At 38.0% G+C, this 129046-nt stretch overlaps 6 protein-coding genes and 4 long non-coding RNA genes across 21 annotated transcripts; 7 read left to right on the top strand and 3 right to left on the bottom strand.

Moving 5' to 3' along the window:
- The first annotated feature begins 8890 nt into the window (after window positions 1–8890).
- On the top strand, window positions 8891–9502 carry LOC133730536 (uncharacterized). Its single transcript, XM_062158110.1, has one exon. The coding sequence runs from the start codon at window positions 8891–8893 to the stop codon at window positions 9500–9502; it is 612 nt and encodes a 203-aa protein (XP_062014094.1).
- A 1193-nt stretch (window positions 9503–10695) lies between these two features.
- On the bottom strand, window positions 10696–16822 carry LOC133733926 (pentatricopeptide repeat-containing protein At2g28050). Of its 8 annotated transcripts, none has more exons than XM_062161577.1 (4): window positions 14837–16822; window positions 14606–14725; window positions 11633–11860; window positions 10697–10908 (listed from the first exon to the last, which is right to left on the bottom strand). In XM_062161577.1, the coding sequence occupies exon 1, from the start codon at window positions 16590–16592 to the stop codon at window positions 15255–15257; it is 1338 nt and encodes a 445-aa protein (XP_062017561.1). In that variant the 5' UTR covers window positions 16593–16822; the 3' UTR covers window positions 10697–10908; window positions 11633–11860; window positions 14606–14725; window positions 14837–15254. The 8 variants fall into 8 exon arrangements, with proteins under 8 accessions (XP_062017565.1, XP_062017564.1, XP_062017561.1 ...); XM_062161574.1 differs by having other exon boundaries at window positions 10702–10908; window positions 14606–14722; XM_062161581.1 differs by having other exon boundaries at window positions 10696–10908; window positions 11633–11700; window positions 14606–16822.
- A 16040-nt stretch (window positions 16823–32862) lies between these two features.
- Window positions 32863–36401, top strand: LOC133734066 (uncharacterized). The gene is made up of 2 exons (XR_009858031.1): window positions 32863–34230; window positions 35967–36401. It is a non-coding gene; the product is annotated as an uncharacterized LOC133734066 (long non-coding RNA).
- A 1615-nt stretch (window positions 36402–38016) lies between these two features.
- Window positions 38017–38520, top strand: LOC133730537 (uncharacterized). The gene has a single exon (XM_062158111.1). The coding sequence runs from the start codon at window positions 38017–38019 to the stop codon at window positions 38518–38520; it is 504 nt and encodes a 167-aa protein (XP_062014095.1).
- A 3380-nt stretch (window positions 38521–41900) lies between these two features.
- On the bottom strand, window positions 41901–42863 carry LOC133731264 (uncharacterized). The gene is made up of 3 exons (XR_009856680.1): window positions 42508–42863; window positions 42202–42267; window positions 41901–41941 (listed from the first exon to the last, which is right to left on the bottom strand). It is a non-coding gene; the product is annotated as an uncharacterized LOC133731264 (long non-coding RNA).
- A 19027-nt stretch (window positions 42864–61890) lies between these two features.
- Window positions 61891–68467, top strand: LOC133732206 (SNF1-related protein kinase regulatory subunit beta-3). Of its 4 annotated transcripts, none has more exons than XM_062159699.1 (5): window positions 61895–62373; window positions 63628–63742; window positions 64386–64517; window positions 67720–67807; window positions 67880–68467. In XM_062159699.1, the coding sequence occupies exons 4-5, from the start codon at window positions 67781–67783 to the stop codon at window positions 68204–68206; spliced, it is 354 nt and encodes a 117-aa protein (XP_062015683.1). In that variant the 5' UTR covers window positions 61895–62373; window positions 63628–63742; window positions 64386–64517; window positions 67720–67780; the 3' UTR covers window positions 68207–68467. The 4 variants fall into 4 exon arrangements, with proteins under 4 accessions (XP_062015685.1, XP_062015683.1, XP_062015682.1 ...); XM_062159698.1 differs by lacking the exon at window positions 63628–63742 and having other exon boundaries at window positions 61895–62145; window positions 62301–62373; XM_062159700.1 differs by lacking the exon at window positions 63628–63742 and having other exon boundaries at window positions 61900–61976; window positions 62301–62373.
- A 9281-nt stretch (window positions 68468–77748) lies between these two features.
- On the top strand, window positions 77749–80213 carry LOC133733962 (high affinity nitrate transporter 2.4-like). The gene is made up of 4 exons (XM_062161623.1): window positions 77749–78182; window positions 78531–79012; window positions 79116–79231; window positions 79371–80213. Exons 1-4 carry the CDS (start codon window positions 77855–77857, stop codon window positions 80035–80037), a joined length of 1593 nt encoding a protein of 530 aa, XP_062017607.1. The 5' UTR covers window positions 77749–77854; the 3' UTR covers window positions 80038–80213.
- Window positions 80214–91892: 11679 nt separating this feature from the next.
- Window positions 91893–93750, top strand: LOC133734440 (uncharacterized). 2 transcript variants are annotated; one of them, XR_009858292.1, is made up of 5 exons: window positions 91893–92030; window positions 92263–92407; window positions 92759–92848; window positions 93271–93473; window positions 93564–93750. It is a non-coding gene; the product is annotated as an uncharacterized LOC133734440 (long non-coding RNA). The 2 variants fall into 2 exon arrangements; XR_009858291.1 differs by having other exon boundaries at window positions 91917–92030; window positions 92240–92407.
- Window positions 93751–101852: 8102 nt separating this feature from the next.
- Window positions 101853–104720, top strand: LOC133733963 (high affinity nitrate transporter 2.4-like). The gene is made up of 4 exons (XM_062161624.1): window positions 101853–102279; window positions 103027–103508; window positions 103612–103727; window positions 103867–104720. The coding sequence occupies exons 1-4, from the start codon at window positions 101952–101954 to the stop codon at window positions 104531–104533; spliced, it is 1593 nt and encodes a 530-aa protein (XP_062017608.1). The 5' UTR covers window positions 101853–101951; the 3' UTR covers window positions 104534–104720.
- A 10389-nt stretch (window positions 104721–115109) lies between these two features.
- Window positions 115110–117114, bottom strand: LOC133731635 (uncharacterized). The gene is made up of 2 exons (XR_009856748.1): window positions 116967–117114; window positions 115110–115277 (listed from the first exon to the last, which is right to left on the bottom strand). It is a non-coding gene; the product is annotated as an uncharacterized LOC133731635 (long non-coding RNA).
- Between the last annotated feature and the right edge of the window lie 11932 nt (window positions 117115–129046).

The following is a 129046-nucleotide window of genomic DNA, read 5'->3' on the forward strand; positions in this document are numbered from 1 at the left end:
CCAGATCCTTAGAGAAGGAGGCCAAAAATTGCTACCTATTACAGCGTCAGAAATGTTGATTAAGGTCACGGTCGAAACGTCGTTGATCTACATGCAAAAACATGCCTAACGAAGATCCAATCCGTTGAGCCCAATGAGCCAATATGAAGGCCATGACACTCCCTGAACCTCAACCAAAATCAGTAACCGATTGAGTGGAATCGCTTGAATGTCGCCTACTCCATCATAATTGCCCAACACCACCGTCGCTGACTTGTGGATTGTGGAACCATGAACCTTTGTCAATGTACTCTCTACGTTTACCTGCTTTACATTGTCTCTATTTTTGTTATAAACTGATTCATCTTCAGTACTATCTTTTTATCATTATTCATTGGAGAATAGATTCTATGGATTCTATCAGTACACCGACATGAATAGTGATCTCATGAACATTGTGTAGCAACTACGTTCAAATAAACAGATTATACTACAGGGATAGTGTGAGATTTGTTGAGTCAATATGAAACCAAATAAAAACCACAAATAACCTAAATTATACCTGCCTTGATCGAGAAGTTCTATTAACACTATCGACTCACTGAAATTTCGTTTATGCTTTTTAACAGCATCAATTCTACTTAGAGGATCCAAATCCTTCTAACTTAAGAGGATCCAAATCCCCATTCTACTCTAAACTGGTGGTTATCACTTTATGGGAGCAGAGTTATTGCTAGTCTATACCATTTTATGAAACCCTTGCTACCTAATATCTAGGTCTCTTTACAGCAAAACCTAGATCTGATTTGCACTTATTTGAGAAATTGTTATTCACCAAATTCCAAATATGGAGTAACACCTAGATCTGATATGCAGTAACCAGGTGAAGTATCTCAAATCCAAAGTTCTTAAATTGAATTGAAGCCTAAAAAGTACATAGTCTGTGTTAGACTGAATGAGCAATTAATCCAAGATCAATTCACAATTGCATAAACACACTTAATGTTAATCAACACAACATGAACTAAGCAATATGGTAATTGAAACATACCTTCTTCATTGTTAGGTGCCATTGCTGCAAACAAGTTGACAGTAGCTAGTATTGATCTTCTCCTCGTCTCTGAATACAAGCTCCTTTCTATGGGGCAGGACTTAATGCTTTGTAACGGAGAGAGCAGGGACCAACACATCTATATATATTGGTTATGATCCTAAGAATCCTCCCATAAAGATGTTTCTTAGAATCCAAGTCACCAACAACAAGAAAACCTAATGCAACACTAAATCAAATTACAATGTAATCCAACTAATGGATTCCTAACCAATGAGCTGATATAATTGTCTCAATAGGTTTCTAGGTATTGTACTTAGCTTACAACTCCTATTAGTGGACAAATTCCAATCTAGTTTATAAACTGAATATAGATGATGATAGGTCCACATTTATTCTAACATTCTCCCACTTGGACCATCATTGTCTATTCACAAACTGAATTAAGAAAATTTCCAGAAATAGCTGAAGTGTGCACTGAGATGTAAGTGTACCTTAAATCCATTCAATTCTGTCAAAATGCATAACCATTGTAGAATCAAGAAATAGGCATGTTCAAATGAGCATACTCGTTCCAGACCACAAAGCAACAGTTTCTGCACTTCACATGAATCTAAACTTAATGTGATGCAATCAAATAACATTTTATATCAAACTGCAGTTGTTATTTGACAACAGTCCAACCTAAGTATTTTGAATATCAAAATCACAACGCAAACACAATTTCTTTACACACAGTGGATCAATGTTTGCTTCTAACTGTATATATGCATATATTACAATCCACCTGATGAACTGATAAAAGAACAACAACTTAAAAATTTAACTGAAGAAAAATAAAGCTGTCATAACTTGAACTGAAAATACCTCATCTCATTAAAACAAAACATGAAGTACAAAAATATCTGTTACATGATTAAAAACAGAAAATAAGAACTGTAACCAAATAAAACTAAACTGAAAACAATTTCCTCCAAAACATTTTGCTCCCACTGAACTTAAGCATCTTCAAAACTTGACAGAATTCCCATGTTCTTGGAATGCTCCTTAAAAGCTGCTACTGACAATGCTTTAGTAAATGGATCTGCCAGTTGGTCACTTGTCTTGACTCCAGAAATATCAACTTCACCATCTTTAACTCTCTTTCTGATACTATAGAATTTTAAATCTATGTGCTTAGAGTTATTTGATCTCTTACTATTCTTACTGAAAAACACTGCAGCCTCATTATCACAAAACACCTTTAAACTTCCAGTTACAAGATCATTCAACACTTTAGTCTCCAAAATAAAATTTCTGATCCACAATCCCTCACACACTCCTTCATATATAGCTATCAACTCTGCCTGCATAGTGGAAGTAGCTATCAATGACTGCTTCATTGTTTTCCAAGCTACTGCACCACCTGCTAGCAGATAAACATAGCCACAGGTCGACTTCATAGACGTAGGATAATTCCCAGCAAAATCAGAATCAGTAAAGCCAACTAATTCAAGCTTTTTCACACGTTTATACACAAGCATATGACCTTTGGTCCTTTGCAGGTACCTTAGAACCTTCTTACCAGCTGTCCAATGCTCATGTCCAGGATTTGACTGAAATCTGGATAGCATACCTACTGCAAAAGACAAGTCTGGTCTTGTGCAGACTTGTGCATACATCAAACTCCTTACTAGCCTAGCATATGGTATCGATTCCATCTCAGTTTTCTCAATATCAGTTTTAGGACATTGATTTTTAGTTAGTTTATCTCCCTTAGACATTGGAACTTCACCATTAGCACAGGTTTCCATTCCAAACCTTTTCAGAATTTTTGAAATATAATTTTGTTGAGATAATCCCAACAATCCCTGCTTCCTATCTCTCTTAATCTCAATTCCTAACACATATGATGCTTCTCCCAGATCCTTCATGTCAAAGTTACTTGACAAGAAAGCCTTAGTATCTTTCAGCAATTTTACATTACTGCTAGCTAGAAGAATGTCATCTACATATAGGATAAGAAAGATAAAATTGTTTCCAACCACTTTAAGATAAACACATTCATCAACAAGATTTTCAGAAAATCCAAAAGATGAAACCACTGAGTCAAATTTCTTATACCACTGCCTACTAGCTTGTTTGAGTCCATAAATGGATTTCTTAAGTCTACAGACCATATTTTCTTTTCCTGGTTCAATGAAACCCTCAGGTTGTGCCATGAAGATTTCCTCCTCCAGCTCCCCATTTAAGAAGGCTGTTTTTACATCCATTTGATGTAATTCCATGTCATAATGAGCTACTAGAGCCATTATAATTCTAAATGAATCTTTAGTTGAAACAGGTGAGAAAGTTTCTGTAAAATCTATCCCTTCCTTTTGTGTGAAACCTTTAGCAACTAGTCTAGCTTTATGTCTCTCTATATTTCCACTGGCATCTCTCTTGGTTTTGAAAACCCACTTGCAGCCAATTGGTTTGTGATTTTCTTTTGGCTTTACTAGCTCCCAAACTCCATTCTTATACATTGAGTCAAGCTCTGCAATCATAGCTGCAGTCCAAGCATCAGAATCTCTACTCTCAGTGGCTTGTTTAAAACTAGTGGGATCATTATCATCTGACAACGTAGACTCAACTTCATTTAGGTACACTTCATAAATGTCATCCTCCCCTCCAAACCTTGGTTTCCTCACTCTCTGTGATCTTCTAGGTTGCACAACTTGATTTTGTTGTGGCTCAGGTTGAGGTTGAGGTTCGGGTTCAGGCTCAGTTTGTGGTTCAGTTTGAGGTTCAGCTTGAGTTTCTTGTACTTGTTCCTGTTCTAAATTTTGTTCAGCCATTTCAGAATCATGGTCTTCAGCCTCTATAACATCATCTACTGCATTTTGACCTTCAACTAGATTTTGGGTTTGAACTAATCCTGAATTTAACAAACTATTTTGAATGTTTGGCAATACAGCTATGCTACCCTCGTTTTCTGCAATTTCTTCAAAATCTGAAGACAAGTCTTCAAAACTTGTATTGCAGATACTTTCACCTAAAAATTTAACTTGATGAGTTTCAAAAACTCTAGGTGAGTGATGAGGTGAATAAAGTTTATATCCTTTAGACTTCTCACAGTAGCCAATAAAATGACAAGTTACAGACTTTGGATCAAGCTTTCCTAAATTTGGATTATAAATCCTTGCTTCAGCTTTACATCCCCAGACATGACAATGGTGTAAACTTGGTTGCCTACCACACCATAATTCAAATGGTGTTTTATCTACAGCTTTGCTTGGGGATCTGTTGCAAAGATAATTTGCAGTTCTTAAAGCTTCTCCCCAAAACATCTTTGGCAATCCTGAAGTACACATCATACTTCTTACCATGTTTAATAGAGTTCTATTTTTCCTCTCGGCTACCCCATTTTGTTGGGGATTATATGGTGTTGTATACTGAGCCTTTATGCCTACACTTTGCAGATATAGGGCAAAAGGACCCTTTTGTTGTCCTTGCTCAGTATATTTGCCATAAAACTCTCCCCCCCCTATCAGACCTCACAACCTTAATTTTCAAGTCCAATTGATGTTCAACCTCAGTTTTGAAAATTTTAAAAGCCTCAAGTGATTGTGATTTTTCTGACAGTAAGTAGATGTAGCTATACCTGGAAAAATCGTCTATAAAGGTAATGAAGTAAATATTTCCACATATTGTCTTGTGTCTAAAAGGTCCACATATATCTGTATGGATTAATTCCAACAGTTTCTTACTTCTATTGGCATTTTTCTTTCTTAAGTTTGTCATTTTTCCTTTATAACATTCAATACAATTCTCAAGATCATCAAAGTCTAATTCTGGTAGTGTTTTATTTTTCACAAGTACCTTCAATCTTTCTTTTGATATATGGCCAAGTCTCCTGTGCCACAAATATGCAGATTTTTCATTGTGTAAGGTTCTTTTGACACCAGTAATGGTGTTTATGCTTGATGCGTTATTGTTATTTTCAACAAGTAAAGTTTCTTGTTGACCTAATGAACAATTCAATCTTAAATAATCATTCTCAATAATACCAGAACCAAAAATAGAATAATCTTTATGTAAGAAATCAAGAGAATCCTTGAAAATTTTTATTCCATTAGAACCAATGTAAAAGTTACATCCACTTTTAACCAAAAGACTAACTGAAAGCAAATTCCTCTTAATTGAGGGAATATAATAAACACTATCTAAAACCAGAAAATTTCCTAATCCCAAATCTAGTCTTAAAGCTCCTACTGCTTTGACTGCAACTCTCATTCCATTGCCAACGCAGATGTTAGCTTCATCACTTCTTGGCTTCCTCTTCCTTATGAATCCCTGCAATGAATTTGTAATGTGTAAGGGACTGCCAAAGTCTAACCAATAAGAATGAGGTTCTATGTTAACAAAATTAACTTCTAATGAAAAAGTTTCTAAATGATTAAATAAATTAATCTTACCCTTTTTCACAAGCCATGCCTTAAAACCTGTACAGTCCTTCTTCATGTGTCCTACTTTCTTACAAAAGTAGCACTTGAACTTAAATGGCTTGTTGACCTTAGCTGCTGCAGTACTTCCTGATGGCTTAGCAATGATTTTCTTAGGCTTGAATTTGTTCTGTTTCTTAGGCTTCTCAACTAGGTTGATAGAGGTGGAGGGCTGCTTATCCTTTTTCATCCTACTCTCCTCATCCACGCAGATGGCAATGAGCTCATTCAAGGTCCAGTTCTCCTTCTGTGCATTGTAACTGGTTCTCAGGGTGTTGAAACTAGGTGGCAGGGAGTCTAAGGCATTGTGAACAAGTTGGTCATCCTTAACCCCCATATCAAGGTCCCTGAGTCTAGCATTTAACTCAGTAAGCTTCAAAATGTGCTGCCTAACTCCTCCATTACCTGTATATTTTAATTCATTCATCTCCTTATTGAGTCTTGCGGCCTCAGCCTTATTGCTCTCCTTAAACTTCTCAGCTATGGCATCCATATAATCAACAGCTAGGGCTGGTTCATCTATGCTACCTCTCACAGTATCAGACATGGTGGTTCTCATCACATTCTTAGCTCTATAATTGGATCTATGCCAATCTCGATAATATTTCTTGTCTTCAGTTGAGCTGTTGGCATCTATACCATAGGGTTCTATATCAGTAAAACACAAGTCCATGTTCTCATGCATCATGAGATAAAACTCCACACCACTTTTCCAGGCCTTAAAATTTGATCCAGTAAGCATCTGGATATTATTCAGGTTCATGTAGGTGATTCCTAGGGAGCAAAACAAAAGAAAAATAAGTTTTAGTTTTCAACAGTTCACAGAAAACAAGTTTTGTCAAAAATATTCTGCATATATGTGTTAATTCTAAAGCAGTTCATGTAAACACACAAGCAAAAAACAAGACATCTAACAAAACAAACAATACCAAAGGTAGGTAATTTTAGCCCCAATTCTGTAGTCAATATCAAGTATCACTTTTATAGCAGAAAACATGATATTCAAAAATTTTCTCAATCATTATGCCACAACAATGAATTCAATTTATTCTGAAGGCAATCAACATCTTTATGACAGAAGAAAAGTCTCTAGAATCCCAAGCTGAATCCAAAATTATGCATAATGCTGCTTATCAAGTTAAACCATACAATTCACACTTCTTTGGAAGACAATATATGCACAGTTTAAAAGCAAGCACAAAATCAGGTCCTTTATCAACTCAATGAATTTTAACTGATGGATAGACAATTGCTTTGTGCAACATGTCTTCTTAATTCTTTAAATTCTCGGACCATGAAGAAGTTTCTTTCAAAAAATTTCTTTCTTAAAAAACAATGTACTGTCAGTCGAAAATTTTTGTTCAATCTGCAATTTTAACACAACAAGCATGTATTGAAAAATCACGAATCATCTTAGCATAGAAACTTCTTCTTCAGTGTGCAAAACAATCACATCGAAACATCAAGATATTCACACACATATTTCAAAATCATCATATCACAGAAACAATATATTGAAAATTAAGTTTCATCCGGTCACCATCTACGCTAGCCTAGGTGCACGCCGGGAATGCCTCTATTGTTCTTGCACAAAACAACGATAAAAAAAATATCCCAGATTTTAAAACCCAAAAATTTCCAGAAAACTCTAACCTTGTTCACACTTAATTTGCTGTAAATTTATCGCGGAAGCATGAATTTTCAACCCAAAACAGCAATCGATCAGTTCAGCCTCTTAATCCGCAGTGATTGGAATCTTGAATTCCATAGAGGATATAAACATCCTCTGCGCTTTCAATCCCAGACGAAGAACCCTAATCCCCAATTCGAATATGACCGTTGGAGCCTAACGGTCATCTGTAAAGAAAAGGGGTTCTGAATGGGTTAGATGATCCGGGTCAGCGCCTGCGGGTTTGGGCTGAAGGATCTTTTCAAAATTTTTCCCATTCGTGGCCTGTTTTCTTTAGCAAGGTTTAGGGTTTTTTTTTTGTTTAGAAAATAAAACCCTTAGTTCTTTCAAAATTGATTAACCAAAAACGATTTATGTTTGTGAAAACCTGAAGGCTCTGATACCATTTGTTAGACTGAATGAGCAATTAATCCAAGATCAATTCACAATTGCATAAACACACTTAATGTTAATCAACACAACATGAACTAAGCAATATGGTAATTGAAACATACCTTCTTCATTGTTAGGTGCCATTGCTGCAAACAAGTTGACAGTAGCTAGTATTGATCTTCTCCTCGTCTCTGAATACAAGCTCCTTTCTATGGGGCAGGACTTAATGCTTTGTAACGGAGAGAGCAGGGACCAACACATCTATATATATTGGTTATGGTCCTAAGAATCCTCCCATAAAGATGTTTCTTAGAATCCAAGTCACCAACAACAAGAAAACCTAATGCAACACTAAATCAAATTACAATGTAATCCAACTAATGGATTCCTAACCAATGAGCTGATATAATTGTCTCAATAGGTTTCTAGGTATTGTACTTAGCTTACAACTCCTATTAGTGGACAAATTCCAATCTAGTTTATAAACTGAATATAGATGATGATAGGTCCACATTTATTCTAACAGTCTGCCTCTTCTTTTCATCCATGTAAGGTCAAATTTCATAACCATATTTTTACTTCTTTTGTGTTGAAGGCGCAATTCTTCACAGGATTGTTTCATTGACAGAATTAATGTTCTCACTTTCAAAGCAGCCAGGTTAAAGGGAAAGCAAAAAATTCAATCAAATCAAAATTACATGAAAGAATAATATGTAGAATAAAAAAAGATTACTTGCAAAAGAGAAACATTTTTGTTACCGGAAGACAGAGGAAGAGAAAGAAAAGAGGAGAGAAAGACCAATAATATAAGGGATATGAGAAGTTCATCCATTCAGTTCGTCAAAAGAGGACTGGCTTGTTTTTTTCTTTTACCACATCTTAACGACGTTAACATTCAATTGAGAAAAAATAGTGTAGAAATGAATGTTAGCTTATGTGGCACAATAAAACCCATTAGATTAAAAGGAGGAGTAAGATTTTATGAAATTTATGTACATTCACGAAATCTAACTTTAGAGGATCCAAATCCCCGTTCTACTCTATACCAGTTATCTCTTTATGGGAGCAGAGTTATTGCTAGTCTATACCATTTTTTGGGAGCCGTACTTATTTTTATTAACCCTAGGTACCTAATATCTAGGTCTCTTTACAGCAAATCTATTTACTTGGCATAGAAGCCATTTGGTATAAGGAAAAGGATAGTTACTTGATCACTACTCTTTAATTATCCTTATCCCTTAAGGAAAAGGAAACCAAGCTGACCTCATTTTCGTATAAATAAGACAAAAAGAAACTAGAGCCCTCACTCACTTCACTCGCAAAACAATCATCACAATGGAAGAGGTAAAGTTGATATGTCTTGATGAGCGTTGGGTCTCCATTGCAATAGACAATCGAGACGATCTTGGGGATGTTGGGTCCCTCGACTTCAAGTTTCTGGAGCAGGTCTTACCACACTGCTCCAAAGACCAGTTGGTTCACATCGAGAAGAGCACCAAAGGTAAAGATCTGAGTCCCATCACCGATAAGCTGTGGAAGAAGTTCTTCGAGAGAGATTTCGGTGTTAAAGCCACAGATGAGGTGATCGAGAAGATGAAGATCAAGAAAGTGAGTTTCAAATGGTCGGAATTGTACCACGCCAAGTTGAAGAGAATGGAAGAGGCTGAGAAAGAAGCGGGTGAAAGGTTGAAGAATCTGTATCAGAAAGAAAGCGCCCGGAAACGAAGCCGGCAAGTTAGGGTTTTGGATAAGGTTCCACCTTCTTCTTCAAGCAATAAAAGAAGTGGATCCAACGCAGGGAGCAAACTGATGAAGAAAGTGAGGAAAGAGTATCTGAATTGTTTGGAGGTGAAAAATCTTGAAGCTGTGAAGATGAAGAGAACTGCCAAGTGTTCTGGTCTCATCAAAAAGCCAAGAACGACTCTTCAAGCTACTAACGTCTTTTGAATCATTGATCAATCTTGGAGGTGGCTTCAATCTTCCCACTTCCCACATAGCTAGTAATTAAAGAATATACGGAAAGATCAAGATTAATTGTTGTTGATTTCAAGAAAAAGAAACGAAGGAAACAAAGATATACATTTGTTATTGTTCATCTCTTTCCTTATGTAACTTAACTTGTGATTAATGAAATATAAAGTTCTTCTTTGATGATAATTTGGTGTTTTTGGTTATATATATGAATCTGTTCTATTTGTGATCTGATCTTGGTATGTTCTGACTCCACCTTGCCTTTTCCATTTTGCATCCACAATACAGAATATAATGAAAAAATGAATCTAAAAGAAACTGTCTATGGTATCGAAGGAGGGATAATATATGGGAGGACTAGTACTTCTTTTTATCGAAGTCCATAAAGTCTTGAAATGCTTTTCAGTTTCGTCCTTCAAATATTAATTGTTGAACTGAATTCTTTCGAGAAATAAAAGTTCCCAGGATTTCCTGAAAGTGTACTTACGGGTCATTGGAGTTGATTGCCCAGCTATCGTATGATTATGTAGAATGATAGGTGTATCTATGTTTTACGTACTATAATGAATGGTAGCCAATGGCTGAACGCCTGAACATGAAAGTTGGAACATGTTGAGAATTCTCTGATAGATGGGAAAGATGTCCTAATTGAATCAAATCAAGTAAGCTCTTGAAGACGGACAGTTACTGAGTTCTAACTACCAGATAGCTGTCTGAAGCCTCTTTCATGATAGAATCATCTTTTCTTGGATGTGTTTACTGGTCAAGCATTAACTTTTGGAATGTCATTTTCTGTAGTAGGAATATGGGGTGGGTATGTATATTCGGCTTTCTTATGTTCGAGTATGGGAAACGAACTACTGCGAAACCTACAGAAACAAAGGAGTCTATAGATTGTGTCTGATATGGAAAATGCAAACTATGTTTCATAATAAAATTTTAGATTGTTAAACACTATGCAAGCTCTATTTTAGTTAAGTACAATCTAGAAACTCCCTTGTAAACAGTAAACTCCTCAGAGCTTGTTTCAACACTAGTTAAGCTAAAATAGTAAAATTCATCAATTGCTTTCATGCATAAAACTAAAATAGAAACCCCTTCTGGAGCTATCAGGAGCTTATTTGTCATCACAAATGAGAACTCCTAATCCCAAAAAATAAAAATAAAACAAAAATAAAAACTGTCATCTATTGATGTAGCTGCAATATCATGACGCAAAGATGCAAAACTATCAACAGCAGATTTAGTTGCACAATAATTATGAATCAATTATTAACAAATTTTGGCTAAAAAATATTAGATGTTCTGAATGAATCTATGAAGAGATGAGCACATCCTGCACTCCATAAGTCAAAGCTGCTTGGTGCCTTGAGACTTTGCACCTGCAGATGAAAGAGAAAAGGCAAGCCAGTTAGCAACTTCATACATCTTCTGCAACGGCCTCACTTGCCTTACTAGTGAAGGAAGTAGAGGAACTAAAACATCTATTATGACTTAATACCCTTTATGTTAGACTTCCCCCCATATCATACCAACTTAGGTTGGTAACTAGAGAAGTAGAGACAAAGGTAGAGTTCTTTGTGTTACTTAACAAAGTGCGTTGGCTTTTGGAATTAGTCATTTTGTATAATCTCTCAATGTTATTGCAACAGTCTGCAACAAAATAAAAGAAACAAATAAACATACAAGCTTGTAGGACAGTCATGTTATGTCGAATCTCATCACGCTGGGTGTTATATGATCAAGCTTTTGAAAAGATAAAAGAAGAAAAAGAATAATTAAAAAAATGAGGTTTAGTGGGTGAGAACTGAAGCTTGAACTAAGACAAATTCAAGGCATCATATTTGCAGCCATGAAGCGGCTCTTATCGAGTAGAAGTTAATTTATATGGAGAGTAGGGGAAAACAAGAGCAAAATATATAAAACCCTAGTAACTCAAATTAGAGAGCAAAAGACATAAAACCCTAGTAACTCAAATTAGAGAGCAAAAGACATAAAACCCTAGTAACTCAAATTAGAGAGCAAAAGACAATTAACAATTGGATTTTACTATATATAAAAAATTAAAAATTAAAAAAGAATCAAACTGAATACTGAGAAGTGTACCTGAGAAATTTTTGTGACAGCGAATTTCTTTAAGACAGCTTGATATGTCTTGACCTCAAATGCCACTCCTTCCTTTGCCAACAAAAGCAATATAAGATCCAACTCCGAAAAGTTCCATCTCTTAGCACAAGCATGCACCATTATATTGAAGGTAAAGATATCTGATCTCCTCTGCCAACTGTCATCTCCTTCTAATCTCTCTACTCCAACACAGCTCATCAACCACAACTGTTAAAGAATAAAAAGCGACCTTATTTAACAATTTGACCAATAGAAACAAGAAATATAAACGCAATTGGCATCCACCACATATGCTAAGATCAAGCAAATGATGTATAGGTCCTCTTATCAATCGAAGAGCCACTAATGTTCATGAATTAAAAAGCCTCCAAACAATGCTTTGTGGAAATATTCAGTATCCTAATAAACTCTTAAGAATCAAATTGAACAGTTTGGCTTTAACTAAGAGAGAAAATTTCAACACCAGAGACGTAGTACTTCTCATCTACTGAGATAGATTTGAAGATTTCCTCAGCATCAAGTGTTCTTCCCTTGGACAAAGCTAATTGGAATTCCTTTTCCCTCACTTAAAACATGCACTTTTAGAAAAGGCTATCCACCATCATGTTTGACCAACATCAAGAGGGTTACAAGAATTTCAGCATGGCACTCGCTAGAGCTATCCTACTACTTATATTAGTTTACTTTCCAGTTTAATTTTCTAAAGGCTCCAACTCATCATTACAAAACAATTTTCCCTTCCTGCATTTGCTTCTAAAGGCCTTATCATGCTGCAGAGCAATCATTCAATTAGTGGTGTTCTCAGAGTTATTTTAATTTTTGCATCATGTTATCAATATGTTCTTCTATAGGAAAATTGAATGGGATGAGAAGTCAAAAACAAATATGTTCTTACAGTCATGAAGGATGCACTTTAAATGGCAAGGGAATCAAAAATTTATTACAATATAATAACAACAACCCTGATAATAACAAAAAACAGTTCAAAATAAAGTAGAGAGTAATGCGTAAGGCTCATTTAATCCTAGTTGATCATACAGTAGACTATGAGCATATCACTTAGCCGTTTAAACAAGACAACAGAACAAGAACCATAAGTCTCCATGCATATCCCACTTTAAGCCTCGGCTCACAGGTAGGGCCGTAGGGGATACTTATCAAATTCAATCTAATCCTATCTATTTAAGAAATCATATTAATATAACTTGTACTCAGGTATCACCAAAACCAACATGTCAGCATCTCCAATCTATTCTGCAGATTAGAATCCCCTCTAGCCTCGCATTGTATGTGCTACAGGCCTACAGTCACAGCCAATAAGACAACCTTATCATCAGCTCATAACTGCATAGCAGATAACACTAATATACTTTCAGTCCATAACCTAGCAAAGCACTCCTCTCTCTCTGTCCCAACTGTGGATTCGCCTTTATTATAGCTTCACGACTTATTAAGTTTGACACAAAAACCTATTACATTCCAAATTATGGATATCCAAGGGCAGGTTACCTCCTCCCCTACATTAACCATAATCATTGGAGACCAAGTTAATACTACAAGGACTAGATGACAACTGTAGAAACTACCGGTACAAATAAACCTTATGACAAAATCACAGAGAGGAAAAACAAGGAAAAAAAAAAAATGCATCTCCCATTGAAATTAAAGGTGAATAATGCCCCATGTGGAAGTAGTAGGGAGAAAGGCAATAAGACACATCTAAAAATTACGAATAGCATAGATCTGTACGACCATCATGAGGTTGTTTCCGATGTAAGAAAGATTTTCAGATGCCAATTATCATAAGAAAATAAATAAAGATGTGCAGACCCATATTTTCTGTTACATTTCTTGACAATTCACAATGTTATGTAATCTGTGGCTAAAGGTACCTAATCTGAGGAAAAACAGAAACTATTTGACATTGAAAGGAGACTTGACCTTTGGAGTCTATTACTTTTCATAGCTTTTTCTTATTTTCTTCCAGTTTTAGCTACACAAAAACCCAAAAAGAAAAAATTGCACTTCTAGTGCTAGCCCAACAATAGCTAAGGGCTTGTTTTCAGTTAGAGATAGAAGCAAAATACAGGAGAGAAGGGATTGAGGTAGTTTTTCTTTTTAAATTTTTTTTTTACATTCATCATTTCTCTCTCCTCTCTCCTTTTTCCCTCTATCTTTAGGTAAAAGATGAAAATTAAAGACCCAAGCAAAAGAGAAAAACTTCTTACGACACAGGACCTAAAAAATTGGAAGATGAAACTAACAGATTTCACCCTCACTCACTTGAATTGGAAATTAATATTTCCCAATCTGTTTCCATTGTTACATAACTAGCATAATAATGCCTACAACACTTATAGACAACCTTAAGCTGAGTGCCACGTCATGGAAAGAAAATAGCAGGGGAAAAAAAAATCCTTAATCTTAAGATAAAACAAAGTAATATACAAGAAGATGAATAGGGAGATAGTATGGGATCCTCATTAGTCAGTCAGTATGAGTTATCTAAATTCAGGTCATGTAAAGTTAAATACTAAATACACATATATTGAATGACTAATGATTTCATAATGAATAGTAAAATTCAGACTAATGATTTCATACAACTCCAATTCATGCATTACAGGTTGGTTTATTTCCATGAACTTCTTTTTGGGTATCAAAATTCAAATTAATAGTTGTACATCAATATATAACAGCAGCTGCAGAAAATCATATTCAACATATAGTAAGTCCTATGTAGCTTACGCCACAAACTTTTATGTCTGTTAAAAAAGAATGCCTTAACAAAGAGAAAACTATTCCATGAACACAGCTTGAGAAATGACGGAATGAAAATAAAGTTTTCAAAAATGGTTGGTTTCTTATTAAGTGAAAACAATACATTGCAATGGATAACAAGCTCAGAATTTAGCCACCTCAGATAAACCATCTGATGGTTAGCAAGCTTACCTCTCTAAATAGAAAAATGTCAAGCCAGCAATCATCTCTATCTCCCTCTGTGCTCAATGTTCAATTGGATGTGAATCACTTGCTCCCCAGCCATCAAAACATAGTAATCACATAAAACTGCTGAAGGAAAGGGACATATGCACTCAGCTGTACTTTTATAGTGGTACCTTTATTTCTAAATCATATTCATTTCTCAATCCATTACCAAAGGGAGATGCAAAGTATACTAACCAGAAGGAGATGCTCTTAAGAATTAATCTTCTTCGATGTTGTCACAGGCAGAGTAAACATACGGAATGGAGTCACATAGTGATGACCTCAACTAGTATATTTAATCTTTCTTTCCTTCCACAGCCTTGAGAGTTTTTTTTGCATATGCACTGCTATCCACACAAACCCATTTAGCATATTTCAAACTGGTTTACTATATATTCTGCTTTCCCTACCATAAATGTGTGATGACATCTAAGATTATGATCCAGCTCCAGCATGCAATTCTGATCCTCCATCCCAATTCTGATCGAGCTTCATTCTCCCATGATAGCCCCTCCCCCCTTTCTTTCAGTATAAAACAGCTTTTACAATTACAGGATTCTACCAAATTCCTTATTTCTTCATATATGACCAAAGTGACGCTCCCATACTGCTTTTAATTATTATGTACAGCTGGCTGCTTCCTCATAAAGTCATATCCATTTTTCTTCTGTTTAAACCCATTAGCTTTAGAACTTTTTTTCTCCATCAACGCCTGTAACTCAAAAAGCTCGTTGGTCATCCCTTTGCTGCGAAAACCATCAGCCAAGATGTTGCAGTCAAGATTGTCTAATTCAAATCCCTTGTTCTGCATCTCATTAACATATTGCATTGCCAGCCCCATCTCTCCAACCTTGCAAATACCATTTATTAGAAACCAGTATGTATCAGCATTCTGGAATATACTTCTCTCAGCCATCTTGGAAAACAAAGAAAGAGCACTTTCCAGAAAACCTTTTCTACAATAGCTATTTATTATCAAATTGTACACATGAGTTTTTACTTTCAATCCCTTGTCATGCATCTCCCCAACCAATCTTTCGGCTTCTTCTACCTTCCCGGAGCTCGTGAAGCCATCGATCAAGAATTCATATGTCTTGACATCAAACGCAACTCCTTCCTTTTCCATCAAAGGCAAAATCAAATCCAACTCCGAAAAGTTCCATCTCTTCGCACAAGCTTCCACCATTATATTGAATGTGATGATATTGGGTTTAATTCCTCTACTAGCCATTTCCTGCACCAACTCTCTACTCCTTCTAATCTCTCCATTCCTACACATCCCCTCCACCACAGCTGTCAAACAATACACAGAGACCCCAGTGCCCGAATATAACAATCTATACAAGAAATCTATACCCTTTTCCACCTCACCAGCTCTGTTCATAGCAACCGCAAAAAAATTATATGTCCTCTCATCTATCCGAATCCCAATACTCTTGATGTAATCAAAAGCCTCCAAACCTCCATCGAAATTTTTGATATCAGAGTAAACTTTAAGCATCAAATTGAACAACTTGGCTTCAACCACAGGTTCAAGACAACACATTTCAACACAAGAAGCAATGGCACGAAATGGGTACCTGGAATTTTGATCAACCGATATGGACTTGAAAACTTGCTCGGCATGTGCGATCTTTCTTGCCCTGATAAGCCTGCAAATGAGAGTCAAGTGGGCTTGGAGGTCAACTTTGAATGAGATAAAGGACTGGTTTTTGAGGAGGAAGTTGAAGAAGACAAGGCATTTGGAGGCGCTGAGTGTGGGTTCTGAGAGGATGAGGTGCAGAGAGTTGGGGTTGAGCTTGGAGAGGAGGGAAATGGTGGTGGGATTCAAGGGTTTTGGAGCAGCTGAGGGACTTGGGATTGCAGAGATTAGTTCAAAGAATTCTTGAAAGGGTACTTGGGTTCTTACTTTCACAGTTTTCAGGGTTCGGAGGACGTTGTGGATCGACATCTTTGATTTACCAGATAACTGATTTGTCTTCCTCTTCTAACTGTTATGCTCTTGGTTCGTCGGTTCGGCTTTGGACCTCTGTTTTGAGTGTCTGTTACTCTCTGCTTGTTCTCTGTACACTGCGGATATTTTAGGCCGCGTTTGGTTCGCGGAAAGGAAAGGAAAAGAAATCAATTCCTTGCTCTTTCTATGGGCATGGGAAATTACAATTCTCATCAATTTTCCTTTTCAGTGTTTGGGAAGACTACATTCCTAGTCAGAATACACCTTTTAGTAGGGGTGGGTTAGGTACGGTACCGGATCTTGAAGCCTAATACCACGTACCGTACCAAACTAAGTTGGTACACAAAAAAGCCTACCATTACCAGCCACAGAAGTCGGTATACCAACTTCTCGGTATACCGATATCTCGGTTCGGTTTCGGTTGGTTGGGCCTAGTACCGAGTTTGAAATTGGGCCAGATTTCAGCTAAGGCCCAACTAAAATTTTAAAAGCCCAAACTTGTCAACAAATGAAAAAAATGCAATCCTCACATCAATTTAAAGGGCCAACCTGGAAATGAACAAACTGGAAATGAAAAATAAGCTAAAAACTCTCATACATCAACTTCACTACTTGAGTTCATCACTTATTCACTTCAGTTCATCCCTTTCATGGCTTCATCACTTCATAGTTCATACGAATTTTAAGTCCATAATTCATAGTTCACAGTTCACACAAATGAATCAAAATATCAAATGATACAATAACTAAGTGCAATAGTTGAAAACAAAGTGTTCAAGGACTCAAAGTTCATCTCATCATCATTTCATCACTTCATATTTGGTTGCTGCCTCTGTGCTCCCTCAAATTCAGTTTCTGCAAAAATAGTTTCGGGAAATTCAGTTTATGCAAATTCACACTTCATATGATGTTTCTGCAAATTCAGTTTTGTTGAAAATGGTAAGCCATATTTTACCTTTGTGTGCCATATTTATGGAGGAGGCCACAAGGCTCAAATACAGTCTCTGGAGGAGGCAACCTAGCAAGTCTAGAGCCCTGCATATTTAAGATATAGTTTGTCACTTAACTTAGTTCACATCTTACCATACGCTAAATTTCATCAAGACCGTAACCAATAAACAATCAACCTACCTCACGACAATGGTAATTTGGACGAGGAAGGTGGGTGGAGTAGAATGTCAGGATTCGAAGAAACTGACAAGTCTGCAACAAACAGTAGCAACTATAAGAGAAATGATGTCTCGTTTTCTCTATTCCTAACAGAACTTAACATACACAAACACAAAACAATAACAACACTGCCCAACTTATATTCATCAGTTCAAAAAGATGAAGGTGAACAAGGTTTCACTAATGTAAGCTCTCTCTTCCCCAAGCTCCTGCAAACACCAAAAAAGTCAATACAACAAACCACACAAAATTGAATGTAAGACGACATTTCCAAACAAAGAGCTTAGCAGTCTCATGGACTGAATGCTACGCATCAGAAAAGTTTAGAAAACTAGAATCAGCTCCGAAATCCAAAACTCTCTGGTGGCCTTAACACTTAATCCATATGAATCAGATAAACCAATGAATGCCCAGACCTACAGATCGAATCTCACCAAATTCATATGCGATAAATTATATTTGATTTTCAGAAATCCGAGTCAAAATCATACAAACAAAGCAACAGAAGGAGCAGAAATCCAACGCTAAACTGAAATTGAAATTGGTAAAGAAAGAGAAACTGATGAATAACATTCGATTCATGACTCAATCAAGAATCCAAGTGCTTCTAGCTAAAATTAAACAAAGAGAAAACTCACCGCCATAGGACATGAATCGAACTTCAAAGGAGAGGTCCAGAGGCAGAGAGTTTTGGGTTTGACTCAGCAAAGAACTTCAAAGGAGAGGTCGAGAGGGCGGAGAGGCGGAGATTCTGGGTTTGAATCGAAACGAGTGGCAGAGAGAGGGCGGAGATTTCTGGGTTCGAGAATTCGAGGCCTCGAGGGAAAGAGCGGCTGAGGGAAAGAGTGGGAACTGGAATACTGGATTACATCTGTAGTCATATTATCCCTCTAGAGTTTGGAGAGTTCGAAGTCTAATCGACGGTTATAATAAGATTTGATTAATGATCAACGGTTCAGATCGATGGATATAAAATATATTTAAATAAATAAATAATATATATAATATACAGTACGGTACGGTATACCGTATTTTTCTGAAAATCAATACCAGTACCGTACCATTATCTGGAGTTTGGTTCGGTACTACCGTACCAATATCTCGGTAACCGACAAGTTAGTTACCAACATTGTTGGTTTCGGCTGGTAATCGATTGGTTGGTTTGGATCGGTAGAATTTGCCAGCCCTACCTTTTAGTTTCCATTGCAGTGTTTGGTTCTTGTAAGGAAAGGAAACAAATTCTATCAATTTTTCAATAATACCCTCATACTAATGAGAAAACTTAGAACATAATCAAAATTGAGATTCAAATTCATAATTTTACCTTCTTTTCTTTCTTTTATAAGTTTTATTTCATACTGGGGCTTTCAATTGGTCTTTTGTAGAGTATCTTTCAATAATGTCGTTCCTCAATAATATACATCATAATGTATATCATGACGACAAAATTAAGTAAATCCTTAATATTGTCCAGCATTAGAAGAATCTTCCATAATGTATATCATGACGACACATCTATGGAGTGATATCTAGGAACTGCCTATCTTGTTCAAGTTAAAAAAAAATGAAATCAATAACTAAAAGCAGATGAAATCAAAAACCAAACGCACACTGCATATTATATATAATATGTATATAATGTTGTAATAAATGCAGAAAATTGATAGGGAAAGTGGTTCCTGGGGTGGGTGGAGGGTAGACCTGTAAATGGACTGGATTTTGATCCGGACCCGCTCCAAATCCGTGGCTATTGGACGGGTTTGGATCGAAAATTTTGATCCGTTGATCCGTTAATGATCCAATTTTGATCCGTTGATCCGTTAATGATCCGAATCCGTTAACCCATTTATTTAACGGATCAAATACGGATTTAGGTCGATCCGATCCGTTAATGATCCGGCCCGTTTTTGTAATAATAAAATATTATTTTTTATTAATATATTATTATTTTTAAAAAATATAAAATAAAAAATATGAAGAATTTCTAATACAAATTTTTTGCAGAAATCTAAGGGACAGTCCATCACCCAAGATTCCAAGAAGCATTAAAAATTTTGATAATGTAATTCTACTTTTGGTGATACTTTTAATGTTATTTTAATATTTTATTAATATCTTATGAGGTATCATGATATAAATTTAATATTACTATTTAAAATTTTAAAATATTTGAAATTATAAACAGGTCGAATTAGCAGATCGGGTATCTGTTAATCCGGCGGATACGGATTTGGATCGAGCTATCAATGATCCGCCGGGTTAACGGAGCGGGTTTAGATCAAATTTTTTTTTAAGTAAACGGATTTGGATTTAGGTCGATCCGATCCAAATCCGGTCCATTTACAGGTCTAGTGGGGGGGAACCATTTTCCTCCTCTTTTTCCTTTCCTTTGAGAATCATTTTCCCTTCCTTTGCCATCCCAAACACAAGAAACTAAAAGAAAGGAATGACATTCCTTTCCCAATGCCCAAATTCTGTGAAACAAACATAGAAGGTACGCTGAGAGAGCTATGTTCGTGCGGCCACTACAAACCATTTTTAGATTTAATATCAAGAGAGAGTTGAGATTCCAAAACTGAATGTAAGAATGTTAAGTGTTTTAATCTTAACTATTAAAATTAAATTCAAATGTGGATGACTACAAAATTTTTTAATCACCTAGTGACCGTGTGATCATCACTGACATTCAGAACTATTCATGTCTAAAGAAGCAACGCTTGTAGATATTATGAGCTAATAAAGACTGATCTCTCATCACAATAATCGTCATTGTCAACAAGCTATTGCTTGTTTGCAAACTGACAATAAGAAAACACTAAAAATAAAACTGACAGTCCTTAGAAATAGTGTCATAATAATGGCTTAATTATTTTTAGTTTGATCTGTATCTACCTTAATTCTGCCCGGGCACATATTGTGGTTTTTGGCTTGTGTTTTTTGGCAGCTATCTGGTATAGGCGCTTATGACCTCTACCTCTATGCCCTGTGGTAATCATTCGAAATAAGTAAGTTTTACATGAAGAAGATTGGCTCAGAAACTTTCTCTCCTCTCTCTCTTTTTTTTTCTTGCTACCCATTTTTCTCTTCATTCTTCTATTTTTCAAGCTACAACTTTATTTTCCTTTCTTCTACTTTTTTTTTTTTTTGAGTAAATGAAGATTTCATTGATAATCACAGGCCAGAACAGCACTTACAAATTTTTTAGAGAATCGAAATCATGCACCATTCGCTTAAGACATTGAAGCTTACTTAAACAAGGAGCCTAACAAACTACAACATTACCCTACAAAGAGATAGTTTTGTGTGAAGTTTAAAGAGAAAACCTCATAATATGCAGGCTAAAAAAGTCAAACATAGATGTAGTTTGTTGAATGAAGCCACCGGGGTCCCAAATATGAAACCCTAAGGAACTAGAGCCCATGATTCTGGTCCACGAATGGGCCCAGATCCAAGCAACATTCTCAAAAACTGTGGACACCCCATTGGCCATCAGAATTGGTTTGGGCCTCAGAATTGATATGGGCTTCAGAGTCAGTTTGGGTACCCAATTAGAGTTAGTCCTCCCAACTGATATGGGCACCCAAACTGCCCCATCAGCAATGGCAGCCCTGTTCACCTCCATCAATCGGTGTTCCCCGCCTGTCACCGTCATCCCAGCAGATTGTAGCATGAAATCAATCATTGTTATGCGGCGAGCCCCGACAGCCGGAAAACCTCAACTCTGAGCGCCCCTCCGCCGCCTTCAACACCCATCCAAAATTGAATCAGCGGCACTCTTCTCTTCACTGCTCTCATTTCCATAAGCATACTAAAAGCATTGCGTTGCCTACAAGCCTCAGAGGCCGAGATCCAGTCCACCCCATTCCACGCCAAAGATCGGCGACACCAATTTTGATCTTCCTCCTTGAGTCTGTCACAGTCTTTCAGGGCCTTAAGATGCCCTCTTACTGTTTGCATCCTCCAACCAATTCCCACAAAATCCTCCTTGAACCCATCCCGACTAGAAGACATGCCAGTGGAGTGCAATTTTGCTTGGGTGTTTGTCACCCATAGTTGAAGTTGGAAGGCTACAAAGCAGCTTCGAGCTGTGGAGAGAAGAAATTCGCTTTACTTCGGCGAGGGACGCCGATAATGGAATCCCAAGCCATAGCGGCTAGGGTTCATAGCGGCTCCGTTGAATTTGGGTGTGTTAAGGTCTTATGAAGTCTTTTCATCATTGTGACCTTACCATCATTCCTTCTTTCTTTTACTTCTTATCAGTTTGAGAGGCTATTAACCTCCCCGCCTGCCTTTCTTATCCTCAAAAAACGAGTTTGATGGGAACTTGAACTCTAATTGATCTCAGACCCAAAATGACAAACCTGATTGTCAATTTCAATTTTTATTTTTTATTTTTTAGGATTGTCTACGCTAGTCTACTTGATGTACCATAGAATTTTTTTTTTTTTTTTTTTTTGAATGAATGATAACTTCATTCAAGAGAAAATCATGCCAAGAAGGTCATTACATACCCTCCCGCTACCTAGCAATAAACAGATCAAGGATTAATGATAGATACCATAGTGATACATAGGGATAGACCATCTATATCCGTACTTAGCGGTCAATTATTCAAAGCAAGTCTATAACTATAATACAAATCAAGCATAGTTCATAGGCATAGAAAATAAAAAACTGCATCTTCTCTTTGCCCTTCAAGCTAGGGCTAGAAGGTCTTCCTGAAAACAGCATACTCAGGACTTCTTTAGCAGGGACTTTCTTCGATTTAGCGATTTTTGTTTTTGGCAACCAGGGGCTAACCCCTTTTCTTCTTTGCAGTTGATAGATCACCATGCACAGTACAAGGCAACATGCCTTCCTCAGACACCAACTTACCTCTTGGTGCTTCAATGAATCCAAGGGATTTAGCCGTGAATTTAGATGTGAATTCTGGTATTTTCACTCTCTTTGTTAGAGAAACAGGGCTTGTTTTTTCCTTCCAACAAGTTAGACATAAGAAATTGAAGCTTTTTTTTAGATGGGAATGACCACTCTCTCTTTGATTGCGGTTAAGCATCAATGGGAACTGGGGCTAGCACATCATCAGAAACATATGGTTTTAGAGTTGTGCTCTTAATCACAACCAGTTTACGTACCTTTGCTTGTGGAGTGCTATCAAACAGAGCTCTGGTCACTGGTGGCAAAATAGGAGTTGCAAGACCATGGAAGTGAAACATGCTGTCTTTGAACTGATTCCCTTGTAGCCCGAAACTGTTTAGATTCGGTAATTCCAAACGACATGCTACAGAGGGTGGATCAGAGTAGTGGCTTGGGTGGGATCAGAGAAGCAAGACATACCTTATTAGGGTGGAAGACCAGGTTACAGTCCTTGCATTTACCAACCAGATTCTCAAAGAAGAAGTGAATTTCTCATTCAACGCCAGGAGTAAATTTGAAAGTTTTTTTTTTTTTTTTTCAGAAAAAAAGTTTATGACAAGTCATGTGAAACCCTAACCCTAATTTTACCAGCGGAGACAAAGAATTTTTGATCAATATCCAAGTACTTACCTGCAATTAAGGCGACATTCAGGATGGTCTCCTTCTTCTCAAAAGCCGGTGGCATGTGTGTTATACAAACCCAGAAGAACAGGTTGTTTAGTTTGATCCAGTGCAACGGTGAGATGCCATCATAGGGTTGCAAGACCACCAAAGCTCGATTAAAAATCCATGCCCCCCTCCCCCCAATTAAGACCACTATCCTTATGCAAGTCAAAGGAGAACATAAAACGATCTAGGACTTTTTGCTAGATATTAAACCTTTTATCTAGAACTCATATATGACGAAAATGCCATTTCAGGTCTGGACCTGTCACCTTCTTGGTCGTCAAAGGTCGAGCAAGGAGGTAGGATTGGAAGTTTTTTTTAGCACCACCACCAGGTATGCATGAAATATCAATCACTTCACTTCCTGCGATGGCCAGCGATGTTGCAAAGCTCTTGGTGATGGACTCAATGTTCGACATGGTGGAGAAGAGGGGTGCGAAAGCTGTGGCAATGGTTTAGGGCAGATTCGCGACACGAAGAGGTCGAGATGGAGGCTAGGTTTCTAGGGTTTTGGCGGGGCACAGAGCACTTAGGATTTTGTTAAGCGGAAACAAAACATCCAACATTTGTCAATTTCAGTTCTTGAAAGATAGTACCGACAAAATAAGAATATATCTGCACCCTTTGAAAAAGGTGAAGTACTAATCTTTTTCTACTTTTTTTTTATGTGTAACTGAATGCTTAAAATTATTTTCTTTTTTAAACGTGGTTTTATCTAGTAGCAAATTACTCGTAAGCATTTTTTCATACATTTTTTTTTAACCAAATTAATCAATTTCATTCATCTCAAGCCAGAATGACACGATACATACCTTCCCTTGCCAACTTCTGGGCAAGTTTAGGACGTGGTATGCTAGCACCACCCATTAGACAACCAGTGCTCACTTATTTAAAGCGAGCCTAAGAACTATGAAAATAACACATAGTAATTAGGCAAAGTTCAAAAAAATAAAGAAAACTTAAATTTTCTCCTTGCTCTTAACAGTTGGGCTAGGAGGTTTGGAGAGAAAGCCAAACAAAGTTCTTGTGTATCAGCAATCTTCTTTGACTTTAGGGGATCTGTTTTCTTGGATCCCAACACAGAGAATGTTATTACTCCTCCTGGGTCCCAAATACGAAACAGTAGGCAGCTAGAGCCCATCAAGTTGGTCCATGCAAAAGCCCAAGTCCAACAAACATTGCTACTCGTTTTGGACACCCTAAGCCCACGGATTTGGGCTTCCAGAAAGATTTGGGCACCCCACCATAGCTGGACACCCACTCTCCTACATTTAACCTTATCGGTGTCCCGACCTCTGTCGTGCCATGTACAAGAGATAATACCCTTCCCGCAGCCGTACCCTCAGACCGGAGTTCCTCTCTAGTGGGATTCTCATTCTTGTCTTTCATCACCACCCTCGAATCCAGCGTTCCCCCAAGAGATTGGTGTATAGCGAGTTGTTTCACACCATTCACGGATCAGACCGCCTCACATCGAGCCACGTTCGATCCGATCTGGGTCCAGATATTCCACCATCGATCAATCTGCCTTGCAGTCATTTCGGTATCCCAGATCAAGATCAAATTCCTCAGCCTCATCATCTTCATAATTCCATTCATCCACAACTCTATTTTGAGTCGCCCCCATGTAGGCCGCAAACTCTCAATTGCAACGATCATCCCATCATAGGTCACCTCCGCTCTCATTGTGCTCGCCGAGGCTAGATCGCTCTGGCGAAGATTATGTCCAACTTGTTGATTATGGGTGATCGTCACGAGATAGTGATGTTAGAGGGTTGCGCTCGGACAGCAGGGTGTGAAGGAGAAGCCTCCACTTAGAGGGAAGACAGGCACCGGTCTCCATGGTTGGAATGCCACACTCAGGCGGCTAGGGTTTAGCAGCTTTCGAAACATGACGTCTAATCAACCAAGTTTGTTAGCTTAGAACTTCATGGTTCTCTGTATGTTGGGTTAATGATTTGATTTTTGCATAAATGCATAATATGAAACCAACTGAAGTGGAACAAAGCATTTTTTTTAAGACTTAAGTTATAAATTAAGCCACCATATGTTTTTATTCATCATAAGGCCACTTTTTTTTTTTTTTTTTCATCATATGTCTTTTTTATGTGCAATCGAACGCTTAAAATTATTTTCTTATTTAAAACGTGGTTTTATCTAGTAGCAAATTACAAGTGAGTGTTTTTTTTTTTTTTATCAATAGAAAATTTATTTAAATAAGCTGCAATTACATCGCATTCAGAACACACAACAAGAGACTATAACCAAAGACAAATAACTCTAGCTTCACACTACATATCTGCACTCTAAAGAGGAGAGACTGACATGTCAATGGATCCAACGACGAAGGCCAAATTGAGCAGCTGATCGAGCTAAATTGACCAAAATAGGTAGCAATAACTGGAACAGGATCTGACCACAATAGAAAACTATTGGATGAATCATCTCATAATCTCTCGAAAATTTTAACACGGGTTGATAATGAAACGCACGACCTTAAGCCGGCAAAAGACTGGGCACATAAGTGTTTTCTAAGACTTACATTATCTAATAGCCACCTTATGTTTTTATTCATCATAAGGCCACTTCTTTTTTATTTATCATATGTTTTTTTTATATGCACCACTTAAAATTATTTTCTTTTTTAAACGTGATTTTATCTAGTAGCAAATTACTCGTAAGTATTTTTTAAAACTTACATTATCAATTAAGCCACCATATGTTTTTATTCATCATAAGGCCACTTATGTAATTAAATAAAAAAATAAAAAAGTGTCTCAAAGAAAGAGAGAGGAACACATCTTCATTGGTCTGTCGTCGAAAGGTGACCGCCGGATAGCTAATATCGGGTGGGGTTGGGTTTGGATTGACTGCTTGAGCCTTGAGGATAGGTTAGTAGCTTTTTGGTTCTCCAGTAGTAGTTTTTCGGTTGGTTGACATTAGCTTTTTGGTTCTTCATAAGTAGCTTTTCGGTTGGTCACAATAGGTTTTTGGTTTATTGACAATAACTTTTCAGTATATATACCAATAGTTTTTAAAAAATATATTGTGAATGATAGTAGTTTTTTTTGGAGAAAGACAGTAATTTTTTAGTTTGTCGACAATAACTTTTCGAAAGATAGTGGTGAATTTTCCAACTAATGATAATAATTTTTCTGAAGAATGATAATAGCTTTTCGGTTCGTCGAGAGTAGCTTTTTTGTTCATCTGCAGTAGCTTTTCAGTTAGTGACAATAGTTTTTTGGACGCAGTGGCATATTGACTTTTTGTAAATAATGAACATTAAAAATGCGGTGGTATTTTCGTAATTATTGATCTTTCTTATATTTTAGTGGCCTCATAAGAGAAAAGAAAAAAAATTATGTGGTTTGGAGAATAATGAAGTTACTAAAAGTGGCATTATATGTGTTTGACTCTTATCTAGGCGCTACTAAAAAAACAAATTTTATGATTAGGCTTCAATTTATTAAAACTGAAGATTACATATTATGTCGCACTAGTTTTAGAGCACACTAATAAGAGACATCACCTAAATAACTTTGAATACTCTCTAACGTACCTATATAGAAATCATAAATAAAAGGCTCATAAATTAAAAACTGACAATTTAAAACTTTAAACTCCGAGCTTAAAACTTTTTGTGTCATTTCACCGGTGGAGAAAAGGCTGCCCCAACTACTAGAACTAAACATAGAAGATAGAAGATAAACTAGAACATCCCATCTCCCCAAGATCTAAAGTCCGAGTGGATACAACATATTGCCCTCAAGAGTCCTAAGATTATACAATACGTACTTTGTCCAAAGATTAAAAAAAACCCGTGAGTTTGGCTCGAACACTTCGTCCAAAGATGGAAAGAAGTTGAGAACCTAGCTCATCTAGCAAGTCTCAAGTATTGGATCACCGTCCACAAAGACATGAGATGATCCATTAGAGACAACAAAAGATGACAAATAACCCTCGAACACCATTTGACAAATAACCCAAACCGAAGGCCCAACCACGGGACCACCCGAACCATCATTCGTAACCTATTTCAAAAATTACGCTTAGAGAAAGTCGCCCCCCTAGCCTAACCACTACCAAGACCAGCTCTAATTTTTTTGTTTCTTTCGAAGGCCAGGACCAACCCTAATCTTAAATGGCGAGAGTTTATCTATTTTTTATGTATAAATTTTTTTAAAGCTTAGACCCAAGAGGCACCCCCTATGACTAGTACGTAGATGAAGACGTGAAAATTGAAAACTTGCAATCATTAAATTAATTACTCTTATATGTTTTGGCACATTGGATCATTTGATGAAGTGGAAAAAAAAAAATTCAAATAGCGAAATTAACCCTCAAGTATGAATTTGACAGTTGCTTTATTTGACATTTCCAATATATGTAAATATGCGAATTTTGCCCTTCTCAGAAAACACTGCATGACATAACCCCAGTTCTGTGTTGCTTACATCACAGAGTATGCAACCAGTGGAAGATGGCCATCCACGCAAGTAACCAATCAGTCCCTCCTATATCCAAACTTCTGTGTCGCTTACATATTAGAATGAGCAACCAGTGGAAGATGGTCATCCACGCAAGTAATCAATCAGTCCCTCCTATATATACACACGCGCGCGCGCGCACATACTGACATACCCACCAATTATACAAAATACTTTTATGATAAAAAAATCATCTATAAAATGGTTAAGATATACTGATATAGAAGAAGTAAGTGATAAGAAAACTTTCCCGTTATTCTTTCTCTCATCGATAATACATGCATCGTACGGATATGAGGTTAGTTTATATAAATTAACAGGGTCCACGCTTATATATGTGTGAGGATATATGAAATAGTGAAAAGTTTCTTTCCTCCATAAAATATTTTTTTATTTATATTTATGTTCTATTTTATGTATTGACATTATTATTCTTGTTAATTAATTTTGTGTTAAAGTTTATTAACATTTCATGACTATAATCATAAAAAATTTCAATTATAGAGAGTAAACTCGCTTCTCTTAATAATAATTAATACTTAATAGTATAGATACGACAATATCTTGAACCATATCAATCTAGGCCACCCATTATTAATTGCATGTTAAAGATTTTTTTGTCTGAATTGATAGCCGCATTTAGAAATGATTGAAACTTCACTATTTGGAATCAATTGTTAGCTATCTTGGACCAACCAAAAATAAAAAAACGAAGGAGCTTTGATAAATGCTTGAGTAACGGATTCCACGATTTGGGAGTTTTGATCGATGCTTAAAAATGATTGAACCGAAATTATTGCTTGTTTATTGTTTGACTATTAATTTCTGTCGCAAATTGATTGATTGAATAGATTGATGTCTTGTGTTGAGTCTCACAGCTGTACAATCATCCTTCTACTATTAATAATAACGCAAATCTCTTTACAAAAAAAAAAAAAATGTCTCTTGCTACAACTCATGTAATTTTTTTTGGGAAAAGAAGTTAATTGCCTAAATGGCTAAATAGTAACACTATGATTGAATTCCAACAACAAAAGTTATTAGAGTGTGCCGGATCACCTTCCACAATAAAACAAAATCATTGTCATGCATCAATATGTGGGGAAGATGAGTTGCTTGTTAATCGATTGGCATTATTCTTGTACAAATCCAACCAAACCCCACCAAAATCACCTTATGTTATACGATAAATCCCTAGCTTACAAGTTCATAAAAACAAAAACCTCTTTTCTTTTTGGTCAATAATGAACAACCTCAAACTTAGAATTAAGAACAATATATACCGACAACATATAGGGCCATCTTCAATTGTATTCATATTTCCAAAAGGTCATGCCACGTGATTCCGTACAATCACCATGTGACGCCCCACGCCTCTTATCCCCACAAGTTCCTTTACCTATCTCTGTCACTACTCATTATCTCGTTTTTTTTTTTTTTTTTTTTGGGTCTGAATATCTCTATCACTATCGATATACCAACTTTCGTTTTCTTTAGTTGTGTACGTTGTCATATATGTGTTCGTTATTTCTACCTACCCTCCGATTTCTCTTGATGCACTTTTTCCCCTCTATTTTGGGACATAAATTTCAAAAAAATCTAAAAAAATAAAAGGCACAAATAAAAATAACAAATAGTTAAAATTTATAGATCATTAATCAAAGTCATCATCAGCTTTCACATTGACAGAATTGCATTAGCTAGGATTATTATAGTTGTAGAATAATGGGTCAATGACCGAGGCCTACAGCTATAAAGGTGTCATCATGAGTTGTTGTCGTAGTCGAGTTTGTAGCTTTTTCTCATAGTTGGATTGTAGATCGATAGATCACTTTTAAAAATTTTCTTTTAAATTGCTAAATGTAAGATATCGAACTAGATCAAATCAATGGATGAACAAAACCTATCAAACATGAACCGTTCCTGTTCATAACTGATAAATCATGAATATAAATGTCCTAACGATTTTCAATTTAGTTGAAAAATTGCATAAATGATCTACACACACACACACACACACACACACACATATATATATATATATCTAAATATCTAACGGTTGATTTGCAGAAATATGATTTAAAAGTGGATATAACACAAAAATCCTCAATTAGTTCTTATTTTAGTGGTCCTCATTAAAAGGGCTCCCCATTTACATAATAGCAAAAATTACATAAAATTACAATTGGTCTATAATGAAATAAAGAATGAAAATCTTATATACGTCTAAGTGCTTCCAGAAGTCTATTTAAGCAACATCTTGATTTATTTCCTTATTAGAAAAAGGGGCTAGTACACCCTTATGTAAGTGAGATTGAAATACAATTAACAATGACATAAACAAGGCCGGTCCTAAAATTTCAGAGGTTTGGAGCAAAAATTGTAACGAGGTCTTATTAAGTGTGGTATCTATCAAAACATTAAGACAATTGTCCAGTACCATTTGGTCTAGTGGCATAGTATCCCCTTCGTAAGTGGGAGGTTGTGATTTCGACTCACGAAAGATTAGTTGTAACATTTGAGTTGTTTATCTGATAAAAAAAACATTAAGACAATTTCAATACATATATTAAAATAAGTTTTATAACTTAATAAATGATTGTAAATTATTGGATATATTTGTTGAGTTTCAGTTTTTCTTTGTTTGTTGTAAGATTTTTTTTTTTTTTTTTTTTTTTTTTTTTAAAACCCCACCCCATTCCCACCTTTGATGGAGCTCGAACTCCTGACCTCTTATATATGAGACCAAAGCCTTACCACCCCACCAAACACACACACCCCGTTTGTTGTAAGATCTATGCCCTCAAGTTTGGTATTCCAAAAAAAATAGCAGCAGAAGAAGAAGGAAAGTAAATAAAATTGATTGGAGAATGGCGGAAAAAAAAAAAAAAAAAACAATTCATGATGAGATGATATAGATCCCATGTTGAAACTTTGGTGATACAATATGTACATTTCACATTAGAAGTTTAACTTAAGTCACAATGCTTTGTAAATTTGTACATTACACATTTAGTAAATTGCTTTGTTTGTGAGGCCACGACTCATATGACTAATTTTTCTTGTATACGTTATTTAATGATCATCCATAAAATGGGCTTTTAGAGCATCTCCAACAGACTAGCTAAATTCAATTTTTAGCTATATATAACTATTTTTAGAGCAAAAATCAACTCCAACAGACTAGTTATACCCAAGTTAAATTTAGCTTTACCTAAAATGGCTAGCTATATTTAGCTAGAGAATCTTATATAGCTAAAGCAAAAGTTCTATTTCTCTCTCCTCTTTTATCCACATGTCAGTTTATGATTCGATAAAATTTAGTATATTATTTACAAGGGAGAGGATCCTCTCCTAATCTTCTATTTTGCCTAACCTACCCAAGCTTTGAAGAAGATTAAGACACGTGGCGGTATCGAATCCAATGGCCTACAACTAACTCATGCTTTGTTTTTTCCTTTCACTGCCTATCTTTCTTTTGTCTCTCTCTCCTTCGTAGTGATCACTCTTTGATTCCTCTATATTGAAAACTATGAGTGATTGACCCAGAAAAAAGCAAAATCCAAAATGCATATCCCAAAATTCGAGGGATGAACCAATGAAGAACAAGCCCAGATAAAGATGATATAATCAAGTAAAATTAATCAAACAAATGAAGGAGCTCAAATCTTGAACTGGAAATCGCCCAAAACCAATCGAAGAAGCAGCGCCAACAGATAGATGATCATGTATCAGCGTGAGCCATGGAGACTCTGATACCATGCTATCAAACCCAGAAGAAACATAATTCACTCAGCACCCTTAACAATACTCTTAAGTTGGTTTCGATGGGTTTGATGGGAGCTTTTGATTTTCTGAAATTTTCATAGAGTTTTAGGGAAGAAGAAATGGTGATTATGTTCATTTTGAGATTCTATTTTGATGTTGTGGTAATTGATTTCATTGATATGGTATGTAATACTCAGATTCATACATAGACCCAAGTCCTCAATTTAAGAAGAGTGCACAGGGGCGGTGATAGGAGTATGAAATTTTGGGTCTGGTTAATTAGGATAGAAAGAACAGAAAGAAAGAGAGAGAAAGAGAGAGAGAATGGAAGTGAGAAGATAAAGTACAGAAGAAACAAGGTTGGGAAAAGACAAAATAAAAGTTAAAAATAAGAGAGAAAAATCATGTGAGTTTGTTGTAGACCATTGGATCTCATAAAAGTTATGTGTCATCACCTCCTTCAAAGCTTAGGTAGCTTAGATAGATTGTTGGGTTAGGAGAGGATCCGGATCCTATTTACAAATAGCTACTACTGCTGGAGCAACATTGTTAAATCAATAGCTATATTTCACATCTTTAGCTAAATTTAACTAAAAAGTAATTTCTACTGTTGGAGATGCTCTTATGCTCTGACAACTTAAGAAATACCCACTTCTTTTCCGCTTTTTATCGTTTAATTGAGAAGACAATTTTTTTTTCTTTTCCATTTCACTCATCTTATGATGCCAATGAGAGTTAACATTGTGACCTCCATAATGCCGGTTATTTCAAATAACCAACATATTACAACTCACTGGCAACTCATTAATGCAGACTTCAGATCTGAATTAACAATTTTCACATCCGTTTTGAACACTTTCTTTCGTTTTGAAACTTTGGAGACGTCCACAAGTCCGTTGCCAATCTGTTTTGATCACTTTCTTCCATTGTGAAATTTTTGGAGAGAAAACCGAAATGATGTTCCACGAATGTCGCATCAAATTCAAAGGCAACATTACAACCACTTGTTCGTATGTAATTTTCTAATAATGGACGAAAAAAAGTAGAGCGATAAAACTACATTTCTTTCGTCTTAATTGCTTGCAGGTGTTGGGGTGTACTCTCCTATAAATTGAATGGACGATGATAACAACAATAATAAATATATAGTGTGGGTGGCTTCCATATATAATAACGAGAAGAGGATGTGCCCTCACATTACCAAGACCCCGGTATGAAGTCTAGGGTTTAGTGAAGATGGCGATGTATAAGCGGCCACATTGGCGCGTTACTGTACAGCTAAGCATCAACCAATCAAGACGCAAAGATAGTAAAACTCGAACAACCAATGAGATTTAGCCTCACGCCCTCTTTGTGTGTGTGTATATATATGTATATTATATACTTCTCTTCCCCAAACAAACCCTACCTCTCCCGCTCTCCGCTGTTACAATCCTTGTGAGCTTCCTAACTTTTCCTCTCGATCTTTCGCACACACATAAAAAGGGAATAGGCCCTAGAGTTAGATCTCATGCCTGTGATATTCTTCTTTTTCTGGGTTCAATCTTGATCGATCTGTGCTCTCTCTCTTAATCCTAAGCATTTCTTGGTTCTGATCATTTTCCTTCATCTAATACCATATTTTATCTACTAATCTTGTGTTTTTCTTTTTAAAAAGTGGAATACCAGACTGGGTTTTTCCTCCTGAGTATATCTGTGGGAATCTGATATGGGTTCCATACTTGGTCTTTCTTTTGTCGGGATCGATCCTATCTTACAAACCTGATGACCTGCAACATCAAAATCTGTGATTTCTGAACAGAATATATATTTTAATTTTTCTCAAATTATTATTCTCTCTGCGACAATTTTTGAGAGAATAAAATGGGGTACCCTAAAAAAACAGGGGGTCTTTTTTTGTTTTGTTTTGTGTAGTTCAACCTGTTGGATTCTTCTTGGGGTGCCCCTCTCGCGTAATCACTTTACGTTTTAGCCACTGGTAGAAGGCCACGTAAGCTGATTGCTCGTGGACATGATGCTATTTAATTTCTGTACATGAACCTAAAGTTCTTACTCTACATTTCTTTCAATTTTCTCATCTTTCTTATTTCTCTCGAAATATACTGATCGGTCTCACATAGATCAAGTACTTTCATGGTGCTAAAGACGACAGTCGTTGTTTGCGGGTGTAGCATCATCAAGATTCACACATGCAATTGATGCAACTCAAAACTCCCTCTTTCGTCCGAAGTTGTTTGAAAGTACTGAGAATCTTGATGATGCTGCATCGGCAATAAACCACTATACAGAAGAGGGTTAGATGATTTAGACAAAAAGAGGTGCGCTTTTTCTCTTTCTATTTTTAGCAAATTTTTATTGATGCATAGCCTGCCATTGTTAGAATACTGTTTGTATGTATGTTCTATGCCACCTCAAGAGCCGTAGGATAGGATCTTATGTAGTACTGTTGAACTGAGGAATTAGCTTTGCTGCTTAGCACTTGTACTTCTGGCAGATCCGTGATTGTTCTTGTGTGAGAAACATTTCTTTGGATTACAAGAGTATGTATATCTGATCAGTTTAATCCAGCAAAAGAGGTTTTCATCGATGATGCTCCAAATGAAGGCTTCAAAGCATGCATTAAAACGGTCCGTTTCTTCAAATCATTTATCTAGCTCTTCATCTATTTTGAGTGGTGACTTTAATTTCCAGTCAGATCCATCCATTGACCTGCAGATCTTTGACTTTCCATCATGATATATTGATATCTTTGATTTTGTTTTAAGATGTAATTGGTGTTTCTGAGGCTTGTAGCTCCAACCGGGCATTGGGTATTTACTCCCACATTTAAACTCACAGATTGATTCTCTTCCCACTTCGACCTTCTTTGTTATTACCAAGAATATGTTTGGTTTAAACTTCCATAAGATTTGCTTATCAGAAGCTGAGAAAAACATGTGTGGTTTTGAGTACTTTCACTTGTTTTTCTTTTTCCTCTTATTTTTTTTTCCCTCTCTCCTTTTCGGAGGGATAGAGGTGTTTTGATTCAAAATTTTAATAATTGTTTTATCAACTATATTCTGCCAAATGGTTTCTGCTGTGGAATTAGTAGATCATTGAAAATTGGAACTGGGAAGTTTGGGAACTTCGATATGCAAAATCACGGTGGGAACTTGTCACATTGTCACTGCCATTCTTGTCTTTGCCTTTACACCCTTGTTTGTGGACCAACCATGAGAGTCATCGTCTTCCAACTTGAATATTACTTGGATCCTTTTAATTCATGCAATGTACATGAAACCTCTCTCTCTCTCTCTCTCTCTCTCTCTCTCTCTCTCTCTCTCTCTCTCTCTCTCTCTCTCTCTCTCTCTAGTTATATGCCCTTCTCCTACAGACGTACATAATGTTCACTGTCAACTATTTTTCACCTCTTCAATAATAGTATCAAAAAGTTTTTCAAGAAGATCTAAAAATATTCGATGCCTATCCATTATTGATCATGAAAGTGATTTATAATTCATTCATTTTTTGTCATGGAGATCTGTGTGCCTGGATCACTATCCATGCCTTGATTATTTCATACATTTTTGGGTCTAATTCTAGTAAATGTATCCATGCCTTGATTATTTCACATATTTTTGTTTTAAATAAATGTAAGGAACAATATATAAAAATCACCATAACTCACTCGACCATTGATTAAAAATCTCCAAATTTTTTAGACATATGTCTAATCATTCTCGAACTACATTATTGATCAATTTGAGTTTCTTTCATCCAGTGAAGGATGCGTTGGTTCAAACCTAAAATGTCGGATAATATTAAGCCTAGGACCACCTTTATGTCCTTCTAAGTCAGTGAAATGAAAAATACTCACAGGACCACTTATTTCCAAATCATTTCTGTTGGGTTAGGAGAATTGAGAGAGATCTAGTTAATTTGGAAAGAATTAACCAAAGAATAGAACTAGAGCTTTGCTTCGATATTGTTCCTTCTTTTAGAGATCAATACCATCATTCTTTTAAAATAGCAGTCTATATAGATATCAAACACATTGTACTCATCTTACTCTACATATTCATTCTTAAACTGTTCAATCATTTTCTCATTAAGCTATCACAAATTTGGTTTTGGGTTCAAATTAATCAAATATTATGATTGATATTTTCTATTATTGGTCTTCTCCTTATGCTTGCTTATTTTAGCAGGATGGTTTGAAAATTAAACTTCCATTGTTTATTTAAGTTTCTTCTCCAGCTTGAGAGAGATATTATTGCGGAGATCATATGACTTGAGCATATTTTACTATAGCTAGTTTGTTCATGACTTCGTTTCTTGCTTCATTTGGTAGCTTATTTGACTATAGCTTGTATTTATACTCCAGCTATAAGAAGGTTCTATTCAGAAGCCCCCACATGTTCCTATATCAGATGGTTCCTTCAAAGGGTTGTTTGCCTAGCCTTCTGAAACCTTTCTGGAAATCAGATGAGGATCCAACTAATTGCAGAAAACTTCGGTTTCGCTTACAAGAACAAAAATACAAGCCTAGGGTATAATATCTAAGAGATCATGTCATGTTGAATGGCTGACTCGATCATTAAATATCGAGCACGTATAAAACAGGCAGTTTCATGATTTTCTCCTTATTTATGCTGGTTAATAATTATTTGTGAGGTATAATATCCATATTCTGCATTTAATTAGTTGAGTTCTATTGGGAACACTTCCTTGTTGTAATGTTTCTTGCTTCTTTCCATCATTATGAGTTATAGTACAATTTGTTGAAGAAAGTATTTGCTAAGAATTTCATGTTTCTTTCTGTTGCCGTTAATCGCAAACGATCTTACATCTGAGAGATTATCTTGAATTGATACTCCAGACCTATATGACAATAGGGAAGCCGCACTTTGTTCCTTCTTTAGAAAGAAATCTGTAGTTTTTATAACGAAATACATTGATAGTAGATTACACCATTGAAGTGTTAGACCAACCCTACCTACTAGTCTATCTTTACATGGGATGGTCATTAATATATCTGTACAAAATTTACAGTCAAAAACCATGACATGTAATGTCTCCTGAATATTGTTTGAAGTCTTCGGCCTTAAAATTGCAATAATACTGTTCTCAACCTATTCACCAGGATTGATTACGATTTGCCTATATGGTTATCATGTGGGTTTTTTTCGTCAATAAGAACTTTTGTATATACAGCTTAGAGGAAATACTGTTGTATAGATAAACACCCTAATTGGTTAAGAAAGCAGATCTAGCTAGGACGATCACTAAGATTCTCAGACCGAAACTTGTTGTTTTGGGCCGGGTGGAGGGTTTTGCAGTCTGCTGGTACTTGTTTCAGAGGAGGGAAGAACCCAAAAGCAGTAGTTGAGTGGTCTCCATGTCGGACAAGGTGGTCCAAGTGATGCCACCCAGTAGGTGTACATGCATACATGCAAGTGGAGGACCGTGCACTGCTAGATCTCGTTGAAACGACAGCAAAATCCAACTCTATATATTTTGGTTATTTTCCCATGGCAGTAAAAGTTGTGTACTTATGTTGCCCTACCCATACATAAGCGGAAATGCTCATACACCCCTAAAATATCAATTATCAAAGTACTTCCAATACACCTTACTAACTTATTTTTTTCTCCTTCCACACAATTTTTTCCTTTTCCTTCCTAACTACCCAATTCATCTATTATTATACCATTAGGTTTTTTCCAACTTAAAGGGCTAAAAATAGCCCTAGGGCTAAATTTTAGTCCTGAATTATTTACTATTTATCGATGTGACATTAACTGTTTCTAACTCGTCAAGGCTAAATTATAACCCTAAAATATATTTTAAAATTTTGAATATATATATATATATATATATATATATATGTATGTTCTGATTTTTTATCAGATTCTTACTTATAGTAATTGAAATCATTTTTATGATAAAAAATATTTTTCCGGTTGTACTTTTCAAATTCCATGTGTTGCTTCACAAGCAATGTTGTAGATTTCTTATACGATTTTATATATGTGGCATAGGTTATCTTGATGAAATATTTTTAAATTCTCATATATGACTTTGAGGCCACGTGTTTCGTTTGTGAAATTTCGAAATGGATTTAAAACAATTTTTGGCATGGTCGCATCTTATCAAACTTTCGGATATGATTTCGAAATGGAATAAAGCAGTTTTCAGCTTGATCGAATCTTATCAAATTTTTGGATAAGATTCTTGAATGACATGTGTTTCGTCTTCATTAGATTGTCAAATTTTGGAGTGGATTTGATGTCTACGTGGCACTCGATATCTTCAGCAAATATATCTTTATAAACTGAGTGCTTGAACTAGCATAACTCACAAAATTATCTACTTTTCTCTACTCACCTTCATCAGCTTCATAATTTTTTCTTTTTTATTTAAACACTTATGCAATGAGTTCTAATTGGTTCGATAAGTGGCAGGAAAGATTATGCGCAGAAGAGGAAGAGGATGAAGAAGATGAAGAGATGGAAATGCATGCAGCACAAGTTATGACGACGGCAACCAGTTGGTTGGCAAATGAACAACTCCGTCCACAACCGCAATGGGGTGGGTCAGTTCCCAGGCGCAAATACATCTCTCGATTTCATTCGCATGGGATCGACGATCTACTGGAAAAGTATTTTGTCGAAAATCCGGTCTACCCACCAGAAATATTCAGACGCCGCTATCGAATGAGGCGTGAAGTTGTCCTTCGCCTACTAGACGATGTCCAGTCAACTAACCCCTGCTTTAGGCAAAAACGTGACAATAAAGGGCAACTCGGCTTTTCACCTCATGTGAAATTGACTTGCGCACTCCGAATGATGGCTTACGGACAAGTGGCAGACTCTCTTGATGAAAACTTCATGATGGCTGAATCTACTGCTATAGAAAACTTCAGTTTTGTCGTATGATCGTCACCATCTACCAGTAATGATATCTTTAAGCACCAAATAGAGATGATCTGGAAAGGCTCTTACAGAGATCCCAAAGACGAGGTTTTCCTGGAATGATAGGATCACTCGACTGCATGCATTGACAGTGGAAGAACTGTCCAACTGGATAACAAGGAAGCTTTAGTGGCAAATCAAGAAAGCCAACCATCTTTCTCGAAACCGTGGCGGATTTTGGTACATGGATCTGGCATGTCTTTTTTGGAATTCCTGGTACACGAAATGACATTACAATCCTCGGGCGTTCACTATTGTTTGATGCGCTCACTGAAGGTCAGTCACCACAATTAGACTACCACATCAATAATCATCGTTATAACATGGATTACTATCTCGCTGATGGCATCTACTCTAAGTGGGCAAAGCTTGTCCAATCATTCAGACACCCTCAAAATGAAGCTAAAGCATATTTCACCACCAAACAAGAGACTTACCACAAAGACGTTGAAAGGGCATTTTGTGTTCTCTAGGCAAGATGGGCAATCATTAGACTACCTGCAAGAGGGTGGAGTTTGGAAAATTTGTCCAATATCATGATGGCATGCATTATCCTTCATAATATAATTGTTGAGGATGAACGTGCCGATTACTACAATGGCGAGTCTGATGATAACGAACCGGATCCAAATAGGTCTAGAAGAGCTCGAGCCCTCATCTCAGGGCCGGCCTTGAGACTAGGCGAAGTAGGCCCAAGCCTAGGGCCTCAAATTTTAGGGGCCTAAAAAAATATATATATATATGTAGGCCTGCAGATATATTTTAGGGGCCTCAAATTCCAAAGGTCTTATGTGCCATGTTGGCAATCTGCGTGACCTTGCTCTTAACCAATCAACGCACAGCATTGGGTCCTATACATTAGAACCCCACTGCTTTACTAATTCCATCACAGAGCAACTCCCAACCCACACTCTCTCTCAAATCAGGTCTTTGTCCAGGTCAAGCAAAGCTGGGCTTCAATTTCCGGTAGGTAGGATCGCCCGTTTTCTTAAGTCCGGCCAGTACGCCGAGCGTGTCTGCGCCGGAGCTCCGGTGTATCTTTCTGTTGTCCTTGAATACCTGGCTGCCGAGGTGAGTTTTAATTTTTCTTAATTTGCTCAATACTTGTTCAATTGAGAAATTAGAGTTTCGGGAATTAGGGATCTGGATTTTAGGGATTTTGTATTTGTTTTGAATTAATTGGTTTTCAAATTGGGAGTTTGGGTTTTACATTTCTGAGTTTAATTTGGATATTTGTAGCTAAAGACTGGAAATTTGATTTTGGGTTTAAGGTTTGTTGAAGGGTGGAATGATGTTGATTTGGTTTTGTTAGCTTTATATTTTGATGGGTTTTGGATTAGCTGCTTAAAGTTTTGATCTTTAGGTTTGTGCTGATTTGGTTTATGAATTTGGGAATTTAGGTTTTGGAGCTTGCTGGCAACGCAGCTAGGGACAACAAGAAGAACCGTATTGTACCGAGGTGTACAATCTCAAATCAGCTATGGTTTCTTGTAGAACCACCCCTTCGTACTATATACTCACAGATGTAATATGTATACAAAGGCTATGTTGGCCTTTTCTATCTAAATTATGCATCATAAAATATCAGAATTTGCCCTTTTCTGTTCTCAACATTACGAGTTTTGCTTTGTTCTCTGATGAACTTGCCATTGCCCAAGGCATGTAGCAGTAGAGTTTTGGGGCCTCGAATTTTTTCTCGCCTTGAGCCTCCAAACTCATAGGGCCGGCCCTGCCTCATCTTAGACGAAGCGAGAGAAAATTTAGAAAGGGATCCAAGATCCGGAAGAATTACAATGTCAGAATATATATCTCGATACAGAATGATATGTTCTCCTGTTGGCAACCGATTTTTACAAGATGATTTTGTCCAACACCTTTGGAGTCTGTGAGGTCAAGCACCATAAATTTGATCTTTGCTATGTGATTGAGTTTTCAAAGCTTTGAATTTGTGATTTTAATAATTGTCAGGGTTGTCACTGACAAGTGTTTGCATTTTCTTACTTTGTTTTGTTCATTTTTAAATGCTTTTGTCATGAATAAAATAAATATTGAAAATATGACACATGGTTTATTGCTTTTATCAAACATTTATTTCATAATAACTTAAAGTTACAAGGAAAATTTATTCAAAAAAAAAAAAGTTACAGGGAAAATTGAATAGATTATAACAATAACAAATTACATATAAGTTATTAACAAAAGATGACTTAACTAATACATCCTCTAAAGATTGAATTAAACATATAAGGACTAAATCTTACAAATAAGGACAATGCGCTCTCCACTTGCCACATGTCATGAGTTAATTTACTTTTTTACCCTTAACTACTTCTTTTGATTTCTAATCCCTTTATAAGGATCAAATTTTACAAATAAGGACAATCTGCTCTCCACTTGCCACATGTCATGAGTTAATTTACTTTTTTACTCTTAACTACTTTTTTTGACTTCTAATCCCCTTATGTTACTTTTTTTTTTCCCTTGAGAATAATCTTTTTATGTTACTTCACAAAACCTCACTCTCCTACTACTCTAATCTCATCATCTAATCCTGCTACTGCACTCGTCCAATCCTGCTACTGCACTCATACTTGTCTAGTTCTGCTACTGCACTCGTCATTGCCTAATCCTGCTACTGCACTAGTCCAATCCTGCTACTGCACTCATACTTATCAAGTTCTGCTATTGCACTCATACTCTTCCTTTTACACGTTGCTTAGAGAGAGAATCTCAGATCTCTTCGTCAAACTTCTTTTTCTTCTTCGTTGCTAAATGTGTCCTTGGTTCAGTAGAAGCTCCATTTGCACTAGCAGTAGCAGTAGCAGTGGCAGTAGCAGGAGCAGGAGTAGCAGAAGTAGTATTAGCAGGAGGAGTAGGAGTAGAAGGAGCAATAACAGTAGTTGTAGCTGTAGCATGAGCCAGGAGCAATAGCAGTAGCAGGAGCAATTAGATCTATCAATCCATGAATGAAATTGAAGCCTCTGGTTGAATCTCGGGTTACTAAAATTTCTTTTTGTATCACCAACTTGCTCACATACCGTCAAAACAGCCACCAAAATCCTGCAACTCGAGAAGAAAAGAAGATTAAAAGATACATTAATTAGGAACCATCAAAGACTATTTCAGACAAAAGTAGCAATTCATATAACTATACCAATACTGACACCAAAAGCGAAGTTGTTCAATCTCTGGCTTGTTCTTTTCAACAGTTCTATAGCACTCATAGGCTGGATAAGCATAGCAAGGATCATCCTGCAAATGTTTCAATATGGGGCATTAAATATCTTAAGATAGTCACATGTTCGTTTCAAGCAATTAGATAGGGAGGGTCATTTGATGACATACATAAGTCCTCTGGTAAGAAATGATCTATCATCTTGTATACCTAACAATGGAGAAAGAAAATAAGTTAATTAGCCACCGAGTCAAATCAACAATCTGAAAAAGTACACAATACAAAAGAACAAAACAGCTCACATCCATACCAAGCAACTGCACATTTTTATTCTTATAATCATATAAAACTTAATCCACACTCCTAAAAAATTAGTAGCAGAGACACAAAATTTTCGGTTTAATACATATGGAAATGAACTCAATAAAAGCATCTTAACAACAAAATACACCAAAAATTGTATACATTACCTCAAGAACTGCCTTCAATACCCACAAAAACGCTAGCAGTAGCACCCCACTAACAGACAACCCCACCTACATCAACAATTCAGCTATAGAAATCCACTCGAAAACTCATAGTTAATTAATGTTATAGAATCCACTTGAAAACTCAATAGAATACAGTAGTGTTCTTAGACCATTAAGTTTAATTAAGCTAATTTGATCTGAAATGTTAGCCTATAATCCAGATAAGCCTTGGAATTTGATCAAATAAAATGCCCAAATTGAAATGAGACTCATAATTCAAACAGAGCAATACATAAAGAATATTACTTGAATATATCAAAGCAGTCGCGAGCAAAGCTAAGGCGAGCATCCTTCAACGGATTCACGTCAGTATAAACACGGTCAGTCTCGCCATCCTCCGCAGGTGGCGGCGGTTTGATGAAGTAGCCCTTGGTCTTCAACCCGTCGACGAAGACCACCTACTCCGGTCATGGGTGGTGCACAGGGGCTTCGGTGCTACTGGCAGTGACGGTATCGACCGAGGAGACTGCGGCGGCGGAGGAGCAGTGGCGGGAGAAGAGGAGAGACTGTGAGGCAGCGAAGGGTTTGAGAGAGAGGAAGGAGTTCGAGGGGAGAGAGTTGGTCTGGGAGATGGAAGAGTGCGATGCGAAAGCGAATGAACTTGGAAGCAGAAGACATGGTGGAGTCTGGGGTGTGGATAATGGCGTGTTTTGGGGTGTTGGTATTGGGTCAGTGGCATACGTGTAAATATCTCATCAAACTGAGCATTTTGGTCATGTTTCATTAAAATAGGAAGTCAAGTTTGCATTATTTGGCTTTTGAGCCTGGGCTCATATCCTTATTTGTATAAATTTTTTTGAAAGTGGGTTTTTTGTGTTTACATATTTGGTCATGTGCTACTATGTAATTTTCTATTATAACAATTTATTTAGGCAACATCAATTACTCATCCGAGTCATTGAATGGCATTTCCGGGCGGTACTCATTCGATGTCGAACCGGATAACCGAAACAACTCACGGCGCTGAATTTTCTCTATTATTTCCTTTTTCTTTCCATCAAAAGAGTAAAATTGATGGTTTGCATTGCTAAAATAGTTTCTTCCTTATCACGCTCTCTTCTCTCTTCTCTCTTCCTTGAGTTGATCTCTTCTTGCCTTTTCCTCCTTTGATTTCTTGAGATCTTCTCTTAGTTGATTTAGGTGTGCCACCACTTCTTCTCCAATGACACTTTCGGCTTCTTTTCTCTTGGTAAGTCTTCTTCTTGCTGCATTTCGCCCAATTGGCCTAGGATTTTCGGTTAGAGTAGTTGTTGGACTTGAAGAATTGGTGGAACTTATGATGACAGGTTCAACATTATCATCTAATGAGAATGAGGAATTTTGTTGTGTTGTTGGTGTGTTGTAAATAACTTGTGTTGTATCTTCAAATGTCGCCCAATTTACATTCTTTAGCCAATTTGTAACAATTGAGAAAATTAAATTTTTTTCCTTTGTTGTCGTCCCGAAAATAACCTTCGGTTTGGCGTTGCTATAAAATGTATAATTCAAATTATGAGCACAAATTAAATATATTCTACATAACAATATGATACATAATAAAAAAAATCACATTGTATTTTAAAATAATTTTTTCTTTGAAAAAATACTCACTTGATCTTGAAGATTGCCTCCACTTTGGTTCCTCCTCTCGGCACATTTGATGCAAGAGTGCCATTTGTTCATTTGAGGAAAAATAAAACTTTGCCACCGAGATTTGCAACTCTCCCACGTCCTTTGTACCAAAATAATATCTGGGATCTCCATGAATTTTTGTTGGACTTAGCTCCGAAGACCATCTTCCTATTGACTTGTACCATTGACGGAATTTTGGGATACTTTCATGAAAGCAACGGTGAGTGCTTCATCTTCCAACGGTGACCAATTCACACTTCTTTTCGAAGAACTAGCAATTTTCGATAAAAAAATAAAAAAATAAGAGCTTAGAATAGGGAAAAAAATGAAAGATTGAAAATAGAGAGATATATATATGAGGAAGTAGAAGGAAGATGTGAAAGATAAGGTCAAGGTGATATGTATTTATAGTGTAAAAAATTAAATAAATAAAAAACCAACCGCTAGATGACGTCAGCAACTAGCCGTTGCTGGCGTTATGCATTGGTCATAGCTGACCCCAAACGTGGGCCTCCCTACTTTCTAAAGGTTATTCCAAAGGTTATTTTTACCCCTTTGGGTTACACTTTGGCCCTCATATTTGGCCCTTTAGCCCTTAGGCCATCTCCAACCCAAAGGGCTAAAAATGGCCATGGGGCTAAATTTTAGCCCTAAATTCTGTACTATTCATTGATCTGACATCAACCGTCTCCAACCCGTCAAGGCTAAATTATAGCCTTAAAATATATTTTAACATTTTGGATTGGTTATATATATATATATATATATGTGTGTGTGTGTGTGTGTGTGTGCTTATTTTTTAAAGTCAATTGACTTATAGTAATTGAAATAAATTATATGATAAAAAATATTTTTTCGGTTGTATTTTTTTTTAAAGATAATTAAAAATAACTTTAGCTAATTTTGAAATGAAATAAAACTGGAATCATATTTTTCATATTTTTAGATAATTAAAAATATCTTTAGCTAATTAAAAATAGTATTTTGGATCTCCATGAATTTTTGTTGGACTTGGACCCAAAGACCATCTTCTGATTGACTTGTACCATTGACGGAATTTTGGGATACTTTCACGAAAGCAACGGTGAGTGCTTCATCTTCCAACGGTGAGTGCTTCATCTTCCAACGGTGACCAATTCACACTTCTTTTCGACGAACTAGCCATTTTCGATAAAAATAAAATAAATGAGAGATTAAGAATAGGGAGAAAATAAAAGATTTAGAATAGAGAGATATATATGAGGAAGTAGAAGGAAGATGTGAAAAAGAATGTTGAAGTCATATGTATTTATAGTGTAAAAGTTATAAAAAAAAAAAAAAACCAACAGCTAGCTGACGTCAGCAACTAGCCGTTGCTGACGTCATGCATATGTCACGCAGCACTACACGGGTGGGCCTCCCATTTCTGATCCATTTGGCCCTAAGGGCTAAAGGGCTATCTTCAAGGCTATATTTGCCTCTTTGTTTGGCCTTTTGGCCCTAAATTTTAGCATTTTAGCCCTCACTTGTTTGGGTTGGAGACCAAAAAGGCTAAAATAAAGCCATTTACCCCTTTAGCCCAAGGGGTTGGAGAAGGCCTTAGACTCATGGGTTGGACATGATTTGGGTTAAATTATAGCCTTTTAACCGTTTACACCCATGGGTTGGAGAATGCCTTAGTACCCTTTTGGTCTTTCACCTTCTTCTCTTTTAAACTCTATTACCGTTTCACTATTATTTTGAACAATATTTTTAATTTCTAATTTTTATGACGGAGCATGGTGGGCCCATATCTTGAAGCTATTTGTTTAAATATCATTTACAGTTAAAATTCATCCTCTATATTCAAAGGTAAATAGTTAATTTTTAAATCCAAAATTTCAACCCTTTCCTGACTAGATTTATTTGCTATTTTCAGCAGAACTAGTAAAGAATTAGCAGAAGAAAGAGAAAAATCGATAAAGTTAAAATATTTTAGATCAAGCCTCAGAAGAGAAACTCCATATTATTGGGATATTATCTTCATAGTATAAAAAAGAATTTATAGAGTTGAGAAGAATATTAAAGAAATCAAAGAAACCCTTGAAGGGGAACAAAAACCTCTTTATTATTTGAGCATTAGTTAGATTCACAAATCACTGGTATTAGAGCTTGCAGAAAAAGCTCAAAAAGAATCCCCAATGGGGACAATGCCTGAATTAATTATAGAGAAGTTGAACTCTCTATTAAAATCTTCTAATGAGAAACATCAGAATCTGATAAAAGAATTATCAAAATGTCAAGATCATCTAGAAAGATTACCAGATATAATCTTCAAATTAGAAAAAGCTTAGCTAACATGCAAAAGCAGCAACAAACTGAACTGTTCAGTTCTTAAATACTCCACCAATTTCTCCTTTTGTTAATTGCGGCAGATAAGCACCATCAATATGTGATCTGCTACTGCTGGAGGGAAAAGTGTATGGATTGTTGCTGGGATCCAAGTGCGTGCAGAAACATCTATCAAGTCCACAACTCGTCAAAAACTGTGTATGTCGGTCTTTGAATCATAAACCGTTGACAATTAGAAATCCATTTATCTGCTCATATATTCACTTGTGTCCCATCACCAATTCTCCACCTTACACCGGCCTCCAAAACAAGTCTGCCATCCATAATACTTCTCCATGAGAAGGATGGAGAGTCACCAACTTCCACTTCCCAAAACGAGCAATTAGAAAAATACTTTGCTTTGTGTAATCTTGAAATGAGTGAATAAAGATTTGAAACGATTCTCTACCCTTGTTTGGCTAACATAGCCAAGTTATATGCATAGAAGTTCTTAAAACCCATTCCACTTTCATTTTTTGTAAGACACATCTTTTCCCATCTCTCCTCCAATGTATTTTCTTTTCTCATATGTATCTACCCAAAAAGAAGAAGCACATAACTGATCAATATCATCACACATTCGTTTAGTTAAAAGATAACAATTCATAGCATACAAAGGCATCATTTGAGAAACTGCTTTAATAAGAATTTCTTTACCTGCAGAACTTAGGATTTTTGACTTCCAGCTGATCAATTTCTTGGTTAGCTTCTCCTTTATGTATTCAAATATAGTTGTTTTGGACTTGTCAACTTGCAATCGTAAACCAAGATACCTATCATGCTCATTAACACATTTCACTTCCAAAATGGAGGTCATTCTTGCTTGATTTTCAGCTTTCACATTTCTGCTGAACACTACATGTACTGCTCTTTTGAAAGTTTATATTTTGACCAGATGCTCTCTCATAGATGTTGAAAATTTATCTATATTTGTAGCATGCCACATTTGTAGCTGCTACAAAAACAAAGCAATAAAAAATAAGTGGTGAAGGGTAGGTGCTTGAGGACACAATTTGAGACCTATAGAGTTTCAACTGCCTTTGAAATTAATGAAGAAAGACCTTCTGCATATAGTATGAACAAATAAGGTAAAAGTGGGTCACCTTGTCTAATCCCCTTTGTAGGAATTATTTTTTCAGTTTCTCCCTATTCACAAGAATAACATATATGATCCTACATAGTTCATAATCATACTGATCCAGTTTGGATTAAAACCCATTTTTGTTAACATTGAATACCTGAAATACCATTCAAGGTAGTCATAAGCCTTACTAATGTCAAGTTTCATAGAGAAAAAATTTTCTTCCTAATGTAGTAGTTGATGCATAAAATGTGCTGCTTCAGTAACAAAAAGTGTATTGTCTGAAATCAAACGCTTGGTACATACTACTCTGCAAGGGAGATATTATATCAGGTAACCATTTTTTCAATTTGTTTGCCTCCACCTTTTAACTGATACTGTATATGACAGTAAACAAGGCTATATGCCGAAAATGAGTAGTATCTTTAGGGTCTTTTATATTTGGAATGAGACATAGATGAGTCAAATTGGACTCTTCCCAAATCTCACTAGATTCTGAAAAATTTCTTATTGGAATACAAACATCCATACTCACTACCTGCCATTATTTTTAATTGGAATAAGAATGGAGCCATGCCATCAGGTCCGGGGCTTTTGGAATGATGCATTTGAAACAACGCTACTTTAATTTCTTCATCTGTATATGGCTTAATTAAATCATCATTCATATCCTTGGTAACGCTTGTTTGTACTGTATTCAAAACTTCTATAATAGCTTCAACATCAGTACTTTCTGCAGTGTAAATCTTTTTGTAACAATCCACAAGAAGCTATTGTATCATTTGTGGTTTTGTACTTTTGTATACTATAAAGCTGCTTCATCATTTAAACCCCTGATATTATTTTTGCTCTTTCTGTTGCTAGCCGTACAGTGGAAAAAGGCTGAATTTTTGTCTCAGTCTTTGAGTCACACTGCTTCTCTAGTAATTCTTTTGTTGTGCAAGTAACTAGTTGTGCTTGACATAGAGTAATCTATGTTCTTCATACTGCTCAGGTAAGGCTGTCTCATTATACCATTTAATTTTTCCTGTAGAACTTGTATTTCTACTTTTTGCTTATTGAACTCAGTAGTATGACATTCTAAGAGGTGTTGCCATGTTCTGCTAATCTTCTGCCCTAACTGTTGCAAAGCATTTCCAGTTAAAGGTGTTGGTGCCAATTTCGGCATCAACGAGTCAACGGAAGTTCCGTTGAAATCCAAGTGTAAAGTGGTGGGGTTGTTTTCTTCAAGTGGGCCTATCTTTTCCTTCGATTAGTTTGACTACGTGAGTAGCCCTGGTCGTCCACTTGTGACTGAAGGTATGCCCTGGTGGTCCTGTGCCTAGCCTTGGTCGTTCACCTCTTGTGACTGAAGGTATGGCCTCGGGCTTCCTTCACTTGATGCTGGGCCTCCAAGCTACCTTGTTTGGTGAAACTGATAGTCTCGTCACAGACTTCCTTCACCTGATGTTGGGCTTCCTCCACCTGATGTTGGGCTTCCAAGCTCCTTTCTTGGGTGGAACTGATGGCCTCACGTCGGGCTTCCTCCACCTGATGTTGGGCTTCCAACACCTCGAGTTGGCGGAGCTCTATGGAAAGGACTATGCATTTTGGCATAGCTTTAGGAGAGAAGAGAAAGTTGAAGTCCCCCCCTCAGCCTTGTGAAGGCTGGGTATTTATAGGAGAAGAGAGTTGACGTGGCAAGGGAAAGGCATGGCTCAATCCCATAAAATCGAGGTGTCAGCCTCCCACTCTCTGCCTACTGACACTCCGGGATGGGCTGACAGAGTTGGTACGTGACAGATGTCACCATCATGTGGTCCGATATGGTTGGTGAAGGGTCAGGGACATGTGTCGCCTATCCAAGCTTCCCTTTTTCCTGGAATCACTCTTAGGCCATGCCTTATGTCGGAACTTGACACGTGGCATGGTTGGTGAGATTTTGCTTTGATTGGTGCCCCATGTCTCATCATGACGATTACATGTGCGTGAGCTTGGAGGTCGAGGCTTTAGCCTTGGAGCTCGTGGTCATGATCCTTAGAGGTCGAGGCTTCTAAGCTTGGGGGTCGAACTCTTGGTCTTGGGGGTTGAGACTCTTGGTTCCTTTGGACTGTGCTATTCTAGTAGTGAGGTCGTGATATGCTTTTACCTTGCCATCCAAGATGGTGAGTCAATCACATGGTGACCGTCCAAGACTTAAGAGGTGGAGATCCAAGGTTGAAGACTTGGAGTACCAAAGTGAGGCATCTCACTAGTCATGATTATTTCCATCTTAGGGTTATCTTTTCTTTCTCGATGAAAGGTTTAAGTGCATTGAAAGGTCAGAGTCCTACGTGGACTCTTTGACATTTCAACGCGTACCACGTGGAATGGGTTGAAAAGTCAAAAGTATTTGTCGAACCAAATTATGACATCAACAAAAGGCATCGGCCATTCCCTTTGTATAATGGCTGAACACTGCTCATTATCATTTCCTCAAACTGAAAGCGCCCTGATGTTCTCTTATGCTGAAGCCTTTCTACTTGCATTTCAACCATGAGGGGACTATGATCAGACTCTGTCGGATTTAAGGTTATAACCCTACTGTAAGGGTATAAACTTCTCCAGTGCACTGTTCGAAAATCATATCTAGTCACTCCTTTGTATACTTATTCAACTAGGTGAATCTACTCCCTACAAGCCCCAAATCAATCAACCCACAATCTGCCATGGTTTTTCTGAACTTCTCCATTGGAGCAGTTAATCGTGGTAAACCCCCACACTTGTCAGCATCGCAAATAATTTCATTGATATCTATCACCTGCCATTAGACAGGGAAGACAGTAGACTTCAGATGCTAGAGTTTTGATCAAGTCCCATGTCCTATCTCGGGCATCACACTCAACAACGCCGAAAATTCGAGTAAACCACCATATTCCAAGCAAGCCTGGATGGTCAATGTCCGCATCAATGTGGTGAGGAGAATATGTGCTCAAACTGGCATGAGTTTCTGCATTCCAAATTAGGGCTACACCTTGAGATTCTTTCTGGTGAGGGAAGCAAATGTTTCCTTGAAACCCTAGATAGGTTGTAAGTGAGTCAACAGCCTTTTGCGTCACTAGAGTTTCTGACATAAAAATCAAAGAAGATCGCTTTGCTTGAACTAGATTGATAAACACTCTCTATGTTTCAGACGAGTATATTGCCTTGCAACATGGTTGTAAAGATAGGCGTTGTTACTACTGCTTTACGGCGTTGCAACATTAACCACGACGCTTAGGGTTCGTCGTGCCTAGCAATGACTCTTACTTATTAATTTGGATTAGTTAGATTTGGTTGAATAAATGAAACCTATTTGTCAAACTCAAGTTGCCGTTATAATACAATTTGGTTCTTCTGTCAAACAAAACATATAAACCGATCATACTTTGGGTATGGAATTTCTTTTTCAAACCTAGAAGTTATTATGATTGACTGTGCTTCTAATGAAGAATGTATACGAGATCATATCTTGATATGCCACGGATATTTCTGGAAAAATCCAAAACCAAACAAATTGAGCCAAACTTCAAAGGAAGTAAACTAAATCAAATGAGTTTAGTTTGGTTTCGGTATATCCAAAATTGAACCAAACTTAATAGATTTGAACAAAACATCTATAACCAAAAAATGTCATTGTGACCTAAAACTATAACATGCTATGCCTTGATTGACTTAGTTTAGTTAATTACTAACCCACAAAGGCAGTTAATATTTTCCCAAACCCCCAATGAAAAAGATAAACATAATTAGGTAGTTTTATTTGCCGAAATCTACCATAATGACACTCTTATATCTCCCATTACACACTCTTTTCCTTATAATCCGATAGTATACTCTTCTGTCTTTGACCCTGTCTTACCTATAAGCTAGTGAGACTTTTAAAGACTGACATAGATCAAACAAGAGCTACATCAATAGTACCATATTTTTTCTTTTCCTTGCTTAACGCTCTATATTGAAGAGGCTGAATGGAAGGAGTTTGTGCTCACTTTGACATGTGACAAGGTTTAAGTTATGAAATAAGCCCATATCTACAGCGGTTGCAAGTCTCTCAAATCCCATGCCATAGTTGGTTTCTTTTACAAACTAAATCTAATTTGACAAAAAGAACATGAAAACTGAAAGTAATGAACTGATTCGGTAATTCACTTTTGCACTTAATTTGAAAAGGGGTAAAACTAATAGAAAAGGGAATCAAGTTTGGTTTGCTTCTCGATAACATCTGAAAATTGAGTAGCGTTAAGAACGAACTCACAAAAGTACCGGTCATGAAAGTGAGTTTTGAACTAGTGCTGAATCATCTGACTCGCATCTCTGTGCCTATGACTGAGGAGTATCCCCCCTGATAGGTAGCACTTTCAAGAAAATCAACGATAAAGCTACCCTCCGGTCAACGGGACACCTCATATGTGTAAATGCTCTCTCTAGTCTAGTAATCCATTCCTCGGTTGCTAATGACTCAGTGGCAACAGAGAAGGTGTAGGCTCCATATGTTTGGCTCGCTGCAAGCTGAAGTATGAACTAGAACCAGGAAGTACTGCAGCAAAACGCTCAAAAAGACGTTGAACAACCAGTGAATCCCTAGCTGAACCATCATTCGCATCTTCCTCAACAGATGGATAATCCTTTGTGACATGAGGTCGACGTCCACGAGGCATAGTCACTGAGAGAAGACCAAAGTTAAACAACTGTAGAAACTGATACTCAGACAAATACCTTATACTTGATGACTACACCAGCACAGTCAACACCGAGAAGTATATGATGGTGATCTGCCGGGGTTGTGCCAGCATTCGAGAGGCATTGAGTATCATCAAACATATATGATAACAAGAATGAAACAAGGTCTACATAATCTGGCAACCTATAGCTCTGATACAAATTGATAGAACCTACCCTAAATTTTACCTTAAAATCAAAAAAGGCCATGTAGGGGACACCTTAGGAGAAACTCTACAGAAATTTCAGCAGAATTGCTGCTAAAAATAGACTACCTAAAACTCTACAAATATAAATCCTACAATTAAAGAGGAAGTGACAAAAACGGCTATGCCTTTACCCCCATACGCCTGCCTTCAAATAATTTGCAACCTGGGTAATGTAAAGCAGAAGGGCCTAGTGAAAAGCATTTGAAAAACGTTTAAATGAGTGGACAAAAACAAATGCGTTAAAAGAAAAAAGAAGTGGAGTCTTAATTCTTTCCCAAAATGTTCTATTATTAAAACCGATGCATGCAATTCACTTTAGCAGAAAATATTTTAATAAATAATTGGAAAAATGTCCAAGTACCCAAATTTGAGCTACACTAACCCCATTTACCCAAACAGCTTATTAGATTACCTATTTAGCCAACACATTACATATTTTTTTCCCTTAGGGTAAAGCTATGGTATGTTAACATTTCTCATACATCAACTATTTTTACCCCTGTAAGGACTCATGTTATCACTTTGAGGACTAATATTACTATTTTCAGGACTCATATGGTAAACTAAGAAAATTTACCACTTTAAGGACTCATGTTACCACTTTGAGGACTAATATTACTATTTTGAGGACTCATGTGGTAACTAAGAAAATTTACCACTTTAAGGACTCATGTTACTACTTTGAGGACTAATATTACTATTTTGAGGACTCATTTTACCACTTTTAATGCAATTGTATGCATGTCATACGTTAACACATTGTAGAATTTTCCTTTCCCTTATACCCAATTAAGTTATTTTTTTATGGATTAAATACTTGTTACTCCCTGTACTTTGCTGCTAAAAACAGTTCAGTCCCTCACCTTTTAAATTAAACAGCTTAGTCCTTATTCTCTCTAATTCTCACACAATAGGTCCAAAATGACTATTATGCCCCTCACTTCCTTTTTTTTATTATTTTTTTTTTCTCACTTTTTAGTTTTTTTATTTTTCTGTATATATTTTTTTTTCTGCTTCTCTCTCTCAGCTCTCTCTCTCTTTCGGGATTGGGACTTCTCGGCCATGGCCTCCATGACAGGACCACAAATGCTTCGGTGAATCTGCAGCTCCCCGCTCTAGTTCCCCAACCCCAATTCCAGCTCCGACCAGCCAGCTTCAATCCCATTTCCAACCAACCTGCCTCCACTGATCTCTACTCCTAACCCACCACTCAAACCCCCAATCTCTCACCCTCCTCTGCCTCTTCTGCTCCACTGAATCCCAACCAGAAATCCTAACACCCAAATCGGATCCGCATCTAACGCCCCACTCGATCCCCAAAATGGATCCGCCACCCCGACGACACCACCACCCCAAACGCTAAGACCCAGGAAGCTATGTCGGCTTCAGAGCCCAGAAAAGCTGAAGAACATTATCAGTAGACTAATCCGAGTCCAAATTCCGATACCCTATTACGGAAGTAGTTGCTCGACGCTCCGTGAAATTCAAATTCTGGTGCTCTATTACCGACTCCATCTCTGGTCTCCTCTCTCTCTCTCTCTCTCAATTTTTCCTCGTTGTTTTTGTGATTGATGGGAAAGTTTTGGGCTTTTTGTTAGAGTTTTGGGTTTTTGCAGAGGAGACTTCGTGTTTGCTCTCGATGGTCAAGACATTCGATTCTGTGCTCTTTGCCTATGAAGGTTTCTGTAGCTTGAAGCAGGTCAGTGACTTCAATTTTGTGTCTTTGTATATTGTGAATTGGTCAATTGGATGGTTAAACAAGTACGTGAGTAGTCAATTAGTTTCAATTTTGGGTCTTTGGGGATTGAGATTTGAGAGCGTGTGAATTGTAGGCAGGTTGATATGAAGCTAAAGGTGTGTAGAGACAATCCGATCAGAAAAGTTTTAGTAAGGGAAGCGAAGGCATTTCATGCTGATACTCTAATTGTTGGGACTTCCAAAACCCACCATAGAATTCGATCATCCGTTTCTGTTGCCAAGTACTGTGCCTGGAAATTGCCCAAAAGTTTCTCTGTTTTCGCTGTTGATAATGGCAAGGTTGTGTTCAAGAAGGAAGAAGCTGATAGCTGTGCACATCACTTGTTTGCATTTGCATCTTCTGGGTTTGGATGATTTTAGTTCAGTGTTTGACTATTTGTTTTACCGACTCAGAAGCGTTAACTTCGCCCCACTCTGGCAGCCGCTTTCTTCACCATCTTTCCTCCATAACTCAATCGAGGCCTCACTGTGAGCATTAGGTTTCTGAAATGAGTAAAGAATCGGAGAGATCTGGTTCGCCGTCGGCGAGATAGTTTCGACCGGAGCTTCTTAGTCTTCTGGTGAGGCGGCACCGTTTCGAGTCTTTGCATCGTTCAGATTGATCAGAATTTCATTTTGTAACCGAAATTTGATTTTTGAAGTTTTGAATTTTCTGAGAGAAGAGTGTGAAAAGCTTTAAGGTTCTTTCGGTTTAGAGAGAGAGAAGCAAAAACAAAAAAAGAGAGAGAGAGATTAAAAAAAGAAAGAAAAAAAAAAAAAAAAGATGAAGTAAGGGTATGATAGTCATTTTGGACCTGTTGTGGACCTATTGTATGAGAATTAGAGAGAATAAGGACTAACCTGTTTAATTTAAAAGGTGAAGGACTGAACTGTTTTTAGCAGCAAAGTACAGGGAGTAACAAGTATTTAATCCTTTTTTTATTATTAATTTTTGTTTATTTTTGGGACAATTTTGCCCTCTCTCCCTTTGTCACTTAGAGAGAAAGAGATTTCATCGGACTCCGGTCGCCGGATTCTGTTTTATTGCCCCCAATAAACTTTTTACCCCCAATGTTACCCAATAAACTTTATTGCCCCCTAATAAACTTTTTATTGCCCCCTAATAAAAATTTATTAGGGGTTAATAAAAGTCTCCGGCGACCTCTTTGCGAACTTCCGGTAACCTACGGACCGGTGACCGGAGTTCAGCGTCCTATTTTATTGCCCCCAATAATACCCAATAAAAATTTGATTGCCCCCCAATAAACTTTATAAAAATTTATTAGAGGGTAATAAAAGTCTCTGGCGACCTCTTTGGAAACCTCCGGCTACTGGTGATAGGATTCCGGCGGCCAGTCACCCGTGACCGGATTCCAGCGACCGGTGACGGGAGTCCAGCGACATGTGACTGAATTCCGGCGACGGGTGACATGATTCAGGCGACCGGCGACCAGTGACCGGATTCCTGCAAGGTCTTCGATGACTTTTTAATTATTTAAAGGGCAAACTTGTCATTTTACATTTAAATTGGGTAAGTGGGCACACAAATCTTTTAGTGGAGTAAGTAGACATTTATTGGGCCCAAATTGGGTAAATGGTCAAGAGCCCTAAATAATTTACGAAAAAAATTTATCTGAAATTAGTAATCAATAAGATAAGTCAAACGACTAGTACTTCACCCATCGCTCTCACCAGGCGGCTATTGTGTTAACATCACCCTAACACTCACTTGGCCGTCATGGGATCAACTAGTAGGTTAACATCACCAATAACACTCATTAGTGCCTCTGAGACTTACCAATAGCACTTGTCGGCAACCAATAGGTTTAAAGTAAAGACTCACACAAAAATATGTAAACGTCTAATCATCAACAAATAAAACTAGGCCACCAGTATATCCTCTTTCTCCTTGTGTCTCAAGGACAATCATGGCTACCAATTTATCCCATCTCTTCTAGTGCCTCAAACACAATCATGATTACCAGCTCATCCCCTCTCTCCTGGTACAAATACTAGAGACCACTAGTCCACCCCCTCTCTCCTAGTGTCTCCAATAATAGTCATGGCTACTAGTACATCCCCTTTCTTCTGGTGCCAATTCTTTGAGATCACTAGTCTATCCCCTCTCTCCTAGGGCTTCTAGTAATATAAAAATCATAACTAAACAATTACTAGAAATGGGTCCTTGACCCAAAGCACCAAAATGAGGGAAAATTATCCCACTTACCCCAGCAAGAGATTTTTATTCCCATTAACACAATTTAAAGAGAAATGACAAATATGCCTTTCGCTTAATTAATAAACTACAACACTGCCATGCGATTCTCTATCCTTTCTCTCTCCAGTCACGATGCACAACTCTCTCTCTCCCCCTCCATCCCTCTCCCTCCCCCCCCCCAGATTTCGAACCCGACGTCTCCTACCCCGGCTCGCTCCATGATTGACGGAGGCTCCAGTGAGCTCGCGACGGCGCTGCAAGTCGTCGTTCGTCTGGGCTGAGCGAGGCGGAGCTCCGAAGCACTGGCGACCTGATCTTAGAAGACGAAGGCTCGTTGACAGGAGGTTTGATGGAGGATATGGATCTTCTCTGACACAGTTTAGCCAGAAACTGGTTCTTGAGCTGGAGAAAATCCTCCTTGTCCATCAGGAGGTGGAGGTCCTCGATTTCCGCGAGAAGCTTCCAGATGCTCAACATTCTGTGGTGGCTTTTTCGACTCAACGTGGCGGTTCAAGCGCCTAAGAATCTAGTGGGTGCCCAGAGCATTTTTTTTTTGGGTAAACTGTGGGTAAAAGAAGGAAAGAAAAAAAAGAAAAAAATGGAGAGTCGTGGCTGGGCTTGGAGTCGAGTGGTCGGAAGATCTCGACGATGAGCTCCTCAGGGAGACACATTGATTCGATCATGGCCTCCGCCTCATCTCCTCTCTTCTCTTTTCTCTGTTTTTTTTTTTTGGGTAAAATGGGGGCAGAAGGCCTATAAGGAAAGGAAAAAGAAATGTTCTATTCAATAAAGGGTTATTGGGGGGCAATAGACGTCTGTTAAAGGTTTATTAGAGGCAATACACATCTATTGGGGGGTAATAAATGCTTTGAATTGATATAATCTTCTCGTTTTTTTCCTTAATCAAAGTTTTATTTGTCTAATTTTAGGGAGATTAGTTCCCATTCTAGCAACTGAAAGTTTTATTGGGAGGCAATATACGTCTATTGGGGGGCCCCGCAATAGACGTTTTGAATTGATGTAATCTTCTCATTTTTTTTCTTTTAATCAAAATTGATTTGTCTAAATTTTGGGAGATTAGTTCCCATCCGGCGAATGAAAGTTCTATTGGGGGGCAATAAACCTTTTCGGCGATCTATGAGATCTCCGATGACCTCTTTGGGGATCTTCGATAAAGTTTTTAGAGAAGTCCGGTGAGTGAGGCCGATGACCGGAACCCCGCAGCCGATGATCGAAATCATGCGATTGTTGGCCGAATTATGACGGCCGGTGACTGGAATCCGACTATTGTTGGCCAAATTCCGGTGAATTCTACTATAGTTTCTCTCTCTCTCTCTCTCTCTCTCTCTATATATATATATATATATATAACAAAGGGGTGATGGTAAAATAGTCTCAAAAATAAACAAAAAAACAAAAACTTAATGGGGTATTAGGGAAGATCTCATTAAAATGTTTTGGGTAAGGGGGAATTAAAAAAACTTAATGGGATAAGTGGGAAAAAAATCCCTAGAATTGGGGTAAATGGACAAAAACCTTTACCAGAATTCATATTCTCAATCAATCACATACATTAAGTAAACTCAATCTCAAGTATTCATCATAAATATCACTCTTCTCAAGAACACATATGAAAACCGAAACTCAAACTATTTAATCAAAATCACAATTAAAAAAATCCAATATGAAGCATATATCGTAAATCATAAATCATCAGCGAAACTTTAATCAAAAACTCTTATTGGAAATTAGATAATTCTTGCGAAAAATAAATATTTCTTAAATCACGTTTACTCAAAACATGAATTTCCACCTAAACAAATATCAAACTAAAATCACAAATCAAATATTCCAATCGGAAATTTAATATGAGAATAATTATTTTGGAAAAAATAGAATTGCATACGATTAACTTAAAATAAACGTCCACTCACTAGAATATGGCTAAGTCAGTCGTCGGTAGGGATTCTCATTGAGCGATGGCTCTACAAGTTGTCCTCGAAACTTTTGGGAGCCGAAACTTTCACGTTTGATTCCAGTAGTGTTTGGTTGAATTGGAAGGTGAGGTTGGTGGTGTTGAGGCAGCAAGGGAGAGGTCTTCCAAGCCTAGGTGGTGGCGCAACTAGAGATGGCCGGAAAACCGAGAATCGATCGGGTCAAGTAAATGGATTTGCTACCACCAAATTTCTTTGATTTGCTTCTGTCAATGGTAGTTAAAGGAGAACGAGGTCGGGCAGCTTACAGGCTTGAAGAGGCGCTTCGAACGTGACCGGTGCAACAGTATCGGGGAGGCTTGTTGGCGGAGAACCTGTCTAGTCACGGGTTTGGGTCGAAGGAGAAAAACGGGTCAAGAAATTCGATCAGTTGGCATCGGTTTCCAAATTGAAAGGGAATTTTTTTTTTTTTAGGAAGCAATATTTAGGGAAATTTCTTGAAATAGTAACCTATTTTCCTTAGATCATAACTTGCTCGTACGAACTTCAATTTTGATGTTCTTCACGTCAATGGGCTCGATTTAACATAATATAAAACTTTGATGAAGGAACCTTTTTTCATTAAAAAACAAAAAAAAAACTATCAACTGGTATATGAAGAATTTTATATATTTAATATAAAACGATCAGTATACACACATATTGAACCCGTGGACATCAATTCTATTAATACATGTAAGATAGATAACATGAACGCGTGATATTCAATTTGATCGCGATTATTGGTCTAATTAATCAATATACTTGATTAATATCCAAAATTCCACTAGTGAAACAAAACTTTTCTGTTCCACATATGCACACTACCATGCTTTTGTCACGTAAAGTGAGGTACTCTACAGCCCGATACTCTGGTTAGCTATTTTCAATGACAGTAGCAATTGGTCTGATAACTTCTGAAAATTTTAACCATGTCCTCGTTAACGGCGGTGGATTGAGATCAGATAGAGGTGTCATCGATTATTCTCCAAATGTCATCGAGTTGGACTTGATACAGTCGATTGCTTTTCTACTCTTACTGGTGCCCTCCTCGATGGATAGTGTGAAATTATATGTCGGGCGTGGACTAATCTAGCTTGGGTTTCGCTTTGACCTGGTGGTTTAGGTTCGTTGCGGGGTTTCGCTTTGATCATGGTAGGAATATGTGTTGTGGTGTTCTACCCTAACCGGTTATTCCAATTCGTTGTAATCTTTTCGTTTATTAATCTTATTCTCAGTATATCTTATTCTCAATCTTTTCGTTGTAATCTAGCTTGGGTTTCGCTTTGACCTGGTGGTTTAGGTTCGTTGCGGGGCCTAATTATATATATATATATATATATATATATATATATATATATATATATAAATTAGGCCCCGCAACGAACCTAAACCACCAGGTCAAAGCGAAACCCAAGCTAGATTACAACGAAAAGATTGAGAATAATATATATATATAAATTAGGCCCCGCAACGAACCTAAACCACCAGGTCAAAGCGAAACCCAAGCTAGATTACAACGAAAAGATTGAGAATAAGATATACTGAGAATAAGATTAATAAACGAAAAGATTACAACGAATTGGAATAACCGGTTAGGGTAGAACACCACAACACACATATATATATATATATATATATATATAAATTAGGCCCCGCAACGAACCTAAACCACCAGGTCAAAGCGAAACCCAAGCTAGATTACAACGAAAAGATTGAGAATAAGATATACTGAGAATAAGATTAATAAACGAAAAGATTACAACGAATTGGAATAACCGGTTAGGGTAGAACACCACAACACATATTCCTACCATGATCACTAGCTACGGGTCCGTCCCCATCTATGAGCCGAAAGAGCCCAACCTCTAAGTAAGTTTTACGCTCATAACTGCGGGCTACAATAAAAATTAACCAATTCTGAGTATCACGATACGACCTCCCCACTAACATCAAGACGAACCGTTTCACCCTCTTCAACATCGTGTCCCAAAACAGCCAGACCACGTGTAAGGGCAATTCACCATCACGTTGATAACCAGAAAGCACTGACAATTTAACGAATAGTCCCCGGGAAGAACACCATAGAAATGGCACAATAAGAACAAGATTCCCAAACCCTAGCTCAAATGAGTAGGGACTTATTACTACACCTAAAAAACCAACAAAGAAAATCCTAAAAAGAACCAAAAAGAAACTAAAGCAACCAACTTTCCTTCCCATTGAAGCCACCAACAACATCCCAGAAATTCTTGCCGCGGGACAAATGCAAACAACTACAGCATCCATTCCACCAGTTCTGACACGTACCACCATCCCACCACTCACCCAGCAATCCAAGCCTTGCCAACCGCCCAATGACGCTCGACCTTGAGTCATAAACCACCAACCAAGATCGGCCCCGAACCACCTCTACCACCAACCTGCTCTACCTGCAAACCGCCACCCAATCACCACCCAAGACCCATCAGAGGATGCCGCAAACCACCTGCATAGCCACCGTAGAGAAATCCAGCCACGATTGAATGCTACCACAGTCCATCCCATGGTTCTTGTTCCAATTGGATTTGCTGCCGCTGCCATCCAAAAAGAAGAAAAAAGAAGAAGAAGAAAGATTGATCTTTATATCCTTACCTACACGGTCTACACCTACCATAACAAATTAGAGAACAACCCATACTCGTCCGGCAATAGCCACCCTACCACGCCAAAGCCAAAGGCCCGCATAGGCACGAGGATGCCACCGGACGAGCAACCCAGCAAACCCTAAATGCACCAAGTTTTCTCTCTGATATTTGTGGGGCAGTTTTTTTGCGAACCTCTGGTAGTTTATTTATTCTCTGTGTTATTCTATTTCAGTTTGCCAAAAAAAATCTCTTATGCTTCTAGACCATAACCAAAAAAGTTTGACAGTGTAGAAACGGTAAGGGTAAATTTCATTTTACATCTCTGATATTTACACTCTAAATCATTTAAGCCCCTGCACTTTTCATTTCATCACGGATGCCCTTGCACTTACCAATTTCAATCAATCTTGTCTAACCCTTGACTTTATTGTCAACTATTTTGTGATGTATTTTAAAGTAGTCACATACAATATAATTTTGCATGTCACTTTAGTGAATCATCATCATCATACATGAGAGTCTATTAGATCCGCATTTTCAATTTACAAAATACTTGACAAAAGAATTAATGATTGGACATGATTGATTAAATTGGAGAGCAGAGGGGTACATGTGATGAAATTAAGGGCTAGTTTGGGATTGCTGTGACTTTTAAAAAAAACTGCTGCTGCTGTGTTGTAAGAATAATCAGCCGTGAATTAAAACAGTTTCGTGTTTGGTAAATAATATTTTTAAAAGAGTGCTGTCAGTACATAAAATAACTGCAGAGTGTGTTTTGATTCACGTCAGCTTCTAAAAGCAACCTCTATGCTGCTTTTAAAATCTGCTGCGAGTGTCCTATAACTTTCAATTAAAACTGTTATTTATTTATTTACCAAACACAATCAAATCTAAAATTTTGTACAAAAACTGATTTTTTTAAAAAGCGAAGCAAATCCCAAATGAGGCCTAAAAGTGCATGGCCACAATTAATTTAACGTGTAAAGATTAGAGAAATAAAATGAAATGAGCTCAAACAGTAACTTAATATGTGATATATTTTGCCAGCTACGCCACGCATCGGGTTCCTTTTTACCCTCCACACAATGCAGATCTACAAAAGAAAATAGTGTATCAAAAAAACATTATAGTTGGGATTAATTCGAATCTGGTTTCGTAAAGAAGAATTTTACTGTTGTTGCGGAAAAACAAGTAATAGTTTCCCTTGCTTGCTTTGTATTTTGAAAATTGAGTTGTTGCGAACCAGCCTGGTGGGTGTCTCTCTTGGCGGATTCTCCAAGAACCAACTCCCTTTCGGGCTGGATTTTCCCATAACCGTCTCCTTTTCAGCCTTTTTTTTTCATATATTTGCAATGCCCAGGTCAACACTCTTCAATCCCATTATGGGTTTCAATTCGATTCCTTGAGCTTATTCCTACTCTGGGTCTCGCTTCAAATTTCGTGGGTAGTTTTCTTTTGATGAAATATCGTTTGGGTGACTCTTGATTCTTTTTGGGTTTGCTTGGTTTCTCTCAGATAAGCTCTGAAGGGGTGGAGCTGAGAAGCTGGTGATTGGTATTGAGGGTTGAGGAGATACAGTCTCTGTCAGGTAAGTCTGTTGTTTAGAATGTATGCTGGAGCTTGTTGGGTTTTTTAGTGACCATTTGATGGGCTTTGAATTGATGGTTTTCCCCTGTAATTGCAGGGCAGACATGTTTTAGAGATAGTTTTTTTTTTTTTGAGGATGCTTAGGCTAGTTTAGTTTATGTGTGTGTGCATTGTGTGGTTTGCGGTTGCATGTTGTACTCTGAATTCGTATATGAGTTAGAAGGGTTTGCATGTTGTAGTATTTAATTTTACCCTAGATTCTCGAATTCAATTTGGATGCCTTTTGAGCTTATGGAAGATTTATTTCATGGTTATCTGTCAGTTAACGCAATCACTTATGCAAATAAATGTCGGTTATCATTTTGTTTTTTGTTTGGATAGGAAAAAATCATTTGTAAAACTCTGTCCTATTCAAATCATGTTTCAGTCATATTTACGTTACTTGTGATATGGTGGTTTGCAGAATTCAGTTAGTTAGTTAGATTGCATTGTAGTAAATAGGACTGAAACAATGCAACCCTGCAAAACAACCTTATCACAAGCAATGTAAATAATAGGACGTAAATGGTCGTGTTTCAGTACCATTTATGTCACATTACACTTCTAGAATTTATGGAGCTACTGCTTCAGTCCTATTTAGTTACATTGCAGAATTCATTTTGTTAGTTACATTGCCGCACAATCTTGCAATGGGACCACTATGAAAAGGAGACAGTCTGTATAATTGAGGAAAAAGGTTATAGATAGCTGTTTTCCCCAACAATCTTCCCAAACGTCATTCTTTTCTCGTTGCTCCTGTGGAATTGACAAACTGAAGCAGAAGTTAAGGCCTTGAGAGAGCCTTGCAAGGGCTAAGATATTTTTGTCCTATGCTTTCCGCATTCCCACAGGAACCATGTCATGAGACTTTCAATCAATATTGACTCCAGATGCCTTTCCATCACACAACTAATTTATCCTTTTCATAGCCTACATAGGAGATTTTTAATTGACCATACTCTATACATTATGATTTACTGAGTTTTCATTGACCATACTCTTGCCACTAGCTGTAGTATCAAAAGCTGCAATTGCAGCCTTCAAAAATTTTTAGAGGAAGATATATGGTTATTTTTAAATACTCAAGACTTGATTTGTGTTAAGTCTCAAGATTTGGGCCCTGGAGCCTTTTTTGACAGTTTTATGTTGATTTTAGTTAAACAGACTCTTGGACGGGATATGTTGGACCTTATCTTGCATCTGGCTGTGTTGTCAGGTCCTTATATTTGATCTTGCATACATCAAAAAGTTTTGGTTAAATAACCCCCCCCACAGATGGATTGTTCATGGGTCTCACTCTCAATATCATTGATCCCACATTATTTAAGAATGTAAGTAAACTAGTCAGTACTTATAATATCATCAAGTACTAGTTACTGTGATTGAATTCCCAAAAAAAAGAAAAGAAAAACAGAAACATGAATGGAAAGGTACTCCCATGACTAGCATATGGATTGAATTTGATATATTTTTGACAAGGTAGGTTAACAATCTATAGATAATTTCTTTAATGATTCTGGAAAAACATGATAGAATGCGCATAATATCTAGTGGAATTAATACCGCAATGATTCATTTGGTTACATTAGCGACATTGAACCCCGACCTATCCTAATCTTAACCCATTTCTAAGACCTAGGAAAATTGAATTCACCGTTTCAGATGTATCAAAGTTACTCCATGTATTGAAGTTTCAGTGTCTGCTTTGTTACCAGGAAAGACTTAGTTTTTCCTTCCCTGAGATTTTTCTTCATTTCCTTTTACCTTCAAATCCCATTGTGGCCTTCTTAAATGGGACTAAATTGAAGTAGGCGGACTTATTGCTAGTGTGTTTGATTGCTTTTATTGTTTTACCATTTATCTTTAGAATTTGGCATGAAAATGATTGCACTTAGATTTTTGGGTAGTTTAGTTTTTGTAGAATATCCTATGGATAGCTCTTGATTCTATGGATTTTCCTTTAATTTCTTTCAGGTAAGCACTGGGTCTGCGGAAGTTCATATGTATACTTAAAAAGTGTTAGTTGCGTATGTTGGTTTGAAGAATAAGGTGGGCACTAAGAAGTCCTTCATTGGTAATTGAAGGGTTGGAGCCTCAGTCAATCTAGTAAGTCTATTCCTTAAAATGTAAGCTCGAGGATATTGATCTTGGGTGAGCTCTTTTTGATAAAGCAAATTTTTGCATCAGATGTACTTTTGAGTTAACTAATATTATTCATTTCCCCCTGTATTGGTATTGGCCACATCTTTTAAAGGAGGATATTTTCTTGGAGATGTTAACTATCCGATGTTCTTTTTTTTTTTTTTTTTTTTTTTTTTGTGTTATTACTCTGTGTTCTTTTGAATTCAATGTGTCGGTCCAGTTCTAAATTTGTTTAAGGGTTTGCCTTGTGGTTTTAGGAATTTGGAAATTGAGTATTTAGGTTTTCCCAAAACTCTAAATTCATATAGGATGCTTTTTGGTTATGCATATACCATGATGATCATTAGTTACCAAAAATTTTGAGTAGGAAAACCATATCTAATGGGTCATCCTTGCTAGTAATGGATTGAGCGTACTACTGTAATAAAAGGTGAAGGCAAAATGCCATATGCTATCCTCGCTAGTAATGGGTCATCGCATTGTATTGTTCATGCTTTAATATGACTATTCTATCTGGATATTTAATAGTGTACTGCTTGTGATATTATTAAACTGAAGTCTTTCTTAGCACTATTAGTAATCCTTTCAATAAGCCACATAAGAGATTTCTAATTGAACTGAAGCCACCTGAATCCTGAAACAATAACTCTCTGGACTTAATTTGTACATGGATATGTGGTGTCTAACAATGAACATTAGGGCAATGCCTACCGGGCATGAATGAGTTTATGCATGTAAGAAACATGAATGAATGCTTTTTATGTAGGTGATATTAGAAGTTAACGATGGTTTATTTTATCACTTATTGTGTGACCAAAGAGAAAAAAGTTTTTTCAGTTGGCTGTCATGTTTATTTATCGTTTGATATGAAACACTGCATCAGAAAAAGTCAACTGTAACATGTATACCTGGAGATAGGTACAAGAAGGTGACATCTGTGCTCCTCAAATCCTTGAGAAAAATTATGAAACTTAAAGTAAATAGCTTTATTATTCTTTAGTAAAGCCACAGAGGCTATTCGTGACTGGATTATTATTCTAAAAAATTTCCATTGAGGTTGCTTCAGTTGGATCAAAAGCTGCGCAATCTGTAGAAGACCAATGATGATTATGTAATGAGGTTTCAGTTTTGTACCCTCCACTTCAGTAGCAGCACTTTTAGTAATGATTAGTTAAGGTTCTCCACTCCTGATGATTGTCATTGACTTCACCCATTGTAGACTTTTAGATGATGAAAATGGTTATGTTAAACTTTCAATACTTTTGTGTTATGTGTGATCATCATGGTCTTTTACTGGAACCCTGTTTGACAATTATATGCTGGTTTGGGTCTAGATTATTATTCCTTTTAGTTTGGAATTCTTTCCGTCAAGATTTGCTATCCTTTTTTCTTGTTGTTTTTCTTCCCACCCCTTCCCCCAAATTTTTAGCATGCATTGGTTGACTTCTCTTTGTATATGGGATTTTCTTGGATTAGATTTGCTCAACTTTTAAATTCTAATTACTGTTGCAACTTGGGAAGTCCGCAACAAGGTTGTCAACAGCCTGCTGGTCTCAAGAAAAGCTAGTCTTTTCGGGCATAATTTGCCTCTTGCTGAGGTTGGTTTAGCTAAGTAGACAATAGGTGTGATTGAGAAGGTTCATTTGTATGTTTTTCTAATGCTCCTCGTCTTAATTTTATCTTTGATGTGTCTGATAAGTACAAGTCACACAATTCACTTTTTGTAATTTGGCAACTTTTCGCCCATTTTTTGTTAATCAGACCCTATACCTAAAGCCATTATATCTATGAATCTTTAACCTATTTCCCAAAATGTAATTTTCTATGCCTTAACTGTTGATAAATTTTCGGCACAAATCACCATGTGTGTTTATAAAGACTTGTCTGAGCAGCGCTTCCCAGGGAGGAGTAGATTGTGATTTGTGATTGGAAAAAGACGCATCTTAAAGTGATCTGTCAAAAGGTGATGGCCTTCTTCCAGAAGGTCTATTTCAAACACCCTGAGCCAAAACAATTTTGACCCAGAAGCGTATGTTTTCTTAGGTTCTCGTCTGTTTTTTATGTTTTTTGGCCAAAAGAAAAGTGATGTATGCCAAATGGGTAAGTGCTGATTAAGCAAGAAAAATAATTCTTGTTTTAGTGGGTTTGTTTCATTTCAGCTGTTATTTCTTTACTTTGTTATCTCTGGTACCTGCTGGTTTATTCTTTTATTTATTGTCTCAATGCACTAAGAATCAAAGAAGAGCTTCCTGCTTATTATTATGCTTGAATAGTGGTATAAAATTCCTAAAAGTCTTACGCCTCGCCTCATGGATTGTAAACCACCTTGCATTATGCCTATACCTTTAAATGAACTCATCATAAATGTAGCTAATATTTATCACCAATTTTAAATTTTCATAATGCTTAAGTTAAAAAGATACCGAGTGAGGAACTGTGTTATGTGTATAATTGGCTAAGTTGGATCAACAAATGGAAGTAGGACAATGGGTGCATCATCACTCCAAAAGCTTGGAAAGCTCCTAAACATTTTCTGTTCATTTGGTTAATCCTCATCAATTCTAACGTGTAACGCTGTTCATTTGGTTAATCCTCATCAATTCTAACGTGTAACGGAGGCTTCTTGGTGTCATCTCTATGATGTTAGTGGTTTGTTTTCAGCTTTTTGTCCTTTTGCAAGTGGATATCTTAGAACTAGAGAGAATTTGTTTATGATTCTGGTAGACTAGTAGTACTGCAGAGAAATTCTCTTCTGCTATTATGATGTCTGTGGGACACAGTTTGTGCTGATCCCCATATAAAGTAAAGATAGTTGAGAGATTAACACTGTCTTGTAGGAAAATTAAAGCTGAAAGGATTGATCAATCTCAAGGTTGGCATTTGTTTATGCGGAGTTTGAGCTCTAGTGGTTAAAAGCATTTACTCCCATATCTGGGGTTCCTGATTCGAATCCGATCTCCTCCAATAATGCGACTTGCATGTTAAAAAATAGAGGAACTTTGTCTAATTAGGATTTCCTAAACATGTGTATAGTTGAACTTTTTGGGTAGCTTCGTGGATAAATGTAATGTAATTTACATCAATAACTCAGTAAGGAATCTAGTTCTGTATATGCAAAAGAATGTTGATTCAGTAAGCTGATGGAGGATAACCACTGGTCTTTCAGGTTCATCAGTGTTATAATCTTCTCCAGTTGATGATATAGTGCTGCTAGTTCCTATTTCAACATGAACAACTCATATGATGAAGATTATGTAAGCCCTCGAAATCTTCATGGTTTTGTTGTCTACTATTAAATGGGTCTTAACATAAACTTTTCTGTGCAGGATGAAGCAACTGTTGCGGGATTTGAAGTTTTAAGATCACCTGATTCAAGTTACAACAATATGTATCCTGGGAATGAAGATGAGTCACGGGATCCACCAATTGTCCCTCCACACCTGCAACAGACCTTACTTAGTTACCCAGCAAGTAGAGACACTGCTGGAACTCTTCCTTCGCCCCCAAACGTGACCCTCAACCACCTTTACATTGAGAATCGGGAGAGCCCCCGGTCTGTGGTCGCACTTGGGTTCACTCATCGCTTTCGTTCAAAATTTGTTACAGTTGTGCTTTATAAACCAGTTCAAAGAAGGGGGGCTAGCAGCACTTAGAACATGCATATTAGGATACACCTATATTAGAGTTGGTTATGTCTAGTCCTTATATTATGATCCAATTAGTGGTATAAACCCAAATGAAAAACTAGTGGTGAAAGGTATTTATCGCCTTACAGAAACTCATGAATTTAGGCCTGTTCAACTTCTTTGTAGACTTGAAATGGATAATATAGTCTGCAGGGTAGATTTGCTATATTATGAAGAACATTTAAGTATTCTTTCCAACTATTATACGAAATGGGGTTGGCTGAGCCACTACATAGCGATCAAAATTGCTTATTTCAAATCCTCGAAGCTTGCATTTGTGACTTGTGAATATTAAATGCCTGCTTTGTACAGATCATTGTCTTATCCCTATGAATATTTGGTATGGATAATTCGGTTTGAATGTTCAACAATTCTAGCAGCAAAATGCGTTCAATTATTTGTCACAAGTCCCCAATTCATGTGTTTGACTTGGAAGCTTATCTCCCGGTGGAGTTTCATTGATGGTGTACATGTCCCAAGCATATCTGATCTATTTGATATATTTTGTGCTTCAATCATTCAGCTAATCTTTCAATAGCCAGCTCGTACGGTCAGTACTTATCCTCCTTCCCATATGGTGGTGGTAAGAGAATTAAAGTACTATGCATTATTGATGGGTTTGGTATTGGTAGTAGTCGATACAAAGGAGTTGATAAGTTTATAGGCTTATCACGTAGCTCAATACTGATCTTATACGACAGAAGTTGGAAGGCAAAGAGATGTCATTGAGTTATGTTTGTGATATCATAATTTATAGAACTGTGGAATCCTGTAACTACATAGGCTGGAAGTTTTGATACCTTTAAGTACAATCCTTCTCTAAGATGTAAATGGTTGAGTTGCAGTGGTGCATAAAGAATTGGAGATACATTCACCTTCTGATGCATAGCTCACCTGCCCATATATAATCTAATTCTCAAGAAAAAGATCGATATCTGTTAAGGACCTTAGCACAAAAATAATAGCTCATTATTAGGATTTCTCGTCAAAGAGGAAGCCAATTGAGAAGGATGCACATTGACATTGAAGTTTAAAGTCAACTCATTGTGAGAGCTTAGTAGGACATACCACATTCTTAGCTTAAGGCTGACATTTTTGTTGGAGCAATCCAAATACTGAGTCATGTTTAGGTAGTCATTTGATTTGTTATACTCAATTGTCTTTGGATCTAAATCCAAGTCTCCAGAGGCAAATAAACTAACTACAACTGACTCATTGTTTCTTAATAATTTGTGCAAGTTGTGCTCAACTGTTAACCCACTACTAAATCATGAAGCCTTTACCAAAGGATAGGTCTAGAGGCCGCTGCTCTAGGCCTCCAAACCACAATAGACATCTTAAGCGGAGACAAGTGCAATAGAATCGTGTTGCGGCCCTTCAGACTTGTATATCCTCCGCGTCTTGATTCAAGGTTTGCGCTGCAAAGCCTAGTTGCATGTCATAGTCGCAAGGCACAGCTGCCTGCCTAGAGTCGACCACCCTCCCTCTATATTTAGAGAAACATTTGATTCGCACAGCGATCAACTAGATCTAACAGCCAATGAATCAAAATCCTCACTATAATCGACTTAGGAGCACCGTCAAATGCCCTATGCCCTAACATCAAGATGATGTGCACCTCGCAGCGAAGTTGAAGACTTGCCCTGCTCGACAAGAAGGATGCAAGTGAGTGTCCACCCAAGAGTTGGGAAAGACGAGAGAAGAGTAATCATATCCAGGATAAATGTGAAAATTAAACACCAACTTTTTAGTAGTAGCAACTGACAAAATTGTGTGGTAATTAAGCAAATCACAAACTGAAGTATGATTATATGTAGACATATATTGTTCACACCTTATTTATATAAATTAACATAAACAAAAAATAAGAAAAACAATCCACATGAAGTGACTTTTAAGGGTACCCTTTTATGCAACTACTCTCGAATTCTCTTTTCATGCCCTCTCATCACTCTTGCATAAAAAGTATGACCGTACAAGAGTCTATTTGATGAATACAATTAAGAGTTGCAGATTTTAATTAAATTATCTGTGAATTGGACACACACAACACATACATATTATTATCTGCCAACATTCTTATCTATTTGTCCTTAGCAAGCGAAGCCGATCCAGTTTGGATTGACGTGATACATAATCGACCTCATTTTCTTATTAAAATTGAAAAGGTCTCATTAGATGTCAGCAAACACACTTTGTTTTGATAGCTCTTACGTACTCTTATTCTGACGAATAATTAAACGCCGGAATTACAGTTCCCTTCCAATGCATTCCCGACAGAGACCAAGTCATGCATGTTGTCCAAATATGTCCCCTCTCGGAAACAATATAAACACAAAAAGGGTCTCTATGAGTAACTGAAAGGTTGCTTGTAATTATATATCATTTAGTATATGACAATGTATGATTGAGATTCTTAATTATATGAGGAGATAGATATCATCCATCTCATTGGCCATTGATCGATTGACTTGCAAGTTGTAGGGTTTGATTTTTGCTAAATATATCTGCAGCTTAGCCAGTTGGTTGATTAATGCAGCAGAGCTGAAATAATTTATTGGTTACACATGTCTCATAATTAAGGCTAGGGCCATGGTTTCGAATTTAGTTAACCTTTTTATTTTCTTCTTTTTTCTGCAAAGAAGATGTTTATGTCGAGACAATTAAAATGAACGGCCAAGTTGCTTATGCAAAAGCATACGAAACTATATACATCTAATAACCCAACACATCAATGTTTGAAATGTGCACTGTATCCATTAAGCTAAAGAATAGAAAGATGATTTGATGTGTCAAAATTAGCCCACAATTGCAAGGTGGATGAAGAAAACACGAGTATACTTCCTAGCTGCTTGAACCGTACAGCTCATAAATTACTGTTCTGTATAACAGCCAACGGTGCCTATTATCCATCCGTCAAGACGTCATTGACTTGGGTCGATCAGGTTGATATAGGCAATAATATATATATAGCAAGTTGCTTGTACTTATAGACCAAAGTAAACACATTCATTAAGAATTAGCATGAATGTAAACATATATATAAAAAGGTTGGGCGGTGATCGATGGAAACTTGCATGGTGGTGACGGGTAGGCTTTTGATTCTTTACCCTAGTCCGAAGGGTAATCACCTAATTAAAGAGAAATGACCCCAATCCAACAAGTATAGGGCTTGATTATCTTGCAAGCTAATGGTATACATAATTGCAGGGACGATAGAATTTGTAGAATATTCTGTAAATATTTACTTTCTTTGTAGATGTAGATTACGCTTTCTGTATAATTGTAGGAGATGTTTTCCTATTAGGACTACTCTTGTAACTCTTTATATACCTCCTGTTTTGGAGATGGTTATTATTGAAGCATAACAAACAAACACCGAATTCTTATTTTCTACTTGGTATCAGAGCAGGTTCAATACCTGCACTGTATTCCTCTGAAACCCAAAACCCGAAACCCGAATTTCGAATAGCTTTACGAACAGCCTCATCAAAATCAACTTTTTTTTCAAAGCTGCTACAGTTTCTCTTGTCATCTGCAGAAATTCGTAGCACAGCAGCGTGGGTTGCTGACAAGCATCACGTGGGTAGCTGACAGGTCGACTAGACTTTCTGCCCAAGCTGAATTCCTGCTTCAGCCGACAAGCCTTGCCACCGAAAACTCCTGCTGCAGCCGACAAGCCCCGCTACCGAGCCATCAAGCCATCTAGCCTTCAAGCCGGCTACACTACTGCACTTTCTTTCTTTTATTTCTCACGAACAGGCCTTTATATCTGCTAAATGGAGGACGACGCTGCCACCCTTGCACTCCACAACATGCCCCCTATTATCAACCATTATCATACAACTGCTCAAGATAACTCAGCGTTTCCAACTGGCGTTGCCTTGAATGAATCTAACTACACCATATGGGCACCTCTTATGAAGATGCGGATGGGAGCACGAGGAAAGGTTGGCTACCTCACTGGAGCTAGGGCTGCACCGAATGTAGAGTCTACTGAATTTGAAGTTTGGACCACAGAGAATGAAAGAGTGAAGAGTTGGTTAATTGATTCCATGGAGCCATCACTCATGAATCGGTATATTCGACTCCCAACAGCCAAAGACGTGTGGGAAGCTATTGAGAAAACTTTTTATGATGATTCTGATGAAACCAGGATTTTTGAATTAAACAAAAAGTGCTTTGGAGCAAAACAGAATGGTCGGACTCTTCCTACTTACTACAATTAACTGGTGGGAATGTTTCAGGAAATTGATCAGCGTATGGCATCTTAGAATAACACAGTAGCTGCAGTGGTTCAAGAGACCACTGCCATGGCACGAATGCGAGTTCACATGTTCCTTAGTGGACTCGATTCAGAGTATGATCAAGTCCGTGGTGAGATTCTGCGCAAATACCCAAAATTCGACTTGGAGCAAAGCTATGCATATGTTCGAAAGGTGCATTCTGAAAGGCAAGCAATGGGACACGCCTCTGAATCCTCTGCTATGGCTGTCCAACGCAAACAGGGGCCCTCCTTGGGCTTCCCAACTCCCTCACAACGTCGCCCTCTGAGTAAAACAAATCCATATACAAATACAAAGTGCCCAGTGTGTGGAGAGTTGGGTCATAGCAAGCAACGGTGTTATGAAGTGATTGGCTACCCTGATTGGTGGGATTTCACCAAGAAACCGCGCAAGAACCTTGGAAAAGCTGCCGTGGCTACTACAGAGGAAACGCAGTCATCTGATGCCTCCGCTAATGTAGCACAGTCAGGTATGAAGGGTAAGCTATCTATGAATAGTTCTTGGATAATTGATACAGGTGCATCTGACCATATGACTAATGATCCTAATCTGTTAGAAAAGATGAAACCCTCCTCTCAAAATATTGTTTCTACTGCTGATGGTACTCCAACTCCGGTTACCGGAGAAGGTTCTGTTGTTCTCTCTAATACATTAACTCTTGATTCTGTGTTAGTTGTTCCTTCATTGGCATATAATCTCCTATCTGTTGGCCAAATTATTCTAGCACTAGCATGTATTGTGACCTTTTATCCCTCTTTCTGTGTGTTTCAGGACATTCTGACTCGGCGGATTCTTGGTTATGGTGTTAGAAGGGGGAAACTCTACTACTTGGATCTGACAGAGAGTGGCGAACAACAGTTGTTAGGACAAGTGAATCAGGTCAATGGAGTAGAGAGTGCTAAGGAAACGGTGTGGCTATGGCATCGTCGTTTGGGTCATCTATCTTTTAGTTATCTCAAGAAACTACAACCTCATTTGTTTTCGGTTGTCAGTGATTCAGATTTTCGTTGTGATGTATGTGAATTGGCTAAGAGCCATAGAATTTCGTATTCACCTAGTCTTAATAAAAGTCACATTCCATTTATGAAGATTCATTCTGATGTCTGGGGTCCTGCAAAGATCCCTTCCCTTTCTGGAGCTCGATATTATGTGACCTTTATTGATGATTGCACTCGTATGACTTGGGTATCTCTCTTAAAGAACAAGAGTGATGTATTTTCCATGTTCCAAGATTTTCATAAAATGGTGTCCACGCAATACCAACAGTCTATTCGTATTTTTCAGTCCGACAATGGTGGTGAATATATTAATGGCCCTATGCAGGAGTTTATGCAATCTCATGGAATTCGACATCAGACTTCAAACTCCTATACTCCTCAACAGAATGGATTGGCAGAAAGGAAGAATCGACAATTACTTGAAGTTGTCCGTGCTTCTTTGTTTGGCATGCATGTACCTCGTGAATATTGGGGAGAAGCTGTGAAGTCTGCCGCCTATCTCATTAATCGTACTCCTTCTCGGGTCATTGAATTTCAAAATCCTCAGCAGAAACTTCAGAAACTCCTGTCACTTCAGTCGCTACCAAACCTTGAACCTCGCGTGTTTGGATGCGTAGCCTATGTTCATATTCCCAAGCCTCAACGCAGCAAGCTTGATCCCCGTGCCCGTAAGTGTATATTTGTTGGTTATGCGGAATTTCAAAAGGGTTATCGCTGTTATGATCCTCTTACTGGCACTATGCATGTTTCTCTTGATGTTGCGTTTCGCGAATCTGAGCCTTATTATTCAGGGGGAGTCTCCGAGTCTTCCCTTCAGGGGGAGAGAGATTGTGAAGGAAGTCCTCATTGTGAAGGAAATCCTCGGGATTTATTTGCATTTGAAGAATTCGAGGAATTAGAGGCGTTAGAAACAAAATTTGGAGTTGGGAACGGTGGAACAGGAAACGAAACTGGAGCTGGAAACGAAGACATAACAAGAACCGGAAAAGAAGTTGGAAAATTAGGGGATGGTGAACTGACTGTGGGACCCTCGGATGGAGATAGTGAACGGCCCGTGGGACCACTGATGGACAATAGAGGTGTAGAAGGTGGACTGATGGACAATAGACAAGTTAGTGGATCCGTGGGGCCCTTGGATGGACTTGTTCATGACCAACGGCTTGGCTCCAGCCGCTTTCTTGGCTCCAGCCGACCGACTAGCAGATTGAAAAATGCTGATGACGCAAGCCACCTTTATGATTTGTCTGAAGGAATAGATGCAGCACGCCAACATATTAATGTGCAGCCCCAAAGTGACACTGACTTGTCAAACAGAGAACCTACGCGCCAGGAGACTGACACGCATTCTGAAACATATAGAACATCACAAAATAAAGAAGTACTCATTGACCAGCCCGACTGTGATGCACCCAATGAACAGAATATTCAGGGCCCTCATCTGTCAGAGTTATTCCCCCTCTCTACATCGTTAATTGAAGAATCCGCTGCGAGTGTTCCTTCTCAGGTACCTCTAATTTCGAACAAATCATCTGGGGTAGGTAATATTGAGTCTAGGAAATCACAGAGGACTACCAAGGGTATTCCTAAGAAACAATATGAACCAGATATCAAAACCAAAGCTAAGTATCCTATAGCTAATTACATGTCTAACCATAGGTTGTCTGGGTCACATGCACTTATTGTTGATCAATTATCCACTGCATCTATTCCTAGTAGTGTGCAGGATGCTTTGGCGGATCCTAAGTGGACTCAAGCGATGAATGAAGAACTAGAGGCGTTACAGAAAAACCTGACTTGGGACATTGTGACTATGCCTGCTGGAAAGAAAACTGTTGGATGCCGGTGGGTGTTTACAGTAAAACTTAAAGCTGATGGGAGTATTGACAGGTACAAAGCCAGATTAATTGCCAAAGGTTACACTCAGCGCTATGGAATTGATTATGAAGAAACGTTTGCCCCTGTGGCAAAAATAAATACCGTTCGAATCTTGATTTCACTTGCAGCAACTAAAGATTGGCCTCTGCATCAGTTTGATGTGAAGAATGCTTTCCTCAATGGTAACTTGGAGGAAGAAGTGTATATGGACATGCCGCCAGGAGTAAAAAATTTGCCATATGATACTGGCAAGGTTTGTAAATTGAAAAAGTCCCTTTATGGTTTGAAGCAGTCTCCGAGAGCATGGTTTGGAAGATTTTCCAAATCCATGAGGGCATTTGGATATAAACAAAGCAACTCGGATCATACTTTGTTCATCAAGCGTAGTCAGGGTAAGGTTACCGCTCTGATTGTATATGTTGATGATATGATTGTCACAGGGGATGACTTAAAAGAGATGGAGGCTCTACAGAAGTATCTTTCTAAGGAGTTTGAGATGAAGGATCTTGGGCAATTAAAGTACTTTCTGGGAATTGAGGTTGCAAGGTCTAAGAAGGGGATTTCACTGTCCCAACGTAAGTATGTGCTCGACTTGTTAGCTGAAACCGGGATGCTTGACTGTAATCCTATTGAGACACCGATCGAGATGAACCACAGTCTTGCCATCTATCCAGATCAAGTTCCAACTGATAAAGGAAGGTACCAGCGTCTAGTAGGAAGACTTATTTATCTCTCTCATACTAGGCCTGATATTGCTTATGCTGTGAGTGTGGTTAGTCAGTTTATGCATTGTCCCAGTGAAGAGCATATGGATGCAGTATATCGTATTTTGAGATACCTTAAGATGGCACCTGGAAGAGGTTTGTTGTTTGAAAAAAAGGGTGAGTTGGAAATTGTGGGATACACGGATGCAGACTGGGCTGGTGATAAGACAGACAGACGATCCACATCTGGGTATTTTACATTTGTTGGAGGAAACCTAGTGACTTGGCGCAGCAAGAAACAGAAGGTTGTTGCTAGGTCAAGTGCTGAAGCTGAGTTTCGAGGTATGGCACATGGAGTTTGTGAGATGTTGTGGATTCGTAATGTGTTGAAAGATTTGGGTTTTAAGCTCAAAAAGCCTATGGATTTGCATTGTGATAGCAAGTCTGCTATTGAAATCGCTCATAATCCTGTTCAGCATGACCGGACTAAGCATGTGGAAGTAGATCGGCATTTCATTAAGGAAAACCTGGATAGGAAGATCATCCGTTTCCCGTTTGTGTATACAGAAGATCAATTAGCAGATGTTCTTACGAAAGGAGTGTCAAGGAAAGTGTTTGACAACTCGATTGACAAGTTGGGCATGATTGACATCTATGCACCAACTTGAGGGGGAGTGTAGAATATTCTGTAAATATTTACTTTCCTTGTAGATGTAGATTACACTTTCTGTATAATTGTAGGAGATGTTTCCTTATTAGGACTACTCTTGTAACTCTTTATATACCTCCTGTTTTGGAGATGGTTATTATTGAAGCATAACAAACAAACACCGAATTCTTATTTTCTACTGAATTAATATACGAACAATATTCCAATCGGTTTGAGTTGAGAATTGAGATTGAGTACTTACAGAAAGAGATGGCCAAAAATGTTTTGCTTGATTAAATTGATAAAATGCAAGTGAAGTATCTGGGTTTTCTTGTAAGAATTTATGTGAAAACCCTACTAATTAACATAAATTGGATACCGCAGGAAATTATACAAAAATTTTAGCTAAAATTTATAGAATAAACTAAAATTTTACTATGATAAAGCGGAATGATATTGCATCTAATATTAGTCCTCGTAAAAAAAACAGATTTTTTAAAGAAATATCGAAGAAATTAAGGAAAATTTAGATCCACCTGCTCATAACGCTGCTTGCATGCAAAGATTTGATTACAAGAGCTAGAGTACAGAGGAAAATTAATATCTCTGTATGTCTGTATGAATTATCCCTAAAGAGTAAAGACAATATCTCTGTATGTCATAATCTATGCAACCATTACCGTAAATAGTATTTGTATACTGCGCATGGATAACAATGTGTACAAACCTGAGCTAAGATTTCCGAATAATTAGGATATTATTGAATTAACAAATAAGATTAGGGTATATAGTATGCAGTTTAATTACTAGGCAATTAAACAGCTGTTGGCTTATTAGACAGGTTATGTGATCCTTTGGGATATACGATGAGACCTTTTCCTGTTCATTTCATATGCGGCGAAGTGAAGCACAAACTCTTTGGAATCTTTCTTGCCTCTTCATAGCTATTTATAATGTCAACGCCAAAGCCCTATATAAATGCCTCACTCCCCTCTTAACTTCCTCACACACAACTTCACATCTCCACATTTAATTAACTACGAGTTTCTACCTCCCTTTTCTCCTTACTCAATACTTGAGATCCCCAAAACTCGAAACCCTAAATGGCAGAAGCTGAGGGCGAACCAGGAAGCTCCATGCATGGAGTCACAGGAAGAGAGCAAACATTTGCATTCTCGGTGGCTTCACCTATTGTCCCGACTGATAACACAGCAAAATTTGACCTGCCAGTTGATTCTGAGCACAAGGCTAAAGTCTTCAAGATTTTCTCTTTGGCCAATCCTCATATGAGAACCTTCCACCTATCTTGGATCTCCTTCTTCACTTGCTTTGTATCGACTTTCGCTGCTGCTCCCCTCGTCCCTATCATCCGTGACAACCTCAACCTCACCAAGCAAGACATCGGAAATGCTGGAGTTGCTTCTGTTTCAGGTCAGAAATTTCAATGATTTCCTTCATCAATTTCCTAAACATTCCTCTGCTGATTAGTTGTCTTTGGAAGCTGCTATTAACATATCGATGTCAGTTCATTATCATTTTCAAACTCAATATTTTCTTTGACACACCAGAAGAGGTCTGGTAAATAGCAATAGCATAATGTACTTCTGTTCAAAATGATATGTCAAAAGTTTTTCTGACACTTTATATAGTACCTTTTAACCAAAAATTTTATGCAAGTGTTTCCATAACAATATTTTGTTGACACCTTAGTATTTTCAAACTCTCTCTCGATATTTCCGTTAACACTCTATTGAATCGATCCATTTGTTTGTTTCACAGGGAGTATATTCTCTAGGCTTGTAATGGGCGCAGTATGCGACTTACTTGGACCAAGATATGGGTGTGCATTTCTCGTAATGCTTAGCGCACCCACAGTGTTTTGCATGTCATTTGTAGCAGATGCTGGGGGTTACTTAGCCGTGAGGTTCATGATTGGTTTCTCTCTGGCTACATTTGTTTCTTGCCAGTACTGGATGAGCACCATGTTCAACAGCAAGATCATAGGTTTAGTCAATGGAACAGCAGCAGGGTGGGGTAACATGGGTGGTGGCGCCACTCAGCTCTTGATGCCTCTGGTGTTTGATATTATCGGCAGAGCCGGAGCAACTCCTTTCACTGCTTGGAGAATTGCCTTCTTCATTCCTGGTTGGCTTCATATCATTATGGGCATAATGGTCTTGACTCTTGGCCAAGACTTGCCCGATGGGAATCTTGGTGCCCTACAAAAGAAGGGTGAAGTTGCGAAAGATGAATTTAAAAAGGTCAGTTTAATTAGGATATTTGTTTCGCTTTCTTATTCTTATGGTTAAAAGATCCAAGAAGATTCAATTAAAGGATACTGATTCTGCAGTTTGATTTGAACAGGTGTTGTGGTACGCTATCACAAACTACAGGACGTGGGTCTTTGTCCTTCTCTATGGCTACTCCATGGGCGTTGAGTTGTCAACTGATAATGTCATTGCAGAATATTTCTATGACAGGTTTGTTGCTTTCCACAATAATTTACTTATTTAAGAGTTGAATCTGAATCTTATTTATCTCTATTGAATCTAAATGTTATTAACAATTAATTACAAAGGCTAGCGAAACCTGACCAAAGATTAAATCATCTGACTGTAGATTCAACCTCAAGCTTCACACTGCCGGGCTCATTGCCGCCACATTCGGCATGGCCAACTTCATAGCTCGACCCTTTGGTGGGTATGCTTCCGATCTAGCAGCCAGGTATTTTGGCATGAGGGGTAGGCTGTGGACCCTCTGGATCCTCCAAAGCCTAGGAGGAGTCTTCTGCATCTGGCTCGGCCGAGCCAGCACGCTCCCCATCGCCGTCACGGCCATGATCCTCTTCTCCGTAGGCGCTCAGGCCGCCTGTGGCGCAACTTTTGGAATCATCCCATTCATTTCACGACGATCCCTAGGGATCATATCCGGTCTCACCGGTGCTGGCGGGAACTTTGGCTCCGGACTAACCCAACTCGTGTTTTTCTCATCCTCAGCCTTCTCCACAGGCACTGGTCTATCCTGGATGGGGGTTATGATCGTGTGCTGCACTTTGCCAGTGACTTTGGTTCATTTTCCACAGTGGGGAAGCATGTTCCTCCCAGCTTCTCAACACGTTGAGAAATCTACTGAAGAGTTTTATTATGGGTCTGAGTGGACAGAGGAAGAGAAGCAAAAGGGTTTGCACCAGCAGAGTATCAAGTTTGCAGAGAATAGTAGGTCTGAGCGTGGTAGGCGCGTGGCCTCTGCTCCGACTCCACCCATCACCACACCTTCCCATGTTTAGTAAACCAGAGAAGATTAACATCAAGGTGCAAGTTGATCCAAGTGTGGAACCGACTATTAAGGAGAGGAGAAATGGAAGTCGTAATGGTGGTATACTAGCGTGTGCCTCTATCAATGTATTTCATTATATTTACACATATTTTTACCTGTTATATATAAAAATATCTTTAGTTCAAACGTCAGCAATCGTCATATCACAATACGGTCGGAGTAAACACGAAGGCCTACTTCTAAGAAAAATCAATGACCTCTAAACTTGGCATCTTAGTAAGAACATTTTTGGAATTGTATGCTCATTGAAAACCTCAGGCAAGCTTCTTAAAATTTAAAAACCAAAGTAATCTGTTAAACATAATATCCAATGTGGGATTATAGGTAGTTCGAACTGATGTAAATCCCAATGACGAGTATCAACAATTAGGATAATGGTCATAATAAGATGACGACATTGTTAAACTGGCGAAATATGGGATAATTTAATGAAGTTGGCTTGGAGGCATCAAAGTTCAATATCTAATCCTTGCACTAACCTTAATTTACTGAAATGATTGATGATAAATTTTATATAAAATCGAATATTATAAACTTATATGATCCAAAATTGAAATTGATCAAGCTCCCATTTTGTTGGAGATTCCATCTACGTACCCATTCTTCAAAGTCAGCGCAGGAGTCGCTTTCGTATATCAAACAATTTCCAATCAAACATACTGCAAATAGGAACTCTACGGGCAACTGAAAGGTTAACTTGTTAATATATATCATGTAGTATATATAAGTCTCTCACTCATTACTCTATCATAGTGATTCTTAATTAATTATGTGATGTTTATATTGTTATGGAATTGAAGAAAAAGAGAGAGCTAGATCATCCATCTCATTGTCTCATTGGCCCTTCATTGACTTGCAAATTGTAGGGATTGAATGTTGCTAACTATCGATCAGACTTGATATTTTATTTAAAAACCATTATGTGAAACTATATATCTAAACATCTATTCACCAAATATATATATATATATATATATATATATATATATATATATATATATATATATATAAACATCTAAATGATTATGATCAATCAAAGCGTTTCGATTTTTTATTTTTTATTTTTTTGTAATTAAGGATAATTGTGTCCAGACTTTAAATTATTGATGCAGATCATTGAAAAATTTTGAAGTGTAAGGTCTATGTACAATCCTTCATATGTTACTCCAATTTTAACGATATAACATACTCCAAATGCTAAATTATCTAACATGTGAAAATTTCAAAAGTTTTAAATATTATATATGTTTATTTTTTATATATATTTTTTCCAAATAAGGGTCAGTGCGGCTGTCCTTAAGACTTGATTAATAAAACCGCAGAATGTAAGATCAAATATGGACATAACACATATCATCATAAAGTAATTGATGATTAGCTTAATATCAATCCTAGTTTAACATGGATACAAACAGTAAATCAATACTAGTGACTTAATGAAGTAGTGTGTATCAATTCATTAAGGATAGTAATCCATTGCTTAGTCTACAAGAAAGGCTACAAGTTGTGATACATTACGAATCTAACAGTGAAACCTAAACCGACAAGGAATGCTTTAATGGGAAGCTTCTTGAGGTTTAAGTCTCATATATATATACAGATGAATTGGTCCCTGATTACTACCACGACTATTGCATAAGTTCTGTCCATTGAGAAGCAAGTTGGTAAGTAACAGAAGACCACATTCAGTGATCGAGTTAAGCAGTTGCATAAGATGGAATCCATGACAGTAATTGCAGAAGGTAAGCCTTGATCCTTTTATGATTGTTGTGCATATGTTGTGAGCATGTAATTATGGTTTTATAATTGGTATCAGAGCATAGGCTCACAAATATGAAAAAATCGTTTTAGGGTTTTGCAAAACAAACATAAATTTTTTTAAGGGTTTTTGCTTTACGGGTCAAGTAACTGATCAGGTTACTGACCAAGTCACTGGTCATGTAACTGATCAGGTACCTAACCAAGTAAGTAACTGACCAGGTAACTGACCAAGTAACTGGTCAGGTACCTGATCAAGGTAAGTTACTTAAGTCGACTGCTGAATCTGGTTAATTATAAAATTCACGCTTTTGCTATGATTTTTTAGCAGCAAATTGGGGAAAAAGCAAAAACAGGTTTTTCTGTGAAATTGATTTCGATTCATAGCATGATAATTGAGTTTTTTATTGTGCTCAAAAACCCTAGTTGCATTCCCAGCGTGCGTTAGGCTAGAGTAGATGGTGACCGGATGAAATTTACAATTTCTTGATTGTTCTGTGGTTTCTTGGAATCGAATCAATTTTGGTTATGCTTGAATATGCACGTTGAATTGATTGATGATATGGTATTGTATCTGTGATTGTGTAAAATTGTATGAAGAACAAAAATCTCCCAGATTTTGTTTACACGTTGTTTAAGTTGACAGATACAAGAGCTTAATTTTCTTACAAGGATGAATCTGGATAGAATGTAAAGTAAAAGAGCTCATATGTTTTGTGGTTTTCTGTTGGCATAAGTGATTATGATGCACAAAGCATCCTTCATTGATGTTGGCAGAAAACATTGATCAGGTACGTGTAACTGGTCAAGTAACTGACCAAGTAACTGTACCTGATCGAGTAACAAAACTGAAATTGTGTTTTGTGTTTTAAAACTATGCTTCAGTTTTATCTTCCAAAGAAGTGGTCAAGTATGGTTCTAGAATACAAAACAGCAGTATGCATGCTTGATGAAAATAAATACGGATACTTAGAAAATTTTCTTCTGTCTAAAGATGTGGATAAATTTCTTTGGATAACTTGTTTTCATTGAACATGGCATATTGATAAAGAACTCCAGGATGTTATGCTTCTGCTCAAAAGTGTTGCTTAACATTGTTTTTTGTTATGGACTGACATGAATGCAAGTATGGTTTGTTTAGGTTTTCTGTATGTTCTTGTTTTGATTGCTTAAAGCTAAATAAAACACAGAAAACTTAAAGTTATTTTCTTTACAAAATTAAGAACTCACATGAATTTTGTTTTGCTCCTTAGGTAACTCTTACATGAACTTGAACAGTGTCTTGATGTTAACTAGAACAAATTATAGAGCTTGGCTAGACTCCGTAGAAAACTACATGGGAATGCATGAAACATAGACAATTGCTTCACTGAGGACAAACCTGAAGAGTTAACTGAAAAGAGCACTAAGAAGGAAACTGATCTTTACAAGAAGTGGCATAGATCCAATAGAATGGCTAAGAACCTCATTCGAACCTCTATGTCTAAGACTGTCAGGGGAAGTATTGAAGAGCCTGAGCTAGCTAGCATCAGATTTTCTGGAACACATAGGTGCTAAGTTTAAAGAAAGTGAAAAAGCAGAAGCAGCTAGGCTGACTAAAGAGTTTCATGATTTGAAGTACATGGGTTCAGAGGGAGTTAGAGAGCATATTATGAAGATGATCAATATAAATGGCAGACTTAGGGAACTCTTGATGGGGGTTAGGGATGAGCAGGTAGTGCATTATGCACTACATTCCTTGCCGAACAGTTTTAGTCATCTTAGGACCAGTTACAACTCTCAAAAGGGAAACTGGACTCTAGATGAACTTATATCCATCTGTGTGGATAAGGAATCTAGGATCAAGGAAGAAAAGAAACCTGCTACGACCATTAACCTTATTGAGAAGCCTAAAAGGAAAAAGCCCCAGAATAAGCTCAAGCCTATCAAAGCCATAACTAAGAGTTCAACAGCTGTAGTGGCCAAGGAAAACAGGTCATTTAGGTTCAAGTGCTACTTTTGCAAAAGAGTAGGACACATGAAAAAGGACTGCACTGGCTATAAAAATTGGTTAGGCAAAAAGGGTAAGATTTTTTCTAATACAGTTTTTTCCTTTGAAATTAATCTTATAAATGTTGAACCACAGTCTTGGTGGATAGATTCAGGCTCACCTATTCATATTACTAATTCTTTGCAAGGATTCATAAGGAGGAGAATCCCAAAAAGTGATGAAGTGAACCTGTGTGTAGGCAATGGCATGAGAGTGGCAGTCAAGGCTATTGGAACCTTAAAGCTCGATTTAGGATTAGGAAAATTATTAGTTATGGACAATGTTTTTTATGTACCTTCCATGAGAAGGAATTTGGTTTCAGTTTCTCTTTTAGTAAAATCTGGTTGTAGACTTGTTATGGATAGTAATGGAATTCTTATTTCTAAAAATTCTGTTCAAATTGGTTCTGGTGTTATTATGAATGATTATTTACAGTTAAATTGTTCAATGGCTCAACAAGAAATTTTACTTGTTGAAAATAACACCAACAGTACTAGCACTTTAACAGGTGTTAAAAGAACCAAAAAAAATGAAAAGTTTGCATTTTTATGGCATAGAAGACTCGGCCATGTTTCAAAAGAGAGACTGAAAATTTTGGTGAAAAACAACATCCTAAATGAACTTGATTTTTCTGATCTAACAGACTGTGTTGAATGCTTTAAGGGGAAAATAACTAATACTAGAAAGAAGACTGCATATAGAAGCCAAAATTTATTAGAACTCATACACACTGATATATGTGGACCATTTAGGCATCAAACTATCTGTGGGAATGTGTATTTTATCACATTCATTGATGATTTTTCTAGATACAGTTATGTTTATCTACTTTCAGAAAAGGCACAAGCATTGAAAGCTTTTCAAATCTTTAAGTCTGAAGTAGAAAATCAACTAGAAAAGAAAATCAAAACAGTACGTAAGATCAGATAGAGGAGGTGAGTTCTATGGCAAGTACACTGAATCCGGCCAACAAAAGGGTCCATTTGCCTTGTTTTTGCAAGACAATCGAATTAAAGCTCAATATACAACACCCTATAACCCACAACAGAATGGTGTTGCAGAAAGAAAGAATAGGACTCTTTTGAACATGGTTAGATGTATGATGTGTACAACAGGTTTGCCTAAATTTCTGTGGGGTGAGGCTTTAAATACTGCAAATTATATTTGCAACAGAACACCTAGCAAAGCCATAGAAAATACTGCTTTTGAGCTTTGGTGTGGCAGGAAACCTAGTCTTCATCACTGCCATGTTTGGGGATGCCATGTAGAAGCTAGGATTTATAATCCAAGCTTGAATAAACTTGATCCTAAGACAGTTAGTTGCTATTTTATAGGTTATCCAGATAAATCTAAATGCTATAAATTATATTCTGCTTATCATTCACCTAGAATTTTTGAAACACATCAAGTAAAGTTTCTAAGTGAAAAGTTCACAATACAAACCTTGAGGATTTATCCTCAGATTTTGAGGAAATTGTGTTGGATGAGAATATAAGTGTAACATTGCCTTTAGAACAAGAAGTAATTGATCAAGTCACTGGTCGAGTAACTGACCAAGTAACTGATCACGTACCTATAACTAGTCAAGCAACTGACCATGTCACTGACCAAGTAACTGTCACTGGACAAGTCACTGATCGAGTACATGTAGACCATGTAACTGGTCAAGTACCTGTAACTAGTCATGTCACTGACCAAGTAACTGGTCAAGTACCTGTCACTGGTCATGTCACTAACCAAGTAACTGTCACTGGTCAAGTAACTGACCACGTAACTGACAATCCTCAGCCTAGAAGATCACAGAGAGCAAGAAAACTAACTTATGGGGGGGGGGGGGGAGATAGTGACTACATTGTTTATCTGCAAGAAGCAGAAATTGAAATGGACTGTGTAGAGGACAATGATCAAACTACTTTTAACCAGGCCATTGAAAGTAGTGAATCTCATCGATGGCAGCTAGCAATGGAAGCAGAAATTAATTCCATGAGTCAAAATGCGGTTTGGGAATTAGTTGAACCTGATCCCAACCAGAAGCCTATAGGTTGTAAATGGGTTTTCAAAACCAAAAGAGATGCAAATGGCAATGTAGAGAGACATAAAGCAAGATTAGTTGCCAAGGGTTTTACACAGAAGGAGGGCATTGACTTTACTGAGACTTTTTCTCCAGTTTCTACAAAAGACTCGTTTAGAATAATCATGGCTTTAGTTGCTCACTTTGATATGGAGCTACACCAAATGGATGTTAAGACAGCCTTTTTGAATGGTGAACTAGATGAAGTGATTTATATGAAGCAGCCAGAAGGTTTTGTGCAAGCTGGAAGTGAAAACTTAGTATGCAGGTTAAGAAAATCAATTTATGGCCTAAAACAAGCTTCTAGACAGTGGTACAAGAAATTTGATTTTGTGATTTCTACTTTTGGATTTACAGAAAATCTTGTTGATGAGTGTGTTTACTTGAAGACAGTTGGGAACAATTTTATTTTCCTAGTACTCTATGTCGATGATATACTTTTGGCTAGCAGTAACATTAAACTGCTTAAAGACACCAAGAGCTTTCTATCAAAGAATTTTGACATGAAATACTTAGGAGAAGCATCCTATGTACTAGGCATTGAGATTAAAAGAGATAGGGCACGTAGACTACTTGGTTTGTCTCAATATAATTATATTATTAAAGTTTTAAAGAGGTTTGGTATGGAGAAGTGTGCAGCTGGAGAAGTCCCCATGTCCAAATGAGATAAACTAACCAAGAAGCAAAGTTCCAAAAGTGATGTTGAGAAAGAAAATATGGAGTCAAAGCCTTATGCCAGACTTGTAGGAAGTCTCATGTATGCACAAGTCTGCACTAGGCCAGACTTGTCTTTTACAGTAGGGATTTTATCAAGATTTCAATCCAATCCAGGCCATGAGCATTGGGTAGCTGGTAAGAAAATTTTAAGGTACCTGCAGAGAACCAAGAATTACATGCTAGTTTATAGGCAAGTGGAGGATCTGAAACTTGTTGGATTTTCATATTCTGATTTCGCAGGAAATTATCCAGACTCCAAGAAGTCAACTTGTGGATATGTGTACATGCTAGCAGGAGGTGCAGTTGCTTGGAAAACCATGAAGCAAACTCTAGTTTCAACCTCCACCATGCAAGCTGAATTTATTGAAATATATGAGACTGTGTGTGAAGGACTTTGGATCAGAAATTTCTTGATGCAAACCAAAGTATTGAGTCACATTGTGGCTGGCACACTTGTGATTTATTGTGACAATGAGGCTGCAGTTTTCTTTAGCAAGAACAGTAAAAGATCAAATAATTCTAAGCATATTGATCTAAAATATTATAGTGTTAGAGAAAGAGTAAAGCATGGTGAAATAGCTGTTTTGAGCATTGACACGAATTCACAGCTAGCAGACCCCTTCACCAAGGCCTTGTCAGTAGCAGCATTCTAGAAGCATACAGCAAGCATTGGAGTTTTAGCTAATTTAGATGCTTAGGTTCAGTAGAGAGTTAGTCCAGTTGGAGCAATTAAAATTCTAAGGTTTCTGAGTTCTTGTGCTTTTCAGTTGTGATCTTTTGTTTTATTTATCACAACTCATTTGTAATTACAGTTTATTGTTATCAATTGAATTTGAGGTACTTTTCAGATTTTGGTTATTGCTGCAGTTTTATGTTGAATGTTCTGAAAATTGTCGATTTTGTATTTTAAAGTTATACTTGCTATCAGATGGCTTAAATCATGTGAAGCATGATTTTAAGGTTCAAGCAATATTTTTAAGCCATCAGTGTTCAGTGAATTTGCTTGAGTTTATGGTTTTAGAAACATAAAGTAGGACCTAATATATGTTTACTTGTTGATACACATTAACATATATTGTATCACTTCTGGTTGAACATATGTGGATTGCATAAGCTTGTGTTAGTGGTTTTTGTTAAAATGTATACTGTTTCTTGCTCTGCATAAGTAACTGTGATATGACCATGTTGGAATGGATTTTCGATTTGAGTTTGTTATCTGGTGCGCACTTCAGTAAGTTAAGTAGGTTTTGATGTTCTCTGGTGCAAATCATCGAGCATGATATGTGTGAGTCCAAGGGGGGGATTGTAAGATCAAATATGGACATAACACATATCATCATAAAGTAATTGATGATTAGCTTAATATCAATCCTAGTTTAACATGGATACAAACAGTAAATCAATACTAGTGACTTAATGAAGTAGTGTATCAATTCATTAAGGATAGTAATCCATTGCTTAGTCTACAAGAAAGGCTACAAGTTGTGATACATTAGGAATCTAACAGTGAAACCTAAACCGATAAGGAATGCTTTAATGGGAAGCTTCTTGAGGTTTAAGTCTCATATATATACAGATGAATGGGTCCCTGATTACTACCACGACTATTGCATAAGTTCTGTCCATTGAGAAGCAAGTTGGTCAGTAACAGAAGACCACATTCAGTGATCGAGTTAAGCAGTTGCATAAGATGGAATCCATGACAGTAATTGCAGAAGGTAAGCCTTGATCCTTTTATGATTGTTGTGCATATGTTGTGAGCATGTAATTATGGTTTTACATAGAATACATGGGGAACATGGAACCTATACCCCAGATTATAATACGCATCAAGAGAACTTCCTGAGATAATAAGAGGGGTCTCAACTAAAACAATGTATTCTAACAAGCACCAACTAACGAAGAGTGTTTTACTGGCTACTCCATTCGCTTCACAATTGTGATGACATACCGGAAATATAACTCTATTCCAAACAAGCATCATTCCAAATAGCACAGCTTTCCTACTATGTTACCATTAGAATATAAATCCGGTAACACTTAGTTTCACCCTGCCACTAGAAGGCTGCGACCATTTGACAAAGCAAGGAACTATCCTTCTACCTAAAGCAAACACATTACTGCCATTTGCCCATGCAAGGAACTCTCCAACAACCTAAAGCGGACAAATACACAGACCGGGACCAAGCTCACCGCGATCTACCAGGAAATTGTAGCGATTTATTAATGGTAGAAAACCATGAAAACTAAAAGGGACAAAGCAAACTAAAACTAAAAAAATAAAAAAAACAAAAACACAAGCAAAGCCCAAATAGGTCCAAGGCTAAGGTCAAGTCAACGGAAGGTGTCAGAAGCCTACTAGCCATAGCCCAGGCCTGCCAAGCATCACCAGGCCTGCAACACCCCTACTGAAGCACCATTGGTTTGATCCACTCCCGTTTCGCCCCTCCTGTCATGGTATCTAGTAAACCACCGTCACTCCACTCTCGTTGCTCCGCCAAACCAGACCTCCTCCTAGCGTCGAACACCAACGACGGGCCGGCCACTCTATTGTCTCTGAAACCGAGCTACTCCATCACGGCCAATGGAGGGGCATAGGAGGGACCCGATCTCGCAGACCGGTTTCCACATCCTCAGACCACCCTCCATTTTGATCGTATCGATCTTGTCAGCCACCACTGCTTCAATCCGCCCTTAAAACCCCACCCCTTACTAATCACCTCACGCTCTTCTTCGACCAACCTTGCCTTGAAACTCTGAGCCAAGAAGGCCACTAAGAACCCCATTTGCGTTGCCGATGAACAACATATCAAGACAGCCTGTCTGATGACAATGTCACTCAGACGCGCCGCAGGACGGAGTAAGAAAAAAATCGTGAAAACATCTGGCGCGTGAGGCGCGTTCTCTCAATTCTGACTTAAATGTTATATCATTTTTTAAGCCGAATATTAACACAAAAGCTATATATAAGGACCAATCCCTCAAGGGAGTAATAAAAAAGTTATTATCTAAGGCCAATGACAAATAAGACAACTTTTAATAACTTTATTACTCACTAGGCCACCTAATTTTTTTTTTCCCTCATAAAGCCACCAAAAATATATGAAATATTGTAAAAGTAAAATGGAATTGGAATTGGTCTGCTCATTTCATTTCATGGTCCCTTTATATAGGGAGAGAATTACAACGGAAATATCAATTACAATGATGACAGTAAATGCTTATTGATCAGTAATCCTTGCTGATTGATGGTAATCGCTAATTTCTTGATTCCCTCTCCGTCAGTCACTTTGACGAAGGCACATAATGTGTTTTTCCTTTAACACTCCCTCTTGTGCCAAGTCAAAGATGAAATGGTGCATGAGTTGTTGCCTCAGTAAAAACCTTGCCAAGTAACAATAAAAAAACCCTGTGGGACAAAAAAATACACCTTGGTCGAAGGAATAGAGCACAACGCACCTTTTACATTTGAGGATGACATGTGTGTGTTAGACTCCCCCTGATCCTTATATTAATCAAGGGAGCTTGGAAAGTCTTCGCATTCCTATGCTTTTCACATGTTTCTCAAATATGGCCTTAGGCAATGATTTGGTGAAAAAATCTGCCACATTCTCCTCAGACCTTACTTGATTCACTTGAATCTTGAGGAGGGCCTGTTGTTGCTGATTGTAGAAAAACTTTGGCAATATGTGTTTTGTATTATCACCCTTAATTGATATATCCTAGCTTCAATTGTTCGATGCAAGCTGCATTATCTTCATAAATGCAAGTAGGTTCTTCAGTGGTAGAACTCAAACCATTAGTCCATCGAATATGTGTAATGATAGCTCTTAACCATACACACTCACGAACCGCCTCATGTAGAGCAATGATCTCTGAGTGGTTCGAGGAGGTAGCCACAAGGGTTTGCTTGGTTGATCTCCAAGATATCGCCTTGTTCCCAATGATAAATACATAACCAGTTTGGGAACGACCTTTATGTGGGTCAGAGAGGTACCCAGCATCAGTAAAACCAACCAAAACGTCATTTGGCATTTCGGTGTAGTGAGTGACGCTTTTGCCATCAACATTTCCTTTAGGGATTGCAGTTCCATCTGCGGTCCCTCTTGTCTCTCTGTAGGGAAAGAATAGTCCCAAGTCAATGGTTCCCTTTTAGGTATCGGAAAATGTGACGCTGCGTTGGCGCTGAGCTAAATCTAGCTAACAAGTTCACTGAGAATGCAATGTCTGGTCGAGTACATTGGGCTAAGTACAATAATGCGCCTATTTCACTTAGATAGGGAATTTCAGCTCCCAACACCTCTTCGTCATCTTCCTTTGGACGAAATGGATCTTTCCTTGCATCCAAACTTCGACTGATCATGGGAGTGCTAGTAGGATGCACTTTGTCCATGTTAAATTGCCTGAGCATCTTTTGGACATACGCAGACTGGTGGATCAGTATTCCACAAATTCGGTGTTCTAGTTCAAGGCCTAGACATAATCGAGTTTTCCCAAGATCCTTCATCTCAAATTCGGATTTCAAGTAGCTCGCGGTTTCTCTTATTTCATCAAGAGTACCTATTATGTTCATATCATCGACATATACAGCTACAATTGCAAATCCGGGACTTGTTTTCTTTATAAATACGCAGGGGCACAATTCATCGTTCTTATATCCCTTCCCAATCAAGTAGTCACTTAGACGGGTATACCACATCCGTCCGGATTGTTTCAATTCGTAAAGTGAGCGTTTCAACCTAATTGCAAACGCACTCCGTGGTTTAGAGTCACTTGACTTGGGTAATGTAAGGTCATCAGGCACTTTCATATATATCTCTGAATCAAGATCCTCATAGAGATATGCAGTAACCACATCCATGAGCTGCATTTCCAGTCATTCGGAAACTACCAAGCTAACTAAGTAGCGGAACATTATAACGTCCCTTACGGGAGAGTATGTCTCCTCGTAATCAATTCCAGGGCGTTGTGAGAAACCTTACGCCACAAGGCGAGCCTTGTACCTTAAGACTTCATTCTTCTTATTACGCTTTCTGACAAAGACCCATTTATGTCCTACAGGCTTTACACTTGGTGCACTACAACAAAAGTGTGTATTGATAGCATTTAGTGATAGCGTTTTTTCTCAAAATGCTATTAACTTAAGTAATAATAGCTGTTGCTTTTGTAAACGCTATGAAAGAGATTAGAAATAAGTAAATGAGGGAAGAGCGGGCTTTTAAAAGACTAAGAGCGGGGTTCCAAAATAAAAGAGCGCCACATCTCCCTCCTTTGTAAAATTAAAACTATTTTTAAGTTCGGAAAAGCCCGTCAGTCTCTCATATCTTCTATCACTCTCTTTTCTTTCGTTCTGTCATGGAACACAATGGTAAGTCATCGATCTTCCTCTTCCTTTCTCGTTTTTCTTGTTCGCTCTATGTAATAGGTGACTTGGATTTAGGTTCTTGAACATTCTTGATCTCATTAAAAGTTAGGATAGTAATTTGGGATTAATTTGTCAGGGTACGAGAATGTGAAATTGGGGGTTAAGGTTTCTGTTTCTCAATTTGAATTTAGGTTACTGGTGATTGTTGACAGTTATCTTCTATGTTTAATCATAGATTGGAGATATTGTTAAAAGCAAGACGGCGAGCATCGCTGAGCCGCAGTTCGCGACTGCAAAAACGTCAAGGTACCCGGTCTCATTAGTGGACAGCCACACCATTGCCCAGAACATAAGATGAGCCCTTGTCAAATTGAATTGTGGTAACCCCTAAATCGCATCTATAGTCTTGTAACTTTTTTTTTCCCTTCAATATGATTTAATTGGTTATTTCTAAATTTCAATTGTTTATTTTTCTTCTCAACCGGGGCGCAAATTGAAAACCCAGTTAACTATTGTGTTTTGTTTTGATTTATTTAGAGTGTTCAATGATGGTTCTGATTATATTGGGCATAAGTTCTCTAAATTTTTACTTTCTGGTTTGGTTTCTTCTTATAATTAATCCCTTTTGTGTTCTTGTTATGCTTACACCTTCAAAGAACACTAGTGAGTCAATAGAGAAGAATTTTTTCTGGAACACATTCTAAAACTTCTTATAATTGGGTATTGTACAGTTTTGTTGCTATTGGTTGATTATCAAGTTGCTAGAAGGTTCAAGGATAACTACGTTGGCTGTAAAAGCAGCTCTTAGACCCACTTATAAGGTTGCTTTCTCTCTCCCTCCCTCCCTCACTTCTTATTTTATGTTCTCTTAGTTGATTTGTTGGTTTCAAATCAGTAGTTATTTGCTGATTCGTAGGATTTAGAGTTTTGGCTGTATATTCTTCACTCTTTTGATATATTGGTTATGTGAATGAGGCAATGATTATCCTTCACAATACATGTTCATTGATGCATGAATGTTATTGCTGGAATGTTCCAATGTCTTATTTAGAAGCAACTTTCATTTGGTTTTCATTGAATCACTAGTATCCTGTTGCTTCCTTAAAAGAGTTTAGTTTTCTTAACTAATTTGATAATATGTCTGACGATTGCCTTTGATGTTTGCTTTATTTGACTAGTTAGTTGAAGTGATTCATCTTTTATATAAACATTTTCTAATGTATTTAATTGATTCATATGACAGCTACGAAATAATATAAGCAAGGAGCATTTAAATTTGTAAATGGCTCAGCAACCTCTTGGTACAAACCGAGTCAACAAATTGATGAAGGAAAATTTTCTGCTGACAAGCTTGGTTTCATATTGCTGGGAAAAGTTTAGGTGGATATTGCCATGAAATAGAAGCCCTGTTATTTGGTCGATAAGCTAGCAGCCAAGCACTTGCAGGTAAGAATGTTATATACACTTAAGTTTATAAAATATATAAGTTGTATGGAGTTTGAGATAAGCTTTGTTTTGTTTTTTTTTCTTTGACAGTTCCGAGATATCTTGCAAGCTTTGGATACAGTACTGCTTTGGAGAAGAATAGATTAGTTTAGTTATATAGACTTTTTCTTTCTCAGTAGGATGTGTTTATAGTGGAAAAGTACAAAAAGATTGTTGGCTGAGACTATGTAATACTTGCATAATTTTATGAATGTCATTTGGTATTTTGATTCTTTCAGATTATAAGCTATCCCTCTACATACTTGTTGCATTTCAAAGTGTTGTAGCCTTTTCTAAATGTTGCAAAATAAAGATGGTATCACAACGAAATGCTATTGGTATTAATAATAGCGTTTGTTAAAAGCTACAGCATACATATTAAGAGCATTTACTAGATGCTATTGATTGTATAATAATAGCGCTTATGAATCGCTATGGTACCTTATACAATAGCACTTAACAAATGCTATAAATGTAGACCTTTTAATAGCGTTTTTCAAAAACGCTATGATATGCCCAAGATCTATTATAGCTCGGGCAGACATAGCGTTTACTAAAACGCTATGGTATTCTATCATAGCGTTTTTCGAATGCTATCAATGAAACTTTATGGTGTAGTGGTGGGGTTAGCACTACCGGACCAAATACATGTCTCTTTGCCAGAGAATCTAGTTCTGCCTGGATTGCTCCTTTCCATTTAGGCCAATCTGCTCTTTGTTGACATTCTGCAATAGAGCATGGTTCGATATCATCGTGCTCTATGATTTCTTGAGCAACATTGTATGCAAATACATCATCAATGTGTATGGAAGATCTTTCTATCAACTCATACGCACTCTCATAATCCATTGTGATTTCTTTGTTCTCTGGAATCATTTCAAACATCGGAGCGTCCTCCAGTATTGATTCATGGACATAACTATAATCAGAGACAATCTCATGAGAGGGATTCTCTACATTGATGATTAATGGATCAGTTTGTGCCTTACTCGCCCTCTTCTTCCTTGGGTAAGTGTCAATCGAACCAAGTGGCCTTCCCCTCTTCCTTTGGGGAGCCACGGCCTCAACCACACCTCCACTAAGTGTGGTTGCAGTGCCTCTATCTGCGGCACCGTGCCCCTTGTTGGGGACTTCTAACCTTGCAGACACATTTGCAGCTGGTATATGTGATCTCGTCACTTTTGCGATATCAGTAAACGCATCAGGCATCGAATCTGCTACGTTCTGAAGATCGATTATTCTTTTCACTTCACTTTCACTTTGTGAAGTGGGGGATCAAAATGAGACAGAGTGGGGACAAACCACGAAAATTCCTGTCGTTCCCTTGGAAAATCCTTTTTCCTATCTCCCCCTAACGACGGGAAGACTGTCTCATCAAAGTGACAATCCGCAAATCTAGCGGTAAAGAGATCGTCTGTCAAGGGTTCCAAATAGCGGATAATTGTTGGGGATTCGTATCCAACATAAATACTTAATCGTCTCTGAGGACCCATTTTGGTGCGCTGTGGGGGCACAATAGGCACATATACTGCGTAACCAAATATGCGTAAGTGTGAAATGTCAGGCTCATATCCAGTTACCAACTGGAACGCAGAAAATGGTTGGCTAGCAGTGGGTCTGAAACGAATAAGTAAAGCTGCGTGCAATATTGCATAACCCCAGGCAGATATAGGCAGCTTGGTGCGCATAACCAGTGCCCTAGCCACCATCTGTAGCCTTTTGATGGTGGCTTTTGCGAGACCATTTTGTGTATGCACATGGGGTACAGGATGCTCTACATCGATCTCAATAGACATGCAATAATCATCAAATACTTTTGATGTAATCTCTCTAGCGTTATCAAGCCTTATAGACTTGATAGGATGATCAAGGTGGTGAGCCCTTAAACGTATAATCTGTGCTAGGAGTTTTGCAAATGCAGCATTTCTTGTGGACAATAAAGCGACATGTGACCAGCGTATCGAAGCATCCACTAGAACCATAAAGTACTTGAATGGCCCGGATTCTGGATGGATAGGTCCACAGATATCTCCTTGTATCCTTTGTAAGAATGGAATGTGTTTTGTTTTGTGTCTTTAGCATAGGAAGGTCTCGATTCTGTTTTTGCTAAAGAGCAGGCTTTGCAAAACAAGTGATGTGCCTTTGAAATAGTTAATGAGGCATAATGGGAGGGAGGTAGTGCTTCTGGTACTTCAGAAGGAAATAGCTGCATTTGACCAATACTAGGACCGACACCTTGCAGTGTGGCGGATATTTCTCCCATTTTATTTTTCACTCGAAAGAAGGAATGTCCATATGAGTTCTTTAAAATACGGATCATCATGTCACGACCGGGGTGCCCTAGGCAGTTATGCCAAAGCCTGTATGAGTTAGTGTCCCACATTTCATTGTTAGTGACAGCATAGGATTCAATGATCCGAATCGTAGTGAGATACAGTCCACTAGATTGACTGATAAGTTTCTCTAAAATGCGTTTCCTTCCACATTCATTAGAGGTAATATAAAGGTATTCAGTTCCATTCTCACAGTGTGTTTCTACATGATAACCGTTGGCACGAATATATTTGAAACTTAACAAGGTTCGATTAGCTCTTGGTGAGTATTTCTATTTTGGGTAGAATGACAATCTTTTCATTCTAATAATTTTTCTTTTTCTACATGTATTGCTTTACATCTTTATAGTGCTATTTTGAACCATGTAAATATGTGTAGTAAATAAAAGTCGAATTAATTCATTGCTTCAGAATAAAATTCGAAATTTATTAATAAGCCAACGATAATCATTGCTTGGTCTTAAATTCCTTTCCACAGAAATTTAGACATGCCTTTAGGCGCAACATGTCCTTGTTGAAGTCATTGACCATTTTGTAGTCAAGTAAGCAGATTTCATTCCACTGAACGATCAGTTATGGGACCAAGGTGTCATGAGTGTTCTCAAAACGTCCTTTAAGGGCATCCCACAGTTCTTTGGGTGTCTTCAACTGAAGGTATTCCCAGCGTAGACTAGGATCAATATGTCGCCTCAGAAACATTAAGGCATTTGCTTTCACCTTGTCAGACAGTCAATCGTCTTTGGGGTCAGTGGGAGTTTTGATGGTGGCAGTGTAGTCTTTTGCCACAAAGGCAGTTTCTACATCGGAAACCCAACGGTGGTACTCAAGTCCTTTTGAGTCCAAAATGTCAAATTCAAGTCGAGTTGGATCAGCCATTTGGTTTCGAGAAAATAAAACAATCCTAGCGCACACGTGTGTTGATGCAAGCGTGCGTAGCGATATTTTTGGACTTGAGAAAAAAACTGGGCTACTTCCTCCTTTTTTTTTCAGCAATGGGCCACAAGGCCTTTTTTTTTTCTCTTTCCTTGGCCACAAGGCATGTTTCCCCTTTTTTCTGGGCCAAGGGCCTTTTCTTTGGGCCTTCTTTTTCTGTTTTTGTTTCCTAGGCCACAGGGCTTAATCGCTTTTTTTTTATTCTTCTTTGGGCCAGGTCTGTTCTTTGGGCCCGGTCACCACTTCTTTTTTTTTGTTTTCTCTTTTTTTCTTCCTTCTTTTCTTTCTTTATTTTTCTTTTTCTCTTCTCTTTTTTTTTTCTTTTTCTCTCTTCTTCCTCCTTTGTGTCTTCTTATTTCTGCTGGGGGATAGCCGGCTGCACAGGCCGGTCGGTGATGCAGGCGCTAGGTGCGCTGCGCGGGGTGTGGGGGTGGAGGCGAGCTGTGCAGGCGTGGTGCTGGAGGAAGACGAAGGTGGTCTGGCCGGAATAGTGCCAGAATCTGGCTGGATAGAAGGCGGTGGTGCTGCTGCTGGGCGTGCGCTGCTGCAGTAGCGCGGGGGCCGGGTGGGCTGCGCAGGTGGGCGGGCGCGGGGTCTGCAGCGAGGTTGGGCTGGGTGTGGGTGTTGGCCGGTGAGGTGAGACCAGTGAGGTGAGGCCGGTCTGGGGACGAAGGAAATTTTTTTTTTTTTTTTTGGTTGCGGCACACAAGAAGAAAAAGTTTTTCTTCTAGGTTTTTGATTTTTTTTTTCGAAGGGAAGAAGAAAGAAACTAGAAAATTAAGGTTTTTTTTCTTTGGCTATTGGCTCTAACTCTTTGAGTGTGCTGATAACGTGTAAAAGTAAAATGGAATTGGAATTGGTCTACTCATTTCATTTCATAGTCCCTTTATATAGGGAGAGAATTACAACAGAAATATCAATTACAATGATGACATTAAATGCTTATTGATCAGTAATCCTTGCTGATTGATGGTAATCGCTAATTTCTTGATTCCCTATCCGTCAGTCACTTTGACGAAGACACATAATGTGTGTTGTGTGACAACCTGGTGCACCATTCCAACAGTGTAGGGGTTAATCCTGCTGGGTTGGATAATCGGGGCTGAAGCTGAGATAGAGCACTTGCAGCTTAACGGTAGGAAGCCATTTTTGTGACTTTACCGTTGATAAGGATTTCCGTTGCAGTAAACTCTGAGGAGCTTTTACGTTTTATCTTGTTGTTGACAATTTAATTCGTAAGCTTATGTAATATATGACTCTGTGGGCGGGTCAATATTGTTATAGTGGGTTCAGGGCATCAATATGTATGTTGTATAAGGAAAAAAGTTTTCCAGGTATTTGGTATTGATGACTAAACGTTCACGCATGTATAATTATGGGGTTATATATCGATTTTTATTTGTGTTTAAAAATCAGGGGCGTGACACAACGTCTTTATAATTAAAATTGAAATTTTTATCTTATGTACACGCACATCCATCGATAGGATATTTACAGACGTGATGTGAAAAAATAAGCACGTTTCGCGGTCGTCAAGCCATCGGTCAACCAAAAAAACATACAAGTGACGACAGTTGACCAATTCGATCGGATTCGAAAATATGGTGAAATTGGCTAAATTTTTTATCACACTCATAATTTATTGTAATAATCCCATCCAACGGTCGGATTTTCCATTTTCTTTGAATTGATAGGGGTTGCTCTTTGGAGTGCATGATATATAAATATAGGTTTATAAGAGTGACTATGTTTGACCTAGTTGATTGAATTCGAAACGAGAACCAAATAGCTAGGCTGGATTTTTTACAACCACCATAAAACATTACAATCTCTCTATCAAGCAGTTGGTTTCTCTAAATTCATTTTCCACTTCATAGTTGCTTTAGAGTGAACCTCAACAATTTAAATGCAACATATAAGTCATACAACTTTAGGAGGCAAATTGGTATACGTCAACGTCTTTATAATTAAAATTGAAATTTTTATCTTATGTCCATGCATATCCATCGATGGAATATTTATAGACGTGATGTAGAAAAATAAGTACGTTTCGCGGTTGTTACACCATCGGTCAACCAAGAATACATAGAAGTGACGACGGTTGACCAATTCGATCGGATTCGAAAATATGGTGAAATTTGTTAAATTTTTTACCACACTCATAATTTATTTTAATGATCACATCCAACGGTTAGTTTTTTTATTTTCTTTGAATTGATAGACGTTGCTATTTGGAGTGTATGATATATAAATAAAAGTTTATAAAAAAATTAGTATCTTTAAAGATTTATTTGTAAATAAAGCCCAAAAAAGACCGCAAGGCCCTTTTTATATGGACGTGCTTGGATCCTTCTATTTACAATAAAGCCCGGTCCGGCCCGGCCAGCTACTATTTAAAAATATAGTAAGGCCTGGCCCGACCCGACCCGTTGATGAGGCCTAAACTGTGCATTTATCCTCAACCGCCAAAGGCACTTGTCCCTTACTGTGCCTCAAAAATTATCCCTTAGGTACCTACGTGTAAGAAGATTAAAAAAAAAAAAAAACATTACTGAGATAAACTCTATATGGAAAGTTTGCTGATTGGATTGAGTGTTGATTGATGAGAGAGTAAGAATGGATATGGTAGGACATAATATAGATTATGGGTCCTTGACCAGTTACCGCTCTATATCTAACTAGCTAATATGAAGCTAACCACACTCGAAACTCTTAGATTCATCTAACGACTTTGATTAAAATAGAATTAATTTTCAATTTCAAAGTACCATATTCGACTAAAAGCCCATAACCTAAAAGCTAAATCCAAACCCTTAAACTGTAAACCAGAAACCCTATATGTTTGAGTCGGGGTTTAGGATTTAGAGGTTAGGGTTTTATGGTTTAGGGTTTTGGTAATATGTTTGTATTTTTCTTTTTAACAATTTAATTATTTTTGAGTTTAATACAATTAATATTGGAAATTAGATTTTAATTATGATCTAATCTATATCATTAAATAAATCTAAGGGTTTAGAGCGAGTGTGGTTAACTTCTTATTATAAAGCCAATATAATAGTTTTATAGTGGTATTCATTATATTTTACAGTGCTCCTCATCATACTAAAATCATTTTTCAGGTTATTCATTACAACCGACCACTTGGTTTAGTGTTATAAGTCTTTATCTTGTAACTAAGAGGTCTTTTATTCAATACGTAGTTGTCAAAATTGTTCATTTTGAAATTTGGTGAAAGCCTAAGCACTTCACTTGCCTGATACTTATGCGATGCATGTGTGATTGGTGAATGCCCTATAATGATTGTCAGCCACTTTTTAAATTTTTTTTATGTTTATATATATATATATATATATATATATATATATATATATTTATATTTATATTTATACAGGCCTTCTATGCTAAGAGGTCCTAAACTTAGCTTAAGGAACGGATTTCCATATTTTGACCACTTTTAGATCGCATATTCACATCTTTACCGTTCAATTTTTAGGTATATATGAGTAGATCATCTATGCAAATTTTCAGCCAAATTGATGATTGTTAAGACATCCAAAACTGTAATTTACACGAACGGTTCAAGTTGGACAGATTCGGTTCATTCGTGTAAATTGCAGTTTTGGATGCCTTAACGATCATCAATTTAACTGAAAATTTACAGAGATGATCTACTTATATATACCTAAAAACTGAACAGTTAAGATGTGATCGAAAAGTGGTCAAAATATGGAAATCCGTTCCTTAAGCTAAGTTAAGGACCTCCTTAATTAGCAGAGCAAGATATATATATACATATCCAATCCAGAGCGGAGCTCCGCTTTGAAAATTAACGTGTGAAGTTCGAGTTTTGGGTCATTTTTCTGTCGCATATCCACATCTTGACCGTTCAGTTTTTAGGTACTAGTGTATAGATCGTCTCTACAAATTTTCATCTAAAATGATGATCGTTAAGGCATTGATAATTGCCTTAAAGCTAGTACAGTTCAGGTTGACAGATTCAGTCCGTCTATTGGTTTAAGCGAGTTAGATACCTTAACGATCATTAATTTGGCTGAAAATTTGCAGAGATGATCTATACACTAGTACCTAAAAACTGAACGGTCGAAATGTGGATATGCGACAGAAAAGTGACCCAAAACTCGAACTTCACACGTTATTTTCAAAGCGGAGCTCTGCTCTGGATTGGATCTATATATATATATATATAATATGTTTACTAAAATAAATATTCTGATTATTTCATTATGAGTTTTTTTTTATTTTTTTTATTAAAATATATTTTGGACAATTAATCCATATTTTGTTGAAACCTGAGGGCTCTTTTCCAACTTCTCGATCACTTATCAACATCTCCATGTTCAGTTGTTAGGTCTACTTAACGATCATCAATTTGACTGAAAAATTGCAGAAGTGATCTATTCATGAAGTCTTAAGAAGTGAACGGTCAAGATGCCGATATATAATCGAAAAGTGGGTCTCACAAAGAATCCCTTAGTGGAAGGGCCTCCATAAACTTTTGAGAGAGAGAGATGACCTCTATAAACTTGTAAAGTGAGGACGTTTTTATTTTCAGCATAATAAGTGAAAATGTTTTTAAAAATGATTTAGTGAGGTCCTCAATATATATAAGATAATAAAAATGATTTCATTCTAAGAATTTATGTGCTCGAAATGGAAACCCTAACAAAAGCCTTACTATATAAGAAAACACTCATAGTACTCTTGCGAAGTTTTGATTACAAATGAGCTAGAGTACAGGACAATTTCTCACCGTTGGGCGTTATTTTTATATTGGCGCATGGAACAATGTGTACAAATCCTAAACTAAGATAGTTGAATAATTAGGACAATTATATAAATTAACTATTAAGATTAGGGTTACTAGGCAAATAACCAGCTGTTGGCCTATTAGGCAGGCTATGTGAACCTTTGGGATATACGATGAGACTTTTCTGTGTTCATTTCATATGCGGCGAAGTGAATCACAAAATGTTCAGAATCTTTCTTGCCTTTTCAGAGACCTATACAATGTCAACGCCAAAGTCCTATATAAACTCCACACTCCTCTTAGCTTCCCCACACATCTCCACATCTCCATTTTACGTACAAGTTTCTGTCTAGCTAGCTAGCTCCCTCTTCGATTCTCTTAGGTCCCCTAAAATCGAAACACTAAATGGCGGAAGCGCAAGGCGAACCAGGAAGCTCCATGCATGGAGTCACAGGAAAAGAGCAAACCTTTGCGTTCTCAGTCGCTTCACCTATAGTCCCAACCGATACCACAGCAAAATTTGATTTGCCAGTTGATTCTGAACACAAGGCTAAAGTCTTCAAGATTTTCTCTTTGGCCAATCCTCACATGAGAACCTTCCACCTGTCTTGGATCTCCTTCTTCACTTGCTTTGTCTCAACTTTCGCTGCTGCTCCGCTCGTCCCTATCATCCGAGACAACCTCAACCTCACCAAGCAAGACATCGGAAATGCTGGAGTTGCTTCTGTTTCTGGTCAGAAATTTCATTAATTTCCTAAAATTCCTTTGCTGATTAATTCTCTTTGATAGCTATTATTCACATGCACTCCATCGATGTCAGTTCATTATCATTTTCAAACTCAATAGTTCCTTTTGACACAAAAAATGAGGTCTGGGAATCGCATGTACTAATTCGTCTGTTCTAAATGATATGTCAAAAGTTTTTCTGATTAATTCTCTTTGATAGCTAGTATTCACATGCACACCATCGATGTCAGTTCATTATCATTTTCAAACTCAATAGTTTCTTTTGACACAAAAAATGAGGTCTGGGAATCGCATGTACTAATTCGTCTGTTCTAAATGATATGTCAAAAGTTTTTCTGACACTTTCTATAGTACCTTTTAATAAAAAAATTTATATAACTTTTTCCGATCCTGATATAGGACGAGAATGGACCCAGTTTAGCCGAAAAGTTAGTCAAATCTGATTCAAAATCAAAACCTGACTTTTCGCACGAGAAACCCGAAAAGTCCAAAACCAAATCTTCTTGAATATTCCAGCGGCTAGTAACCTGATTACACGTGAGTTACCTATTTTCCAATCACTCTTCTTGATTCTACACCGCTTCTTTACTTTTATGGTTTTTCGGCTAAACTGGGTCCATTCTCGTCCTACATCAGATCCATAACAACATTTCGTCGATACTTGGTATTTTCAAACTCTCTTCGATGTTTCCGTTAACACCCTATTGAATCGATCCATTTGTTTGTTTCACAGGGAGTATATTCTCTAGGCTTGTAATGGGCGCCGTATGCGACTTACTTGGACCAAGATATGGGTGTGCATTTCTCGTAATGCTTAGCGCACCCACAGTGTTTTGCATGTCATTTGTAGCAGATGCTGGGGGTTACTTAGCCGTGAGGTTCATGATTGGTTTCTCTCTGGCTACATTTGTTTCTTGCCAGTACTGGATGAGCACCATGTTCAACAGCAAGATCATAGGTTTAGTCAATGGAACAGCAGCAGGGTGGGGTAACATGGGTGGTGGCGCCACTCAGCTCTTGATGCCTCTGGTGTTTGATATTATCGGCAGAGCCGGAGCAACTCCTTTCACTGCTTGGAGAATTGCCTTCTTCATTCCTGGTTGGCTTCATATCATTATGGGCATAATGGTCTTGACTCTTGGCCAAGACTTGCCCGATGGGAATCTTGGTGCCCTACAAAAGAAGGGTGAAGTTGCGAAAGATGAATTTAAAAAGGTCAGTTTAATTAGGATATTTGTTTCGCTTTCTTATTCTTATGGTTAAAAGATCCAAGAAGATTCAATTAAAGGATACTGATTCTGCAGTTTGATTTGAACAGGTGTTGTGGTACGCTATCACAAACTACAGGACGTGGGTCTTTGTCCTTCTCTATGGCTACTCCATGGGCGTTGAGTTGTCAACTGATAATGTCATTGCAGAATATTTCTATGACAGGTTTGTTGCTTTCCACAATAATTTACTTATTTAAGAGTTGAATCTGAATCTTATTTATCTCTATTGAATCTAAATGTTATTAACAATTAATTACAAAGGCTAGCGAAACCTGACCAAAGATTAAATCATCTGACTGTAGATTCAACCTCAAGCTTCACACTGCCGGGCTCATTGCCGCCACATTCGGCATGGCCAACTTCATAGCTCGACCCTTTGGTGGGTATGCTTCCGATCTAGCAGCCAGGTATTTTGGCATGAGGGGTAGGCTGTGGACCCTCTGGATCCTCCAAAGCCTAGGAGGAGTCTTCTGCATCTGGCTCGGCCGAGCCAGCACGCTCCCCATCGCCGTCACGGCCATGATCCTCTTCTCCGTAGGCGCTCAGGCCGCCTGTGGCGCAACTTTTGGAATCATCCCATTCATTTCACGACGATCCCTAGGGATCATATCCGGTCTCACCGGTGCTGGCGGGAACTTTGGCTCCGGACTAACCCAACTCGTGTTTTTCTCATCCTCAGCCTTCTCCACAGGCACTGGTCTATCCTGGATGGGGGTTATGATCGTGTGCTGCACTTTGCCAGTGACTTTGGTTCATTTTCCACAGTGGGGAAGCATGTTCCTCCCAGCTTCTCAACACGTTGAGAAATCTACTGAAGAGTTTTATTATGGGTCTGAGTGGACAGAGGAAGAGAAGCAAAAGGGTTTGCACCAGCAGAGTATCAAATTTGCCGAGAATAGTAGGTCTGAGCGTGGTAGGCGCGTGGCCTCTGCTCCGACTCCACCCAACACCACACCTTCTCATGTTTAGTCAACAAGGGAATTAGGTTAACATTAAGGTGCAAGATGAGGTGTGGAAACCGACCAATAAGAGAGGAGATATGTTGGTCGTTTTGGTATACTTGCGTGTGCCTCGATTTATGTATCTTATTACGTTCACAGGTGTTTAACATTTTCCTTATGAGAAGTTTTAAATACACACTCCTAATTACTTAATACACACTCCTTACTCAATACACCTATCATTTAATTTCTCATTCTAACATTTTACTAAATACACAATCCAAATTATCTAAAATATCCTTAAACTTAAAAACCATGAAATACACTATTATTTAACATTTGATTAGTATATATAATTGACCATATTAATTACTTGTGTTAGTTATTGGGAAATCCATAAGGATTCATTATTGTTCCCTTCAAAGTTCAAATAGATGCTTAGAAATAGGTTTTATATTATTTGAGTTCTCATCCACTAAACATCATTTCGATCAAGTATAAAATTTTGAGTCGAACATTCAACCAAAATTGTATCAGTAGTTTCTCCACAATGGCGGAACTACGAAGTTGTCATTGAATGGTCAAACACATTAACAATTACAAAGTTTTATACCTGTGATGTTTTATATTAGATAATAAATTGTTAATAATCACTTTTAGATAAAAAAAAAAAAGAACTAAAAAGTGGGAGTAAAGCGATATGTTTTAAAAACATTTAATGCTATTGATTTCAAAATTCTAAATTACATGGTATCTCACCCCATGTATAGAAATTCATCTAACTTTATTCATCTAACTAAAAAGTGGGAGTAAAGCGATATGTTTTAAAAACATCTAACTTTATTCTTGTTTTAAATGAGGATGCCATGTATAGAAATTCATTGTGTTATAATTATAGAATAATATAAGGAACATATGATTATTATTATTATTTTTCTTTTAATACATAGATGTCTATTTTGGTCATTTAACCTACCTATAAAATCTGATTTGAAATATAAAATAATAGGGATGTGTATTAAGTAGTTTGGGGTGTGTATTTAAAATATATATATATATATATATATATATATATATATATATATATATATATATATATATATATATATATATATTACAGTACGTAGCAAGAGATTACATGTCATGCCCCGATTTTTAAACATAAATAAAAATCAATATATAATCCCATAATTATACATGCGTGATGGTTTAGTCATCAATACAAATTACTTGAATTTTTTTTTTTTTTAACCCAAGTACATACTAATGCTCTGAACCCACAACGTCAATATATACTCGCTCCGCAGAGTCATATATTACATAAGTTTAAGAAATAAATTGTCACAACAAAATAAACATAAATGCTTCTCAGATCTTACTACATAGCGGAAGTCATAACGATGGCAAAGTCAACAAAATTTGCTTCCTACCCGTACTGCTGCCAACAAGCTACCTCAGCTTCAGCCACGATTACCCTGACCTGCAGGATTTTCCCTTACACCATTAAATAGTGTACCGGGTTGCCACACAACAAACCCGGTAAGCTTATGAGAGCTTGTATGAGTAACTCAAGAACATCAATCAACTTAAGGAAACAACGCAACCATAATTCCTTCCAACATTCCATGTTCTTCCCACCGAAGGAACAACATAAGTCACCGCTGTGACAACGTACTATTTGCTAACTTACAATCAATAAGCAAATCAAGTCTCATCTAGACAATAAAAGAAAGAATACTCTCGAGACTCTCTTTTAAACTACACACTTATGAGTCTCCAGCAACCTCGACCGTTACCCCCATAAGCTATAATGACAGATAGACTAGAGCTCTAACTGATCGTAACCACTCGCCCGGCCAAAGGCGTGATTCCCGATTTCTTGCCTTGGTCACCATCTGTGACATATGATTTTCAGACCCCGTCTGGTCTTCAAATCAAATGTTAAGTAAGTCGATCGCACCCGACCTAAAAACGTTACATAAATCAATTAAAAATTGTCCCCTTCCTTGATCACCATCTGTGACTCTTGGTACAAAGACTAATACATTTAAAATAAGTCACGCTTGACTCAAAATGTAACATCAAACTCAACACTTTTCAAACAATAGAAAACATCTTTTTCCACAATATTGTTTCCCGAAAAGTCGCCTTCAATAATAATATGAACACAATCATGCATATTGCAGCACAACCACAAAATATCATTCGTCAAGTACCTAATCACATATCGTCTCAACTTAGTATATGAATCACAAGTGATTTAAGTCCGAAACCCCTGTTTTGAACTAAAATCCCCAAAAGTGACGCCAATCGAGGCGAAACCACATCCGAGACCACCCAAAGTCTTCGGAACAATCCTCCGATCGATATGTCAAAACCACAAGTCGATCGAACGCTCGAATCCTCACTGATCGATAATCGAATAGTTCGAAACCGTAAAAATCATAACATATTCATACGGTCTCCAAAATTTACGTATTATATATCAAAACACTCGTATTGACGAGTAGATGATATATAAGACTAGAAACTGTCCCTTACATGGTCGCGGCCAAAGTGCTACCATAGGCGGTAGCACAACCACCACAATCACCGCCGGCCAAAACTTAAAACCACAACAATCCAACCGTTCAAAATGTCAAGAATACCAAGTAGAGCAACTTTAATACTTGAAGTTTGAACCAACTCAACCTAGATCGGCAAAGATCAAGCCCACAAGCCAAGATTACACTGTTCACTCAGAATTGAACCAATTCAAACGTAAATCGATCTAAACAACCAACATGGATCGATAGAGGAGGCTCATACGAACTCAACAAGCTTGGTCTGAAGCCATGGGGTCGCCGGAGCTAGGATTTCCGACTGGGTCCGACTGGACTCAAAGTCGCCTCCATGGTTGGAAATCGCTGCTAGAGGATGCCACAGGGAGGAGAGCACGGTGGAGGCGAAGAGGTCTGTCCAGGTTTCAAGGCTGGAGGTCGCCGGAGTTGGAAACGGCGGTCGAGTCGGAACTGCGGGTCCGGGTCGGGTCAGTCGAAAAGAAGAGAGAGAACAGAGCCTTTGCAAGCTTCTGGTTTTGGAAACTTTCCAAAAATATAAATAGTAATTTCCGAAAACGGAAATTCGTATTTATAGTGATTTCCAAAAATATCCAAAACTTCCAAAGGCCATAACTTCTTCATACAAATTCCGATTTTCACGTGCCGCATGTCCACGAACTCATATCGATGCACTCTACGACTTTCGTGGAGGACGTTTTCAGAGAATCTCAATGTATAAAAAGTCAAACTTCGTACCCCCCCTGAATCCACACTTTTCGAATAATTATTCGTTCGAAAATAATTCCACTTCACATACGACATACGAATAAAGCACAATACTCATAATTCACATAACTGGTCCATTATTAATTGCAATAATTAAATAATAAAAATCCAGATCATCACACTACATCTACCAAAAAATCAACGATATCTAGACTAGGCGCAACAAACTTCAGTTAAAGAACACCAGTCTTGCCTCTTGCAATTAAAAACCAAGCAAACCCTTAAACAAAGGCTAACCTCATCCCAATGGATCACACATGCTACCAAACTTAATGTATATGCACCGTGCATAGAGTGGGATCATACCGATAAAATTTAAATAGGACAAGTTAAACCACAACAAACCAGCCTAAACAGGACAACAAGTTCAGTTAATTAAAGAAAAAAAAAAAGAACATAAATCAGTAAACAGGTTAATCTAAAATACATGTAAAAGGCTAAAACCCAGTACCATTTTCAATTTTGTCCATGGTTTGGTACAACTCAAACATCTCCTCTGTTAGGTCATTGTAAAATTTTGGTTGTTCAGTACTAAGCCAATTAATGCCTCAACTATTTGAGGGGTTAATGAACTCCTAAAATGGTCAACAACCATTTTGCCCAAGGTAAATACATTATCTTATGTAACAATGGAGCAATGGATCGGATTACTGTTAGTATAGGTTTGATGTATGTTGGCATTCCTAATACAAAATCTAGAATCATAGGTCTAAGCTAGAGTTGTGTCTTAATTCGAATGAAGCTTTTGATAATTGAAATGGGAATTCAATGCACTCAATGCTTTAGTTGACTCCCCAAGGTACTTCACAGGTAATTGCATATGCATCTCATATTTTTTGTGTCTTTATGCATATTGGGATTTATGCATGTGTTGCAATCCCCGTTAGGTCAGAATATGTGAGTTGGTCTGTGTTCGATTTCTTTAGTTCTGAGATCTTTGTGCATTATTGCTATCAGTCTTTAAGTTGTAAAAGGATATTTATTCTACATGATTTGATCAGTTAAATCTAACTTTTTTATTAGGGATAGAATCATGTTTACTTGTTGAATATCTTTTTAGGAAATGTCCCTTCCTTATAAGGAGACATTTAGGTTTTGGAGTCTTTATTGTCCAAGCTTTTAGGGGGAGTCTGGAAAATATATACAGTGAAAAAATGCATTCATTTGTGTGACTTTTGAGCGAATAAGAATTTGTGCATCCATTGAGTCAAATGTTTTTCATTTGTCTGTGAGAAATCTTGTGCTTCATATTCTATGAACTACTTGTTCCATGCATAAGTAGATCATTGAGTCAAACACATTCATCATTCATTACATTCTTCACATCAAAGTACTCTCGAGGTCAATTGAAGTCGTTGATGTGCATGCAAGGTTGAAGGTCGAGGTCAGTACCTGTCAAAGGTGGTGAAGATCTATGAGGGCTAATCTACTAGTTGTGTCTAGCAAGTTAGCCGAGGTCAGCGTTATTCATTGTTTGTAAAGAACTCGTATCTTTCTATTTAGTGAATTGATCTTTCACTAGGGCCTTAGAGAGTTAAGGTCCCGTAGTTGTTTCCTCATTTTGAGGTTTTTACTGCGCGAAAAATTCTGGTCTCTTGGTTGCTATGTGTTTGTGTTTATCGTTCGTTTCTACTTATTATCTACACTGCTGTACTGTGGGATTCATATATGTGTTTTAATCCTTAGCGTTGTCTGTTGGGTTTTTAGAATTAAAGAAAAATTGTGGTTTATGTGTGGAAACACCCTATTCACCCCCCCCCCCCCCCTTCTTGTTTGTTTCATCCTAGTATTTTCAATTACAAAAATATCGTGTTGGATATGGATGCATTAACTCTCCACCATTGTGTCAAATGGAAGCCCGCTCTATTAAGGAACTAATTGATATGTCACTGAGGTACGTGTCAGCCTCATTAAAAGTCATGTCTTTTCGCTCATTCATCCTCGATCTCTTGCATAGAGTCAACTAAAATCTCAGCTTGTGTATCATTACTATCCAAATCCTCCTCGTTCATGGCTGCCAATCCAGATTCTAAGTTTGAGAGGATGTTGCGTGACTGCCCCTATAATCATCATATATCCTCGGCAGAATTCTCTTCAACTCCATGGACCCTGGTTATTTCTTCAATCTTCACCACCGTTTACAAAGAAGTTGCTCTATTAATTAGACCATAACAACTTGGATCTCTGAACCAGATGACATCTTTCTCCATTAGCATCAACCAGTTTTAATGGGGATCTCGTGCGAAAAATGCACATATACAAGAATGACCTTGACCTCATGCATGTACGTGAAAAAGGAATTTGTAATTGACAGAAACAATGATATGAATATGAGGACATAGATCCTTTGATACGGATGTCTGTCACTGAATTGCGCTGTCACTACTACAACACACCGCCACCAAGATGACAGAGTAGCAGCGGATGAACTTGCATTTTTCTTGCGACCATAGCTTCCTTCACCGGCCAGAGCATTCTCCTCCTTGTAGGACTCACTTGGCTTCTGCTGCTGCTTTAAATTATGGTCAACACCTAAATATTCATGGTTTGCCTCATGGGAAGGTCGGGTGTAGCTGGTGTATTCAGTATCCACCGCCTCCTCGTCATATGCGTTCGGTTCTGACAATGACGAGAACTCTTGTCACGCCCCGAATTTTGAATAATAAATTCAAATCCGAAACATGAATAATTACAATTACAAAATCCAAATCTCGAAACTTCGAGTTCATTATTACAATTCACTCTCACAAGCAATATTGTAAAGCTCAAATGAGCATAACACACCTCACAACGTACAATTGCTGTAAAACTCTAACAATTGCTCTAACCGCACGATCACCGTCCTGGTTCTCCTGTCCTGTAGGATTACCCGCTACACAATTTGAATAGTGTACCGGGAGTTGCAACAACACAAAACCCGGTAAGCTTTTTACAGCCAGTATGAGTAAACAAGAAGAACTGTTGATTTAATAAAATACATTTCCTTTAACTCAAGTATAGAAATGTAGAAACATCACAATTACAATGATCACCACAAAACCACTTCACTTTCTCACTCTCATATATATATAAATATATATATATATATATAAATATTATACACTTATGAGTCACTCCCCGTTACCCTCATAAGGTCACTCAACATTTGGCAGACAGACTAGAGCTCTAACTGATCGTTTCCACCTACCCGGCGCGAGGGCGTGGTTCACGATTTAATGCTATTAGTTTCCACCTACCCGGTACAAGGGCGTGGTTCACTAATAGATGCCATGGTCACCCCCGTGACCTATTGATCTCCACAGATCAATATATCTCAACAAATCAACAATTTATTGTTTCTCAACAATAAATTTAATACCTCTCACAATATTGTTGCTTTTCAACAATAAACTCAACACAACCATAACAGTACATAATATCTCACAATTTCAACAATACATATTATTTCACATAAATAATATATATATAGATAGACATTCACACAGGAATGCCCATTAATACCAACTATAGTTCACACAATGACGACAAAAAATAAATTAATTAAAAGTACTCGGTTCGTAATATGAACCACGTGAGGTTTACTCACCTCGATAATCCCGCTGCGTCTTCAATTCCGCTCAAAATACGATCCACAATCGTCCACTAACTCAAACCGTCAATCACCTAGTCAGATACGATCTTAACTTAGCAATCATTCATAAACCACACATATACGGAAATCCAACGGTCGGATTCTAATTTAATGATGATCCAACGGCCAGATCGAATTTATATGATGATCCAACGGTCGGATCCTCACGGATCGCCCTTAGGATCATCCTCCAAAATTATCACGAAGATCCAACGGTCAGATCTTCTTGAATCACTCTAACAAACATCTCCTCAAAATTATACGAAAATCCGACGGTTAGATTCTCACGAATCGCCTTCCGAATCACTATTTCACAATTATACGAAGATCCAACGGTCGGATCTTCGCCCATGACCACACAAAGCCACTGGGACAGTCATAAGATCAACATAACAAAACTACAAGTCCATCGGACGGTCCGATCTTCACAGATCACAAATCGAACGATCGAAATCGATCGAAATCGTAAAATTCATAACTTAATCATACGATATCCAAAAATTGCGTATAATATATCGAAATGATCGTATTGAAATATAGAATCTGAAAATGTACAGAAACCATATTTTTGATCCCCGGAGGTGGCCGGAAAGGGCCGCCGGAGTTAGTGGCAGAGCCGCCGCCAACCACCACCAATGGTGTCGGGGCCGGGCTGCTCTTCTTCCTCTCATCATGCTTAACAACTTTCGTAACTAGCACGAAGTCTGAAAATGACCGGAAGGGGTCGAAAATTACCTTGAACAGTATGAAGGTGGCCGGAATTTTCCAGAAACCGGCGAGAAACTGCAGAAAACGGCGAGCTCCAATTCGACGTAAAAACGTCAATTTAAGGCTTCGATTCCTTCTGAAGAGTTGTTAAGAAACTCAAGAAGAACTCACTGGTTCAAGAATCACAGAAAAATATGGTCTGTAGCTCGAGATAAACCGATCGAAAGCTTCTGTGGTCGGAAAAATTCCAAAATTTTGCAGAATCCGGCAAGGCTCGATTTCGACGTCAAAGCTTCAATTTCAGGCCTCGATGCCTTCTAGAGAGTTGTTAATAACATCAAGGGGAACCCACTGGAAAAAGAATCAATCAAAACGATGCACTACAGCTCGAGATATACCGATCGAAAGATTTTCGTTTCGGATTGAAAACTTACCGAGCTCCGACGAACGTGAAACCGGTCACTCTAGGTGCAATCCTCCTAGTATGATGATCAGCAGGTTGAGGGGAGTTCATGGAGTCAAGGATCGGAAGTTTTGGTGGCCGGAGCTAGGAGAAAACCGGCGTTGACCAAAATCGAGCTTAAATCGGACCGGGCTTGCCGCCGCCGCTACAGGCCGCGCCGCCGTGAAAGGCTGCCACAGACAGGTGCGCAAGGACCATACGAAGCCAATGGAAGAAGTTTGGTGAGGATCGGTGGCCGGAGGAGGAAGAAATCGTCGATCGAAGTTTTGGAGGCGATTTCCGGCGGGGAACTAAAATCGCAGCCGATTTTCCAATTTTGGAAAATCTGTTTTTATTTTTGGAAATTTCCAAAATGGAAGCTTTATACTAAATTGGAAACTTTTTCAAAAAATCATAACTAATTCATACGAACTCCGATTTTTGCGTTCCATATATGCACGCGATCGTGTCGACGAGCTCTACAACTTTCATGAAGGAAGTTTTCCCAAATTCCATACGTATAAAAAGTCGATTTTCGCGTGCCCCTAAATAACGTACGTTTTCGAAAATTAATCGTTCGAACTAATTCCACAACTTCTCAGAGCCTCGTACTCGCTCCCACTATTGTGAAATCATTTCTAAAAATCCACGGAAATTAATTTGGATTTTTCGGGGTATTACAACTCTGGTGGGTTGTAGTCGTCCTCCTCTCCCGGTGATGCCGAGTGACGGAAACATATCTTCTCCGACGGTGGAAGAGGACGACCATATGTCAAGGGCATGTCGTATCCACCTTGATATGGTGTCAGATCATAATCTTCAATATCATTCCCGCCGTTTTCATTATTCTTGTAATACGTGTAGTAATGCGTCATCTTTTTAAACTTGTGTTGATTGATTTAGGAAATATAAAAAATGAGAGGTTGATATGCTCTTAAATCCTGAATCTCATGGATATTTTTAGTGATGACAAATCAGCTACCAGCGAAAACTGCGCTGTTTCGTGGTTCGCTGTGTATTTTTTTTTTACCAAAATTGTGTTGTAAGATGATCAGCTTGAATCTGCATCACTCGCTGTCTTTCAAGGATTATTTGAGGTTAGAGACATTATAGTTCTCATTGACATATGTTATCACTCGTAGGGAGAAAGATAAGTTTCAGGTTTCATGATGTGGACCATTAAACATATGCAAAAAGAATCATTTTTTATTCTAATAAATTTTATAGCAAATTACACACAAGTGTCGTGGTTTTTCAAAACTTATATTATTAATTAAGTCATCATATATTTTTATCTCTTAAAAAGTCACCAAAATATAAGAAATATCATATTTATAAAAATACATTTTACTTTTCATGATTTACGAAAAAGCCACTGTATCTTAATAGCTATTGTCATTAATTGAAAAGTTACTACATATTGATGATGAATAGTTACTCTGAAGAACCAAAAAGATACTGTCAATGAACTGAAAAACTATTGTCATTATTCATGAAAGTTACTTTCGTTCGTTGGAAAAGTCATTACCATCATTCAAAAAGCTACTACCCCACAATGAAAAATTATTGCCAACAAACTAAAATGTTACTGTCATTCTCCAAAAAAACTACTATCATTCACGGTAATATTTTGAAAAGCTATATATTGGCATATTTCCAAAAGCTATTGTCGATGTACCATAAAACTAGTTATAACAAATTACTTATGCATATGAGTGTCTTTTTCAGACTTGTATTATCAATTAAGCCATCATATATTTTTATCACTAAGTGTTGATGAATGATAATAACTAGTTTGAAAAATAACAATAACTTTTTGATTCGTCAATAGTAGCTTTGGGTTATTCGATAGTAGTCTTGATATTAGTTGGAAGTAACTTTTTTGTTCGTTGGTAGTAGCTTTACAATTGATGACAAAAGTTGTCTCGACACAGTGACAATTTTGAAAATAATGACTATTAAAAATTGGGAGAATTTTTCAAACAGTACCTGAACTAAAGGTCACTGTGAATTAACGTGCCTCACTTTACACTAACTACACTTTGGTACCTGAACTATAAAACCCGACTACATTTAAATACACGCCGTCAATAACTCTGTTAGTCTTATGTAATTTTTCATTTTTCAAAGGGTAGTTTGGTATTTTCCCTCTCTCTCTCTCTCTCTCTCTCTCTCTCTCTCTGTGGATGGAATCTTGGGCCTGCTGGACCGGCTCCTCTTCCTCAGCCGCGGCTAAACCGTTTTCAGCGGCTCGCCAGCTCAGCTTCCCTCGTACTTCGCCGACTTTGGGCAGCCCATACCCGATTCCGAAAACAAAACCGAGTTTGCTCTGGACCTGATTCGAGAACTGGAAGGCTCCCCCGGCGGGACCCAATCCCTCTGTCACGCCCCCAAATCCAAGGCCAATATTGTACTGAAATATGGCTCGTGAATTTGTGACGTGAGTCAAAACGAATAAAATTTTCTTCTTGAATAAATCAATAGGAAGTAAAAGAAATTATATACATATCTGAATAATACTTTTATTAGAAATTGAAATTATTATTTTTACAACACTAAAGCTGAACAAAATATATTACATTATTTCTTTTGAGAAAGCAGTAGAAAATAAAACATTCATTTATTTAGAGAATCACCCCATTCTCCCCAAGCGTCTAATCGCTACCTGAAAACAAGAAGGTGTAGCATCATGAGCAACACAAGCCCAGTAAGTACACAACATACATTCTTATATTAATGTGTCTTATAGGAAATCAAAGTGAATAACCAAGTAAAAATGTACCGGGAACCATTTATATGTTCATACGAATTCTTAAATATGTATATGTATACACACAATACACACACATATATACAAATATATTCATCCGTGTGAATGGTTTATAATAAATCATATAGTCACATCTCCTTATTGAACCAACAATATATTGCAGCATTAATATGTGAAATAACCTCAAAGAAATGCATGCTCAATTCTCTTTTTCACTTATCATCGTAACATATTAATAATATATCGCAGACAGATATTTGATCGAAATAATATAAGTACACTTCTCTTCTTAGTGAATTTTCGGATTAACTGGCCGGTAATAAATCATAAATACAAGTGCTAGGGTCCAACGTACTATACCCAAAGCACGAGTAAGCCAGGTTGACTGGTAACAAATCATAAATCCACGTGCTAGGGTCCATAATACCAAAGCACGGGTAAGCCGCAGCATACAAAGGACAAATCCAAAGTATGTATACTCAAGGAGAACACCTCTTTCCTAAGAGTATAATAGTGCACTATCTGTAGGGACTAGGGCCCAGGCTAACTCCTCATAACACCAAAACACATTTACCAGTAATTCACTTAAGCACGGGGTAATACTAATCACTCGGCTTCACAATTGTACTTTTCAAACATAATCAAATCCTCAAAATACAATCTTTATGAATTATAGATCGTAATATATATGTATATGTACACCCACATAAAGAGACATATACTTAGGAATAATCTCATATGAAAACATATGTAACATAATTGTATAACACAATTAAGTAAATTCACTAGCAAACAACATAATTACAAATAAGCTTATACATAATTGAAATCAAGTAAAATATGTAATAATAAAGCACAAGCATTAAATGAATAACTATACACAATTGAAGAAAATTATATTATAGTTAGTATTTCAGTTCTTATGTCCAAATCCATTGAAGTTCATCAACCGTGTTCATGTTTCTCCGATTAGAGTCATCAAACTTCAAGATGTGTTATATTGTCCATCACAAGTCCGAATTAGTCAAATGAGTACACCATTTCAAAGGGTTTTTCACAAGGAATTCAATGGAATAAGTCATGTAGTCCAGATCAGAGGGATATAGTCCAGAAATGGTGAAGAACCATAACAGTGCAGAAACCGATATTTTTGTTACTGACCTTTGGTGTTTAAGTCTTTACGTTCCGTGTATTTTACCATTAATTCTCAAACTCTTCAGATCACAAGTAGAGGTCCTAAGCTTCAAATTGATATAAAGTTTGTAGAAAATGATTAAGGAATGAGGGAGATATGAATTTTTGAAGTTGTAGTGGCTGTATGAGATTTCCAGCGAGTTTAAAAGTTGAAAACTTTGATTAGCCATAACTTCTTCATTTCTTAACCTTTTTTAGTGATTCAAAAGCCTAAACTGAAGAACTTTTGATGAGGAATTTAATACTGTAAATATTTTTAACAAAACAGACTTTGTTATATACGAAAATACAGGTTTGCAGCAAAGCAGATCCTTTTCCATTTTATCATTGATTATGTAGTTTGATAAATCTTAAAGACAAAAGAATATAGAAATGTATTCATGTACTTACTTAAGAAACTCAGAAGGTGAGGTGAAGATTTTGGTCTTGAAACCAAGATTGGACTTCTTTGAGAAAAACAAAAGGGAGCTTCTTAAGAGAAAAATGATGAAGGATTAGTGAGGTGAGTTTTCTCTACAACTAAGGCTTCCTAATCAGTTTTGCACTTGATCTTAAGGCTTGAAGGAAAAATGATTCAGATCCATGTTTATAAAGGCTAGAAAGATGCATAAAATAAGTAAGTGACTAATCCACTTGTGAGGTTAAATGATTAAAGGAAAAGATAAAATAAAAAAATAATAATAAAAGAAAGAAAGCATAAATCAGATCATAAAACATAAATCCACTTGCTATATATATATATATATATATGACATTATATATATGTATGTATGTTTGTAAACACACACATCCATAAACATATAGATACACATTTACCTAATTGATAAGTAAAGAACTTTAGTGCTTTCTTAAGGTAAAAAGAAAATATCAATAATTAGTACTAAAATGACATGCATCATAAAAATAATATGGATGAGAGTCTTGAGCTTAATAACAAAGTAAGACATTTCGAATATAACTAATAATATAGTACTCTATAGTTGACACTAATTTTCGGGTTATTACACCCTCATCGAGTTCAACACGCGGTCCTGGCAGACCATGAAGCACAGCGCTCACTACCGCTCCGCCATCGACATACGACACGTGGTTCCTCTCCAAGAAGCCATCTCCGCCAGCATTTCCTGAGGCAAGCTCGTCTCCAGCGCCACCAACAACGACGCCAGCCCCAACTCCATGGTTCCACCTTCGCCACATCTGGATCGAAATCGCCGTCCTCGCGAAACACTCCATGAAAAACTCGAGACGAATGTCAAAGCTGTTCAGAATCCGGCTTGGCGCCGTTGTGGTCACCGGGTTCATCCTCGCCACCATGTTCTGGAACATGGCGTCCAAAATTCCGTTTGCCCCAAAAGTGTACCCATATGAGAATCTTCGAGTGGAGCTCGGCGGAGAACCATAGAGGGATATTGGGTTTCTTCTAATTGTGTGCTAATTCTTGTTTCAGATGTATTTTTCTGCATTTCCCTTGTTTGATATAGCTCTAAATAATGTTCTGTACCCCAAAACTGTGAGCATTGTATGTTTTGGATGATACCATCTTGATTGTGAGCAGAAGCAGTTCTAATCTAGGCTCTCAAAACAGAAAAGGAGCAGAAGCAGCAAGCAAAAACCTACAATTTTATCCATGAAAATGGAGAAGATGTAGGAGTTGCAGACGGAAGAGAGAGAAATAGATGAAGAAGAAGAGAATAGTCAAAGAGAAATACAGAGAGATGGGTATCCAGAGTAGAAGAGAAAGAGAGAGAGAGAGCTGGGTGTCTAGAATAGGAGAGAAAGATATTGGTGTATGGATCGGAGTAAAAATCCAAAAAGACAACTTTACCCTTGAAAATATGTCAGGTGGCATGGCTATTAACGGAGTTATTGACGGCGTGTATTTAAATGTAGTCGGGTTTTATAGTCCAGGTACCAAAGTGTAGTTAGTGTAAAGTGAGGCACGTTAATTCACAGTGACCTTTAGTTCAGGTACTGTTTGAAAAATTCTCCCTTAAAAATGTGGTGGTATTTTTGTAATTATTGATATTTCTTGGAGATTAATAATGTTGAGTGTTCTTATATGTCATTGGTCTGAGATTTTAAGGGTGTGAGATGTGGCTATTGTCACCTTACTAATTATTTTTTACTTCCTTAAAATCTAGCATATCCCTAAACTTAGAATAAGCTACCTAGAAAACCCCTAGCACACCCACATTTTAAGATTACGCCCTAAACCAAAAAAGCTAGTGCCCCGAAGGAAAATAAATGGACAATAGAGCAACTAATTTCTTTGTGTCGACCTTTTCTACTTAAACAGAAATAGAGGAAGTCATAGCTTCCTCAATTAAGGGACTAGAGTTCACCACTTCTGGTTCTTGCTAAAGCATTTTTAGAAAATAGTTTCTCCCTTTGAGCTTTTTACGAGACTATTTTTCCTTCGATTTTGGATTACTATCCAACTTGGGATTGTTCTTTCTCCCCTTAGGCCGACCAAGCTGCTTCTTCTTCCGTGAGATAGTTAATCTTCCTTGCTTCTGAGGAATAGCTAGAGTCAAATCTTCATTCACAACTAAAGTCGGAGCTGGCAAAGCAAGAAGGCGCTTACCTGGCCAAATCAAATCAATAGCAGCCTGATGCTTATGTCCACTCAAGGGCACAACAACCTCATTAGCAATAGTACCCTTTTCCAACACCACCAATTAAAAATTGTATAACCTTATCAGCGAGAACCTCCCCACCGTAAACATGTTACCTATGATCGGTTTTGTCGTAGATGGAGCCAAACCAAGCCCTCAAAGGCGTGCCGCCATAAGATCTGACTTTTCTAGATAAAAAATTATTACATTGTTGGTGCCAATTTCGGCATTAACGAGTCAACGGAAGTTCCGTTGAAATTCAAGTGTAAAGTGGTGGGGTTGCTTTCTTGAAGTGGGCCTATCTCTTGCTTCGATTAGTTTGATTACATATGTGGCCTTGGTCGTCCACCTCTTGTGACTGAAGGTATGGCTTCGGGCTTCCTTCACCTGATGTTGGGCGTCCAAGCTCCTTTGTTGGGTGAAACTGATAGTTTCACCTCGGGCTTCATTCACCTGATATTGGGCTTCCACGCTCTTTTGTTGGGTGAAACTGATAGTTTGGCCTTAGGCTTCCTTCGCCTGACGTTGGCCCTCCACGCTTCTTTGTTGAGTGAAACTAATAGTCTCGCCTTAGACTTCATTCGCCTGATGTTGGGCCTCCACGCTCCTTTGTTGGGTGAAACTGATAGTCTCGCCAGGGGCTTCCTTCAGCTGATGTTGGGTCTCCACGCTCCTTTGTTTGGTGAAACCGATAGTTTGGCCTCCGGCTTCCTTCGCTTGATGTTGGGCCTCCATGCTCTTTTGTTGGGTGAAACTGATAGTTTTGCCTCAGACTTCCTACGCCTGATGTTGGGCCTCCACGCTCATTTGTTGGGTGAAACTGATAGCCTCGCCTCAGACTTCCTTCACCTAATGTTGGGTGTCCACCGCCTCCATTTGGAAGAGCTTCATTGCATAGATACTTTGGCATAGTGTTGGGACTGAAGAGAGAGCTGAAGTCCCCTCCTCAGCCTTCTGAAGGCTGAGTATGTATAGGGGAAGGTTGGTTGAGATGGAAAGGGAAAAGTATGGGTTCTTCCCTAAAATCGGGGTGTCAACCCATACTTTCTGCTTGCTGACACTCCGAGGGATGGCTTTGACGGAGTTGGTGACAGGTGTCACCACCATGTGGTCTGATATGGTTGGTGAAGGGTCAAGAGATAGGTGTCGCCTATCCAAGCTTTCCTTTTCCTGGAATTACTCTTAGACCATGCCTAAGAGCCATGCTTCGTGTCAGAACTTGACACTTGGCATGGTTGGTGAGATTTTGCCTTAATTGGTGCTGCATGTCTCTTTATGACGACAACATGTGCGTGATCCTGGAGGTTGAGGCTTTAGCCTTGGAGCTCATGGTCATGATCCTTAGAGGTTGAGGCTCCTAAGCTTGGGGGTCAAACTCTTGGTCTTGGGGGGTTGAGACTCTTGATTCCTTTGGACTATGCTTTTCTAGTACTAAGGTCATGATATGCTTTTGCCTTGTCATCCAAGGTGGTGAGTCGATCACATGGTGACCGTCCAAGACTTAAGAGTTGGAGATCCAAGGTTGAAGACTTGGAGTACCAAAATTAGGCATCTCACTAGTCATGGCATGGACTCATGGTTATTTCTATCTTAGGATTATCTTTTCTTTCTCGATGAAAGGTTTGAGTTCGTTGAAAGGTCAGAGTCCTACATGGACTCTTTGACCTTTCAACGCGTCCTACGTGTAATAGGTTGAAAAGTCAAACGTATTTGTCTAACCAAATTATGACATCAACATACATGAACAAAGCTTATTTGAAACATTTGATTGTTGACCTACCACAGTCGAAACCCTAGAATTGGATGGAGAAAACAGTGACAGCCCAGCTTTGGCGAAGGACAACAACTTCATTCTTAACTCTTCCATCTCTTTCAACAATAATTTATCACAACCTCCATTATCATGCTCAAAGAGCTCGCAGTTGTGGCAGAAACCATTGATCTTCTAAAAAACAAACTTCAACTCCGGTTCAACAAACGGTGAGAAGGTAAGCTGCTTCAACACTTGAGCCGAATATATTGCTCTTCTTCCTTGCGGCACAGTGCAATCTGGTCGAATCGAATAACCCAACCCATCAAAGAAACCACAAGAGAAAGGGCAATCGGGTTTCGCAATGCCAGTGGGAGATCCTTCACCATTACCTAAGTTTCCAGAGTTCTGAGTGGAATAGTCCAGAATCCATCAGTGTAATGCCATCGTACTCCCCCAACACCATCATCGTGTTTCGATAATACCATAGTCCTCTACGAAGGATCCGATTACGGTCTGTTTCCTTGTCTAACTGAAATACAAACTTGCCCTAACATCGCGCATCGTCAGGCCAGTCTGCCATCTCTAGATTGTTGAGATCATGCCTTTGAAGCCTAGCAGATTGGGTAACGGGAAAGAGGATGGCCTACGAGGTCGACCTGTATCACGATATCACCTACATGCCCGAGATCAACCCGAGACACATTGGAAAGAGAGAATGTTGTGGCAAGGATAACTATGACGTCGGTCATTTAGTTTGAAAATTTTGTCGAAGAGGATGAGTATATGAAGAAATCTTAGCAGAGCGGCTAGGTCAAAAAAAAAAAACATAAGCTAGTCTAATTGTCGATATATAACAGACTCTTTCTCCTACTCTTCGTCCTCCTTTTCTTTTTCTCTTTTTATCTCTCTTCTCTTCTAAACGAAGTAACTAACAAGGTATAGCAATTGAACAAATTAATCCCTAGCTAAATACATTTGCAGCGACTCACAATAATCATCACTTTTGAAGGAAAATGTAAAATGTTATGAACAATAATTTAACATTACTATGTTGGCATTTATGACGAGAGGCAAATGGTATGAGTCTATTACAATGGCATATCCAAAGCTGACATGTAGATTCTAGAAAAACAATGCCTCCTCCAAAAAGCAAAAATATTAAAAATAATGTGTAGTTTGTCATAGCTAGAGCCTTCTATAATTCTCATTGTCTTGGAACTCTACTATTCTCTAGAATTGTCATTTACTAGTTTAAATAGAAGTTGTCAGTAGTTTTCATATGTATTCAGAAAAGCAAGAAAAAAGCCTATGTAATTCTGCAGGAACAGTAGCTCTAAAAGTATTTTGAAATCTTTCATTTGCTTAATGAAATCCATCTCAACTAAATCTAATCACCAAATTAGCCAATAGTTCACTAAGCTTCTGTTCTACCCCAACATAAACCACCTTTAATACATAGATCACCAAGCAATTCAAGTGTTGGTTTTAGTAAATAATTAACTAATCTAACAGAGAAGGAGAACAATAGATATAGACAACAACCACATATTTCATTCTCTAGATCGCTACTTTCCAACCCTAATTATTCATACCATGCACAGATGATGGTCACGGGCAACACATGCTCACAGAATCTGTCGGACCAATACAATGACCAGATCGGATCAAACAATGACTCTTGGGTACTTGCCTTCCTACATAGAAGGCAGTGGACTAACAAGCCCCAAGAAACACCATAAAAAGGCCCACATAAAGTCAAACCAAGTAAGTCCAAACTCTGCATTTTTCTGTACCGTTACTTTGTCAACATCCTTATCGATTATGAATAAGACATATGAGGGTCCGAGACCAGCAACCCGATCTCCCTTTGATCTTTGCTTTGGCTTGTGACAGCAACGGTATATTGGCTTTAAAGGATACTCGATGTATTTTAGAGCATCACCTACTGTCGGTACTACATAGAAACTGTTTGGACCCAAAATGAGCATTTTGGCCTGACAAGGCGTGTCTTGGAGAAATTGAGCAAAAGTCAGTGGCTCAAGCTATATATTGTCAACAAGTTCGAAATATATTATTTAGAGGCTAAATAAAGCCTACTATGGAAGATTATGTGAGCTGCAAGAAAAGGAAATGATGGAAGCATGAAAATAAAAAGTCAACTTTAGTACATTTTCCTACTTCGGCTAGGAGAAACCGAGCTAAACAAGGAAGGAGGGGCGGCAGACTAACCAAATGAAATCCAAATGAGCTAAAACTTTCCAGATTAATTCTAGACATCCCAAGGATCATTTCTTATGAAGAGTTCTAGAGCTAGTTATGAGTGGAAAGCCTTCAAACAATCAGTCTAATTTTCTGCATAAGCAAAACTGGAAAACTGGACCTGAAAGGAGGCCAGCAGCATTTCTGGCCCAACTACATGGAAGAAAGCTCTGAAAATTTTCCACAATGATCTACACTCATTGTGGATCATTTGATACGAAGAAGTCGAAGGCCCATTTTGAGTTCTTGGTGGAGATATAGCTGCAGCAAAATTAGAGCAGTAAGTGCTTAAACCTAACATTCCATTAGTGTTTTAAGTGCTCAAACCTAACCCATCATGATTTTTTTTAAGGCCAACCACTATGGCTTGGTAGCCTATATATAGAGGCTACAACAAGTAACAAAAAAAAACAACACAATTCAACAACAATCTCTAAGATTATCCAAGCCTCTCTAGAGCAACCCATCTCTAAGAGCAACTCCTCTCCTTCTCTTACTGGTGATGACACTCCAGTCCTAGTATTCTCAAGAGCCGACTGTCAGTGCCACCAAACCCTCTGTCAACGTGCTTCGGTCCTAGTCTCCTCGGGAGCCGATTATAGTACCGCGACCACAACGGTTACGGAACCAGCTAAGCAAGGGTAACGCCCTCGCAAACCAGCCAAGCTAAAGTCACGCTTTAGCAAGTTCTCTCTACTTCCCGGTGATTTCGCTCTGCTTAACCTACAACGTTGAGTATCGACTTGGTAACACAAGATAAAGTCCTCGCCACGAGGCACAGAAGACCCCCACGACGAGGTTGGTGCTCTCCTCGTCTACAGTCGCTCAAAAGAAGTCAGGTCAAGGGACACCCCCGACGACCGCACCCGAACTGTGCTGGCACGCCCGCGCAAGAAAAGAGACTGTTGACCAGCTCAAGAAAAACTGGAGCCAAATAGAAACATTTGGCGCTAGAAGAGAGGTCCTCTGTGAAACAACTCACTCGCGCTCATAGCAATGACTGATGGGGTAGGCAATGTCGGCCAACCTGGCGACTTGCCGAACCGAACTCTCAACTTTTCTACTCTAGAAGTTGAGACTCCTAGCATCACGACCAATTCGACTATCATCACTGACTTAGGCGGCTGTATCCTCACTGATACCGAAACCACACTCGATCACATGCATTGAGCATCAATCAGTTTCGAAAGGAAGCCCATAAGAGCTATGAGGCCGCCATGGCTGGCCACAGAAGGTGCAAAGATCTAGAGGCAGAAAACAACCTGCTCCACACAATGGTACAATGTCGTATCGACTACAACACAACGTTGGATCAGGTGGTAATCATCCCTGGAGCATCGATATCAAGCGTCTCCACATCAGGAACCTTCAATCATACCCTGGGAGCCTCCTTATCTGGCAACAACCACCTCCACAACCAATATCGGTGTCGGATTTCACCCCCCGTTATCTGGCTAGACCAACGCCCCAAGTCACACTCCTGCCACATCATCCCCGCAAGTAATCTAAGTGAACACAGAGTTGTTCCCCAACTCGCTGCGCAACATACCTCCACCCTTGGAACAAACACTTTCGGAGCAAACAGCCAACATACCTGTTAGCGTTACGACCCAGGCTAACTCGGGTATTAATACACACATGCTACTCTAATTAAGTCAAACTATAGCGGGACTCCAATCTCCGTTCGAGATGGCCGAGAGCAGAACATACTGGAAACCACTCGGCGACATTTGAAGATACGCCCAGACCTTTCACACCAAGAATCCAAGCAGAGAAGCGCCCCCGAGATTCCAAGCTATTTAAAATCGATTGATATAACAGCACTACTATTCCTTACCATCACTTGGATTGAAATTGAATGAAAACCTAGGCTAGGCATTGCTTGTTATGATGAGATATGATTGTTGTGACCTGAGAGTGATAGGAGCATAATGTTTCCTATGGTGTCGAAATTGTGACCCTTAGTAGTGTACGTAAGGGAATCGATAGTGACATCATATGGCATTGGACCAGTGAATGGATACTTTCTCTGTCCATAGCCAGTAAGGAAAGTGAATGAATCATATTGTTAGATTTGGCTATGATTGGCAGTTGACCTGGTTTCAGGTGGATAAAAATAAACTCTGATTGTGCATGGAAGCATGAATCTGGACTCGGTGATTATGGGGCGATTTTTCGTGATTATAGAGGGAATTACTTTAGTTCCTTTGATTTTTATCTTGACATTCCTAGTTTGGTGGCGGCAAAGGTTATGATAGTTATCAAGGCCATTGAACTTAGTTAGGTTAGAGACTGGAAGCACATATTGTTAGAAGTAGATTCTGCCATTGTTCTTAACTTTATCCAATCTTCTCATTTGGTTTTGTGGAATCTTCGTATAAAGTGGAAATATTGCTTGCACTATATTTCGCAAATGTAATTTCGTTCTTCTCATATTTTTTGGGAAAGTAATCATGTAGTTGATGCTTTAGCAAATTATGTTTCATCCTCTGTTAATTTCATTGGGTGGGACTCGGCTCTTTTTATTCATGCTAATTGTAATAGAGACTGACTAGGAATACCAAACTCTCGTTTTCCATAGTTGGTGTTGGTTTAGTTGTTTGGCTTTTTTCTTATGAGGTTTGGTTTGATCCCCCTCTTTTTGTAATTCTTTTTTTAATAAATTATGGAGTTAAGGAGGCTTTCTGTCTCTCTAATTTCCAGCGAAATAAAAAGGCAACAAGTTGTTTAAATATTGCAGTAACTTGAGCGACCTCGAGAGTGCGAAACCTAGGGTTTCGTGTGGCGGCGGCGACCGTACAGTGTCCAGACTAGGGCGACGGCGAGAAGACGGAGCGGCAGGTTCTCTTTTGGCGACGTCTGGTTTTGGGGATTGTTAGAAGGCCCATTTCGAGGCGGTGCAGCTCCGATTCGATGCGGCTTTCGGCTGAAGCGTTCGAGGGTGTGGTGTGTTAGATCTAGTGGTGACAGGCTCCGATTGCGGCGGCTCAAGGCTGTGGCGGTGAGGGTGGTGGTTTAAGGCTTCGGGTTCGACAGATCGGATCCGTGGTGGTGCGGTGCTTGTTCTCGGAGGTTTATTGATTTACAGCGGAGGCTCTGAGGAGACACCTTTGAGCGTCACCTGTTGATTCCAGGTCGGAGGTCAAGAGCTCTTCTCTCGTCTTCAACGATGGTGGAGGCCAGAGGGAGGCCGCCGGAACGCTGAGGTTGGGCTGCCCACCGGTTGGTCCTTCCGGCTGGATCTTTGGGGCCGAGTTGTGGGGTGTAGGATTGGCCTTTGGCCCCAGCTTCCCTGGGCTGTTGTCTGGTGGGCTGGGCCTTGGGCTGGTCCTTGTCTCCTTATCTACCATTTGGGTTTGGCTCGGTTTGGGCCAGTTGGGGGTGAGCCTAGTTTGTTTTTTTTTTGTTTTTTGTTTTGAATAAGTGCTCTTACCTTGTTCAGTCCTTGGTCGTAGCTGTATGTTGACTGATGAGTGATGATATACACCAGGAGGGTCTTAGGCGTCATTACTTGTCAAGTCGGTTGCTCTGATTTAGGGTTGGATATGTAGAATATTGTGTAAATATTTACTTTCCTTGTACATATAGATTACGTCTCTCTGTATAATTGTAGGAGATCTTTTCCTATTAGGATTACTCTTGTATCACTTTATAAACCCTATTCTTGGGGGTGAATATTATTGAAGCATTCCAAACGTATTGAATTCTTATTTTCTACTTGGTATCAGAGCGGGTTCAATCCTTTGAACCTGCACCGTACTCTTTTAAAACCCGAATCCCGTAGAACATCACAAACCATTGAAGTCAAGCTATTCCCAAATCCTGAAATCTCGAAGTCCGAAACAATCCCTGGAAATCAGATTATTGCCGCATACCTTTGTTTGATTAAAGTACTAGCCCACTTGTCTACCAGCTGCTGCATTGTTTAATTAACAATCACAAGTCTTGTTTGCAATATTGTTTAATTAAAGCCGACAAGACCTGCTGCAAGTACAGGACTTTGCATTCTTCTGGGCATTCTGCACGTTGACTGTGAAAGTCCAGAGTGGACTATTGAAACCGAATCTGCAGGCCTTTGCTTTCTTCTCACTAAGTCTAGCCGACGGACCCACGTGCAAGCCTTGTTTTTTGCTCAATGGAAAACGACCCCGCGACCATTGCACTCCACAATATGCCCCCAGGCTTCTCAACTCCTCCATCACGCCGCCCTTCGGGTAAAATAAATTCATATGCAAATACAAAGTGTCCGCTCTGTGAAAATTTGGGTCATAGCAAGCAACGATGTTATGAAGTAATTGGCTACCCTGATTGGTGGGATTTCACCAAGAAACCGCGAAAGAATCTTGAAAAAGCTACCGTAGCTACTGCAGAGGAAGAGCAACTATCTAATGCCTCCGCTAATGTAGCACAGTCTGGTATGAGGAGTAAGGTATCTGTGAATAGTTCTTGGATAATTGATACAGGTGCATCTGACCATATGACTAATGATCCTAGCCTCTTGAAATAGCTGAAACCCTCCTCTCAAAATATTGTTTCTACTGCTGATGGTACTCCAACTCCGGTAACCGGAGAAGGCTCTGTTGTCCTATCTGACACGTTAACCCTTGACTCTGTATTGGTTGTCCCTTCATTAGCATATAATCTCCTATCTGTTAGCCAGATTATCCTAGCACTAGCATGTATTGTGACTTTTTATCCCTCTTTCTGTGTGTTTCAGGACATTCTGACTCGGCGGATTCTTGGTTATGGTGTTAGAAGGGGGAAACTCTACTACTTGGATCCTGACAGCAAATGGAGAGCAACAACTGTTAGGACAAGTGAATCAGGTCAATGGAGTAGAGAATGCTAAGGACACAGTGTGGTTGTGGCATCGTCGTTTGGGTCATCTGTCTTTCAGTTATCTTAAGAAACTACAACCTCAGTTATTTTCGGTTGTTAGTGATTCAGATTTTCGTTGTGATATCTGTGAACTGGCTAAAAGTCATCGAATTTCGTATTCACCTAGTCTCAATAGAAGTCCCATTCCGTTTATGAAAATTCATTCTGATGTTTGGGGTCCTGCCAAGATCCCGTCTTTCTCTGGAGCTCGATATTATGTGACTTTTATTGATGATTGTACTCGTATGACTTGGGTGTCTTTATTGAAGAACAAGAGTGATGTGTGTTCCATGTTCAAAGAGTTTCACAAGATGGTGTCTTCACAGTACCAACAGAATATTCGAGTTTTCTAATCTGACAATGGCGGAGAATATATTAATGGTCCTATGCAGGAGTTCATGCAATCTCATGGAATTCGACATCAGACTTCTAACTCATATACTCCTCAACAGAATGGATTGGCAGAAAGGAAGAATCGACAGTTACTTGAAGTTGTCTGTGCCTCTTTGTTTGGCATGCATGTACCTCGTGAATATTGGGGAGAAGCTGTGAAGTCCGCCGCTTACCTCATTAATCGTACTCCCTCTCGGGTAATTGAATTTCAAAATCCTCAGCAGAAACTTCAGAAACTTCTGTCACTTCCGTCGCTACCAAATCTTGAACCTCGCGTGTTTGGATGCGTAGCCTATGTTCATATTCCCAAGCCTCAACGCAGCAAACTTGATCCCCGTGCCCGTAAGTGTATATTTGTTGGTTATGCGGAATTCAAAAAGGGTTATCGATGTTATGATCCTCTTACTGGTAATATGTATGTTTCTCTTGATGTTGCATTTCGCGAATCTGAGCCTTATTATTCAGGGGGAGTTTCGGAGTCTTCCTTTCAGGGGGAGAGAGATTGTGAAGGAAATCCTCGGGATTTATTTGCATTTGAAGAATTCGAAGAATTAGAAGCTTTGGAGTCGAAA

The sequence above is a fragment of the Rosa rugosa genome, chromosome 2 (genome assembly GCF_958449725.1).
Source record: "Rosa rugosa chromosome 2, drRosRugo1.1, whole genome shotgun sequence".
Taxonomy (NCBI): Eukaryota; Viridiplantae; Streptophyta; class Magnoliopsida; order Rosales; family Rosaceae; genus Rosa; species Rosa rugosa.

Bases quoted from the DNA above. Each gene is read 5' to 3' on its own strand.
- LOC133730537 (XM_062158111.1), top strand. From the start codon at position 38,017: ATGAGTTCTAATTGGTTCGATAAGTGGCAGGAAAGATTATGCGCAGAA.
- LOC133733926 (XM_062161581.1), bottom strand. From the start codon at position 16,592: ATGTCGATCCACAACGTCCTCCGAACCCTGAAAACTGTGAAAGTAAGA.
- LOC133733962 (XM_062161623.1), top strand. From the start codon at position 77,855: ATGGCAGAAGCTGAGGGCGAACCAGGAAGCTCCATGCATGGAGTCACA. The intron at 78,183-78,530 runs GTCAGAAATTTC...TTTGTTTCACAG, and splicing joins TGGAGTTGCTTCTGTTTCAG to GGAGTATATTCTCTAGGCTT. The intron at 79,232-79,370 runs GTTTGTTGCTTT...ATCTGACTGTAG, and splicing joins GCAGAATATTTCTATGACAG to ATTCAACCTCAAGCTTCACA.
- LOC133730536 (XM_062158110.1), top strand. From the start codon at position 8,891: ATGGAAGAGGTAAAGTTGATATGTCTTGATGAGCGTTGGGTCTCCATT.
- LOC133733963 (XM_062161624.1), top strand. From the start codon at position 101,952: ATGGCGGAAGCGCAAGGCGAACCAGGAAGCTCCATGCATGGAGTCACA. The intron at 102,280-103,026 runs GTCAGAAATTTC...TTTGTTTCACAG, and splicing joins TGGAGTTGCTTCTGTTTCTG to GGAGTATATTCTCTAGGCTT. The intron at 103,728-103,866 runs GTTTGTTGCTTT...ATCTGACTGTAG, and splicing joins GCAGAATATTTCTATGACAG to ATTCAACCTCAAGCTTCACA.
- LOC133732206 (XM_062159701.1), top strand. From the start codon at position 67,781: ATGAACAACTCATATGATGAAGATTAT. The intron at 67,808-67,879 runs GTAAGCCCTCGA...TTTTCTGTGCAG, and splicing joins ACTCATATGATGAAGATTAT to GATGAAGCAACTGTTGCGGG.